Genomic DNA, 144179 nt, shown 5'->3' on the forward strand with positions numbered 1-144179 from the left:
TTCTTCTTCTTTTTGGTTTATTGGTTCTGCGCGCTGAGCGATTGAACCATAGTCAATTGCTTATTCTGTGGTCAAGTGTTTTTCTTATTTATACATTTTTTTTTTTTTTAAAAACGAGGAAACTTTTTACATTGAAAAAAAAAACTAAGTTTTTTATAAAAAGGAAACGGAATTTCGAAAAGAATTAATAGGATCAGGAAAGGATTAAAAAGTATAATAATATGGATTTAATAATAATATAATTTAATAATATGGAATATTTAAACTAGCTACTTATTTACAACTTAATATCATACAATAGGATAAATGAGGAAAAAAGTTTATATATACATGGTTCATTAATGGACAAGAGGATGCCAACGGAAGTAGGAAGTGGGATGTTTAACTTAATAAGACCCTGGTAAAATGAATCCCGGTTATATTTTGAGCATGATAAGAATATGTGGTTCAGGTCCCCCACCTCACCACATTCGCACAAATCACTATCCACAATTCCAAATTTCGCCAGTTGCACAGGAGAACAAACGTGGCCCAAACGCATACGCGTCAAGATACATGTCACTCTCCTGCTCAACTTTAAACCCGAGAACCATGGCTTTGACGGAATAGAGTTTTGAATCCTAGCGAAAGATTTACCCTTTGACTGGCTAGAAATCGACCAAGCCATTTTCCAAGATTCCTGAAGGGAATGTTTTGGCAGTGCACATAAATCATAGGCATAGTTACAATAGTCGGCAATATCTCCGCATGATATAGCCTCATTGGCAAGCTGGTCAGCACGTTCATTTCCAAAAATTCCAGTGTGACCTGGTACCCAGGAAAACACCACTGTATAGCCTTTTTCATTACAAGTAAGCAGGAGGTTTCTAATTTTTAAAATAACATGGCTTATCTGGGCATACTTAAATGGGAATCTAGATAAAGCTTGCAGAGCACTCATAGAGTCGGTAAATATGATAGATTCCTTAAGTTTGGCAAGAAGAATATATTCAACAGATTTTAACAAACCAAAGCATTCTCCAGTAAATACTGATGATTCCGGTGGAAGTTTTATTTTCTGGACAATATTATATTGAACATGAAAAACTCCAACTCCAACCGGGCCATCCGGTGAATGCTTAGAAGCATCACTATACATATAATGAAAATCAGAAAATTTATTTTCTTTTAATATGTTTACATATTGAGGAGCTTCCAACTGGTTTCTTGGAATACCTGGATTAATTCTAACATCCGGAGAGATTATTAATGCATTATATTTAGAATAAAAAGTAGGATAGCAATATGTACTATAGATCGGCGCTTGTATGGAGCAAAACATTCGATAGCTTTTGATAAGACACGGGGCAGATTTATGGGACCAGTACGAACAAGTATCTATAAATTCTAAGAGGAGTTGAAGTTTATCACGTAAAGGATGCTGTGAAAATTGCATAGCTTTAAATAGATACCTATCAGCTAGAAATTGTCGTCTTAAACATAGAGGGGGTTCAACGCACTCTATTTGCATAGCATTGATAGGAGTAGATTTCATAGCACCAAGGATGCTCCTTAGCGCTTTTGCCTGCACGCTATCTAATTTCCTAAGAGCAACGGCACTACAGGGCTCTAGAATAAAAGTGGCGTAATCTAATAAGCTACGAATAAGGGCATTATAAATAAGACGCAAGGAAAAAGAATGAGCACCCCACCAGACACCGGTTAGACACCTGATCATATTTAAGTTTTTTTCACACTTAGCTACAATATAGTTACAGTGAGGAACTCCAGTAAGTCTGGAGTCTAAAATAACGCCCAAGAATTTCGCTTCAGAATTTACAGGGATAGTATCCCTATAAAGGACGTTGAAATCGGGATAGATTCTCCGTCTAGAAAATAGAACAACAGTGCTTTTATTAACAGACAATTCCAGTCCGTGGACATCTAACCAGTAATTTAGCTTTTTAAGAGTTGTAGTTAAACAGTTACTAGAATTTTCAATACACTTATCCGATTTGTATAAGAGTAGATCATCAGCATATTGCAAAATATTTACATCAGAGTTTAATGATTTTTCTAAATCATATGTATAAATATTATACAGTAATGGACTGAGGACGGACCCCTGGGGTAAACCTCTCCATGCCAGCCTTGAAAGTTGAGTACCGTTATGTAGGTCTAATTAAATACACCTCCCCGAAAGCATATTGATAATAAATGTAATTAATAATTGTGGTACATGGAGGTCATGAAGTTTTCTATGCATAACTGAGATCAGCACATTATCATACGCTGAGCTGATATCAAGAAAGGCCGCAAGAACCGACTCATTACTCGAGAAAGCTAGCCGAATATCCGAAACCAAAATACTAATATTGTCTGTGGTACTACGGCCTTTTCTGAATCCCAGCTGATTAGCTGTCAAAATATTATTATTTTCAATGAAAAATTCTAACCTGTTTTTAACAAGATGCTCAGCTATTTTAGCAAGAACAGAGGATAGGGCTATTGGGCGAAGAGAAGAAACATCAGAGGCTGGTTTGTTTGGTTTTAATATGGGAATTATAGCTTGGGTTTTCCAAGAAGAAGGAATATTACCAGACAACACAATGGCATTAATAATACTCAAATAGTAGTTCAAGGAAGCGACACTGCTGTTTATTAAGAAAGAGTAAGTAATGCCGTCTTCGCCTGGGGATGAATCTTTTACATAAGATAAAACCCCTTCTAGTTCAGACAAAGAAAAGGGAGCATTGAGGTCTGTATAACTACAAGCTTTAGAGGAAAAAGTACAACACTGGACATTATTAAAGTCAGGAACTGATGGAGGAGCCAACTTATCCATAAATTGGTCGGCTAGCTCAATAGGTAATGCACCAGATGGAGATTCATAGAAAGCTGATTTAAACCTTCTAATATTTCTCCAAACTACCGATGGACAAATATCAGGACTTATGGACTCGCAAAATCGTTTCCAACCCTCAAATTTCTTCTTTTTGAGGAGCTTACGAGTTGTAGAAACTGTTTGAGAATAATTTTCAAAATTATCCGTAGACATCATGGAACAATATTTTTTCTCAGCCTCTTTCCGTTGCTTAATGGCAATTGTGCATTCATGATCCCACCAAGGGGGAAATGGAATTTTACCTTGTCTATTACCTCGTTGTGGGAATACAGTGTTAGCAGCATCAATAAGAATTTTACTAAATGCATCTGCACATATTGTTTCATTACCACCTTTAACCGTAGGAAGGCTAGATATTTTTGAATCAACATAATGTTTAAATGTAGTCCAGTCATCTGGCAGCTTATGTTTTAATTTAGAACTGTATTGTAGGTTAGAAGGAGGGCAAGAGATAGGTAAAGTAAGAACAAGTGGTAAGTGATCACTGCCATAAGAATGATCAAGTACACTCCAGGATATCAGAGAGGCCATACTTGGAGAGCAAAGAGATAGGTCAGGAGCACTAAGGCATTCACCAGGACCAGTACGTCGAGTTGGAGTGCCATTGTTCAAAATACATATATTTTGAGAGTCTAAAATATCTGCCATCAATTCACCATAATAATTAGAACTAGTACTACCCCATGACTGATTTTGACTATTGAAATCCCCAAGTACTAAAAATGGACTAGGTAAAGTAGTAAGTAAATGACTAAACTCATTATATAAGGAATAAGAAGGGTGAGGAATATAAACAGAAATAATACAAATTTTATTTACAATCACAGCAATGGCATTAATGCCATCACTGAGGGGAGGGAGTGAAAAAATTTTATAGGAGAAAGCTTTGGCAATGAGTATGGCCACTCCACCATATCCATCAAGCCTATCATTTCTCACAGTAACAAAACCAGAGATCCTGAAAGAGAAATCTGGTTTTAACCATGTCTCAGAGAGACACATAGCCATAGGCTTATATTTATTTAGCAAGTAAAGAATATCAGTTTTTTTGCTTATGGCACTCCTACAGTTCCACTGAAGGATTTTGTGGTCCATAATTAAAGATTTGGTTTAGAGCTGTCAATAAAGAATTTGCGACGTTGGACGGTGAAGAGATAGTATTAGAAGTGTTATTTAAACTAGAATTAGAGAATAATTTTATAAGTTCCAAAATTAATTCTGCAATGGATTGTTGTGGGATTGTATTTGATGATCTCTGTTTTAAGACATAACCATCAGGCATCTGAGAATTAGGATTATTGTAATCACTGTCAATCGATTGATGCATGGAACGGTCATATCCTCCAGTTTGTTTTGGAGGTACACGACGTTGAACAAACACAGTTTTTTTATGAGAACTGTTTGGTGCTGATGGTACATATGAATTGAAGTTTGATGAAGGATGATTTTCATTTTCAGATTGTGGAGGAGAGGTAGCAGCTACATCAGCATAAGACTTTGATGTAGAAGGGGGATGGACTTTAGCCGCCTCTGCATATGATATGCAGCTCTGGGCCATTGAAATTTTGATTTTCTGCTGTCTAGAAAATTCTGGACACAACTTACTAGTCGTAAAGTGGCGACCTGTGCAATGAAGACAACGAGCATTATCAGAGACAACGGCACAAGTGTCTGAGGGGTGTTCATCCCCACATTTAAAGCAACGGGGCTTGGATCTGCATTGAATTTTAGTGTGGCCAAATTTGCAACAATTGTAGCACTGGATGGTTGGGAAAATATATAATTCAACAGGGAGTGCTGTATAACACATGTAAACCCTTTTTGGTAAAATTTGACCATCAAACGTCAATACAACCATGTTTGTATTTGAAAATGAAGCTGTACCATCAGTAACATTTTTTCTTTTAATACGTCTTACCTTTAAGATTTTACCACATCCTATAGGAACATTGATATTTTCCTGGATATCTTCTTCCGTCCAGTCTTGGGGCACACCTTTCACTATACCCACTCGTGTAACAGTAAAGCTAGGAATGAAAACTTTGTAAGAGAGGCCCACTATCAATGAGCTCTCTGTAAACAAGTTGGCATCCTCATAATTGGAAAAAGCCATGGACAATCTATTTTTGCCTATGCGTTTTAAACTGCCATTAACAATATTATTTATTTTATATTTTTTCAAATCTTTGCCAAACTGTATTGGATGCAAAGTAATTGGATCATTTGGGGATGAGGTGACTCTTTGTATGTGGACAGTGAAAGGGCCGGAATCTGTGCTAACACACTTTCTAGGTAGTGGTTGTGAGAGACCCGAGGCAGTGGGTTGAGTCATGTTGGCACCAGTATTGACCGGTGGTGCATGGCTTTTAGGAGGTAACATATTTTTGTTATCTTTAATATCATCTAAAACAATTGGAATAATTTTTCCGTCAGAGTCTTCGCACTGACATGCTTGGGCATACAATTTTCCATCCTTACTCTTTCGTTTTTTACAGTTGCAATGACGACACCTTTTTCGCGGTTTCGTGCGTTTACGTTGTGAAGCAGGAACAAAGCCATCCTCAGTGTCCATTGACGAATCATCAATGACTATGTTATATCCTACAGGGGGTCCAGGGCCAGGCCCCGGACCTCCGGGGTCGTCCGGGGGATCGACCCCCATATAAAGAAAAAAAAACTTACCAACTCTCAATAATTAATACATACACTAATAATAACACAAAATAATAAAACAAATATCTAGAAACAATTTACTAAATACTCTTAAACACTAAATTCCTTATCTGATCCACTTTTTTCAATAATTAAAAATTAAAATCTAAAAACCACGTCCGCCAAATTCGAAGTTTCCCGCGCTTCAACTCACATATATTATTTGGATATTTGCGTGTACTAATAGTGTGCGTCTCCTCATTGGCATTAGAGGTACAAAAACTGCGTTCCTTTAAAAAAATAGTGTCAAAGTCGATTTTACGTCAATGTAAGTCTCCAAAACCACCACAAAAGTCAAATCACTCAAAGGTGAATAGTAAAATTCACTAAAAAAGAAAGTGAAAGGCCTGGTAAAATGATAATTATCTGAAATTTGCAGTGCAGATAAGTGAAAAGAACTAGGTGAGCAGATTTATTTAATAACTTTTTTTTTCAAAGCTGTAGGTTTTTTAAACAGTGATTATGGCATTGTCGCTAAAACCTTCATTTTATTTTTGCAGAAATCCAGATTGTTTAAAGATAAATTAAAATAGAAATTTAAAGTATCACAATGTTGAGGGTTTTGTTTCACTTGCTTGGAGCCATACAATTTTCCTATGGTTGCTATTACGACTATACATACGTGCAAATTCCGAGTACGTCGACGACTGTAACTACATTTGGTGGAAAGTTTAAATACTTAACTTACTTGAACGCGGTAAGTAATTATCACATCCTTAATTAACTTTTGCAATGAAATTTTAAAATATATTAGCTGTGCCTGTGGTTTCTCCCACTAGAAAGTCCTACTCACTTATTCACTTACTACTGCTAAAAATACAGTATTGTTTGGTTTTAGGTAGAATACCTATCTTGGTGCCTTTGCTCAAAAGTCATTTGTCTTTTGCTTAATTTCTTTAAGACCTCTTTAGCCATTTAACTGAATAGCCAAAAAATTCAAGTTGAAAATTCTTGAGGAATCCGTTATTTTCTCAGGATCTTCTTCTTCTGTTCCTGGGCCTTTTCCGCACTTGGTTGGTCTGGGACCGTCCGTTGTACGTACTCAGGATAAGAAGGATCCAATATATACTTCTAGCGTGCAAGCTTCTTTTTGCCTCATTTTATCAAGATTTCTGCAGTGGTTAAACAGAACTTGGGTAGTAGATAAAAAATACACACCTTCACATTTATAATATCTGTATGGATTATGTTCAATTACTAATAGTAAGTACTAAAATGCTGGTGTTAAGAATCGGGAAAAAATACACTAGGCGACTTGTCCAGTTCACAGAAATAATTAAATGTTATCAGTGCTATAAGGTGATTACTTTTAATGAAATTACTTTTAAAAAGATAGACCTCATACTTTAGGCAGATTTATAGGCTTTTAAATATATTTGTCTATTATGTAACATTAAAGAGTTGCCTTTTGCAATTTGGGCCTGTCTCCCACTCGATCTTAATAAAGCTATTTCATTTCAGATGCTGCAAACTGTATACTTCACAGTAGCTGTGATCAATGACCTGGCTGGTACAAATGAATCATCACCATCAAATAAGCCACTTGTAAGAAGAACAAAAGATGTGTTATTCAGTGCCCTTGCATTTCCCTTGGCTATGTTTGTGGGTGTGACATTCTGGGGCATATATGCAGTTGATAGAGAGCTCATTTTGCCTAAGATGATGGATGCATACTTCCCTACATGGTTGAATCATGTGATGCATTCTAATATTGTAGTTTTTACTATAGTTGAACTCGCAACCTCATTTAGAATGTATCCTAAAAGAAAATTTGGTCTATCAATACTGACTACATTCATGTTATTTTATGTCATATGGATTCATTTTATATATTTTAAAACAGGAAGTTGGGTATACCCTATTCTGTCTGTACTGAACTGGCCTTTAAGAATATTCTTTTACTTATTTAGTCTTGGATTTGTTTGTGGTTTATATACATTGGGAGAGTCCCTGAATCAGTCAATATGGGCTAAAGAGGTAGAATATACTGTTAAATCAGAAAAGAAAAAAGCTAAGTAAAAGGTTGATGATTGGTTGATTGCCTATGATTACTTTAATGTTATGTTTATCATAATTTTTTTATAATTTTATTTATTTGGTGTGGAAGTTATTTACTAAGGTGATAGAAAATTGGTGTATGTGTGGTTGATAATTCAGATTAATATGTGAGGCTTTAGATATTTAATGAAAATGTAAAGATTAAGAAAATTCCAAGTAATAAAAGTTTTTAAAATAGTAAAAGCTAGATTAACTTGCTTTAAATATTTATAAGTGATTGACGTTCACAAAATGCTGAATCAATTTAAATTAATTTATCTCAATCTATTGTTTATAAGGTTATTCAAATGGAATATTATGTGGATTAAAATAATATAGATAAGATAAATTAATTGGGGCCTGATAAGTTATTGCTTAGCATAAAATAATATAAAAAAAATTATGCACAGATAAGATAGTTACATCAATTCATAAAACTTTAATTTTTTACTAGAAATTGTTTATCACATGTTGAGTCTGGCCATTTTAGTTTTGTATCTGCGTAAAATAATAGCAACTTTTTAAAATTCTACAATAATATTGTGATTTTTTTCTTTTAATAATAATTTTACAACAGATTTATCTTTATGAAATGATCCATTTTTATTGCAGAATCATGCTCAAGCTAAATTGGAAATGTCATATGTACTAAATATGTGATAATTATCCCAGTGTTTTAATAATAATAATTATAACATTCTGATAGTGCTACTTTATTATTAGGATAATAATTATTCTTTATTATCGCTTTTTGTTTGTGCACACCAATTCTTGATTAGAGATGGGGGGGGAATATGGTTATGCTAGGACATTTAAAAATCATGTTGAATGGGGTACATATGTAAATAACAATTCATTCCTAAATAAAAAGTTATGTAGTTAATGTTATTTCTATTTAACTGTTGTGATAATCCTTACTCACCTCTATAAAAAAACAATATAATTACTTGTCTTTAATTTAATTTTTAGTAAATTTTGTGATGCATTTTTATGTGTGTTATAATAAAGTCACAATCACAAATTAAAAACATACAGAACTTTCATTCAGTCAGTATTGCATGTAGTGAATTGTGTCCAAAAACAGCGAACACGCCTCGAACCAGTCTCACTACAGACCTAGAATGTTGCTAGCTCACAAACTTTTCCTATTCTCCGCATTTTATGGTAAACCTTTAAAACTTTAGAGATAAAAAAATTACCGTCAACTCCTAAATGGAATGAACTGGCTAACCACCTGTTCGAGAAACATTTCTAAAGTGCAGTGGTTGTTGATGCTTCAATATTAGTGATGTTATACACAGTTTTAGTATTTTCTTAATTCTGTGGTTACAATATTATTGTCAAAAAAAAAGAGCTCTCCAATAATGAATAAAATGTTCTTGTGTGAAGCTTTTTTATGTAGATAATTTTATTGTTGTCAATTTGAATAATAAAAATTTGTAGAGCTTATTGTGAAGTAGGTTTCATGAGATTTTGTTCGCACTTGTTTCCAAATCTTTACGAAGGGTTTGTAAAAGTTAAATACGTAATTTTGTTTCAAAAAAACAATAAAATACGTAATTAGGAGATAGTTGAAATGTTAATCTCATTATATAATTAAAGTTATTAAAGCTGTCCACCATTCCAGTCATGATGTTGCCTTATATATTTTTGGTTTTTTCAAAATATGTAATTTGTACATATTCAATAGTTATCTATTTGTGGATAATAATTATGATGTCACTTTGCTTTAATCTTATAGTAGTATGCAGTCATTTTGAATTAGAATGTATTATTCCAATAAAAATATCATTTTTTACTGAAATGTTTTATTTCTCCCAGTATTGCTGGATATATTAAAAGCTCTCTTGAAATAACTGTTATATAAATCGAGTTATATCTTATATAAGTGACGCGACTCCATACCAGCACAAAAGCACTGCCTACAACATCATATAGGTAATTGATTCTGATGAGGTCTGGGTTAAAAATGCCAAATATTATACTATATTATTATTATATATTATAATATTCCCAATACAACTTAACGTAGATTTTAAATTAGTAAAATATATTGCTACCACAATCCTGGAATGAAATTTGAATCAGAATTTGAAGAATGGGGTACGGAATTAAAAAACAGTATAGAAAAGTTTCAGATTTTATTGAACATAAATCCGTTTATAATTAAATTCTAGAATCTAGATTATGCCTTAAATTCACACTATATAAAATATAAAATCGGGAATATTTTGTTACAGTATATCACTATAATTACGACTAGAATAAATGTCTTTTTAAAGGGTACAATTATGCTAATCTACTTCTAAGTATATAACACTTAATACTTATGTACTATCAAATCTGGTATAGATCATGTCAGGTAATTAGAGCGCTGACAGTCGAATCAGGGCACTTATCTATTTTAATCGTTACTAACCCTACACTCGTATTAATCACAATTAAGCGTGACGGTCCAAATTTACAGTCCAGAGCCAATGTTATTAATATATAGGCGAAGAGCACTCCTTCAAATCTTTTGTATAAATTTGGAAATAGAGCTTTCTCGGAAGTTAAACGTCACCCGAACTTTTGATGAAAGCCTAACGATGTTTATTTTCAATTTATCTACAACCATGGACTGCAATACCTACCTATAAACTATCAAAATAACACGTGGCCGAAATTTGACTTTTCTGTGTTTATTCAGTTTTAACGAAACAAGTTACAATAATTAATTAATGTAAAATTTATTTTATTAGTAACTTACTTAAGTATTTACTTCTATTATCTTTGCAGCCAAATCTCCATAATGGTTTAGTTGAACTTTAGATATAGCTGTTAAAATTGCACCAGGCGGGGATAGAAGACTCCGCTGCCTACCGTCAGCGCTCTTTTTACATGACACGACATAAAGCTATATAAATGCATGTAGCCTACATAAAATGAATTTGGACTTAGTTTCAATTTTTTGACATTATATGAAGTGAACTAGATCAGGTGTATTTAGCTGATGATCCCCTAAAAATTGAGTTGTTGAAGACTTTATTGCAATAAACGTAGATAAGCCACCTAACTATCAAAGAAGCATCAAATTCCATTTTAAACCCTATATCAGTCATCTGATAAAGGGTATGAAATTGAAATTGATTTCAAAGAAAAGGACGTAATAATTCTTTGGACACCTTTTCTTTGAAATATAATATCTTTTTTCAAGGACCGAATTTTTAATAGCCTTATGATCTTTTATGACTACGCATTAAAAGAGAACTGTGGTTGTAACGTTTAGCCTTTTAGCCCTTTACAATATAACACGTTACATTATTATCTGCTTTGAAATTCTCTGTCTGTATTGTGCTCTTGGCATTCATTTGATCTTTTTCTAAATGAATTATACACTTGAATTAAAGTTAACTCAATACATTATTTTTATCCTTATAATAATTAATTATTAAATACGTAATAAAAATATAAAATAATCTTAATTTCAAATATATATTAGTAATCTTATATTATAGCAAAAGCACTTTTCTCTCATTTTTTTTATAAATTGTGTGTTTATTAAAATAACTTTATATTTCAACTTGCTTTCGTGCTTATAACAAATCAATGAACGTAATTTTCGCTACCATGCGAAATATTGGAGGTGCCAAAATATTTTAATCTAAATACCTACTTATATTATGCAAGTAAATTATTATTTATGAGATAAAATTAATACTGGCTTTATTTGTAGTATTTCATCGAAATCGATAGTCAATTATGTATACGCATCACATCGATATATTGGTGTTTGTCAATTTTATTACCTATTAAATTTATAAAGCAGGAATGTAAAAAAGGCCTGACAAAATGTGCGCTTGCATACATTAATAAAGCAACGAAGATAAATTAACCTATATGTACATAAGTAATTCTTAGAGTCTATGCTTAGTTAAGTGAAAGTAGTTATTTTCCGAGTTATAACTATTTTCGACTCACGCTAAGCAATGACTATTAGCTTATCTCGGCCTTAGTGTAACCGCAGTTGCGAAATACAAAGTTTTAATATTTTTTTAAATTTTTATAACGGCAAATTCCGGTAAGTTTTTAGGTGTACGTTGCGTCAGGTCAAAAGACCGAGACGTTTAACCTGTGTAATGGACAATTTCTTACAATTGCATGCGTGTGAGTGATTGAATCAAACTTTAGTAATTTGTTTACATTAAGCAGTGCGAAAGACCTAAAGCTGTATTAGGCAAATAGGCTGTATTACTCCAAAAGAATGGATTCGCTTTCGTCTTTTAATAATATACAAAAATGAACCAAAAAGCATCGCAATTCTTATGTGAAATCGTATCGTATCGAAATGAAATCGTAACATTTCATAGACATTTTATAGCTATATAGTTTAAGTACGTCTATATATATATATTCATAAAGTACAGATCCGCATTCAATAAATACATTGTTACAATATTAAATACGACTGTATTATTCCTCATTTATTTATAACAGTAATAACTATAATGTTTCCAAGAGCTGGTGGGCAATTATAAACAGAAACTGCATTTGTAAAAGTTGGCTACACCGGGATCTATGTTTTTCATATTTAAAAGAAAAATCAAACATCTCCTCAAAATTGTCCACGCACTCTCGGTTTGTCATATTTATTATCATTAGGTGCCAAATCTAGGGTCACATGGATTTAAAAAAAAATGCTTGCTCTACAGAAAGGTATTAAAAAAGATTTAGCGTACTTTTAAGTCATTAGTGTGGATTGTAATCCCAAGCACATCGAGGAATTTTATACTGACTTAGAGAATCCTGTTCAGTATAACATGAAAACCCCGCTAAGCAATGAATGTGATGAGTTAATGACGTACCTTTAGGTACCAGGTCTTGTAATTCATTATCAATGCTGTGAAAAGATTGTTTATATTACAAAATTTCGCTTATTTGCGACAAGCATGACATACCTAAAAAAGCTACTTTTTAGTTTATTATAAACCTAAGAAAAAATGCAACAAATCTTAGCAACAATGAGGACATTTCTCGAACATCTAAGGATAAGCGCAGGAGCGAAAATGTGTCGTTATGTATTCTTTTCGTATCGACAATGTATCGTTAGCAAATTAAGCTTGATTTGTAGTTTGCTTGTAAAGGAACGTAACTTCCGGCCCTAGTAACGACACCGATTATATCACACCATGATAGTCGAGGCTTTAGCGTGGAGGTAGTCCACGACACGTCGGAGCTACGTCTTAATTTTCCTCGACGTTTTTGTGTGTCCATTCTTCCAGCCGTTGCTTTGCAGCTCGCCGTTCATACCTCGAGTACCGAACGAGGTCATTTTGTTTTTGGTCTCGTATAAAACGTCCGAATCTGTGTCGGTTTCGGATAGGTCTTTGCTCGTGACTGGAAAACGAAATACGATCATGTTTATGTTACGAGTCAAACTATATAACGATCATCTTTATGATGTGGTTTAAAAATATGGGATGTATTAAAATTAAGAAATTGCGACCGTCTGATTGGTTTTTCTGACATTGAAAATAGTTTTATATTCTTCTGTTTTACTTATATTTGGATGAAATTTCAAATACATAATTGATCTCCGGCAATTGCGGCTGTATGGCAATTTATTGTCAAAGCACTTAGGCCGGGATCGCTGGAGAGATGCAGGCTCAAATCGCTCTGTTTACGCAATTTTTATACGCAATTTACCGAAAGTAGATTCCCAATTTGAGGAAAGTGGCGTGCAAACGGCTTCTGACCAATTTAGGACCATAAAGCAGAAATATGGCCAAAAAAATGGAAAAAAATCTCCGCAGTAGAGAACTACAAATGTATGTTAGCTAAGTGGTTTTGTGAATGTATGAAGAGCACGCCCCTGTTCCTTGGTGAGATGAATGAATGAATAAACACACTTTTATTGTACACCACATAAACATACAGAAAAATTTTAAATAAAAATTTAACACAAAGGCAACCAAACGGCGTAAAACCAAGAAGAGAGGTATATATAAATACATATACATATATATGAGATCTTAGTCGCAGAAACGTTCTGACAGACAGTACACCTTGCATATTATTAATCGAAGCTTCTAGTACTCACATGGTTTCTCCTCGTGGTCTGCGAGCGGCAGCAGCCGGTAGTTGGGTCTGGTGCGCGGACGTCGTGGCGCGCACATACGGCGCATTGCGCGTGCGCACGCGTATCCCGCCCCGCACAACGCACCCAGCGCCGCCACGCCACAAACGCTCGCGTACACCACTGACCAGTCTGATTGAAAACACTTCACCGTCAGTTAATGGGACTTTTGGGATCGTTACTAATATTATAAATGAGAAAATGTATTTGGTTGTTTGTCGTAAGGAGCCCATCAACTTGATTTTTAGCGTAGAGTTAGTTGAAACGACGGGGAAGTTCCGGCCGACGGAGGCGTTTTATTACAGAAAAACAAAGGATTCCCACGGAATTTATAATTAAAACGGAACTAAAAACACGGGCAAAAGCTAGTGAGATTATATCAATACTAATATTATAAAGAGAAGAAAGAGATTTGCTCTTATACGATGCCGCGTAGAAATTAATAAGGGGTACGGTTTTAATATAATTGCCATACGACGTGTACGGGAGCTATGGTGATGCGCGCGACTGAAACAATAGGAATATCTTCTCCCCGAGCTGGTGTTGCGCTTGAGCACGTGCTTCGACGAGATCCAACTAATATAAGATAATATCTTTGAAGTTTTTTATATGGCGGTTATGTGTGAAAACTTCGATACTGCGATGTTGATTATTGTGTCACCAGTTCTAGTTCAGTAACTTGGAGACCGCCGCATGACGTAAGTGATAACAGGTACGCTCTGCTTTTGAGATAAATGACAAGCTGCGATAATCGAAGAGCGATGTCGATGTGTTGCAGGATCGACCGTCATCGATATACACATTTGCTGAACTGCCTCTATGCGTACATGCGTGCGAGCGCGCGTACGTCTGGTATGCGTGCAATTAGTCCTTCATCTCAGACAGCATCTTAACACACTTGAGATTGCAATCAAGGAGTATCTTATAGAGGTTTAAAAAAAAACAGCGAAAATATAATTGCTGAAAAACTTGCGCAGCCTTATTTTTTTGTGTAATCCGTGGTAAGTGCACGTTTGTAAGGGCGTGAACAAAATGTGAAAACGAAATACAGCTGATAGGCGTTCGTAACGATGGATAAAATGACTCACCGCAATCAGGTTGCGCGTCTTGCTGAAACTGCGTGAAAAGACTTTGCATCCAGAATGCGTCGCAGCGGCACGTGCGCGTCGCTTGCTCGCACACGCCCCGTCCGGAGCACGTGCTGAGACACCGCAGGGAGCGTACTCGGCGTGCTCCCGCGCTAATAGCAGCCGCCCGACACTGAGTAAGCGCCTCGATGCCTTCCACGGGTACTCCCTAAAGTTACGATTAAATCATTTTAGTTAAATCTTTTATATATCGATTTTAGTTCTACCCGAAGCCAGGTTCACCTACTGTATCTTTACTTCCCCACCTATATTTTTCCGTGTAGAAGCATTTTTTCCAGCCAGGTGTTCGTAGACTTTGTCTATCGGTTTTCAATGTTATCAATGCAAAATTGCCCAAAATTTCTAAATTGCATGGATATCTGTTGTTATGGAGATAGCCTTCGTTTCGGCATGTCGGATAGAAGCAGGCGGTACTTTGCGGAAATCCATGGTATATTATCAAAATTAAGCTCAATTTGCTATAGTCCGCGAAAAGCAGGAGAATCTGTATGGTGTAATTTATAATTTCTTCCTTATACTCCACACCAAACAGATCTTCGGCAATGTACCCTCTACGCACGTTACACTCCGTAACCGGAGCATCCTCAGGAGATGTCTTTACAATGAATAATTGTTATGTCAAACTTTAACTATACAAAATTAAGCTTAATTTTCATAATATACCCGTTCGGGAACCAAGTGCAATCCACCCAATCACCTCTCGGAGTTGTGTGCATCAAAGTATATAATTATAATTTGCTTTAATGGTGATAAAACAAATAGTGAGGAATCCTGCTTGCTTGAGAATTTCTCATAACGTTCCAAAGTTATAGCCAGAATGGTGGCTAAACACAACAGTTAAAGCCTTCTCATTTCGAGAGTCGTGGGAATGACGATATAAATCTCAAAACTAAAACTAAAACTTGAAACAATTAAAATAAACTCACTTTCTCAGATAAAAAGAAGATTATAAGAGTATTTCCAGAATCAACTTCACCATTTATTTCAGTCACGTTCACCGAGATACCGTCCTTCAGGAGCAAATTCATTTTTTGGACCAGAGAATCTAGCTGTCCCTTCGTGAAAGTAGATATTGGGATGTTGAGGGTCATCTCCAGAAGTTTCATCTCTAAAGGATCAGGTTTAACTTGAACACTGACAGTGTCGCGATCCGATTCACCTTGATCGTCTGTTACTGTTAGCTCGAATACGTACCGACCGGCTTCTATATTTGTTAGCTGTAAAAAATTATTTAAGCATAAAAAACTGACCAGACTTAGTAAGGTATAGTTGAGTTTTTAGCTTTTGTACACTCCCAGAAACTACAATTTATTTGGTTCTTTTCAAAAGTGTTCCTTGACAAATTTGAGAATCTTTAAACATATTTTGTTTTCTTATTTTGATTAAAATGTTCAAAAAAATGTTCACGAGTATGTTTCTGAGGGTGCATAATTTATATTGAGTAAATTTTAAGCAATGGAATTCCCTTTGCCAACTGTAATCGACCATTAATTAAAAATCAAACCTTGAAAGCCGTTGAGAGATCATGGGTGGTTTATTACAAAATAGTATAAATCAGATCTATTTTTGCTATGAGCTTAGTGAAAACAAATTGCATTGTCTATCCACCAGGTCAGACTAGAGAAAATTAAGAAATTAATTTTCCATATTGGTCCTGCCTGAGATACACGGGACCTTCTATTTATATGCCGAAAGTTCTGACTATATTAATATAAAACTAATAAGAAATATGTATATTTACCATTAGCACAGGTTGTGTATCAGAGTGCAATATAACGGTCCCCGCTGCCAAACCGGAACCCGACCGCGTCCATTTCCACGACACAATCCGGAAGTCATCAGACGATTTCGAACCATTTAAGATAAGAACCGGTAACGGAAGGTTTAGGACTTGATCACCGCCTCCATCAGCTTTCGGTGGGCTGTTTTTGTCTGTTACATTGAAAGGTATTTTTTAAAAACAGTAATATGTTGCAATACTTGATATTTATCACTTTATAACACTTATTAAATAAACTTGGCGTAACGTCGAAATGCTCTGTTTTTTCACGTTCTTGACATAACGTCGAAATAGCTATGCTGTGTGTTCTCACGCTCTTGACGTAACGAATAGTTAAACTGTATTTTTTGACACTCTGACATTGTTCTCTTGACATTGAAAAATGCTGTCAGTTTAAGTGTGTCAAAACACCGCATAACTTTTACAGATTACTAATAGATGACATAATATTTATCTATTTCGTTGAAAGTTTAAACTGTCACAAAATTAATTTGATAACAAAATATAGAAAACTACGATATTTCAATGTAACAAGAATCTCAGTGTGGTTGCTTGTTGTTTCTCTGAAAAATATTTCTCGCGGAAATCGCAGAGTATTCCTAAATATTTTCTTGCTATTTCTAATAGCCTCAAAAAGAGGAAAAAATAAATAAATCGAAGCTAATTTTACACCAATTTTTATTTTTCTGCCTATATCTATGGTATCCATCACAAATGCTTTATACGTATTACCACGCATTCTGAGGTTTAACTTATTCTTTAATTACCTAAGAATTTGTTAAATATTCTACAATTTAATATGCACACACAAAATATGTACATATTCTTATTAAATCAATTCATATCGCACATGGTTAGAATAAGATACGTTAATGCATGCATAAGATTTAATGATAACACAAAATTAGTATTAACAGAGTTTAATCAAGAGGAAAGAAGGACAGTAAGTCATATCGTGAAAGTATGGACTTTAAGATAGAACAAAATACATTGATATTTTTACATAATTAACTATCAAGAAATACATGTTAAGATGAATCTGAATTTTAATATGACATGTTAATTAGTGGCCTATAAGAGGTCACTGCTGGACTAAATGCCTCTCCCAATGGAAGGAAACTGGTCGTTGATGCAAGTAGATGCAAGTCGTCTCGTACGACATCCGCGGGCAAAGTAACTGTTAGTGACAACTGTATTCCCATCTACCGTTACAACACCGCATCTAATTATTTAATAATGCGGCAATTTCATTTCATAATAATTAATGTTCGAATGTTATTGATATTCAAAGAATTATAATTATTATATTTTAATTATTATGAAAATTAAGCTTAATTTGCTATAGTCCGCGAAAATCCTTATACGCCACACCAAACAATCTTCGGCAATGTACCCTCTACAGACGTTTCGCTCCGAAACCGGAGCATCTTCAGGAGATGTTGACTTTAACAATTGTTAACAATTATTCATTGTACATTCTACAGATTCTCCTGCTTTTCGCGGACTATAGCAAATTAAGCTTAAATTTCATAATATATCATGGATTTCCGCAAAGTAAGACGCCTGCTTCTATCCAATGATATTTTAAATCATTGAATGCAGTAAGTAGATGCATATTCGATTATTTTTGTCAATGTGAGCGGAACTGTAATAGACACATCCTTGGATCGCGTCACTCACGTTTGCCATAGGCATTTTCATAGTGCACCAAATTAAAACCGATTTATTTCGATAATTTTTTTACTGTTCATAAATAATTCGGGTAGGAAAAATTAACTCGTATTTGTAAGCTCGATCCTTCTTCCCTCTGAATTCGTTTATATACACTTACTCTGAGTTACAGTGATGGTTACATTATCTGTAGCCGTATTCCCGTTATCATCGAGCACCGTGAGCGAAAACACGTATTGCCCCTTGGTTAGGAAGGTCGCGTTCGCTGTAGACTCGTTAAAGTTGATAATGTTTGAGTTAGTGGGCCCCGAGAGGCACCGCCACGTGTACGCTACGATCCTGTGATCGTCATGCGACGCCGAACCGTTCAGGGGGATCCAAGTTTGTGGGAGTGATATGAACTGGAAATATACATAGACACCGTCACGTAACCCGCATGCTGTTCATATGATATGTGATAATATATATTTATATTCTCAAACAAGGCAAACTGATTTTTTTTATGGAAACTGAAATAAACGTTAATTACTATCATTCCTTTACCCTCCACATCAGCAACACTTTAACATCTCTAATAATGTCCCCCTTTCAAAATTACCTTGTAGAAAGAGGATTTTCATTTGACAATGGAATGTCAATTGATCCATAAATATAAAGTTCTAAAACAGAAAGAGACATAAATTTACCTATCTATAAAAGTAGTGTTATGCTTCTCTCATTTGTACTCACTTAAAACGTATTCGAATTGAATCGAATCGAATAAGATACCTACCTACGTAATAATTTTTTTTTTCAACGCTCACTTTGCCATCTAGCCCCAAAGTAAGCGTAGCTTGTGTTATGGGTACTAAGATGACTGATGAATATTTTTATGAATAATATACATAAATACTTATAATATACATATAAACACCCAGACACTGAAAAACATTCATGCTCATCGCACAAAACATTTTCCAGGTGTAGGAATCGAACCCACGGCCTTGAACTCAGAAAGCAGGGTCACTGCAAACTGCGCCAATCGGCCGTCGTATTACCCTTTTATATTGGGTACAAACCACTGAATTAAGAACGTACAGAATCCTCATTCAACCATTATTGTAAGTAGTGCATTGTTTCTAAAAAGAGAAAAAACGCCCCAAGCACGTCTTGCGGTATGATGCTAGCTCACAAACTTTTCCCATTTTTCACATTTTATTGCGAACGTTTAGAACATGAAAATAATTACTGTCGAATACTAAATGAATGAATTGATTTAACGCCTGTTCGAGAAACACTTTTAAATTGGAGTGGTTTCTGGTGCTTCAATATTAGTCGTGTTCTGTATGTTCACAACCCTTTTAGTTTAGTATGGAGATATGTGGCGAACAGAATTATCTCAAGCATATTGGGACTTAATATATTTTACATGCACAAATAACTTATTCACAAGTTATGTAAGCAGTGGGGATGGAAATTAATTGCTGTTTTTATTCAAGACATACAGCACATTGCAATTTTACAATAATACACAATTTACAAAGAATTATTAATATTTGCAAACCCTCCACCTAGGATTGCTAAGTTCATGCTGTTAATCACCACCTAATTTATAACAACGCACAACGCCTAATTTTCACCTATGAAATATTTTTATTTTAACTATATCATACAAATTGTAACCGAATTACTTAATCTCGTCAAAGAGTGCATAAGTATATTTCATAAGAAAACACATTGTATAAATTATAAATCAGAAGAAGAGATCATTTTTCCATACAAACTACTTCAAAACATTAAGTTTTTACTTGTAACAACCCTATTGAAGATAAAAGACCGAAACGCGCATAGTACCTAAACTACGCGACTCGTACCTAATAAAGTGACAGGAGTCACTTGATTTTATTTTGGCTGTAGCTGATATCTTTCAGCAAAAACAATGGCAGTGTTTCTGTTTAACAGATATGTCTCGGAGACAGTAAATAATGTACTCCTAGAACTGGTGATGTAAAATTTCGGTTTTTATGTACATGTTTTCATTGTATAAAATATTAAGCAGTTAGCAGAGGTAACAATATAGCGGGAGTTATATCGTATGCAAAGCACGTAACTATTCAAAATACTCAAACAAATGGATATTATAATTTTACTTGAAACCTTTAAAACTGATCAAATCAAACATATTTGATTATTCTACTGTGCTACATTTCATTTCCGGTACATTTATATCATAGTGATTACAATAACGAAAAAAATATTTGTTAGGTACATTCAACTTACAGTGTGTGCAAAGAATAAAAGTACAAATACTCTCATTTTACAATAGAAACTAACTTTCTAACCTAACATGCCTCTTTAAATAGTCAAGTGCACTATTCAGCTCTTTTAACACAGGTTCATTCAGACAAAGGATGCCAGTAAGAGATCGCTTGCAGAAATAAGGCCGCATTTGCATGCCTACATTTGTTTTTTTTTTATATTCTGTGTAATATGTATTAGAAGATTTGTGTGTAATAAAGTGTTTCTTCTACAAATTTAGTTGTTTTTCGTGATTCTATCAATGGTTCAGAATACTGACTATTGAGACGAAGCCGGTAAGAAACTGGCTCTCCTTAAAAGGAGATATTGTTAATAGCTTGGCAGTTTTTGTTGATAGTTACCGCGTCAGGGCCGGCGTCAGCGACGGGAGGTGTGTTGGTGGGCGGTTTGACGAACACGTGCACGTCCGCTGTGGACGTCTGCCCCGACGAGTCCGTCACCTTCAGCACAAACGTGTACACGCCCTCCGATAAGTTGGATAACTGGAACAAAATGAATCTTTAAAGTAACAAAGTTTTTTCATTTTCATCATTATCATTATGAAAAAGAAATGAAATGAAAAAGTTTATTGAGCAATTATCAACTCATTACCGTCCCATAAGTAACTGTATATAGCTATATGTAGTATAATTAATATTATCTAATAGTAAGTAGTTTATGAGTTGTGAATTGCCACACCAGTTCATTCGGATTTCCTCTCGCCAAATGTTGTCTGGGAGAGAACGCTTTGGCGATAAAGACCGCCTTTGCAACCAAAATATTTATGTTAAGTTTTTTTTGCTGTTATTATGTTTATTTTGCTGTAATATTAATTAAATATGTGTGCAATCAAGTTTTACAAACAAAACAAACTGTATTAAAAGATTTGGGGCCGAGGCCTTCAGTTCCCCTCAAAACGTGTTAACTAAAAAAAGGTAAAAGCAAAATTCGAACCTGTAAAAACATCTGGTCAAGTAATGAAATTACCTGCAAGTAAGGAGAATGAGTGTTTTGCATGTCCACAGCTTTGTTTTCGTCCTCAGTAGATTTCGTCCATTCCCAAGAGGTAATTTCATGGTCGTCCGTTGACAAACTCCCGTTCAGGGTTAAGTTATTGTTTGGTAAATATATTATAACATCTTGGCCTAGAAAGCAAAATTATTTATGTATCACATGTACTATTAGAATCAAGCATACATGATTAACGAGCACCAGTAATAGTAGTGCTTATTGCATTTTTAAATATGCCCAATGACTTCGACTGTCTTATGTTCAATGGGAGTGCATTCCACAATTCAGTAGCTTTGACAGTGAACGAATGCTTATAAAACTTCGTTTTGTGGAACGGCGGGCATCTGCTTGGTCCGACAATTACTACTATAAAAAAAAAGTTATCATAATATTTATAAATTTTATTAGTGTTTTTATCTACACAGGATTTGAACCTGCGACTCTCTGGCAATCGCGGCCTGAGCGCTTTCTCCAATTAAGTTACGGCTCTCCTAGCGTCGATGCCGAAATTAGTATATGCCGTTAACAGCAGCTGCTTATAGCGACTGTAGCGTCATTTAGTAGGAAACGTTGCAGTTTCGATCTACTTTTTCAAAGGTCCAATGAGACACGTTTTAAACAAGAGATGACACATTCCTTTTTTTTTTTTTTTAATTTTTTATGTTTTATTACTGTTATTTATAATATCTAATATAGGGATCAGAAGGTAGAGTATTTATAACTAAAGTTGGCAATCGAAATTACCGATATTTTATACGTTATAACCCGTAAAGTCATTAAGGTTTCGTTAAATCGATATATCAAACAGATCTTCACACGGTATCTTGAACGGGGTCCTAGTAACTTAAAAATAGAGCATGCCCGTACGCCATCTCCTGCCTCCATTCACCTTGCTGAGTGCGAGGTCGAACTCGAGTGGTCAATCAACCCAGTCAACGATCACGAAAGGAAACCGCTCATTAACGGTTAATAGATCTCGTTCCCTTATACCATTCTCAAATATCAAACGAACTTTTTATACAAACGAAACCGTTTTATTTTGTTCTCCAAGGTGTAACACCGAACTAAACCAATGTTCAAGCCCTGTTAATTCTAACAACAATTAATGAATTTTGTTGAATACCGGCAATGAGGTCTTTGTTGTACAGAAATTAATATTAACAAACAAAAATAAACCTCACAAATAAGTTATTTTTATATTAGATACTTATTCTGGTTGTCCTAAAATTGATCTAAGAAAAAGGTGCATTATCTTCACCTGCATTGGCTTCTGGAGGATAGTCAGTGTGGTTCAACACGGTTATGTTGGCTGATGTAGAGTTTTTCACATGATCCGAGTCCTCGACAGTCAGTTTGAAGGTATAGTTGCCCGGCTGCTTGAGATCTTTCAATACTAACGTGGACCCGTCTTGTAAAGGTGGTTGGTAGCCGATCGGTCCCGCGGTCAGTTCCCAATGCCAGGATATTATTGCATCATCATCCTAGACAACAATGAACATTTTGCACTTAATTAACAAAAATAATGATTTATAATCGTTTACAATTCAGATGGCAGACCTCTCTTTATTGCCAAGCTAGGGTTAAACTTCGCCGGTCGGGGTTAAACGGGTTCCTATTACTAAGAGTCCGCTGTACGTCAGTCTGTCACTCCGTCAGTCACCAGACTGTATCTCATGAACCGCGACAGTAAGACAGATGAAATTTTCACAGATCATGTATATCTTTTACCGCTTCAACAATGAAAACAACACAAAAACAGAAAAACAAAGGATGCCCGTAACATTTTTGTCCTTTTTTTTTTAAATAAATGCGCGTTTCCGGTTTTTTTTTATTAAAGATGGTAAGATGGCGATATAATTTTAATCATAAAGAGTTTCTCTATCATAAAATGATTAAACTTTTAAATTTTTTTGTAACTTTACGTTTACTTTGTGAATATCAAGGCGTACTTAGTTACACAGTATCTAGATTACCTTACTGGCACTGCCGTCTAAAACAGCTCCAGAATTCGGCAGCTTCACAGTTTGCGATTGCGGAGTGATAACAACCATTGGTGGGGTATTGACGCGTTTCGGAGGAAGAACTGTCACGTTAGCAAAACCTTCGCCGTAAGAGTTTGTACTGTTTACTGTCACTTTGAACCTATATTGACCTTCTGTAAGATCTTTCAAGGTCACCGTTCCATCGTTTTGGATCATGTTGCCTGAAAAGATTTTAGATGTGTTTTAAACATATTATTTCTAAAATAATGTTAAAATATTCCAAAGCAAAATTCTTAAATAATAAATATTCATGCTAAACAAATTAGTGTCAGCACAGTTGCTAATTCTAATAGGGCTTATTTGCATTGCAATATGTGTATACAGTGTAAAAACTATTCTTTTGACACATTACACCAGAATCACTCCTACAATATATCATTACCATATCTTTTCATTTGTTAGAAATCATCATTTGTTAGAAATCATAATCATCATTGCTAAGGAGAGTGAAATAAAAATTGTGTCTGCCTCATCAATATTATTCAATCTTAAACCAAAAACCTTCTTCTTAGAGGAAACCTGTACCTCACTACAAGGTACAGGTTGCCTCTCAGAAGAAGGGGTTCGTGGATTACGCTGACTTCACAATGTTTTCCTTAACCATTAAAGCAACTAATATATAATTGATTATATCGACGATTTGGACGATACTCCAAAAAGTTAGAAGGGCGACGCCGGGGATCGGAATTGATTCACCAAATGGGCGACCAAATTCATACCCACTAAGCTCGCCTTTCTTGTTTAGTGACAAGAACTGTTACCTGTAAAACCTCCTTTGGGTTGGTCGACAAGCGTCCATACATAGTTATAATGACTCATAGTTGATTTTTCATCAGGAATAGTATATGCAGCTAAAGTAACTTCATTTTCTGGAAGTTGCACCTGCAAATTAAAGATAAGTACTATGAATATTTTTACTGTATTGTAATATCATTGAAATGAATTGTGAATGGCATGAAGTCTGTATAGTACTACATATAATTAATATTAAAGAGTGAAAGTATGTTTGTTCAATAGTCTGTACTTTACGCTATAGCTAATCCACTAATCGACTTGATATTTAAAAGTTAAAAGGATGCAGAGTAGGCTACTTTTTACCCAGGAAAACAAATGGTTTCCACAGGATTTGTAAAAAACTGTAATAAACAGCTAGTTTTTTTTATAACTATTATTTTACCTCTTTAGATAATATAGAGACTGTCAAATTCTGATGAGGTGCTGGCTTGTCTGTCTTCAGATTGTCAGATTTCATTTCAGATATTAAAGAGCCACTCTTTTTCATTGACCCAATGGATCCTGCGTCACTTTTGGAAAATGTCCTATGAGGCGAAATACAGGCACCCTGAGAATTCTCTACAGTTCCGAGAACGCACTTGCAAATACCATTACGCATCTTAAGGCCTAAGGGTATACACTCAGCATTGTATGGGCAATCATCGGCTCCCACTTCGCATGAAATTTTTTCTAAAAACCTAGAAGCTAGCATCATTTCATTGTCTGTACTATCAGTATATTTATCAAAGTTTTGTTGCTCATCCTCTTCCATATTTGGTAAGTTATTGATAAAATGTGTCAAAAAATTTGTATCTTCATCATCTTGCATTTCATTACGCCGATTGGAATATGAATAAATTGGTTCCTCCTCTGGTGAATAGTTATTGTTTACCTCTCTAAAGTTGGACTGATCTAAAATGTCTGACCAGTTTTCTGCAATGATAATATTTCATATTTATTTAATGACCACATTCCTTATGTAACACAGGTAATATAAAACAAATGCTATATTTCTTCAGATTAATTGTGGGTAACTTTAATAGTCAGATTTACATCTTTAGCTGATATACAATTTTTTTTATAAACAATATCCACCAATAATTATTTGAAAATGTGAAAACAACATATTAAATAAGGAACATAAGTAAAAAGTTATAATTTAAGCCTGCTTTTACATAGTTAAACTAGTTTGCCATATTGATTCATAGATGAAGGCAATTTTTGATTCTTTTTAACACTGCTATATTAACAAATACCTAAATATGATTTATAAAGAAGTTTTTGTGATACAAACAAATTGCGTGCTTAGCATACTAACCAAAATATTACAAGAACAATACAACTCACCATTTGGTAAGACAGGTTTAACAAGGATCATTGATACATGGGTGTCCCATTTCCTGCCCCCAACTCTTGGCAGTGGAAGACACAGTTCATCAGCCACACACTCAACATGGAAACATCTAGATTCTACGATGAACACTATGTTGCAAGCCTCAGCAAGGCAGCAAGCCATTACACATTGTCTTAAACCTTTTAGATCTGTCTTTTCTGTATAGTTACCCGCAGTTAGATTGCCTGAATGGTAATAACACAATTTTAATAAAATATGTATTAAAGATATAGATACACTAGATACCCCCTGGTTGTATGAGGTTACTAAAGAAATAAAATGCGCAACAGCAGGTTCTATTACCTGGACACAAGCAAACAAAACCATGAAATTTGGAACTCCCCAACAAAGACCCATGTCGAGCAGTAGACATCTATTGGTTGATATGGACATCTATTATTATAAAGTAATAATTTATAGATAGTTATAGATTAATGTTTTAAGGATTTTAAAGGAGGAATACCAGAATATATACTCAAAATGTTTTGTATTCAAGTAGAAACTTCGTAAATATTGATTGGTTTTATTTGTAAGGTAAAGGGATATGAAAATTAGTTTTAGTATTTGTTTGGGTAAAATACAGATTAAAAGAATAAAATGTATTATTACAAAAAGACAGTTTAGTTTTATTTGCCAGTGGTCGATACATTAAATAGAACTCTTAAATTAGAGAATTAGTACAGCTTTGAAGGATTACAATTTCCAAACACGAAAAAGTACTTACCTACTGGCATATGGTTATCGAAATTTTTCGGATAAAGTTTAGGACACTTGTTATTTTCATATTTTTCATTCCAAGGTTTATTGTATAGAGATAATGTTTCATCTACAGTCACTATAAGCGACAATGCGCAAAGTTTTAATGCACTGTTAATCATTATAACACCAAATAACTTTAATCAAAATACAACCAGTAGATTCACTGCTGTAGTACTTTTATCATAATAAACGGAAAATTATCTTGCCCAGAGGAAATAAAGGACATTGAATCCGAAAAAGCAACGTGGGTGTAGAGATAAAGTAATAAAACTTGAATATTTATTTAAAAATAAATAAATAATTATTCATTGTGCGACGTATTGCGGAACCTGTCAAATACAAAGTATATAATTTACTTTGCTCTAAGCTCAAAGCTGTCAGATGTCAGCACGATGTCAGAATAATTCAGAATTGGAGAATGAATTTCAGTTTCAATTTTCGAGAAATTTTCACTCAGATTACAGATAGGTAAATGGAGGGATAAAGGAGAATTTTCAGCACACACTATCTAATTAAAAAAAGTACCCACTCTGTGGCACACACTTGACAGTGACACATGTTACATTATTTTACACGTTCCTCTCAAATAATTGTCAAAAACTCGTTACCATATGGTTACGACTTTAAAGGCGAGTTCTAAAGACGTGTAGCTTTGAAATAGACACGTATTTGAATACTATGTTTGAAAAAATAATGTTTTTCTAAAAATGATGTTTCCCTTCACCGTTGGATCAAGACAGTAATATATTTATTGCTTAAAACTCTCATTACTTATAAAAGTTAGATATGCGTGCTGGTATCCGAACTCTGTCCCCCGAGAGTGAAGTCGAAATCCTACCCAATGGGCTATCATTATGCTATTTATAAGCTAATAAAGAAATTTTGAGTTTGAATTTGAATTTATTGAGTACCTATTGAATTTTATTTTTACCACTTAATACTTAAGAACCTATAGCAGATCAAGGGCTCGTTGAATTTGCTACGGGCCCCGCTCTTGCTTAATCCGGCACTGCTCAAGTCTCAAACATTTTGACTATATTAAAAGCCCCATCATACACAGATCCATCCTTGCGATCACAATGCCTAGTTTGGAATTGGAACGCGGCATCACTGCAAGCTACTACTTACAGCAAAAACAACATGCGCAAGTTACTGGTGGAAGCAACTTGCTCATACCTACTATTTGCACAAGTTACTTTACCAAGAAATTTCTGTGATGCCACGTCCCTATGCAAATGAAGCATTGCGCTCGATCACAGCAAGAAGTTTCGCTGCGACGGGTTGCCTATGTATGGTGCTCTTAAAACATTTAACACACAGAGGTCAGGGATCAAGCACTACATTCAACAAAAGTCACTGGTTAAACTCTGAGCCAAGAGAATATAATCACTAGGTTTCTAAGATGACAAGATGTGATTATTTCAAGACACGATACAACTAAAGAAATACGACTGTTTTTTATTAAATAACCATAGATAACAAGTGGAACCTACCGTACAAAATGGCGACCCCGCGGACATAAGAAACAATCGCCCAATAAATATCATTATGCCTCGTCTCTACAAATTTTTAGCCTCTAGTCCTATCGGCTTGAAAGACTATCCTCAGTCACGACACACACCAATCGATGGATTTAGAATTGATTTCAGTACAGTGGATTGCATTCAAGTAGTTGACCAATTAAAATAGATGTTTGCAATTATTTTATATTTAGTCTTAATTGATTGAGTCGAAAAAGCCTTTGATTCAATATATCTGGACAAGACAGATCCTGCAAAGCATTATTAAACTATAAATTAAAGTACATAAACATCTTGAAGAACATCTATAAGAAACAGGTCAGACGGAACAGGCACACAGATTAACATAAATAGAGGCGTGAGACAGGGTTTTCAGGGAACCCGATTTCTCCAAAACTGTTCAAAGCCGTGCTACAAAATATAATGGAAACCTTAGCATGATCTAACCAGGATAATAACATATATGAGAAGTTTCTTCAAGCCAATATACCTAATACCGATACAGTTAATTTGCAGTACTAACCCGGAGTTAGGAAATTGGCACGGTCCACCCCCGTTCCACAGAAAGCAAAACTATCCGCGAACATGTATACAAGAGTTTTGCTCTCTCCCAAGTTTCCACTATCACGCATTCACTAAAATCTGTTAGTAAATTCTTTAAGTCAACAAACTTATGCCTGTTTGTTTATTTGATTGTCTGTTAGTTTGTTTCTTACTTATGTTCGGCTTAACCATCGCTTCGTGTACCGAACCGGTGGTAGAGTCACTACAATCACTCGCAGTTTCAAAACTGCTTATATTAGGACTGCTTCAAATAAATAAATGTAAATTTGTAACTTATTCGTTTCTTCGGTACGATTTTAGAGCAAACTCAGAATGGAAGAAAATTTGTACAAATTGTAATTAATTGTTTTATTTTTGATTTTCTTATGGAACTCTTAAATTCCAAATTTTACGGCATGCTAGTTTTAATATTTGTTTTGTTTACAATTTCTCGTAACGCTCTCGTAAGCGTAACTCGGGTTTGATATTATGATTAAATTATTATTTCCAATCAACAATATATGCTACTTTTATTTTCGTTTTTTAAACAGCAGACGGTTTATTTGAAAATAAAAATGGGTGCCGGTCAAATTGGAGGGATAGCGACTATGCGTAAATACTTGCTTTATTTACTACATATCTATTTTAAAATAGTACTGTGTACAGTTTCTTTAGTTGTAAAACGAAATGTGATATTTTTCCAGTGGATATAGATTTCAACAATGCGGCAGGCTTTCAAGGTGTGCCTGCTAAAGTGACTGAAGGACAATTCGTAGTGAGTTCTAGTTCTAAAATTATATATTTTCTTTATCCGTATAGTACAATGTTTGATGAATGAACGAATGAATAATACACTTTTATTGTACACCATAAAAATACAGGAAAAATTATAAAAAAAAAAACTACTGATTTGTGTGTTTTATACAGAACTCAGTAGGAATTTCTGAATATCTACTGAGTTCTGTACTAATAACAGCTTCCTTTGATTTTGTGTTTTGTACGTAGGTACGTATTCAGAAAAGTTTTAAAACTGTGTAGCGCTGCGTAGGTGAAGCCAGGGTAGGTTGTATATGGTGAATGTGGTGCTGAGCGGCAGGTTTCAGGCGGCATCATTTCGGAATATAGACGACAGGGCGTTGGGCCTTTTGGTTCTTGCGAACATATCATAAAGTATAACTTTTATAGTTCGGTTGTATTGAATTAGTTTAAGTTACCTACCTTAAAGTACTAACATCCTAACGCAAACAATTAAAAAAAAGACCAAGAGAATCGCAATTGGACTCAACATAAAACAGAAATTGTTATTTTTTAATTCATTAAAAGTTACTAGAATATCAACGAAATAGAAGTAATAATTTAGTAAAGGCCCTTTCGTTAAAATGGCATAATTTTCATTATTAATTTCTGCTGTTCTCTTAGGTGCATTATTTGTCGCACGCAATGCTGTTTTGTGTGGGAGCGCTGATAGAAGCACATGTCGTACTCACTCCAGCGATTTGTGTGTTCGGTGAGAGGTATAAATTTCAAATATTCGCCGGAACGCATAAGTTTCTGGAAAACACTGGAACGGGAAGGACAGTCCAGCATCTTTGCATTCACAAAGGTTGGTGAAACTTCGACCTTCTAACTGAAAAACTTAACCTTAAATCTTATGAATCAGCGCAAAAGAAAGAATAAACCAAGGTAGTTGTAGCAATAGAGCCGTTTGCAACAGAGTTCGTCCGGGGAAGTACCACTGCTATGCTTATTTCTACCGAAAAGCTGTATTGTTGCAATGCTGTGTTTTGGTCTGTAGGGCTTGGTTGCTGCTGTAATTACAGGTACACGGGGGCTTCCCACCTACACATCAGGTTGATGGACACGGGGCAGCACGTTGCAGGACTTGTTTCTGGCAGGCCCTGCGAAATGTTTGCTCTGTTTATAGACGATGGTTTCCCAAGCGTGTTCTGGTAAAGTACGCGACGTGCTTTGTTGTTGTCCACAAGTAAGATGCAATATAGTAAGTTTTATGACACCGAGGACGTGGTCCGGGCTATACGCTTTCCTTGTTGGCCCTACCTTTAACTATAATTATGATCCAAAAAGTTCATTCAACATTATTATTATTAATCATCAACCTTATTGCCTTGTTATTAGGATTTCTATATTATCGAGCAATGCGCATATTATAATTAGTTATTATTGTAGAATTAAACTGTGTTCACGAGTCATGATATTATTTAAACAGGCTACAATCACACACTACGGTGGCAAGCCTGTTCCACGGATAACCTGGCACTATTGGTCTTGAATCAGCAGTTTTCCTTTCACAAACGAGAACCCCACACAGATTTCATAATAAATAGGGTTCGGTACGGAATAGTCAGTGATCTAAATAAACGAATTGGGGATACCTCATGTCGGTTTTACGGCTGGGGAAGCAGACGCAATGTAAGTTACAATTGATTTATATTCTTTTAGATTCTAATCTTTTAATTCATTGGTTACGTTAACTAATCATAATTTGAAGCAAGATTTAGCGTTGAAAAACATTTAAAAAAAAGACCGTGAAAAGTAAGTTTTCACTCACGAATTGGGAAAATTTGATTTGTTTAAATTTGTTTAATAATGGGAAAGCCAATTTGTACATTTTTAAAGCTCTTTTTCGAGTTTTGTCGCTTTTTTATGATGATCTAGAAGATAAAACCAACAATTGCTTATGTTAAAACGATGTGTAAAAACATATTAATTATTTAAGTAGAGTCAACAATTCTACAATGTCATAATAACAAAGTTGCACTAAAGCTTATAGACTGTGCAACAGAATAGTTGCGCCCTATAAAACAAAATATAATGTACTAAATTTAACGTTTCATAAAAATGCCTATAGACTTATAAAAAGTGGAATTTGAAAGAGAATCTTTTCAGGGTTCGGTTCAACCCCTCAAAGCCGTTGTACTTGATTCAGTTTTAGTATTATTGATTGATGATTTCTGGCTACATATTTAGGTACTTAAAGCGATAGGCACTTCTACAATCTGCGCCCTTAACTGCATTCTTTATGTCTGGACTAAATGCCTTTTGCAACGGGAGGGTTTGCCTAATCACCACAGGGAAGATGGTTTTGGTGATTGCAGTAGATGCTAGTAGTAGCACGGAGGACGCTGATCCGTTAAATTCCCTTAAAAGCCTCATAGAGGCTAGACTAGAGGAGGAAGAGGAGGTCGTGCTAACTGAATTCTGATCTGCAGTCGCACGGCAAGATTGGCTACGATAACCTTATTGAATCAAAATTGAACGCTGCCATGTATCCAGGCTTTGAGCTGGCTTTAAAATTGTTGTTATTAAAATTTTCAGGGATATCTAATACCATTACTCATTCACTTGTATCGCGTGGACGTTACTATAGTAGACGGAGTACACTGCCCGAGTATGTGGGATTATGAAGATAAATATCTTTGCATTAAACAGCCCAAATGTAAGGTGAGGTACCAATACATTACCTCGTAGCTTCAAAATATTTAAATAGTTATATGTGAAATGTCACCTAAAATCAGTTTTTGTGAATATAATACTATGCTTTATTACAGTCTGAAAAGCACGGAGCGTTGTGTCCAGTAAGTGACTTATAATGATTTTATTTTTTCTTCTGCATTAAAATATATTTCCGGGATAAAAAATGTCATGAACCATGCATGCATGGGTTTCTTGCCCTAAATTCAAACTCAAAACATGCATATTCAAATAAACCTCTTCTGTTAAATTAACTCAAGTTAAGGTTTTTTTACAGGATGACCTAGGATCTGTGTTGGTGTGTTCTGGCTACATACAGGGTATGATGACGTCACGCCTCATAGACCGGCCTTGTGGCGTCGGCTTCGTAGACCTCAGCCACTACAACAAGTTTCTGACGTGCGGCGTGGACGACTCCCGCGATGTCATCGACCATGAGGACTTCATGTCTATAGACTACAAAACCGCTCCTACACCCTCTTTGATAACCACTCCTCATGATAATGTAACAACGGAATCGTCGTTTTAGGTTTGGTTTCTTTGTAGTATATCAATAGTGACGGAGCCCGTCTGGCGGTTGTAATTTAGCCCTTCAGCACCTTTTGTATCCAAGCCTTTCCTATCCACGTCTTTTAGGGACCCGATATAAATCAGCTCCATAAATAGTTTCACATAATCACTCTTAGAGCTAGATTGTAGCTTTTAGCTTTTACCCTCTACGTCCTCATTATAGATCCATTACTTAATGTCCATTTCAAACATGGCCCCGGAATACAGGTCACTATGGAGTGATCAGTGACCTGTATTCCTTGCCTGTTCTTTTTTTTAGTTTATTAAGTAGATAAGTATTTTGTATTGGTTGTATTTTTAGGAAATTCTTGATTTTTCTTGGCTGAGAGTGAAATTTTTATTACACATGATGCAAGCGCGTTAATGAGATGACGTACGTCTACTCAGTTCTCTCCTATTTTTTATGTCAGCAGGGACAAATTATTTTTTCTGAAATAGAAAAATCTGAACTAAAATTCTAAGACACGAATATCTAGGTACTGGTTTCTCGGTGTGTACTTACTTAAACTATCGGATGAGTGCGACATAACTAGATGTATCATGCTAATTCGATGGGGCCAGATCTGAGAAGCCTTTACGAATATTGCATTACAATAATTATTGTTGTTACTAGCCAATGGTGGAAAATGTATCAGAAAGTGTGTAATGGTCACATTACAGCTTTGATTTTACGTCAGTTGACTAATTCTGAATTGTAATTGAAAATGATTTACAACACTACAAGCAAAAATAATTATTGTAACGGCTAAAACATAAAAAACACTGTCAAGGATACTATTTTTTTTGATTTATTGCAACAATATAAAAATTTCCGTGTGGGTGCAAAAAAAAAAATCATAAGTATTCATTATTATAATAATTGTAAAAATTGTAAAAAAATAACAAAGTGTAAATAAAACAAAATATTAACTTAAAACATTCTAACGCTTCGTAATTTTAACTTGATGCCCTCTTATCGGAAACAGCAGCACTTCTATTTTAAGAGGTCCCACTTCATTTGCTTCTATCTTGTAAGTCCTAATAATACTAGAAATTATACTCTTCATTATAAGCATACCGAAGTTTCTACCTGAAATATTAATAAAATTATGTAAGTAAATTTCTGTCAGCTTTCATCATGAATCGCCTAGAAATGATTTTACTACGCGGACCTAGTTTGCTATGTACTATTCTTATTCACTACCATAACATAAAGCAGTATTATTTTAATATTAAAAATAATAAATTATATTGTTAATTTACATGAAAACTAACGTCACATCTACGTAATTATATCACGGGGGAATAGCCTTGGTCATTCCAGGTGCCTATACATTCAACTGTTTAAAAGCGATTGAGAAGTTTATTATTTTTAATTTAAATGTACGTATATTTGATTCAACTGGTGTTTGTTTATATGAAGTCCACTATTAAATAAAAAAATATATCTGAAATGCACAATCGAATTACCTATGCAGTTTCTGGATCCATAACTGAAGGGAATAAATGCGGCAGGATGTCGGTTATCAGATCGCTCTGGAAGAAACCGGTCGGGATCGAACTCGTTAGCGTTTGAACCCCACTCATCGACAGAGCGATGAATGGCAAAAGCGCCCACCACAGCTCCTACGCCTACTGGTATTGTCACCTTGCTGTGTGCTGAAGATGAAGAAGATTATTGCACGCACAACTAAAGAAATAAATGCGCCTATGACATTGTACGCGTAAAAGAAGTGAAACATTCTTAAATAACTATATTCCCATTAAATTAATTGTTCTATTACACTTTCCATTTTATCGGTATAATAGTTTTTTATGCAACTGTTGTATAGTAAGGGGTATTAAAACCCGAACAGTAATAAATTGGCTGCCTGTGTTTAAAACCCTTTACGCAAAAGGGATCGAAAAATAAAACAAAGGAGTGGTATTATGAAATTCAGTACAAGATTACCTATATCATCCGTTTGAATGATATCATGGTTAGTTGTCAAAAAGCTAACTCTTTCAGAATCTTATAGAGGATTTAAAGCATGGGAGTATTTAAAAGAACATTGTGGATTTCATTACAACTGTACCACCAAGCAGCATTGCACTCCATTAAGTCCAAGGCTTCGATTCCCACTACTGGAAAATGTTTGTGTGGTGAGCATGAATGTTTTTCAGTGTCTGGGTGTTTATATGTATATTCTTAGTATTTATGTATATTATTCATAAAAATTTTCTTCAGTCATCTTATTACCTAGGCGATGTGTGTATTGTCGTAGTAGGTATATTTATTTATTTATTTACTCCTGATCTGAAGCGTAGTGGCCGGTGTGATGTGTTGCTGTGTTTATAGGAAACTAGCGTACCCAGCCCGTTTTACCGGGCTAGATTTTGCTTTATTTTATTTAAACAATAAACTTACATCATTAAATTTTTAATTTAAGTCTCATAATATATTAAATCAATTATTTCTCTCCGTATTCATTCTATTCTATTCTCTTCTCGAGCGGGTGAAGATCATTATCTACACCCAACAATAGAATATCATCATAGTAAATAAAAGCTGTATTTGACGGTTTGACAGTTCAAAAATAGGAGTGCTCCGATCGTCACCAAACTTTACAGGATTACTCGCCAGGTCAATCCGGAGATTCCCTGAAAGTTTCATTGAAATCGGTCCAGCCGTTTCGGAGCCTATACGGAACATACCCACACACTTTCTCTCTTATATATATATAGATAGATGGATTCACACTTAACATAAGGGGGATATCTACCAATGCGCACTTGACCAGCGTGGTGGCTTCGTCCTAAGCCCTTCTCATTCTTAGAGGAGACCGATGCTCTGTACAGTGTACCCAGTAGTGTGCATAGAGGGTATGCAGATAATATAAAATGAAAAAAATCGCCAGTAAGAGTTATAAAAAACTTAAGGATATTCTTTGTAAGAATTATCATAAGCCTACCTAAGGGTACAATAATAATTCAACGACTGTAAAGCCAGTGAAAGTAAACCGTCCTAGAGCCTTGTCCGAAAACAACGTGCCGCAAGATGCGTTTCATGGCGAAAAGCTACCTGGGTACTACCTAGTTTTACTTTTTTCGATTTTCGGATGGATACTTGCCGATAACCACCTGAGTGGTTGCTACGGCGTGGCGTCACCGGGTGAGTGGGGTGAGCGCAAAAGCTCGCCATGAGAAGAGCCCCAGGGCTCGACGACATAGGGGTATTAAGTTTTACTGGAGTTTTTCTTCATTTTATATCATTTGTATACGTTGTGTATACCCTCTATTCACGCCACTGTGTGACTGGTGATGGGTCGAAAACATGACAATTGTGAGTAGGTACTTACGTAAATAAATTTCCTTGTCGACATTGCGAGCAATAATGGGTACAACGGTGTAAAGCCTCATACTCTCTTTTATAACTCTTTCCAAATAGTTCATACACAGCAGATCTTCTTTTGTTGCACCTTGTTTAGAATTTTTAAAAATAGATTGTTGTCTGGAATAAAATGGTTAGAAATTTATAATATTTACTACGCAGAGAGTTTATCTTAAAAAGATGGTAGGGATTCTTCGGATTATTAGTTGAACAATTGCAATTCGTCTTTAGCGATGACCTGGACCTAAGACCGTTGGCCGCCAATCAACTTCAAACCGACAGAATAGGTCAATCGTTCATTTACTGAATTGACTCAACGTTACTTAGCGTTACCCAGCGTTTTCAATAATTTCGAATAACATATGCTAAGCAAAAAATATCTCGATTTTTTGCAGTCATCTGTTATGAGGGAATTATACGACGGTAGTCATAGACGGTAATTTGCAATTGGTTGGTTGAAAGTTTACGTGATAGACAGTTTAAAATGATGTGAAGGTTCGATAGAAATTTTGGGTCTGTGAATTTTATGCAATGTCTGGAGCGTTAGGTACACCATGGATTGAGGAATGTTGTAGATAATTAAGCATTACGCTGCGATCCGTAGTTTACGCAAGTGTAACCATGTGCCTCAGGCAGTTGAACATCAACTGAAAATGCTCGTTGAACGCTATCATAGTTATAAACCTTGATTGAGTAACCATAAAAATGGCAGCCTTAATTTTGTCCATTTAAAGCGCCAATTTTGACATACTATGGAACTAATATAATAGTGTTTTTAGTGATTCGAAGTTTAGTTCCTTACACCCGTATTACAGCTTCACAACTTACAGTGCTGGAAGTCGTCAATCAATTGTAGACCAAAACAAAGTCACAACAGCCTATTTGACACCCTCAATGGCGCAGCGGTGAGGTCTGTAGTTTTATAAGCGGAGGTCCCTGGTTCGATCAACAGCTGTTGCAATTGGGAATTTATAGTTCCTGAATTTTCTCTGGTCTTGTCTCGTAGGAGGCTTCGGTCGTGGCTGGTTACCAACCGGCCGACAAGGAAGTGCCGCATGATGTCAAGTAGAAACCGTTTGGGAGTGCGAGTTTAATATAACTGCCGTACCCCTAACAGGTTAGCCCGATACCGTCTTATCATCATTTACCACCTGTTGAGGGTGAAGTGAAGGGCGCTGTAGTGGATTAAAAATAAGTCAGTGTGGCTTACTCTTCGAAGACTCTCTCTTGTGCGTCCTGATGTATGCCCAACAGGACTAAAGTATAGGCGATGACAAGAGCTGTGGTATCGTTCCCAGCTATCGTTATCGAGTCGATGTGCTCTCGCAATTGCTCATCCGTGAAATCGATTTCTCGGCCGAACAACATATCTAACACTGTTTTTATCCTTCCATCTAAATCAAAAATACATTATATTTAATAAATATAAAGATACAAAATACTACCATTCACTAACTGTTTCACGGACTAATCATAAAATCAATAAACTTAGTAACTTGAAACTTGAGATGTCTTTTGAAATAAGCATTCAATCAAAAAATATTTTTAGGTAAGTATTCCTATACCAATACACCCAAATGTCGTAACATTCGTTCATGTATTTCATTTGCCTTTTTTATAGATTTTTTTAAATCATATTTAGACTTAAAAATATATTTTATAAAGGAGGTAGGGTACGTAAGTATCTACATAAAATATCTGAATATAGCTAAAACTAAAATAAAATTCCTTAGACAAACAGACAGACGACCACTTCTAACACAACAAAGTTACTACAACTTTGTAGTGTTAGAAGTGGTCGTTGCCCTTGGCATTGCATGGTCGTCAAGGTTTACTTAAGAATAATATTTATTTTACGCTAAATTGACAAAATATGTTTTGAGCAAACTATGACGTTATATTTACCATAACACGAGTGATGTTTGCATCATGATTACTAATACCTACGGTATTACATCTGAGTTTCTAATTCTACGAATGTTTCGAAAGGGTTTCCTCTGAAACTGTTCAGATACAATTAGCACTTTTGCATAATTTCATTTACTCTTAACTTGTCAAAAGTCATATGGTATAGGAAATCTAAAAGCATACGTATTAGTTATAGTTTTTTGACGACGTCCATGTCGCAGTAATTAATATACTACGACAATACTAGGATGATTAATGAATATTTTTATGAATAATATACATAAATACTTATAATGTACAGATAATCAGACAACACCGAAAAAAAAAAATTAGTTCATTGCACAAACATTTTCCTGTCCGGGAATCAAACCCAAAGCCTTGGACTCTGAATAGGGGACGCTGCCCATTGCGCTAATCGGCATTCAAGATGAACGTTGTGTTCTTATAAGTCAGTGGTCCGAGGTTTGATCTTCCGCGTGGAATTTATTATTGCATACACCTAACATGTTAGCCCGCTACCATCAAGACTGTCATCACTCACATCGTTATGGATTGAAAATGGTGATGACTTAAAATAAAAGCAAAATGTTTTATAGATATTTTGCAGCTCTGAAGAAACATAAGCTGCAAAATGGTTTAGTTAATATGCGAAGGAACGGTCATAACAATTTACACATTTATGAAGTACCCATTGTTCGTCACGGCCATTGATGGCAAACAAATATAACACCAAGGTACATAATTTAGCACTTAATAAATGTTTATGTGGGTAATACTCGTAAATATAGTCATAGAAAAATACTGAACATGAAACAATACAAAGTTCTCAGTGGTGCCAATTCTGTTGTACACAAATATTAAAACCCTTTTCCTGGATTTAGTTTAAAACCCACAGCACTGCTTAAGGACTTGGTTAGAGATTTGTGTACAACTGTATCGGCACTACTTATCACCGTTATTATCAACCCATTACCACCCCACAACAGAGCACGGGTGTCCTCTGAGAATTAAATAAATAATAAATAAATAAACTACGACAATACACACATCGCCATCTAGCCCCAAAGTAAGCATAGCTTGTGTTATGGGTACTAAGATAACTGATGAATAATTATATGAATAATATACGTAAATACTTATAATATATAGATAAACATCCAGACACTGAAAAACATTCATGATCATCACACAAACATTGTCATGTTGTGGGAATCGAACCCACGGCCTTGGCTCAGATAGCAGGGTCGCTGCCCACTGCGCCAATCGGCCGTCTAAAAATGAGAACGGTAAAGCCGTAGTCCACCATTGGTATAGCGTATACTCCACACGCCTTTGAGAACGTTATTGGCAACTCTCGGGCATAAAGATTCCCTTACAATGTTCTCCTTTACAGTTAGAGCAAGTGATTTCATCACTTCGAAAATTTATTATTGCTCTTACCAACTCTAATAATTTAAAATGACATTGTGAGATGGGGATAACAATAAAAAACACCCGGCTAAGTTTGTTGTGGGCTTCTTCTTAGACCAGGACGCGTTTGGAACCCTTGTAGCTTTAGTTTACGAATGTGGTTATCGCCATCATCTCACTACCGTGTAATTCTTATGTACGCATCAAAAGTGCCACCTATGGGCCTACTTGAATAAAGATATTTTTGACTTTGTCTTTGACTTTATGGAGGCGCGTGCTGGAGATTGAACTTGGCCCACCGGAAATGCGACCGAGGTCCTAGTTTAGGCAACCTACCTATTTTCTTACTAATTACTACTCATTAGTAGAAAAGTACTTAGGACGTATTTTGAAAAATGTTCTATGATGCTCGGTATATCTACTAGGTATATCCTAAAAATATCTCATTTTTGGAGAAAGGTTTTGTTGATATAAGTTGCAAATTCTATTTTAAAAAGTTTGTCCTCGAAAACGCTCTCCGGTTATCATGGCAACTTGACGTCTTAGGCAAATTAGAGCTTTGGTGAGTCCTTGTTGTCAAAGATAAAGATTTTTGTATTGATAACTAAAAACTTAGCAAGTGGTAGTGGTAGCAATAATCCCTATCCCTATCCCTACTAATATTATAAACGTCAATGTAAGTTTTTTTGTTACGCTTTCACGCAAAAACTACTTAACCGATCCCCATGAAACTTTGTACACATATTCTTGGAAGTGTTAGAAGTAATAAAGGATTTTTATCCCAACATTAAGCTCGGTTCCTTTGGGAGAGGGGATGAAAGTGTTTGACGATTTTACACCATAACTCCGACAAATAATTATTTCTGTACTATAGAGGTTATAATATGTGTAATTTTCCCCAAACTCTGTGGAGATCTAAATGTGGTTTTCAACACAGGACAGAACTCCTCATTTATTCGGCTTAAGGCTTAGCGATACTGAATACTTTATTTTTTCTGAAAATTCTGAAAGAATTTCTGAAAATTCCAACTCTTAGAGAGTAAAAGGGGGGATGAAAGTTTGTATAAAATCCTTCATTTATCCAGTTCTTTTTTCAAGTTACATCCATGAAACTTTGATTTTAGGTTTTCGATTAAATATAAAGAAATACGTGTTTAAAAATTCCACCTTCAAAGACATTAAATAGGAGATGAAAATTTATATGAAAATTTCTGTTTTACTAAGTCACTTTTTAAGTAATGTCAATTAAGCTTGGTTTATATACAAAGGTGACAGACTCACTGACTGATCTATAAACCCAGGAGTCCGGATTTAATTTATGTCCAGTAAGGCGATTACGATTTAGCTAAGATTGATTGAACGTGTAAAATGTTCTGATGAATGAATATTCTAGAAGTTAAAACTGCCACCGACTGGTCCTTTTTAACCTACCCACCTGCCTGCCCGACTGTCTACCAGCCTGCCTGCACACCTGTCTGCCTGCCTGCCCGCCTGTCTGCCCGCTTGTCTGCCCGCCTGTCTGCCCATCTGTCTACCCGCCTGTCTGACCGCCTGTCTACCCGCCTGAATGCCCGCCTGCCTGTCCGCCTGACTGCCCGCCTGTCTACCCGCCTGCTTGCCCACCTGTCTACCCGCCTGCCTGCCCGCCCGCCTTCCTGTCCACCTGTCTACCTGCCAGCCTGCCTTGTATCGCAAAAGCTGCCCGCCCTGTTTACGCTTACCAACCAGCAATGCGGAGTAAAATATGTCTTGTATGACAACAGGCTAACCTTTTAGGGCACGGCAACCCATACAAATGCCTAATCGGTGTTTACGCTGCATCGTACCTGCACGTTTTTTTCACGTCTTCGACACGTCTTTATCCATATTGTAATGTTTTTCAGGTGTATTTAGGTAGTAGACTTATAATATGTATGCATCCGGTTATGTAGGCTATGGACCAGACTTGTAGAAAAGTTTTAATAAAAAAGAGGTATTTTAATCATAAATATCTATTTTAATTTAACTTATGTATACCATATATTTAAATATAAATAAAATTTATTTTCTATAAATTATTGTATGAAACATTTACTATATAGTTATTTATATTAAAGTCTGTGGTCCAAAGTCGAATCGTTTTTATCCGAAAGTTCTATGTTAAAAAGTTTAATTTAAAATTTGTAACTCAATTAGAGTTTCGCTCGTAATAACTGATATTAAATCTTCACAATAGACACTTATGTCTGCCAATAATTGAATAAAAAAAAGATAGAAAGAAAGTACATATCTACCTTTCTTACTTCCTAAAGTTATAAAAAACACCCTCACTCGTTTTTCTCGCACGTCCGAAGGGCGACTGGTAGAAAATGCTGTAGCATTAAGTCCGCAGTTTTAAACCGTTTTTTTTTTGGTTGTGTAATAAAGTGAATAAATAAATTAATAAAACGCGCGTTTTCTTTTTTGTCCTTCTTTTACGTCCTAAATAAGAAACCAATCAATCAGATTTTTGGCATGGAGTTAGTTGAAAGGACGGAGAGTAAGTATCATAGGCTTCATTCCAGGAAACAAAACCATTCCCACGGGATTTGTAAAATAGCTTAATACATGCGAACGAAGGACGTAGTGGCATATTTTCTTTTCATTAGTTACGTCATAATTTAGAATTCGGCGTTTCATCTGTCATGGCAGATCGCTAGATTTTGCAGCTTTCTACTAAAAATAAATACTTACTTTGAATATTAAAAAAAAACTTTTTTCATTACAATAACAATATACCATACCATATTTTAGCGATTATTTGTAACTGTCATCATGCCTATTATGATCGCGGACTACGAGTGTCGGCGACTAGCTTTTACTTTAGTTTAGAATAATTAATATAACTTATAATTAATAACTTATACCTGCCTTATTTCGCGCCTCGTCACCCAGTGGGACACGTTCCCTTGGCGTTGGTTCGGCATAAAACGCCGACGCGCCGCAACAACGAGCTATAGATTATTAAGACTTCTATGCTTCGAAGCTTAATAGAAAAGTTCAGAGAGACACTTAGCAGAAGATGGAGTGGGCTATGTTCGAATGTAGGTTATACGTGATTAAAACAACAATGCAGAGATACGTAAAACAGCTAAATTTAGCAACATATAACAGTTAGCACAGAGTTGCGAGTTGTGATGTGCAGGGTATTAATAGTTATATCCGGAAGTAATTTTCGGTTTTGAGAACATATTGGCAGCGATTTTATCCGCGTATGTGTTAGGTTTTGGAAATCGCGCGAGAGCCTTTTGTTTTCCCGAGCTAAACGAGTTCGACGACCTCCCTGGCGCAGAGGTCAGTACTGTGGTTTTGTGTGAGAGGTCCCGATACCCGAAAGGGGCAATTTGGGAATTTATAAATTCTTAATTTTCTCTGGTCTGGTCTAGTAAGAGGCTTCGGTCGTGACAAACTAACACCCTAGTACACCCTACCGATAAAAACGTGCAGCTAAACGGTTAAGTGTTCCAGTATGATGTCGCGACGGAACCGATTAGGGATAAAGGTTTAAATATAACTTGCCATATTCCTAAAAGTTTATCCCGCTACCATCTTAGACTGCATCCAGTGGCGTGCACTGGATTTCTTATTAGGGTATGCATACATGAGGTAAATTGCATAAAATGGCAAAAATCCTCCAAAAAAAAAAACTATATTAGGGTAGGGCAGTGCATGTTATGCGTGTATGAAGTGCACGCCACTGACTGCATCATCACTTAGATGAGATTGCAGTCAAGGGATAACTTGTTGTGAAAAAAAAAAGAATATTTCCAAAGTCTGGGTGCTTAATCCGAGAATAAAAAGTATCCTATGTCCGTGTCCAGGATGTCGGCTATAATCAATAAAGGTGGTAGAGCCGAAGATAGATTACCACGAATATATATAAACAAACAAACAAAATCAATTTGCCATTCATAATATTAGTATAGGTAAAACTTACCAGTTTGCTGCTCTGTCATTTTATTTATCTCGTATTGTAAACGCCGTTTTCGTACAACCTGGAACGATTTAGAAATTTCGTGATGAATTAAGTGGTAATTGGAATATTATGATGAAATAAATGAGGGCCAGAAAGTATTAGACGTGCATCATCATGTCAACCCATTACACGCCCACTATAGGGCACGGGTCTCCTCCCACAATGAGAAGGGGTTAAGGCCGTAATCCACCACGCTGCTCCAGTTTGGATTGGTGGACTGCACACACCTTTGAGAATATTATATTGTAGAACTCTCAAACATGCATGTTTCCTCACGATGTTTTCCGTCACCGTTGAAGCAAAGGATATTTTAATTACTTAAAACGTGCGTAACTTAGAAAAGTTAGAAGTGCGTGCTGGGATTCGAACTCAGCCCCGAAATCGGCCAATTTGGCGTGGTACAGTGGTACAGATCTACGTATTTTTTTTCTATAACACCTATTTACTTGTATCAGCAAATAAATAAAAATTGATTGACTGATTGAAAGTAAAATCTCCTACCCACCGAGCTCTAAAATAAAGAAAGAAAGAAAGAAAGAAAAATCGTACCTATTTATTGTCAAACATTTGTGTAAAATGTTACATTGGTGTCATGAAATTGTTAAAGTATTAAAAAAAAAATGTGTGACAAAGGAGCTGGCTCAGTATAGCTGCATACTAAAACGCGCAGCACTGGTTTTCAGCCAGCTCCATTATCTTCGTCGTCACTGAATCCTCGCGACTAAACAATAACAAAATAATCATAAAAAGGACAATAACGTAGAATTATAATATATAAACAAAAAAAAGATATTTTTTACATTAACGCAAGCTTATTTACCCCTTATAATCGCTTTTGATACAGACGTCCATACCTCGTTCGTAAATTTGTGGGTGACATCGATGTTTTCCTTTTGCTGTTTAGCGTAGGGTGTCAGGTTGAAGAGCAAATCGGGTTGCAGCCACACCTTGAAGAAGCGTTTGTTAAGTATCGTCATGACGGTGTGCCGAGCTCGCAGATAGGGGGTATCGGGTGAATGTTGGACATCCATCCTTTCTCCCATTGCCGTCTCTAAAAAATTCAAACGATAAATATCTGCGACAACATGCCCAATTCAGTGCAATAGCTTATAACAGTCCACTGCTGTGCTAAAGACCACAATCACCATGCTGGTCAGACGGAATCGTGATCGCAGTAGATGGTAGTAGTTGCATAGAGGACCTATACCAGTCCACTGCTGGACTAAAGACCTCTCCCAACGCATTTGGGGCTTGTGCATAATCACCATGCTGGTCAGACGGAATCGTGATCGCAGTAGATGGTAGTAGTTGCATAGAGGACGCTGCTGCCCGTTCTCCTTTGTATTCCCTTAGTCGTCTCGTACGACACCCGCGGGAAGAGGAGTGGTGGTAACAACTGTACTTTGATCTGCCGTCACCATACGGCACAAGCGATATATTTTACTTTCTATTAAATATAATTTAATGATATTATTTATGTTTACTTTGTTATTTTTTAATGCATTTTCATATTATAATAAATTTAATTTGTATTACAGAACAGGGTAAAAGTAATCTAAGTAAGCTCCAGGTAGGTACATATTTGCTGGAGGATAAAAGCGCACCCTTCGGTAAGTAAGAGCATCTTTATATTTTGGTTTTACAACACCATTGCAAAGATTTATAATTCTTTTTCTTCTACTTTTTACCACTATCCCAGTTTATGTGGATTCAGCAAAACATCTAGACTAGTCTGTATTCAAAACCAATCGACATGATTTTTTGCATAGTTAGTTGAAAGGATGGAGAGTGAAATAGGCTAGTTTTATCCCAGGAAATCAAACTATTCCCACGGGATTTGAAAAAAAAAACCGTTCTAACGCGGACGAAGAACACGGGCAATAGCTAATATATGATAAATAATGCTATTTTGGTAACACTGGTGTAAGTTCCAAAATAAGTTAAGCATTACTGAATGGAATAAAAAAATAGATTCACTATAAAATTTACAAACAAAAACTTTGTTGGCATGTTGCTAATTATGCCACAGTAGTAACATCTGCTTCTTTAAAAAATAATACTTTATTTCCAAATGATTACGTAAGACGTGACGCTACATCATATTGTTTGGCTCAATTTGTTTACTAAGCTAAATACTGAATAAGTCATTGTCCTAGTAACTAACGCATGGTCCAAGGATCACGAGATCCTTCGCCTGCGCCCCCGCAATCTCACATACTTTAACTCTATCTAGTCTATATATAGATATATGCATATCACAAACATGCGTATAGATATATGCATGTTTGTGATTTATTGCACGACATTCCTAGCATCTACGAGTATAGTAATATCATTTTACTCCTTTCGTTGTCTGGTGGAGTTCGCTACGTAGCGATAAGGCCACCAAATTTCCTATTGTATAAATATACAAATAATCGTTTTTTCTGTGGTTCACAATAAAAGTGTATTCGTTTTTACATTCATACTATAGGACATATATTTACCAAATACGACATCCAAGGTGCAAGCAGTAATATAGCGCAGAACATCGAATTCTCTCTTTCCAGACTGCTCGGCTAGTCTCTCTAGTAGAACGTTCGCTTGATCAGATATTATCTGTAAATACTCTTCTACTACTTTGTTGTGGAATACTGGTAGCAAAACTCTTCTATGATTTTTCCATAATCCCACTGAAGGAAACAAAATCACATGGTACAAAAAAATTACATTCCATTATTTTATGCTGCTAGCATATTTGAACAAAATAATTTTTTGACAAAAAAAAACCGACTTTACAACCAAAAAGCAAGAATATTTTCTACAACATTTTTAGGCCGATATCCAGTAAAATGAAGACAACTACTAGGTATAGCTGATATACTTCTTTGCAAGGAAAGTACCAGTAATATTTAAAAAAAAACAACTCGGTTCATAAATCTGAGCTCTGAGCTAACAAACAGAAAAAAAAATACAACCGAATTGAGAACCTCCTTTTTTATGTAAGACAGTTAAAAAAATGCACGTTGTTCGATTACAATTTAGGTACACAATTAAGCTGAAATTAACTCCTAAATAATTAACAATTTAGTATTAAGTAAAATAAACTTACGAGGTGCAATGAAGAGGCCTTGCCCCAACCAAGGGCGAAGGAATTTGTATACCGTATCCTTGTCCAAACAGTTCTCTAAGATTACTTGTGCATCCTCCGCCTTACCAATAGCTGTAAGAAAGAAAGATGAGTTAGTCAGTGGATTGCGTAGCGAGAGCTTTGACCCACTTGACGCTACTCTCGCTGCGCCATCAAAAGATTTTCGATACGCAATTATTAAAGATAAATTGTCCATTTTCAGTGCGAGTTTCGGAACCGGATTATTTTCATAATGTTTACGTCTAATAATTAATACCAGCACACATATATATTTTATCTTCCGGCCCATTTTTGCCGGTAGAGTGAACTGGCACTCACTATAAGTTTTTTTTTTTTTACTTTACTAGGTTAAGACTGCACTCAAATGGTAGCGTGCTAACTTAATCGGTATCAAAGCGACGTTATACCGGAACGCTAAGTCTCTTAGGTACGTCTTTGTCGGTAGGGTGATAACTAGCCACGGCAAAAGCCTCCCACCAGACCCAGAGAAAATTCAGGAATTATAAATTTCCAAATTGACAGGAATCGAACTAGGGACTTCCACCTTAAAACCGCAGCAGTGACCGCTGAGCCAGGGAGGTAGTCAAAAATACACTAAATTAGTGATTATTCTTTTTTTAATTCAAATATTGTACCTACACTAAATATTGTACTACTTTGTATGTTTGAACCAGAAGTCCGATTTAATTATTATTTTTTGCCCCAGTAGCCTATCGTTGTGAAGGCGGATATAATTATGACACAATTATTATGATATGTTCACCAACACGATGGAAAAACTAGCTGAGCGACTCCAAGTGCAAATTTCACACAATCGCTTGGCTGGCCTCAGATAGGAGTCGGTGGAAGCGACTGATCCGCGCAGGGTTGCTATTACCCAAAGACCACGATCTTCAGCAATAAAGGAGAAACTAGAGAGAGAGAATTTGATACGCGGTGAGGATAAAACCTAGCGGATAAAAGATAACGGATCCGGCCAAAACTGTGAGGCAAGGCTAAAATAAAAGTAAGATTATACATACCTATGTATAGTTTAGGCCCCAGCCAAAGTTTCACAACTCCATCATGCTTGAATGCCAACGAAGCGATGTCTTGTAGATTCTTAAGAATTTCTGTTAGGTAGAAACGAACACACTTATTATGTACTTAGACACAAAAAAATATGATTTACTGACAAAACCGCAGTCAATAAAGTTTTATGAGTTAGGTAGGTAAAATAACTTTGTAGGTAATTTAATTACTGTGACATATAGTAGGACAATGCCTTTTGTATTCTATTTTTCACTACAAGTTAGCCTTTGACTGCAATCTCGTGCTAGTAAGTGATAGCACTGACAAAGATGGTAACGGGCTAGCCTGTTAGGGGTACCCCTACTCGGTTTCCTTGCGATATGGTACCGGAACGCTTAATCGCTTAGCGGCACATCTTCTTCGGTGACCCTGATAACTAGCAATGGTCCAGATATATTATTTTCACTAATGGTCTCACTCACTAATTTATGCTCTCAGATGGCAGATCTTTTGAGACTTACTTGAAACTTACTGTTATACTTTGGCCAATTTACACAATATCTATATAAATTTTAGCCTTTGTGTAACTCTGATGTAAACCTCTGTTACTGTAAAGTTTTATCATAATCCGTTCTGTAGTTCTTACATGAAGGAGTAACAAACATCCGTACATCTATCTATCCATCCTTACTTACTTTCGCATTTTAAAAATTAGTAGGATAGGATAGGATTAAAAATAAATAAATAAAGTAAAGTAAGCGTAGCTTTTGTTATGGGTACTAAGATGACTGATGAATATTTTTATGAATAATATACATAAATACTTATATAAACACCCAGTTACCGAAAACCATTCATGTTTATCACACAAACATGTTCCAGTTGTGGGAATCAAACCCACGGCCATGGACTCAGAAAGCAGGGACTCAGAAAACTCCATGCCCACTGCGCCAGTCGGCCGTCGAAACTTATATTTGCTTACGCCTCACAGTTATTTTTTTGCCACAATATATAATGTACACATACGATAATTCTTCGATTTTATTATATGAATAAAGTACATAGATATAGGTATAGAAGATTTAGATCGTTTTTAGTTAATTAGTTACGCGATATGGAATCCTAAGTTAGGGAGTCTTACTGGCACATGACTGGTTTTTTATTAAGCGTAGTTAAGAGTATGTACCTAACCCTCAGGGCGCAAGTCGTGTGTGGAAATCGACAAAAACTGTCATCGCATATCCCGAACGAAACCTATTGTTTTTCTGAATGAAAATTATTTTTTATTTCAATCCGTAACAATATACATGAAACGAATTGCATTCAAATCCGTACAGTAGCTTTTGCGTTTTGTGCGTACAAACTAACATACAAACACAAAGACACACATACACACAGAAAAATAGACAAAAATTCCAAAAATCCAAAAAAAAATGCATATTTAGTATTTACGTTTTATTGCTTATTTCTAACATCTCCCAGTTATCGTTTTTGCAAAAATATTTTCTAAAATGTATATACTTACCGTGTGATTTCAACCTAATTATTTATATTGTTTAATTTGTTTAGAAGACAAACATATAATGATAGCTTTCCGTTTCAGTGCTTATGTATCTTTGTGTGGTTTTTTTAACCGAATGAGGAGGTTCTCAATTCAGTTGTATTTTTTTTTTTTAGTTTTGTTAGCCCATAACTCTGTCATTTATAAACAGGTTAGAAAAAATCTTTTGTTTGAGCCGGTATACTCTCCATGTTGTCCCATTTAATAGTAAGTGGTAAACTTATAAGCATGTACTTCTTTTTATTAGCTCTACTCCACCAATGCGCACTGGGCCAGCGTGGTGGACTACGGTTTTAACACCTTCACATTCTGTGAGGAGACCCGTGCCCTGCTAGGTTAATATGATGATAACTCTATTCTCTAATCGACGAAGTGAAAGGGGAGAATAGAGCTGTCAGTTACCTTGGGTATCCAACGTGTAAATGAAAACCGAAATAATACTTTGGAGGCTAAATCCTAAGTACTGTGTAGTAAGTCAGTCTCTTAAGTAAGTAACTAAGTCTCTTAGAATTATCTGTGAAACCGAAACGCTAATAGTTTTTGAGTATCGTTGCACTCTAACATCACATGCAAAAGTAAAACCATGTGACTAATGTCACTTTATTAGGTACGCGTCGCGTAACGTAGGTACTATGCACGTGACGGTCTTTCATCTTCAATAGGGTTGTCATAAATACACATTTAGAATGTTTTGACTAAGTTTGTATGGAAAAATAAATATGCCACTCTTGATTTATATATTTTTACAGGGTGTTTCATTATGAAATAAATTTCTGCACCCTTCAACAGTATTACGTAATTCCGTTACACTTTCTTTAATAAGTTTGACCATTGAAGTAGGCAATGCTGGTTGCCTTGTTGCGGCGGTTTAAAAGGCGTTTTAGATTTACTTTAGTTTATTTTTCAACCCCTGAGGCAAAAATGACGGGGTGTTATAAGTTCACCGTGTTTTTGTGTGTGCGTGTGTCTGTCTGTGGCATCGTATTTCCCAAACGAATGAACAAATATTGATTTTTTTTCCAAGATATTCGCCACCACAAATTTGGGAATGACATTTTTTTACAAAACCCTCATTATTATGGATGACGGCCGATTGGCGCAGTTTGCAGCGACCCTGCTTTCTGAGCCCAAGGCCGTGGGTTCGATTCCCACTACTGGAAAATGTTTGTGTAATGAGTACGAATGTTTTTCAGTGTCTGGGTGTTTATATTTATATTCTAAGTATTTATGTATGTTATTCATAAAATATTCATCAGTCAACTTACTACCCATAAAACAAGCTACGCTTACTTTGGGGCTAGATGGCGATGTGTGTATTGTCGTAGTACGTATATGGATAAAAGGGCTTGACTATTAGAATAATGGTCACTAAATTTAAAGTCGGGGGTATTTAAAATTTTAATATTATTTTTGTTTGAAAATATTTTGATCCGTAAAATGTGTTTCATATAGATTTAATATATAATACTGTTTCCAAGTGTTTTTGGTAAAAATATTAAAAAAACTTGGTACTTGGTATATTTGTTGAACACACAGCAGCGGACGCTTGACCTCTAAAGTGAGTCAATTATAGGCTTGGTACAGTGTAGCGTTCAGTGACACAATATTTACTTTATCACACGTAGGCTCTACCTACAGGTAGCGAGACACCCGATAGTATGTCAGCCAAGTTCCAGCCAAGAATAACGATGTAGCGACGCAGCTACCGTGTGTAATATTGCACGAAGCATTTAGAGCTGGGATAAAAAGTAACCTTTGTTATTTTCCATCCTTTTAAGTAACTTTATCTTTAATTCTTACCAAAATTTATTGGTTGCAGGGCGTGAAGAAAGGACAAAAAAACATATATATATGGTATAGTAGTGGGGTTTTAAGTAAACTCTTAAGTAAATTACAAAATATATAAAAAAATAAATAATAAGTAAACTAGCTCAGTACAAAATAAATTTTATGCGAAAACTAGCAAAGTCCAATATTGACCATCAATTTATTCTAAATAATCTGCTTATTGTAAATAATTCTTCTGTTTAAATTTAAGAAGTAATATTTTTAAATAGCAAACATTGTTGTAGTAGAAAAAAGAAAATATTGTGTTTTGAATGTAAATTTTTAGTTTTTTTGTTCTGATAAATAAATTTCAGGATTATCTACAAAACTTGGCATCCGTTTAGATCTCAATTCTTTTTTCGGTGAAAACAACAACCACACATATTCTTCAAATGGAACTTGGCTTTAAATCCTTACATGAATTATGTTTTTGATAGGATAATATTTACTTGTTAATACTACCTACGCAAGCTCTTAGTTTTCCTTATATAAAAACTGAGCAAGTGCGTGTTAAACTCGAATAATTTTAATTTATCGTTTCTTTTATTTATCACCGTAATCATAACAATCTGAGATCGATATATAACGATAATTGTAGTTAATAGTTTTAAATTAAACATAGCTACGATAAGAACGTAAGCGGTGCGTGCCGGGGATTGCACTCGGAGTTCGGACCCCCCGAAACAGATGAAGCCAAAACTAGGATAGCAGTGAGCTTAAAATTATGTGACTCGTTAATAAATTCAATTAAATATTACTCGCTTTAACTGAGAAAAAAACATCGGAAGGAACCCTGCATGATTTAGACTTCTTCATAAAGGCGTGTGAAGCCTACCGATCCGCGCTTAGTGGAAAAATTCATAATTAGTTTAAAGGAAATTGCATACCATTCTACAATAAACTACCCATTGATATTTTGGAGATGTCTCTTAAAAAGTTAAAGGTTTGTATTAAACGTAAGCTTATAGAAAAGTCCTTTTATAGTATAAAGGACTATGTGATCGATAAAAAAGCTTGGGTGTGAATTATTTATTGCTCTAACCAGGTTGCTCTTCTAATAATTTTATATGACATTGTGAGATGGTGATAACAAAAAAAAAACACCCGGCTATGTTTGTTGTGGGCTTCTTCTTAGACCAGGACGCGTTTGGAAGTAGTAGCTTTGGTTTTAAGTTTACGAATGTGGTTATCGCCATCATCTCATTACCGTGTAATTCTTATGTAGGTACGCATCAAAAGTGCCACCTATGGGTACAAAGATATTTTTGACTTTGACTTTGGAATACGGTGCTGTGTAGCGGGCCGGTAATAGATTAGATAATTAGATAATTAAGATCATACAGAACCCTCATTCCGTTTATTGAATGCAGTGCATGGTGTCCAAAACTGAAAACGCCCGGCGCACGGCTCACTTTACACCCGCGTAATGTTGTCAGCTCATAAACTTTTCCCCATTTTCCCCATTTTATGGTAAACATTTAGAAAATTAGAGGTAAAATAATTACTGTCAACTGCTAAATGGAGTGAAGTGACTAACTGCCTGTTCGAGTAGCACTACTCAAGTGGAGTGGTTTTTGATGCTTCGATATTAGTTTAGTTTACACGGTTACTGTGTATTCTAAATTCTGTGATGAATACATACTCTCAGTGTTGCCAATGAAAAGCATAGCATGTCCGATGATGGGCAAACCAGGTGGGGCGGGCAGCTTTGCCGTAAGCTTGTCCAGCTCCCGCTTACTTGCTGCCCAGTACATCCAGTAGCAGCATAACAATACTAAAGCAATAGCTAGTAATATCATCTCCTTGACCTCCGTAATCTGTCGGTAAACATAAGTTAGATATTAATTGGAATTAAGATTTAACGACACTTAATAATAAGAGATGTCCCCACAGATTGGAGGACTTGAATTTTAAAACCTTATTTACATATTTTAATTGAGCATTTAATAACTTCATTTTTGTGTATCAGAATATAATGCAATATTAACAACTGCTTTAAAACAAATTAGTTTTTTGACTGCATATCAAGGAGATACAGTCTATGAGCTAGTGTTCTGTTTTCTGTACCTAAACAACTTTAATTAAGTTTTTTTTTATTTCATGTTATTGGTAGACGTAGGGCTTTTTGTTATAACGCTCGTCCGGGGAAATAATACCTACCGCCTTACGTATTTATGTTGCCAGGCAGGAGTGCTGTATTCCGTCCTGTCTGATGAGCGTGGCTGCCGGTGTAATTACACACACATGACACGCAAAACCTACGCCTTAGGTTAGAAGGGCACAAGGGCGGCACTATGTAGGACATATTGCTTGCATGCCCTGCGAAGGGTTTCTCCGGTTATAGGCGATGGTTACTCACTTATATGCTTGGCCTGGTAATCTATATATATACAAGAGAAAGTGTGTGGGTATGTTCCGTATAGGCTCCGAAACGGCTGGACCGATTTCAATGAAACTTTCAGGGAATCTCCGGATTGACCTGGCGAGTAATCCTGTAAAGTTTGGTGACGATAGGAGCACTCCTATTTTTGAACTGTCAAACGGTCAAATACAGCTTTTATTTACTATGATGATATTCTATTGTTGGGTGTACATGGGTGTAGATAATGATCTTCACCCGCTCGAGAAGAGAATAGAAGAGAATGAATACGGAGAGAAATAATTGATTTAATATATTATGAGACTTAAATTAAAAATTTAATGATTTAAGTTTATTGTTTAAATAAAATAAAGCAAAATCTAGCCCGGCGAAGCGGGCTGGGTACGCTAGTTATTACTATAAAAAGTACAAAGACTTCATCAGTTATAGAAGACTAGTGTTTCCCCGTGACTTTATCCAAGTATGAGGTAGACATATGCTGTCTCGAACCCAGTGGCGTGCATAGAGGGTATGCACAGGGTATGCAGATGATATAAAATGAAGATAATTTCCAGTACGATTTTTAAAAACATAAGGATAGAGTTTTTTTGGCTCTTACAATGCCTATCCTTAAGTTTTTTATAACTCGTACTGGAGATTTTCTTTATATTATAGCATCGGTATACCCTTTGCATACCCTCTATGCACGCCACTGCTCGAACCTTTTAAAACTAAAGGGAAACAACTCCGTCATACATCGTCGTGTAACTTTAGTCGTCCACGTATTGCGCGCAACGGAAGCTCTCGAAGGAATGATTTTTCCCGTCTTTGTCACTTTTTTTATTGATAATCCGCTCCTACTGGTCGAAGCGTGATGTTTTTTAAACCTTCCTGGACACATGGACTATTCAAAACAAACGATTTTTCCAATTCGACGCACCAACTTCAGAAACTTAATATTCTTGCGCGAATTACTAAAATTTTTCTTACAAAAAAATTGGAGATGCGCTGAGAAAACTATTGATAATCGGTGTTCATAATACGTATAAAAATTATGTATTATATTTTCACAGTAATGTATTATATATACCACAAATTCAGGAAGGAAGTATAACTAACTATTAAAGTTTATTAGATGCGCCGGTAGAAACGAAAGTGGATTGCATATGATAGTTACATTAGAATCGCAGTATTTTTTTTTTTTCAAATAAATGGTTTTATCATCAAGGGTATTTATAATAATTTTTAATTCATTCCAATCGGACATTAAATTTAGAAGTTTTCGTGAGTTTAAAAAATTTAAGGGCTACACCACAAAGCAGTTCCGTTTAGATATTAGATATTCCTTTTAGTGTATTTTTTTAAGTTTAGTTAATTTCATTTGTAATGTTACAGAATGTGTATGAACAGCCAGGCTGATTCTTGGCGCCAAAATCTGTAAGTGAATTGGCTTAGAAATACCAGCAGAACTACGCGTAAATAGAATGCCACACGTTCCTCCAATAAACTGTTTCTACGGGATGCTTTAAAAACCAAAACCAACGCGGACGAAGTCGCGGGCAACAGCTAGTATTAAATATGAGTATAATTTAACTGATTGATGAGATAATTAGATTAATCTCCGCATAATCTACACATACTTTTGATTACTATATTTATGACCTTTGTTCATAAAATCCAAACACCTCAGTTTTAAGGCCAAAAGGACAACTCACGAATTAAGTAGTTTATATTTTGTGTTGTTTAGATTTAGAAGCGAAGATGATCGATAGCTGGCTTAGTTTAGGGTTCAAGACAATTATAATTACAAGTATTGTACTAATAATAATTATTTTAGACTAGAAATATGACCGAAGAGGTCCTAGCCGGTCATATTTTATAACAAACTAGCTGTCCCCGCGAACTTCGTACCGCTGATCTTTTTTTTTTATGAATGTTATATTTCCTATTCCGGTCTAAGAGAAATCCAAAAAATCAAATATCGTAAAAATTGGTCGAGCCGTTCTTGAGTTATAAATGGTGAAATTAACACAACTTTATTTTATATATATAGATTTACAACAAGTTACCGAATGAAATCTTTGAGATGTCTCTTAATAAGTTCAAAGTTTATATACAACGTGAGCTTATAGAAAAATCCTTTTATTCCGATAAAAAAGCTTGGGTGTGAATTGCTCTTCAAAGCTTAATATCAATTTAATGTGCGATGGTGATAGCATAAAAAAACCCGGCTAAGTTTGTTGTGGGCTTCCGAGACCAAGGCGAGTTTGGAACTCTCGTAGCTTTAGGTTTAAGTTGGCGGACGAAGTTACCACCATTCCCTTACAATTATGTAAAATATGTTTGAACGCGTCATAAGTGCCTGTGATACGCCTACATGAATGAAGAAATTTTGAATTGGAATTTATTATAGCTAAACATAGTTCTCTCTAAAAATATGTTATTACTCAGAAAATGTTTGGAACCCCTGGAGTCTGTTTTAGAATCGACAGGGAACTTGAGCTCACTATCAATAGATTTTGGAACACATCTAAACCTTCGAAAGAAAAAAAAAATCCTTTGCAATAAATTCACACACGACAGAAGTAAAACTTCTATCTACGCTCTATTTTATTTTTATTATTTTAAGTTTCTTCTATTTGTGTTTAATTTATATAAAATGTGTGTGTGCAATAAAGACTTAAAACAAACAAACAAACTTCTGAAAAATATACCATAGTAGATTGAGATTGGAGATGGATAAAGAGTATTAGGATAAAATATGATGTTTATTATTTTTTAATAAGCTATAAAATATTTAATATTTTAATATAAAATATTACACATTATTCAGTTTCCATGGTGTATTCTATCTCAGTCTCTCACATACATTTATGTGTATCTTTCTTTATCACTTCAAAAGTGTAGTGACGATCAGTGCAGTGGTAAAAATTTGGATTATTAATGTATATTTAATCTCACTCACTAGCTACTCATGGGGCTTTTACCGACAAAGGCGGTCCCAACAACAAATATTGAATCTAACATAGTTTTAAGTAAAATTATTAACCTAAACAGTTTATTGTATTTAGAATTTAATTATGTTAATTTAGAATCCATTTATTATTACTAATCCCAACAAACACACTGACTCGCACTGTAATGTAAAAGTAATCAGATCTCATGTAGAGCCAAGCTTCTACACGCCCTAACTCTAAAACTTAAACTCTGACTTCAAAACTTTTTAGTCTTTGGTCTGGTCTGGTCGGAGGCGTGGCTAGATACCACTTACCTACAAAGACGTGCCGCTAAGCGATTTAGCGTCCCGGTACGATTTCGCGTAAAAACCAATAATTGCTAACTGCTTTACCTCTAATCTCTTACTAGTAGTTGAGATTGGAGTCAAGGGCTAACTTGTAGCGAAATAAGAAAAACAAACAAAACTGAATATCTTATAGTCAAAAGGTATGACTTGGCAATTTCGCTACATTCACATGTGCTGCTAAGCCTAAGGTGAAAAACATTTTCACTCAATAGTTATTTTAGTAACTAGCAATGACCTAAGAGCCTGCCATCATACCAGATTAGATAAAAATCAAAAATTATGAATTCCAAAATTACCCCTCTTGGGGATCAAACTTTTTTTTTTTAAATAATAGTGCCGGACTTCTACCAACTAAAAACCCCTCCTGCCTTCTAAAACGTTAGTGTAACTGCCATTTGGCCTACCACTAACGTCTTTCCTTCACTTTTATTATTTCTTCCACGTATTTTTTTATAGATTCCCATTTCTATGATGCCTCTAGCATTATGGAGGTTAGGTTTTCTGTCTTTACTTCACATCCTATTTCCTACTCCACATTCTCCCTTTCTTTTTCGAATCGTGGGCAGTGAAACAGCATCATCACATGGGTGTTCACAATACATGCGAATGGGTATCGAACCTGCGACCTACATTAGACCACAGCGCTTAACACTGCGCCAGGGAAGTGGTCCACATGCCTTCAACATCATTTATTTACAAGAAACCTACGGAACCCAAAATGAGCGTGTTATGAGTAACCTCGGCCGGATTTTTATGTAATTTTTTTAAGTTATGATAATTGCATGATCTATCAATTTAAACTATTTTTTATGTAGCCAAGCTGCTAAACCCGTTTACTAAACTTCAAATCGAGGCTCAATTTTCAAATGATTACCTCTTTGGTTGTCGAATATAATGTAACGATTTGCTTTGCCGGTGGTGTTAACTTTTTTATATTAAAGACCCTATTCACAGTAAAATACATTGAAAAAAAAAAACATAATTCATTTATATCTAGTATTTAAATCAATTCTGAAACGTCCAGTCTTTCTGTAGTTGGTCTATCATCGGTTCGGAGGGCCCTAATTTATGTAATGTGTAAATTTTTTTTTTTTTTTTATAAAGTTACTTCTGCGATTCCTTTGGAAGACGATGTAGCTTAGGACGTGTACGGTCTAGAAGATACCACTTAGTTGCCTCTAGCCATTTAATTACTTTATAAGAATAAAATGGTAATAGATATGCAACGAGAACTCTTACCAGGTTTCATATATCTATTAATGAAATTTTCCTCTTTTGGTACTATTTAAAACACATAACTGTTAAATCACAAGGTACGCAATAAGAATAAGCGTATAGTCAATATGAAGAATACCATATTCAATGCCGTCAGTCAGAATTTATACTTGTCTTATACAACCTACTTGTGCATGTTTTCTTTTGTCAAGCTTTGTAAATAAATATTTACATGCGCATATGCTTCGTTTACGAGTGAATTACTTTGGTAGGTACTGTTTAAAGATATAATTGGTCATGTGCGAGTCAGTCATGCGAGTTGCGATTGCGATTCGATGTATTATGTAGTCCCGTTGCCTTCTGTGGCCGTATCCTCGTTTTCTTTCTTCGTTAAAGGGGACAGTGGGATATGAAAAAAAATATTCGAATACGTATTCCGTCGTCCGCGTTGTCCTATACTCATAAACAGTTGGGTTTCTATAAAATTATTAAAATTTCATTGTCTACATCAACCAATACTTTGCTAAACACTTATAGAAAAGATATCAAGCCGTGCCTGTATGACAAAGCTATGAAATAGTTTCCGTACCTCGGAAGGAAATGCATTGGTACAAATATTTAACAAAAAGACTAACCAACGTCATTTTTGCCAAAGGAGAACGCCTGAAATGGATGGAGCTTTAACCCACTTATGAAAAGTCGTTTACAAGTAATGCATTAGGTATGCATCATTTTATTGCTATTTTTTTATATATCCTCCTGGCCGTATCCGACCACAGAGACTCCTTCTAGATATTATGAGCGTACCTGATGTGCTTGCTCTCAAGTGACTGGCATAACCACTCTTTGTTTTAAATGTGCAATCACACTGACAGCACGTAAGTATGCCAAATTATATTGTAATATATGGCAGGCGACGGTCTGGCCTTTATCTCATTACGCCTAGCATCTTGCTCTGCGCGCCTTTGTAACTTCAAACTCCGATACTTTTTTGCTTGCGGAATGTCTCCCTCGCGGCCGATCTTCTGCCTCAAATTCACACAGTGATGGGTCCATATCACATCTCCTCATGTGCCGCTTTAGCACATCTTTATATCGCATAAGTCGCCCTCCCTGTCGCATAAGTACGCTTACCAACCTGCAATTCGGAGTGAAATATGCGCTTAGCCACTCTTTCTTCACCCATTCTGGATATGTGTCCACACCACCGCAGTTAGCGCCTTACTATATAAGCCTCAATCCCGCTGACATTTGCTCGTCGTAAGGCTGTCGTGTTACTCACACTTGATGTGGAAGCTGTCTAAAGTACGAATATGTTTGCGGTATAAGCACCGAGCATTTCATCGAGCTTTTTTATAAGCTTCTGCAGGCCATTAGGGGACTCCGCCAGGAAAGAGTAGTAAACAGCTATTTGTTTACTAATGAATAAACATAAGTTCCCCTTCTCATTGTGGTAGGAGACGCGCGGCCATTAGTGGGCCGGTAATGGGTTGATATAATGAATAAATGAATGAAGGAATACACTTTTATTGTACACCACATAAACATATAGAAAAATCTATATATATATATATATATATATATATATAAAAGAGAAAGTTTGTGGGTATGTTCGGTATAGGCTCCGAAACGGCCGGACCGATTTCAATAAAACTTTCAGTGAATCTCCGGATTGACCTGGCGAGTAATCCTGTAAAGTTTGGTGACGATCGGAGCACTCATATTTTTGAACTGTCAAACTGTCAAATACAGCTTTTATTTATTATGATGATATTCTATTGTTGGTTGTACATGGGTGTAGATAATGATCTTCACCCGCTCGAGAAGAGAATAGAAGAGAATGAATACGGAGAGAAATAATTATTTAATACCTATATTATGAGACTTAAATTAAAAATTTAATGATGTAAGTTTATTGTTTAAATAAAATATAGCAAAATCTAGCCCAACGAAACGGGCTGGGTACGCTAGTTGTAAATAAAAATTTAACGAAAAGTTACAATTTAATGTGCCTCTAATATTTGCGGTTTTCTAAATTTGAACTTTAAGGTTATGTGCACTTTTTAATTATGAAACTGTTAAGTGGTCGGTAGTGTAATAATGCCGTAGTTCTTTAACGTTGAGTAGATTTACTCAGTCGTACAAGTTACGTAAGGAAGGTACATAAGGTGTTAATATAAAGTTACAACTATTTTATGCTAACCACCAGTATTCGCGTGAATTTTGTAGCGAAGCGGATTAATGCGTATCCATGTTTCGTCGAATATTTTAATATTATCATAAAAAATTATCTAAAATGTTTATTTTAATTCTGTTGTTCATCTTATCTTGTGCATACTACGTATATTTTCGTCAAAATAGAAAACCACTGTACAAGTTTTCCCAAAGTTTACCGAACACCGGATATTTACCGATTCTTGGACACACCCATTGGTTTTTAGGAGGACCTGAAAGTAAGTGTTTCTCTGAATTTAAAATATTTAAGAATTTATAGCTACTACGAACAATATTTCTATTTATTGATAGACTAAGAAGTCATGCGGGAAGAAATATGTAAAAGTATATTTTTGTAACTACTTATTGTGTTATATTGGTAATTTATAATTCGAGTTTGTTGTTCCTGATTTAAGGGTGTTATACTAAATGTTTGTTGTTCGTACGAGGTTTTTTACGCCCTTGTGAAAAAAACAGCCTTAAGTTTACAACAGTAGGTTCCTTGTTTTCGAGGCCGGAAAAGTAGGCAATTGCAGAATGAGTATAGTTTGAAGTCATGCGCAGGGCGCAGGCAAGGACTTTGACAATACAGGTCAGGCAAAAGTCAGTGGGTATCGCCAGGCTTATAGCCACTTATAGGTAGGTACCTAAATAGTGCTAAAAGTCCAAGGAAATACAAATCTGAAGTAGCTTTATAATAATAATAATCTTTATTGAAGGGAATAAATTCAGTTTTTTTTTTGTTTTTTATTGTTCAAAATAAATGTAACAAATATTTTCCAACATAATTATCCATCCCCTTAGAAACTATGCGTTTATGGTGGGGATGGCGGGTTCGCAAGTGTATATATTTAAAAATATTCAACTACTAAATGTAAATGTAACTTAACCTTAATGTAAATGATTCAGACAATCTTAATCGAACAGTGGGATTTTTTTTTGAACTATTAGCTAAAAGATGTCCTTTACATTTCCTTAAAAATATATGTAATAACTAGCTGTTGCCCGCGACTTCGTCTGCGTTAGATTTTGTTTTTAAAGTATTCAGTATCGCTAAGCATTAAATGAGTATAGTAGTATATATATATATAACATGTGACTGTCAATTAATTATAGACAAATAATTTGCAATAAAATAAAATTGCGACTATAATTAAAGATCTAAGCTATCCTATCTCTAAGTTGGAGCAGACTGCTCACGGTGTGCCAATTTAATTTAAAATCGGTTAAGTAGTTTAGGAGTCCATCGCGGACAAACATCGTGACAGGAGATTTATATATATTATAAGATAAGATAAGATAATATAAATACAAAGACATAAATTTAAATTTAAATCATAATAAATAACAAGAAATAAAACCTCCGTCAGAATAATTACTCTTTTGAATTGTGTCACACTTTATGGGTTATTTAATGCCTAACCTTTACAAAAACATTTATGTCTGAAATATAAACTATACAATAATGAATTTGATTTAGTCATTTTCTAGAGATTTTTTTTGTTCAAATTCTAGTTCTGTTCATCCTTTTACGCGCATTACGTTCAAGTCACAAAACGTTCCAAGAATATCACATTTACGTTGTGATATTTATTGGATTCCCTTTTTGTAATGAATTTTAAAATTTTCACGTACTTATGATTGAGAAAATTCAATTTCCGATAATGAGTGGCCAGTATTCTAGGTTTTGCACCCAACACGCTATCACTCGCATTTTTATGTGCCTCAATTAGTACTTCCAGACTTTCAACTTTTTATGTCTTAATTATATTATACTCTTTCTCCTTAAACTTGAAGTCGATATATTTTGGTTATAATTAATCATGACCCCTTAAGTGGTGAGTCCAGCACGGTTAGCATGGGCAGGAGACAATTATCTCCGCGTGGAAAGGATAAAAATGTATCTTCTTCAGCTTTATAAACTCTCAGAGCATTGGCGCACAAGTGGAAATAATATCCAAATAATTCATGTGTAATAATAAACGGTGGTTAACTTCTCCAATTCCATGTTACCGTGCTTTAGCAGATGGACACGTTAATTATATCACTTGTCACTTGTCACTATAATCGAGCGATATAATTTTTGTCTTCTGCCTGTGCTAGCCCTGCTGGTGGGTTTATGAGTGGCAGGACAGGTTTATCCCCAGCGGGCCGATTTGTTATTTTTTAATTTCCAAATTGTCGGTGGGTGAGTCAGGTGTGAGGCGGAAGTTTGTGATAACCCCACCCGCTACTATGATCGCTAGGTGATGATGAAGTCTCTTATTCATAAAAATATTCATAAGTCATCTTAGTACCCATTACATAAGCTACGCTAACTTTGGGGCTAGATGGCGATGTGTATTGTCGTAGTATATTTATTTATATTATTTATTTATTACAAAAAACGCAGCGTAAACGTTTTCAAATTATAATTCTTATAATAAGGAAAATGTTTCACACTTCCTTTTTTCTTAGGTAGGCAAGGTAGCGAACTAAAAATATGTACTTATAATAAATAATATAATTAAAATGTACTTATTTTAAAATTTATATGATGAAATTTAAAAATAAGTATTTATCATCATCGTATATAATCAATTATTTATGTATGCAAGAAAATGTTTATTTTTGATCGATGATATTTTTTATCTTTGGTGGCCTAAAAATAGTAGTTTTTCTCATTTTATTTACTATTGTGGGCAATAAAGATTTATTATTTTATTATTTTTATTTTCTCGGATATTAGTCTGTAGTCTTATTCTAAGCATGTTCAAGTATCTTCAGATCAATGGGTGATGGGTTTGATATTCGAGTTGGGACTAAATTGTTAGGGTTTTCATATTAGGAATGTGTGTCCGCTGAGGAATAGGTCTATGGTCATCCATCTTTTTTGATCTTCATTAGATCCTTACCAAATTAAAATAGAAACCTCAAACTATATTTTGTCATTCTTGTCTTCCAATGATTATTAGTGTCTTAAAAATAAGGGCAGTGAAATAAATAAAAATTGATTTTCCGTATGAATATACTTTTAATAACATTTTTTCTGAGCGGTGACAGCGGATTTCGATTCCCGGACGCGCTTCTAAGATTTCGGAGATATTTGTGTCCTAAGCATTAAATATCACTTGCTTCAAAGATGAACACCGTGAGAGCACCTGCATGCCTGAGAGTTCCACATAATGTCCTTTACGGCGTAATAAAACTTTCTTATTTTGGGAGGAGACCCATGCCCTGTAGTGGGTCGGTAATACATTGAAAATATTAACGGTGATGACAATTTGCACCCTCTCAAACTTCCCTCGATAGCTGTCAAATGTAAAAAAGCACGCAAGCACGATTCATAAACGTTCACCTAAGGCACTAACGTTAGTGTAGGGCACTCTATAGTTCCGTACATCTGAAAAAAGTATTAAAGTAAACGATATTGTTATTTTTAATTTAATGGAAAATTGGCATCTGTGAGCCAAAGCTAGTAAGAAGTTTCTTTTGTTGTCATATTCATCGTATTTACAAATTCAAAAATTTGTTAGGATGCTGGCTCTTTCTTGCTCTTTCATGCATAGAAATTAAGAATGTAGATAAATTATAAACGTACTCTACTTTTTATGTCAGAAAAGTATTCGTTATCTGCCGGATGAAACATAAAAATCGCGGAAATTTAATGCGTTATGTTGTTTCAGGAGTTTTAAATAACATACAGCATCTAGCAAACCTCGTAGAAGATTCAGGTGGCATAAGCAAAGTTTGGATTGGCCCATCTTTATACATAGGTTGGTAAGATGTCTATCTACACTGCTTTTATGTAATAAGACCCTCAACGATGTGGACAGTTGACATCAAACGAGTCGCTTGGAACCGCTGGATCCAAGCGGCACAAGACTCCGTACAAAAGACCAATTTCCCGAATTGATCGTCCATTTATTGACATGCGGTTGATGATTCAATATATATTATCAATTATTCAATTTATATTAATTTGTATTAAAAAATAATTTCAGTGTCGTTAAATCCCGAAGATGTTCAGAAAATTCTGGAGAATTGTTTACAAAAGGATTCGTCGTACAGATTCCTCCAAAATTGGTTAGGGAACGGACTCTTTGTTGCGCCAGGTAAATTAATATTGTATCTACTTATGTAATAAAGGACAATTAATTAGGTTCCACTTACACTTTTTTACCATGGAACTACGAGGCGTTACTTAAGGATCTACGCCGTTACGTTGTTAATATTATTCCAAATCAACTTGCAACATCACTCCCGTGTCCACCTGAGGCGTAGGTGTTAAGCCTTTTGTGCAAAGGCACACGAGGCTTGATCTAAGCCCGTTTAGTCACAGAATTACACCGGCAACCGCGCCGAAACATAGCATTGACACAATACTGCTAATCGGCAGACATAAGCACGGTGGTAATACTTCCCCGGATGGGCTCTATCACAAATAACTCTACTAATACTATCCGCTTAGCTGTACCTAACAAATTTTTTTTTAGTGGATCTATGGAAGGCGCATCGTAAAGTGCTCTTGCCCGTATTCCACAATCGAATAATTGATGACTACATCGATGTTTTTGGGGAACAGGGAGACGTTTTGGTGGAACGCCTGAGAGATCGTTTGGACAAACCGAAATTCGACGTGTTCAAATATATCACCTCGTGTATGTTGGATATTGTGTTTGGTTAGTATTTATTAGCTACTTAAAGGTACTTATCAGAATTATAATAAAAAGTTAGAACCTTCATATAGGTATGGTAATGTTTTATGCAAACGAAAGTTTATTCCAAAAATGTATAAATTTATCAGTTTAACCAGGACTCCAAAGGCTCGATTAAACAAAGACAAAGTTTTGAAGACCTCCCTGGCGCAGTACCTAATGACAGCTGCGCTGTGGTTTCAAGTTGGAGGTCCCGGGTTATATCCCCGGCTGGGGTAATTTACCATTATATCATTTCTGAACTTTATCTGGTCTGGTCTGATCGGAGGCTTTATTGGGTGTCTTAAATAACTGCCATACCTCTTAATAGGTTGGCCCGTTATTATCTTTGAGTGCATCATCACTTACCACCAGGTGAGAGTTCTGTCAAGGGTTAATTTTTAGTCTGTAAAACGTTTCTCAAAAAATTAATAAAAACATTTTTTTGATAAAAAAACGTGTCTCGAATGCACTCGTCGGAAATCTTATCGCTAAGTGTAAACAAGTGGTGGTAGATGCACTGGACGGGTACACGGAAGCATCATGAAAATGCAAAAGATAAAAATAATGCAACGCGAAATGGGAATTGCAACGTTGCATACGAATGAAATCACGTAACGTCACAATTTTTGAGTGAATATCGTTTTGGTTTGTTAACAGAAACAGCTATGGGAGAGAAAATGGATGTGCAGCATAACCCAGATACGCCATACTTGCGTGCCCGCAACACTGTCATATCTATAATTGGGATGCGACTTTTCAAAGCTTGGATGCAGCCAGACGTACTCTTCAACCTGACACCCTATTCGAAATTACAGAAAGAAAATATTGATCTAACGCATAAGTTTACTGATGAGGTAAGTTTTATTTCTTCATTTGGAGTTCTACGATATGACACGCAATCTTTATTTAGTCTGAGGCCAGCGGACTGATAAAGAAAATAATTCAGGCTGACAAGAAAACGATAAATATTATGTTATGAATTCATTAAATATAATTTATAAAAATAAATTTCGTTATTTGAACAAAAAGAACAAAAGTTTTTTTATAAAATAAGTAAGTAAGGATATGTTTTCCAAAATTTTACGGAATGCTGTGCGTAAATGCGTAATCGCTGAATCAACTTCCTTATTATGCTTATGTCAAAATCAAAATAAATGGTGCGACGGAGTTAAGTTTAATAGCTATTCAACAAAAAAAAATGATAACAAAAAACAAAAACCTACGTAATCAATGTTTTAATTTAAAAACCACTAGTGACCACACAATTAATGATGAGTGATAAATAAATAAATCATTAAATTAATTCCGAACGGAATCGTAAAGAATAGAATAGAATAGAATAGAAAAACTTTATTGCAACACAAAAAATACGAAAAATACAAGGAATAGCACTTAGTGCAGAGGTGGCCTTATCACTAAAAGTGATCTTTTAAAAGCAACCTGAGCGTGCAAAGCCGATAAAAAGGTGGAAAGTGGATGGTGCATACTTGATGTATTTAACAAATAATAAATAACATGCACATACATAATAAATTTTGATAATTACTACAAAAATAGCGGTAGAATAGATATTCATGCTATTATAAACTTACATAATAGTCAATTACATAGATACGTACTAATTTTTTCATCGATGTTTAAACAGGAATAGGTGAAGAAGTAATCTATTGTAACTTCAATTTTTGCGTCTCTCGCTTTCAGACTTCCTCGCATTTCTTTTGCACTGCTTGCAAAGGAGGTATTGTTTTACTGTCACTCTTTGCTTTGTTCAGTAAGATATCCTCAGATAAAGATAAAAATAAAGCGCAGTATTAAAAGTATGGTTAAGAGAACCTGATTAACTAATTGGTTAGGGCTTTTACTGAAATCCAAAAGCTCGTACGGTTACTCTCCCGTTGTTACAGTGCTCAGTGATTTATCGGAGGGCAATGAGACATTTATGTTGTGTTGCACACCAACATAACATAGAATTATTACTTTCTTTAATTACCTAATATTTTTATTACAATTGAAAAATAAAGTAAAAGTTAAATATCCATATTGCGTATACATGTTAAGCAATCAAGTTCAAGAACCTGGAATTATATTGACATAAGATCTTGTTTTAGGTAGTAAGGAAAAAGAGAATTTTATTTGAAGAGAACTGCTATGAACAAAAACTAGGTAGGTACCTCATGTTATAGTTTGCGTCATGTTAGAGGTAATTTTTTTCTTAGATTGGTAGGTGCCAAAAACAAAGACCGTGCCGCTAAGCAAATTAGCGTTCCGGTATGATATCGCGTAGAAAGCGATTAGAGGTATGGGTTAAATATAACTGCCATACTCCCTAACAGGTTAGCCCGCTACCATCTTTGACTGCATCATCACTTACGAACAGGTGAGATAGCAGTCAAGAGCTAATTTGTAGTGTAATAAAAATAAACTCGAACCAACCGTGGTTGGGACAAGAAAAAGACGGCGCGTAACGAAAAAATGTGACGCGTAACTGAAAAATGTTACACTAAATTTTTTTCCAACCCCGATAAAGAAGTTTCACTTCAAAAAGGTTACCTATTATGAAAGAACACGACGCGGCAAATTTTATCGATGTTAATTAATTTGAATTGTAAGGGTCATTGGAATTATTGATATCTAATGATAATCACTAATGTGTACTAATCATTAATCCCAATTTTATGATGGTGAGAAGAAAAATCCTTGGTATCTCCTAAAGAGAGATCCTCTGATATATGAGAGCATGAATGTTTAAAAAATATGTATTATTATCAGCCTAAAAAGTAATTAAAAAGTTAAAAATAATAAACAGCTACTCCTACTACTCTCACATTTATACTTTTACTCTCATATATACCTAGTCCTAAATGATACGTAATTTTTTATTGATGTCTGTCTTATTCTAAGGCCGTCGAGATCTTTTGGAGCTATTACTGGACAGAGAAACAAAGTTCACAGATGAAGAGTTACGGGATCATATAGACTCTATCACGATAGCGGGCAACGATACGACAGCTTTAGTAATATCTTACGCTCTTTTATTGCTCGGGTGCCATCCTGAGGAACAAGAGAAAGTTTATTTAGAGTAAGTTTATTTAGTGTAAGTTAATTTAGAGTAAGTTTATGATAGGTACCAGTACTAATAAGTACCGGCACTTTCGCGGTTAGTCATAATATAGTTTCCGCCGCTAAGCGCCTTTCTACTTTTCCTGACGCGTATAATTTGAGTAGCTTTAAGGCAAGGGTGAAAAGATATTCATATAACAACATAGTCAACAAACGTTTGGCCACCAAAATTGTTAATAAAATTCACTTTCAATTAATATTTCATGTAATTTCAATGATAACATGATTTTAAGCCTTACAAAATAATTATAACTTATATTAACATATAATGCAATGCATAGTCAGTACATCTATATATATAAAAGAAAGTTGTGTTAGTTACACCATTTATAACTCGAGAACGGCTGTACCCATATGGCTGAAAATTTGTGGGTGGGTAGCTTAGAGCCAGGAGACGGACATAGGATACTGTTTATCCCGTATAAGTAATAAAATACATTTTTTTTTAAATTTAAAATCAAAATAATTATCTAGCCGTTCATTAGTAACAAAACACAACTGACAGCGCACGTCAAGTACTCCATACCTAATCGTAAAACTGTTGAAGTTACCTATAGGGAGGTTCCGGAGTAATATGAGTTTTACGTATTGCACTTTATAAAGACATTGAGATGTAAAATATATTAAGGCGAAATGAAATTCGCGGGGATAGCTAGTATACTTATAAAAATTTAATTTATGTCCAAAAAAATATATCAAAATTTAAAAAGAAAATGCACTGTAACAATATAAATATTAGAAGCAAAAATAAACTCGTTGTCCAGTTTACTAGGCTACACAAAATTGCAAATTCATTCAAGGGCAATTGTATATTATTTTATAACAATAAGTTCAAAGTTTATATAAAACGTAAGCTTACAGAAAAATCCTATTATAATATTAAGGATTATTTAAACGATAAAAAATGTTTGGGTGTGAATTGCTCTAGCTTCATAGCTTAATTTAATTTTACTGGAAGATGGTTATAACAAAAAAATAAATTTACCCGGCTAAGTTTGTTGTGGGCTCTTCTTAGACCAGGGCGCGTTTTGAACCCTCGTATGCATATGTAATGAGTTTTTTGTTTTTACGACAACGCACACATCGCCATCTAGCCCCATAGTAAGCCTAGCTTTTGTTTTGGGTACTGAGATGACTGATGAATATTTTTATGAATAATATACATAAATACTTATAATATACATATAAAAATCCAGACACTGAAAAACACTCATGCTTATGACACAAACATTTTTCAGTTGTGGGAATCGAACCCACGGCCTTGGACTCAGAAAGCAGGGTCTCTGCAAACTGCGCCAATCGGCTGTTGATAAATGACAGCATTGATTTATCTATCAAATTATGGGTTTTGTATGAAGAAATTCGGCAACATATTGGAAGAGATTATAATATATAATTGAAAAAAAAAAATTAAAAATTCATTTATTTATGATCAGATTACATTGGATCAATAACAATAGAGACGATGGCGACAGGAAAAGTTTAAAACTGCGTTCCAGCCGCTTTTAAACTTTTCCTGTCGCCATCGTCTCTATTGTTATAATTAAACTACCAGATGATATTAAAACACTGATAAGTTTTAACTGACTGTAAATTTTTAAATTTCCAATGAAAAACAATATCGATTTTATCGGAAACTTAAAAATCAATTAATAAACAAAAAAACAATGGCGAACACCCAAACAAATATTTTACCTAAATCTGTAGAAGTCGAATTTTTAGACGCTCATGAATTATATAAACATTTTTTCCCCTATTTTATTATTATTCAGTGAAAATAACTAAAATAAAAGTTTATATCTTTTTAAATTTACTACTTCCTTCCTTTTGTAATTTAAACATAATATGAATTTATTCTAATATCTGGCCAGTATAAATTATAACTGCTTCATTAATTTTTAAGTATATTATTCTATCTAATATTAAAATTGTAAATTAAAATGATTATAACCTTCTATTTAAAATAATTACAAATATACTGTTTTTTTCTGACTTATACAAAATAACTTTCATAATATACATTTAAAAAACGTGCTTAAAATAATTCTAACCATATTGCAATACGGTAAATCATTTATGTTCGTGTGCCTATTTGTTCAACATTGTGTACAGTATTGTGTGATAGCAGTAAATAAATGAATAAATGAGTTGGTGAATCGGGCAGTGGCAGAATACTGCCTTGAAAATCATAAACATTGTGTATGTTATCTACATATTAGATATCTTACAGATTAAGTTGACGGCTTTGATTAAGTTATACTGTTTTTTTTTAGATTAAAGGGCATTTTCAAAGAGTCTTCCAGATGTCCAACTAAGGAGGATCTAAATAAGATGGAATATTTGGAAAGAGTAATTAAGGAGACCATGAGATTTTACACAGTTGTCCCTATCATTGGCAGACAGACGCAGAAGGAACTAAAGCTCTGTAAGGACTTTTTTCACGATAAAAAAATAAGCTGACGATTCTTTTCCTCCGACAAACAGCATGCACCTATCATTCATAAGTCTAGTTCCCCCCTCGCCTTTTTACCATCGAACCGCAAGGCACCGTAAGGATCTGCATCCCTACGTGGTCGATATACCGCGGACACGTATGAAGCGCTTCACATCTTCCCTTCCAGCTTCCATTTTCCTCAGTACCTAGTACCTACAATATGAGTACGTACCTTCAAATCAATAGTGAATAGGCATCTTCTAGGCAAGCGCGCCCCACCTTAGGCTGCATCATCGCTTACCATCAGGTGTGATTGCAGTCAAGCGCTCGCGTATAAACATAAAATATATATATATATAATTAATTCACGAGTTTCTTCATCTTTTACTTAATGTTTCAGCTACGTGCACAGTTCCAGCCGGCGTGGGCTGTGCTGTGCTACCATTCGCAATGCACAGATCAAAACGCATCTGGGGACCTGATGCCGATACTTTCAATCCCGATAGATTTTTACCTGAAGCTAGTGCGAAAAGACATCCGTGCTCATATATACCATTTAGTTATGGAGCCAGAAATTGTATAGGTAAGGAGAATACCCGACCCATTTCAGTAATTTTTAATAATAATATCAACAATAATGTAGTAGCTAGCCGTGGCTCTATACCATACCGGCACGTCTTTTTCGGTATGGTAGCTAGATGCGTTTTAGCTTTCCGGTACGCCCTCCCCTTAAGTGTGGTGGCAGGTATATTCAACCGATTGTGGGTTTGATATTAGTGCCACAGCCTTAGAACTAGGTGAGATTGAAGTCCATGGCTTAAAGAAAAATTTAAAAAAATAAGTCAGGTTATCGATGTGATTATGTGACTTAACAGGCTTAGTACTCAACTTGACAGTAAAGTAAGTACTGAGTGAAAAAACACTGCAAAAGTATTCTGATATTTTGTCATGTTTCTTGGTAAAGCCCTGAATGTCTTAAAAGCTCAGTGTAGCCTGTGAGTTAGATCTTCTACCTTTAAAGTCTACGTCCAGTTAATTAGTCAAAAGGCAGCCGTGCCACGTCACTATGCGGCCGTAACGAAGTGATGTGGCTAAGCCGTAGAGTTTGGCTACAACACCGTGCTACAGATATCGGTACGTTACGGCATCGTGCTGAAGTACGACGTGCGATTATTATTTATTTTACAATACAGTACTTACTGCTAAATTTACTTATCGTTTTTATGATATGTAAAATCGTTTTCTTGCGGAGGCACTCATTTATATACCTAACTTGAAAAACAATAAAGTAATATCCGGGATATAACCAATGTAACATGAAAAATTGCGGAAATTTTAATTAAATAACAATACAGTACAAAATGAACAAAGTAAGTAATCAATAAAAAATCTTTATTAGCGCCAATTTTGTTAAAAAACTAAACATTACTGAATAAATTTGACAATTATTTAAATAGGGCAAGGCAATTCAACAGGAAAGCTAGCTATGAAACTTCCAGACTTTTGGAACTGCATCAGCAGACTTGATAAAACTAAATTTGCACTATGTTTTTTTGTTGCGCAAAATCGTGTTTTTAGGAACCATACATACACGTAAAAAGGTAGACATAGGTACGAAGCAAAACCTTATCTTATATCTTTAAACGAGCTATTCTTGTATATATATATTATTGGAATCTCGGAATAGGATCCAACGATTTTCATGAAATTTATTATACAGGGGGTTTCGGGGGCGATAAATCAATCTAGCTAGGATTCATTTTTAGAAAATGTTTTTAGAAATGTTCATTTTATTTGTGTTTTCCGGTAATAACCGATTTGGTGCAACGAAGTTGCACGGGTCAGCTAGTGTTACCGAGATACACGAAACTTATTACTGCATATACTTACCTACAAGAAAGCTCGTTGATATATTTTACATAACGAAAATATTGAAATAGCCGAACCGGCACTGTACCTACTCATAAAGCATTGTTTTAAATTTGTTCGCAGGACGTCACTTTGGAATGGTAGCAATGAAGAGTATCCTTGCAAATGTTTTGCGAAGTTATAAAATTACATCCAGCACTTGCAGCCGTCTGAAAATTGAAATACTCCTATTTCCAGTTTTAGGACACATGATTACTATTGAAAAACGACATTAACAAATAATTATTCCATAGTCACGTCTTTTAAAAGGGCATAAAAAAATTTCGTCATCTGTGGTAAACAGACCGTGGCTTACTTGGAAAAGCACTTGCTGACGATTGCTGCCAAGCGGGTTGCGGGTTCAAATCACGCAAAGTTCGAAATTATATATGCATTTAAAAAAGGAAAAAAATATTAATTTATAAAAATACCTATTATTACAGAAGTATTTAAGTATTATTGGACTTTTATTATATGTCATGAATTTACTTTACAGATTTTTTGGTACTTTTTCCGATGTCCGTTGCCTTGTTCCGTGCCCTTTTGAATGGCAACAATTTAATCGGTCACTAAAGTAATCGGGACTTCGATTCATCATCATCATCAGCCCCTATCAATTCTGTGCCCCCAAAAGTGAGACAGTACCTCTTATCACTAGTGGCTATTATCACTTTTAACTTGATTCATCATCATCATCATATCAACTAATTAGCAGCCCACTACAGGGTACGGGTCTCTTCTCACAATGAGAAGGGGTTAAGTGAGTTTTGCACCACGGTGGCCCAGTGCGGACTTGTGGACTCCACACACCTTTGAGAACATTATTTAAAAATCCCAGGCCTGCAGGTTTCCTTACGATGTTTTCCTTCATCACTGAAGCAAGTGGTATTTTAATTGCTATAAAAGCACATAACTTAGAAAAAGTTAGAGGTGGTATACTCACTGGGCTATCACAATAATTTTCAAGATTGAGGATTCCTTATTCATCGCGGTCTTAAGTTCGAGGCGAATCACTATGATATAATGTGATTTTAAATGCTTACAAAATATTTACTTAGCATTGGCGAGTTAGTGACCAGTCAATTCCGTTCAAATTTTTTCCTGGGCGTTCTTTTCAAATTAAGCGTTTAGTATGATGGCGGCTAGAAGATTGAGGAGCTAAGTTCTGAGAGACCGACTAACGGACATATTGTATCAAGTTTACAAGGAGTCCTCGATTCACCAAGACTGCTAGGGAGGTATCTAGACGCGGCGGAACCTTCAAACCAGACCAGACCTGAGAAATTATTAATTCGGAGATTGCCCTTGCCTGGAATCGCACTTGGTAGCTACTATTTATACTCGTAAGACCAAAGCAATGACCACTGCGCCGGGTTGTTCGATCAATGCTCCATGGTAAATGGATCGCGAATGAAAGTGCTTGTGTTGTAAAGTCGTGCGCAAAGCTCAGATGATGAAGTTTGCGAAGCAAATGCTGTTCTATATATATTAATAACTAGCGGTCCCACGCCAAGCCAATCTTAAAAAACTCATTCCATCAACTTCTCTGGAACTCAATCATATATCTAATATCTCATCGTTAAGGCAGCGAGAGAAACGTTTTCGTACGATATTTTTTTCTCCGACTTACTTTGCAAATCCAACTACTATGAAAACGTCTTTCTAGTTTTCGGGTTAATAATATATAGCCTATGGCACTATACATAATGTGGCTTTATACTGGTTAAAGAATTTTCAAAATCGGTTCGGCAAATCTAGAGTTTACCTCCAACAACCTCACAAAATCACAAACTTTACTTATATACGGTTCCACGCTAATATTAGCGCCCGCAAATATGAGGAGGACTCACTTTTCGTACCTATTATTCGCGCTTACACTACGTTGGCATCTTGTTCCCCGCTCTTTGTCGGTTACCTGCTCAGAGTAACTACTTTGAATATAGTTTTTTGCAAGCCACGGGCTCAAAAACTGGGAGCAAGATCTCAGAATTGAGGTTTTGAGCTGCGTTTTGTGTAAAAGTGTTTGTTCTTCTTTGCGTAAAGACGTGGCGATTTTCTGAACCATAAAACAATTTGTTGTCCTTTAAAGTGTTACTTGTTATTTTAACTTACGAAAAAATAAAAGAGGACATTAAGTACTCTTTTTTTTTTTTTATTAGATTTATAATGAGTATAGTTTAAATAAAATAATCTCAGCTGTCACACTGACCTAGAGGTCAGTGTTTTAATCGTAGGCAGAGAAATTGTAATAGAGGTCAGTCGTCTGCCATAATTGCTATTTCCTTATCTGTGGTTGTTGTTTGTTGCTAATGTGTGTATAGTCTATGGAAAATAAACATGGCTGGCTTGGTTCGTTGGCTGTCTTATTTTCGGTAGCATTCCGATATTTGTTTAAAATAGGTTATATGTTTGTGTTAAATGCCCTAAGTAATTCTTACAATTTGTGAGATACATTCGTCTAATTCGTATGTGTGATCGACAACAACTATATATAATGTTGCAACGTGTACTTTGAAAACAAGGTAAGACCCATGAATGATGCTTTTAAATACTCGGATCAACAGAGGCTTTTACAAAAATTCGAATCAAGACTGTAATGAATATATTTTTTTAACTAGGTGTCGAAGTCTTAAACATGGATTTTGGAAACCCTCCGCCGAATATGGGTATCCCTCCACCCGGCATGGGTAGTCCCATGGGTCCACCAGGCCGTAACATTCGCCATAATTTCAGACCCTTCAATTATCAAATGCGATTTCCACCTCAGGGTCCTCTGAATATGACTCAAGACGACTTCGATGGTAAACGTTTACGTAAATCTGTTATGCGTAAAACTGTAGATTATAATTCTTCTATTATTAAAGCCTTAGAATGTCGTGTTTGGCAGCGAGACTGGCGTGATAGGTACGCTTTGCAGCCGGACGCCATGTACACCCCTGACTTGTTACCACCACCTTCATACCCAGATAACCCTATAAATGCTGTTACCACTCGTTTTGTAAAGACTGCAACTAATAAAATGAGATGCCCCATTTTCGCTGTCGCGTGGACGCCGGAGGGCCGCAGGCTTATAACAGGGGCTTCATCTGGAGAGTTCACTTTATGGAATGGATTAACTTTTAATTTTGAAACTATTCTACAAGCCCATGACTCCCCTGTGCGTTCAATGGTGTGGTCTCATGGTGAAGGTTGGATGGTTACTGGAGATCACTCTGGTTTTATCAAGTATTGGCAAAGTAACATGAATAATGTTAAAATGTATCAAGCCCATAAAGAAGCAGTAAGAGGTATTAGTTTTAGTCCTAGCGATTCAAAGATTGTTACTTGTTCAGATGATGGTACATTGAGGATATTTGACTTTTATAGATGTCAGGAAGAGCGCATTTTAAGAGGGCATGGTGCTGATGTTAAATGTGTACAGTGGCACCCAACTAAAGCTCTCATTGTATCTGGAAGTAAAGATAACCAGCAACCAATAAAATTATGGGATCCTAAGTCAGGAACAGCATTATCTACTTTACATGCTCACAAGTCTACAGTTATGGACTTGCAATGGAATGAAAATGGCAATTGGCTAATAACTGCCTCCCGAGATCATTTATTAAAACTTTTTGATATTCGTAAACTTGGTACTGAACTACAAATATTTAGAGGCCACAAGAAAGAGGCTTCTAGTGTTGTGTGGCATCCCACTCATGAGGGCTTATTCTGCTCTGGTGGCTCTGATGGAACCATCTTGTTTTGGAATGTTGGTACTGATAAGGAAGTAGGATGTATAGAAGGTGCTCATGAGTCTATAGTTTGGACAATGGCTTGGCATCCCCTAGGTCATATACTATGCTCTGGCTCCAATGATCACACATCAAAGTTTTGGACCCGTAATCGGCCAGGTGACCAGATGAGAGACAAATATAATCTGAACACATTACCTCCAGGTGTTCAAGATGATAATGAGTTAGAGGAGCCTGGGGCAATTCCTGGGATGGGACCAGAAGACAAAGTTGAAATCTTCTCTTCTGATACTGATAAAGTAATTCCTGGCTTAGACTTAGATACCACATTTATGCCAATGGAGTTTGAAAAGAAAGTAAAAAAAGTGCCTTACAGTAAGCCTATACCAAGAAACTTCCAAGTCCAATGGAATCATGGACCTACTGTAGATGATGCAGCAACAGAAGCTTTAACGCAAGCTCTTGTAGAGTCTGTTCCGGGTGCTGTTCCCCTACAACAACTGAGTCCTAGTGCTATATTCATCTATGGAAGGCTTATAACTGTAGAGCCCGGGTCCACACTAGAAAAGGCTATATCTGAAGGTCCAATATCATTAAGAAGATATATAGCATCAGGTGATATTGAGGAACTAGATGATATGATGCCACACCTTGAAATGGATGCTGACGATGATAATTTCCTGCTGCCATTTGAATATCCCTCTTATGAAAATAATGACAATGAAAATGATGAACCTGAGGAGGACAATGAGAATAAAAATGATTATGAAAAGGAAGATTATTATGACAAAGAAATGGATACAAGTGAGCCAAATCAAGATGATTACAATAATTATGATAATGGACCATCTGATATGAACAATATGCCTCCAATGGGTAATATGCCCCCAATGAGCTTCATGGGACCGCCAATGAATATGGGTCCACCAATGGGCCCTCCTCCCATGCATAGCATGCACATGCCTCCTCCGCATCTGCCTGGTATGCCACCAATGGGTAATATGCCTCCAATAGGTAATATGCCACCAATGGGTAATATACCTCCAATGGGTAATATGCCACCAATGGGTAATATGCCACCAATGGGTAATATGCCACCTATGGCTAATATGCCACCTATGGGTAATATGCCACCCATGGGTACTATGCCTCCTATAAGCAATATGAACACAATGCCAATTTTCCCTGATAATGGATTTACCAAAGGTAATTTTGACAGTAATCAGTCGTATTCCCAAGAGAATGATGAATATAATTCGGAGGAGTCATTTGAACAGAGTTTTAATGAAGAAGAAAATTACAATGAGAATGATGAAAATAATGATGACGACAATTATGGTAGAAATCAGAGATACAGAGGTGGGTACAGAGGTCGGGGTCAGGACAGAGGTCAAAATAGAGGTAGAGGACAAGACCGTGGCAGAGGCCATGACCGAGGTAGAGGACGTGGTATGAACGGCTTTGGTGGGCGCAACATGCGTAGAGGTGGTAACCAACGTGGTTCAAATTGGAATCGCCGTGGCAGTGGAGCCAATCGAATGTTTAGAAGAGGTGGTAAACAAACTAATTAGAGTTTTATTAAATTAGGTCTCAAAATGCATGCTTCAAAGACTATTATTTGAACTACTGAAATATGAGTGTTAAGTGCAAAGAGATAAGTGATGACATATAAGAAGGTTGTAAATAATTTTCAGTTTTATCTTGTATTTCATGTTGAAGGATAAAAATAATAAATTTATATTAAGTTGTAAAAAATCTTTAGTTGTTTCCTACAGATGCCCTTCTTTTAACTGAGGATACAGGTGAGTTGTAATCTAATAATGAAATTTTACATTTTGATCAAATTCATACATTCTGTTCTTGTAATATCAGGTAATATTTGCAAAGGAAGATAAAGCCTCATCAGCAAGAAGGTGGATGTGTGTAGTGCTGGCAGTACTTTCTGAAGATACTCTGGGGTCCAGTCTGTCATTTTGCAGCATACTTATAGTAAGACCACGGTATTTTTTGATTATGTCAATAAAGATTTTTCTGAATAAAGAATAACCCTTTCCTCTATTTATAAAAGGTTTTTGTTTATGTGGGGTTTAATAAAATGTTGGCAAATAAAATACAAAAATATAAAAGAGAAAAGTCCAAGTTACATCCCAACTTCCACCTTAAACTAGTCAGTACAAATAATGATCACATGTACCATGTAGGGAATGATAAAGTGATGGAAAAGTTCAATTATTGCAACATTATGGTTTTTATTTTATTTACTTTGATTTCATAAGTTAATTCAATTCAAGCAATTCAAATTTTAAGTTCAAATTCTTTTTGATCAAGGCAGTGCAGAGAAAGATTAAGCTAAGATTCATTTATTTTATCTAACAAAATCTGAGTAGATGTAGTGCGATTCTATTTTACAAGAACATGTTTTGACACTTACAAAATTTGTTTGCATTATGTGGAATAAAGACTTCTGTTGTTCAATCTACGTTTAGGCGATCGGAAGAATCGAAACGATCTTTAACATTGTATTCAAGTTTGTGTGAATATTGTTGTTTAGGATATTCTTCGTTGTTGTGTAAACAATCTTTTGTACTGACTTTTATTCCTGCCCTCTCCATCCTTGGACGAAAAAACAAAAAAACAAAAAAAAAGGTTATTGTATAAAATGGTTCTAAAGTTAAAATAAGAATAAAATAGTTGAGAATTTTGTAGAAAAATAAATTTATGAAATATTTGAGGGTTTCATTTGCTACCCTTTACCTACATAAATAAAGAGAAATTGAGAAATAAATTGTAGTTTCAATTTTTTTAGCTAAGCATTTTTTTATACCCTTTGAAATAGCTTGAAATGTTAGTCAACATTTCTTTTGTTACAGATGAAACTGGACGGATGGGTGTTTGTGCCGATAACAATATCTATATGCTGGGCGAGTCAGTATGACAATGGTGGAGACAAGAACTCTCTTAGTAGCGTTGGCACGAGTGAAAATACAACAATGCGACTTGAAGCCATTGAAGGAACGCCTAATTATAGGCTGATAAAAATGGAGAAAAGTACACAGTGGTTTCCAGAGCGAGAGATTAAATTAGATAGTTGTGTGAGACGGGCACAATGTGAAACTTTAAATAAGACCACATGCCTCGGGGCAAAGTTACCCTACAACACAACAAGTGTACAGCTTACCTTCTATGATAGCCAATACCAAATACAAAACCAGCTAGAATTGTACAGGGAACTGATCAATGTGCCAAAATGTTGGGCTGTGGTGCAGCCTTTACTGTGCGCCACTTTTATGCCAAACTGTGAACACATACTCGGTCAGGACATGGTGTATTTACCATCATATGAAATGTGCAAAATCACAATGGAACCCTGTGCAATATTGTATAATACCTCGTATTTTCCATATTTTTTGAAATGCAACGCCACCTTATTTCCGCCAAAGTGTGAAAATGTAGCAAGGGAGATGAAATTTAATACAACGGGAAAATGTTTACCGCCTCTTATACATACAGACAAGGCACCCCATTTTTATGAAGGTATAGTTATTTTTTACAACCAAAACATTCTTAGGAATTTTGTTCTTAGTTTTCCGACACCAAGATCTAAGCGGTGGATCATCATAAACGGGTTTCCTCAGAATCGGAAGGAACGGCTTAGGGCCACCACTCTGGCCAAGTGCGGGTTGGTAGACTTCACACGCCGTTGTGAACATTATGGATAACGTTCAGGCATGCAGGTTTAGGTTTCCACACGGTGTTTTCCTTCACCGTTAATACAATTGATATTTAATTGTATAATAATTATAAACGCACATTACTCTGAAAAGTTAGAGGTGCGATCATACGCGGTCCCTCGGAAAAGCATCAGCACTTTCAGGCGCTATATCTTGAACAGCGTGTATCAAGTATTTCAATACAATTATTTAAAAGACCGGTGGGTACCCTCGCGAGCTTGTCTCGTACTTGGCTGGTTTTTAATTTTATGACAGACCCGAGTGGAATAGGAATTTTAAAAAATAATATAATTCTTTTTTGTGTATTTTTTGTATTTGTACCTGATTTTAGTAGTCTGTACAGCTTTTAGTGACAGCTCGTTAGGGGAAGTACTACTTCTATTCCTGCCGTTTCATTGTCGCAATGCTGCACATGAGGCTTCACATCCACGCCTCAGGTTGATGGAGACAAGGCAACACTTTGCAGGATGTGTTCCTGCAAAGTGTTGCTCTGCGAATTTTCGCTCTGTCTATAGGAGATGGTTCCCCACTTAGCATCAGGTGGGCTTTCTGCTTGGTCCTTCACGAGGCAGGGTTAAGTCTCAGTTTTATGGCGACGGTAACTGACGATCGATCAGAATAGCATGGTAAACATGCTATTCTGATCGATCGTCAGTTACCTGCCTAATCTGGTACCAGAAGCTACTCTATATTGGGAGTTGTTTCGCCTCTGTTATTATTACACCTGAGTTTATAAAACTACTAGCTGCTGCCCACGACTTCGTCTGCGTTTGATTTTGTTTTTTGATTGTGGCATTCAATTTAGTTGTTGTACCAAAAATAAAAAAAATATTCAGTATCGCTAAGCCTTAAATGAGGGGTTTACTGCTGCCGCTGAGGAGTTCTGTCCAATATCTCCAACCACATTAAGATCTACACAAAGTTTGGGCAAAATTAAACACATATTATAACTCTATAGTACAAAAATAAATCTGTTATAATTTGTCAGAGTTACGGTCTAAAATCGTCAAACACATTCGTCCCCTCTCCCAAAAGAACCGAGCTCAACTATTACGAAAATCCAACCATCCCTACTAACCTACTTAATATTATAAAATTAAGTAGGTTACACAACACTTCCAATGTTAAAAGTAATATAGGATAGGCTAGTATTTCATAAATCTTGGGAATTTGCTGATATCGTGCTTTTTAAATACAATTTTTTCTTGGTTTTTTGATGTTGTATCTAAGTAATAGTTGATTGATGGCTGTGACTTTTATAAATGGATGTCCGTTACTTCCCGAGTTGTTTAAGAGTTTATAATTGCTTAATTTTCTTAGGTATTATTAAATCAGGATTGCCTGAGGAGCAGCTAGGAAGGAGACAAATAAATTATCGCCAGATTATATCCACCGACAAGGATATAATCGAGGCAGGGCAACAAGGCAAAAAGTTTACCCATGTCTAAAATAACTCATTATTTGGGTGTTATATAACTGAGCGCCCAAACGTTTTATTCATGTAGACCTATCACTTATAAACCGTTCATACATATTTATGTTAGGAGATGGTGATAACTGCATTCGTCTTCTCTTTGCTAACTTAAAACTAAAGCGAGGGTACCAAACGCGCCCTGGCCCAAGAAGAACCCACAACAAACTTAGCCAGGGTTTTTTTTATGTTATTACCAACACAGTGAAATTAATATTTAGCTTTTTAGTTAGAGCAATATGCCCAAGTTTTTTTATTACCACAAATATTGTTGACCCGACACAGATATAAATTATGATGAGAATAAACGGAGAATTCAGTGAAATATTATACAGGATTGATTATTCTATAAGCTATGAATGAATGAATGAATACACTTTTATTGTACACCACATAAACATATAGAAAATTTATAAATAAAAATTTAACAAAAAGCTATCTATGCTCGGAGAGTGGATAGAATTGTGGGAGATGAAAAACATTTGTCCTATCCCCTTGGAGGATGGAATCAAAGCATGATTTGTTTTAGGAATATCGGGGTGTGGTCTTCCTTGCCGCGACCCGTTGTATACTGAAGACGAGCATCAGCAGATACACCGCCTGGTGGCGTGGGGTGCAGGAGTGTGCCTTGCTCTCAACCTGATGACGGTCGCCACGTTTCTTATTGACTGGCGTAGTGCCAACAAATATCCAGCGCTGGTCATCTTTTATATCAACGTCTGTTTTGCTGTTGCTTCTATGGGGTGAGTTAGTATCATAGATTGCCGCTAAAGATGCAGCATTATGCATACAGAGAATTATTCATTGTAAAGTCAACATCTCCTGAGGATGCTCCGGTTTCGAAGCGATACGTGCGTAGAGGGTACATTGCCGAGGATCTGTTTGGTGTGGAGTATACGGATTTAATTAATTACACCATACAGAATCTCCTGCTGTTCGTGGTGTATAACAAATTTAAGCTTAGTTTTTTAAAATATATTATGGATTTCTGGTGACTGACATGGGTACTTTATTCACTCAAAACTAACGGGTTTGTCTAAAAAAATCCCATAAAAGTGAAGTCGCAGGCAACTGCTAGTTAAACATTATTCTGATATTTATAATAATTGCATAATGTATTATAAGTGATTTTTATATTCAATTATAAAGTAAACAAGATTCAACAAAGATCTAACCGAGCTCTACCGATTTTTATTTTACTCTTTATATTTGTAGTGAGAACTTCTTAACAGAGAATCCTAATAACTAAAGATTTTTTAGTTCAATGGCCTATTCAAGAAATCGAACCCTGGGCAACAGGATCCATTGTCAAATATGGTAACTATTAAAAACAACGGGCAGTTATTTCTGTGTCGATATTATGTACTGCTTATTTGCCATGTTATAAACTTGACACATTCCGGTTAACAGATGGTTGGTCCAATTTGGAGTCGGATCGAGGGACGATATTGTATGTTCAAAAGACGGTACGAGGCGGCAAGGCGAACCTTCAGCGGAAGAGAATTTGTCGTGCGTCGTCGTTTTTGTTCTGGTATGTTAATGTCTTTTACAGCTATAACTGTCGTTAATGGAGGCACTGACCCTAAACGTCGAGGATTGTAACAAGAGTTGTGTGAGCAAAATATCTATTTAAACTATAGACAGTAGTAGCATATGTGTAATGAGTATATGGTTTACGCTCCGGTACTCACAATGAGTATACAAAGTTGAATCTACGTATACTCATTGACAGTAACAGCGCTTAAGTTAAGCCGAGGCGGCCTACTGCTGGCGTTGCGGGATGAGGCGGACTCAACACTCTAATTACTGACTGATTAATAAAAATAAATAAATAAACTACGACAATCGCCGTCGCCGTCTAACCCCAAAGTAAGCGTAGCTAGTGTAATGGGTACTAAAATGACTGAGTAACATATACACATGCAGTGGCGTGCATAGAGTCACAAGTCACGACTCTAGCAGAAGCTATAAAAAACTAAAGGATATGCGTTGTAAGAGTTATAAAAATTATACTTTCAAGTATTTAAACTCATACTGGAGATTTTATTCAATTTTATATCATCTGAGGGTATGCTCGGGGGAGCATACCCTCTATGCACGCCACTGTAGACATGGTAGTGGTCCTTCATCAAGGTCAGAGATTTATTTATTTATTCCTTCATAAGATACACCAGTAATTAATTGTAACTATGTATATTCATAAAAAAAAATTATGTGATTATAAATTATGTAATTATTTAAAACACATAGGTGATTGATAACGTATATAAGTTTACCCTAAAAAGTTATATACGCTTTTGTGTATGCGTATTTATAACTTTTTAGCCCTCAGTCAACAAAAAGTTAAGTTCATGAATTAAAAAATGGTAATCACAATAAATTGCAGACAAATAAATGTTTACATTCGATTTCAAGTCGAAACTGAAGATTCCTTAATTTATTTATTATTAGTTACTATATTTTCCAAAAGCATTTCCAGGATGTTACTGTCAGATAGTTTTGTTCAAATATATCAAACTGACTTAAAATGTTTTGAACTATAATTATTGAAAGGTTTCTCGGGAGTTAATTGGAATGTCTTTCCAGGTATACTACTTTATGATTGCAGCCTGCGTTTGGTTTGTGATATTCACATATGCGTGGCACATGAGCTTTCGAGCACTGGGTAAGCTAACAATTATTCTTGTAAGTAAAGATAGATAATACAAGCTTCTTCTTCTTTCTTCTTCTTAAGACTGCTTACGGCTCAGGTTCGCCTGGTGTCATGGTCCCTGGTGTCACATCGACCGGTTACGATCTTTTATGACGCCTACCAAGCTTATATAACCTTAACCTTATTTTGCGTTATTTAGTTGCTACGTTATATATTAAGGATTTCTGTGTATTTTTTTATAATACTTAAATAACTAGGTACTACTTTTGAAGTCTGATGAGAATTTCTGTTGTTTCCAATAGAGCTAAAGTTTTTTTTGTAAGATATTTCTTTCTGTATAGTTTTCATTTATTTGCTTTATTATTTCCAATTCAGACGGCCGAGTGGCGCAGTGAGCAGCGACCCTGCTTTCTGAGTCCAAGGCCGTGGGTTCGATTCCCACAACTGGAAAATGTTTGTGTGATGAACATGAATGTTTTTCAGTGTCTGGGTGTTTATCTGTATTATAATATACAGATAAAGTATTTATGTGTATTATATTCATAAAAAAGAATATTAATGAGCTAACTTAGTACCCATAACACAAGCTACGCTTACTTTGGGGCTAGATGGCGGTGTGTGTTTTTTGTCGTTGTATATTTATTATTAAAATGGAATCAAAGTATTTTCCCGGTATGAAACAAATTTTGTGTCAAAATAAGTCTTACCCAAATTTTATATAATTATGTTAACTTATTTTTTCATTCAATTCCATTAATTTGTAATTGTTTATTTCATTTTTTCAATTGAATAAGAGATCTTCTGTTAATCCAATACATGTTTATATGTATTGCATGACTTCATTAAATTCCGTTGCTTTGTAATCGCTTATTTTATGTTTTCCATTGAAGCTAATGAATGTATTTTCCACGGATATAACAGAACTTGTGTTAATCCAAGACATGTCTATATGTCTGCGAAAGTTGAATTATTTTCTTTATATTTATTTGCTTTCTTCTCAGGTAAAATCCAAGACAGGATAGATAAGAAAGCGGCGTACTTCCATTTGGTGGCGTGGTCCCTACCATTGATACTCACCATCACGACCATGGCGTTCGGTGAGGTGGACGGCAACAGTGTGACAGGGGTTTGCTTCGTGGGATATGTCAACCATCCGATGAGAGCGGCTCTGTTGTTAGCACCGCTATCGGTTGTGCTTCTATTGGGAGGATATTTTCTGCTAAGAGGTGAGTAAGAAATATAAGTTTGTATTGTTGTAGCAGGCTTTACTTTGTGGAAATCCATGATATATTATGAAAATTAAGCTTAAAAGTGCTATACTCCGCGAAAAGCAGGAGAATCTGTATGGTGTAATTTATAATTTCTTCAATCCTTATACTCCACACCAAACTTATCTTCGGCAATGTACCCTCTACGCGCGTTTCTTCAGGAGAGGTTGACTTTACAAAGAATAATTGTTAATTTTAATAAAATATAAGGTTAGAACACGCACATTGAAGGGTTTCGAAGTCTCGCCAAAGAAGAAGTTAAACTTCTTAATATAAAACATGTACGAAATTGAAGTTAAAAAAAAGGTTTACTACATTTTTACCATATTACATAAATAAAGGGGGAATTTGCGGATACAATCAACAATAATATAACATTTGAATTTTCAGTTCGAATGTCTTCGGTGTAGACGTAAAGTTTTTTTAATCCGCTATTCATCGAAAGGAAAACTTCTAGTTATATCTCCCGCCATCATCATCATCATATCAACCCATTACCAGCATAACTATACAGGGCACGGGTCTCCTCTAACAATGAGAAAGGGTTAAGGCCGTAGCCCACCACGCCGGTCCAGTTCATATTGGTGGCCTGAAGATTAGAGTAGTAGAGCTTTAGGCTACAGAGCCCAGTGCGGATTGGTGGACTCCACACACCTATGAGAATATTATGTAGGACTCTCAGGCATGCAGGTTTCCTCACGATGTTTTCCTTCGCCGTTGAAGCAAGTGATATTTTAATTACTTAAAACTCACATAACTTGGAAAGTTAAAGGTGTGCCGGGATTCGAACTCGAGCCCCCCGAGAGTGAAGGCGAGGTCCCGCCCACTAGGTTATCACCGCTACGCTACTACTATTTCTACTATTTCTTTGAGAGGCTTAAAAAATCACGCATTAATATTTTCAGTACCAACTGCGAACTTCTTTGGTGAAGACCTAAAATTTTTTAAAATCAGCTAATTATTCATTGAAATAAACGCTTCGGGCTAATAATCAATTCTCCGGCTATCGATAACTATTAATGACAGCTCGAAAAGTCATCCATTAATGAAATAACGTCCTTGTTTTAGGTGTATTCTCCTTGATAGCAGTGCGTGTATCGAGCAAGGACGTGATATCGCCCCGGGCTGCGAACAAAATCCGCCAGACCATCACGAGGTGTTCGCTCACTGCCGCTTTGGTTGCGGTTTTCATCTGCGTCACGTTCGCCTGCCACATTTATGAATTTCGCAATGCCGAATCGTGGAAGGAGGCCTTTAAGAAGAATATTATGTAAGTTACTTGATAGTATAGAATAGAAAAATTTATTGCAACGCAACACAATAGAAAAATACAAGGAAAACAGCACTTAGTGCAGAGGCGGGCTTATCACTTATCACTTATCAAAGTGATCTTTTATAAGCAACCTGAGCGTACGAAGTCGATAAAAAAGTGTAAAGTGGATGGTGCATAAAGTATGTTACAAAAAAATTAAATAAACTTACATGAACATACATACTACATTTACATATTAACTACAAAAATACCGATATAAATTTATATATACTATAATAGAATATATTTATGATATATATTTATGCTATTATAAACTTACATAATACTCAATTACATAGATCTCGATCTATGCTTTGTCTAATTTGGGATGTTATTTTGACAGGAGCACGCCCGCATAAAGTTTCGTATTATTGTCCGTTAAAATATAATACAGATAACGTTGATAAAAACCTTGAGTTTTAAGCTTACGAATGTAGTTATCGCCATGATCTCACTCATCATTATCAGTTTAACCGATTGAAGCCATAGGTGCTGGACATAGGTCATTTGTACAGAGTTCCAAAATTCACCGTTCTGTGCTGCTTGTTTCCAGCGGCTCCCAGCGACTCGTTTGATGTCGCCTGTCCACCTTGTTGGTGGCCAACCAACGCTGCGTTTTCATGTGCGGGATTTCCATTCCAGCGCCTTGGAACTCCAACGTCCATCGGTTCTTTGAGCTATGTGCACACACACACATTTCCACTTCAGCTTTGCGACTGGCTGAGCTATGTCGGTAACTCTGATTCTTCTACGGATCTCCTCATTTCTGATGTGATCACGTAGAGATACTCCCAACATTGCTCTCTCCATCGCCCGTTGAGTGACTCTAAGCCTTCTTATGAAGCCCATAGTACGATGATATTATCTCACTACCTTGAGTATATTTGATGTAATGTTTGCATCAAAAGTGCCCTATTTGAATAAATAAATATTTGACTGTGCCTAAGTTTCGTATGTTTATACGATATATGTATGTATATGTTATATAGATAGTTATTTAATTTAATTGTATGTATAATTCTTTTGAAAAGTGAATGTAATATGTAATTTTATCACCTGCTATTAACCTGTTGCTCTATCCCGTTTTCCCTAACTTCATTCTACCATAAAGGTTTGTCTGAGCGCCTTGCGCATTTTTATAGATGTCAGAAAAGCGATCCTTTTCGACATCGCCGTTATCGTTTACCGTTCTAGTGGGCGTCATTAGGGTTAAATACAAGCAGTAAACAGTGTACACCGTTTCATACAATTTAATTATGTAGTTACAATATTGCACTATATAAAATTGAACAACTAAAAAGAGCAGCGGGTTCGCGACACCAAATTCACTTCACTATTCTAAAAATTACTAAAGAACCCGCAATTATCCTCCTCGATTTAAAAATGCGACACCGCTCTAGGCCCATTGACATAATTTAGTAACTTAAAATTAATCAATGACAAACCTAACATTATAATGTAATAAATAACATTTAACTTTTTAGTTAACCACCGACATCTCGCTTAAATCAGTAAACAGTCAACTCTGTTTTCTTGTTTTCACTTTTAATTTGTGCAATAAACACTTTATCTATCTATCTATCTAAGTTTCCCAATGGGCCCCCAGCTGTCGGCTCGAAGGCCTCAAAGAGGGCGGGCGGGAGTGCGCGGGCGGAGCGCGTCCTTCCGTGTCGGTGCTGCAACTGCGGTTACTGTGCTGTTTTGCTGCAGGCGCACTCATGGCCTCGTGGACGTGGACGCCAGCCGCCGCGGCCGGTTGGAGGCGATACATGGCCAAGTAAGCACGCGTTATTTTATCCGTCTAATATTCTCTCTCCGGCTCTCCGACTGCCTGCTAAGCTTCTGGAATGAGCTGGGCTTGCTGGACTGACCAAGCTGGGAGTACTAGTAGCACTACGTACAATGGACGGTTACAGCCGTATAAGTACGGAGACAAGCCCAGGTGAACAAGTAGAAAAGGAAGCGGCTCCCCTAGACTTCGTCTGTTTGTACGGATCTGCCTCCGAACGGGTGCTGTGCTCGAAGACAAGAATCTGACCATTCATTGGAAGCTGTACAACGAAATAATACTTCAGAGGCCTTAGAGGTACATTATTTACTGTCTCTTAGATTTATTTGTGAAACCGAAACGGTTATAGTTTTGAGAAAACGACTGCCATAGTTTTAACTGAAAGAAATCAGATACAGCCCAAACAAGTGAATTGACTTGTCACTTTATTATGTACGCGCCGCGTAGCGTAGGTACTATAAGCATGTCGGTCTTTTATCTTCAATAGGGTTGTCAAAAGTAAACACTTAGAATGTTCTGATTCGTTTGTATGGTGAAAAAAATATGCTTCTTTTGATTTAATATTTTTCAGATTCCTTACGAAATAAACTTATGTATCCTTCAATATTATTTCTCAATTTCGTTACACGTTGTATATGTCGCATATTCGTTTTGTTTGTTCGTCTTTAGTGTTCGTAGTAGCGTGCACACTGCGTATGTAAAAGCGGGCAGATGATATAGAGAAAATTATAAAAACTTAACGCTAAGCTTTTAACTCATACAATGCCTACGCGCCTTCCCCGTAAGTTTTAATAACTCGTACTGAATTTTTTTTTCATTTTATACTATCTGCCCGCTAGACCATTCCAATACAGGCGCTGTATACAAAATCCATTAATCTCGGGATCGAACGCACCACTGACAGATATAACGTTCTGAAGGTATCTTGTTATCAAATTCAAATTCAAAATTTCTTTATTCATGTAGGCCTATCACAGGCACTTATGAAGCGTTCGTATGAACGCTTCATAATATTTGTTTACATAATTGTAAGGGGATGGTGAGTATCCTCAGGAGATATCGACTACAATGAATAATTGTTAAGGTCATTCTCATTCTAAATACTACGCATAAAAAATAACAAGACAAGAAATTTATATAGTACACGCACAGCTAACATATATTATACGTTACACTTTGTTTCAGAAAGTGTGGCTGCTCAGTAGAAGCGGATGTAACACGACGCGCACGCAAGCACGAGTTGATCGCACGCGCGTACAAACGGCGCAACGAGTTCATAACCCGCGGACGACTGTCCATATCACTCGGCGGCTCCCGGCAGGATCCCGTCGGGTTCTGTCTGGACAACACCTCGCCTGTCGACTACCCAGAGGATGCAAAACATGAGAGGTAAATAACAATCCCTACTTCTATACTTCTATACTTCTATAGGACTTATATCATAAATGTGAATGTAAGTTTGTTTGTTACGCTCTCACGCAAAAACTACTGAACCGATCTTCATGAAACTTTTTATACATATTCTTGGAGGTATTAGAAATAATAAAGTATACTTTTAGTTGAAAAAAAAAATTTCGAAAGAAAAAAAAATGTTTGTGATAAAAACTAAAAATATAGGTGTAGACTATGTAGCAGTACGCTGCCTCCCAAAATTACGCGGGCAAAGCCGCAGTGCACATCGAGTAATATATTATTATTTACTTGTTTGAATATATGTTAAATAAGCACCATCTGCGCATCTGCACAGGTTATCCAACTGTGCAGGAGATATATTAGTATGCACAGGTGCATCCTCGATTCCCTCGCCAACAGTTTACAACAGTAACAGTATTGAAAATTATTTGATATTACAAGTATGTTATGAAATTCTGTCGTAATTGTAGGTAAAACACTGCTTTGTCTTATGTAAACCTTACAATGTTGTTTATTTATGAAACTTTGTCTAAGATCATATAACCACAAGGTTTTGGTTTCGAGGCCGTTTGTGGGTAACTATTACTTAATTTCCACAAGTATTTGTTACTGGAGTATGTATGTGTAAAGTAATACGTTATTCTGATGTTGTTACATTGCGTTTTAATACTTGATGCCTATGTTAGTTCCGATGTTTTTATCCCACGGGAATCGTTTACCTTATCTTTAAAGTATGGTTGTCTGTATGTTAGGGCATTCAAAAGAAAATATATTATTTGCAGCTTTATTATATTATTATTTATCTCGGCGTTTTAAAGTCCCACTGCAGCAGGGCATAGACCCACCAGGCTGCTCGAATGCGGGTTTACGGGTTTTAACGATTATTACCACTTGCTAGTGATAATGACCGGGATGGAGGGCTTAACGTGGAGGTAGGTGAAATCTGCATTCTGATCTGCTGTCACTACAAGGCAAAAATACTCGTCCGGTTTAAAATTCCTTGTTTTGTAAAATAGGCCCGAGCCGTGATGTTCTTTTTATTTATCACTGAATCCTAAAACATAGTTATAGTCATAGAAATCTTAATAAGAAGATAAAAGAAATGGCTTTTAGCACTTGTAATTATAGAAAACACTTGTCTCCGAATAACCGCTCCCAGCGACCTGACCACTATAAATTCGGTGTGGAAATACTACGCGCTGGGAGTCATACATTTCTGTTTTCACAACGGCGTTCACTAGTTTAATTAGAGCGAATGTAGTTTAGAAATGACAACACAGTTACTAACTGTGACAAACGTTTTTCAAGTATCAAAAAACAATTGGTTTGCTTGTAAACAACACTTCTAGTGTCTTGTAATTAAGATTTGTATGGTTATTTATTTATTTATTCGTATATACCATATACAGAAATTAACTTGTACAATACTCTACACATTCACATATATGTAGATCGATAACAAGTGACCATGACATTCACAAAAAAATTATGACATGTAATGTCATATGTTGTATACGTAATATCTATGTTAAGGGAGGGTTAGGTAAGACATAAGCTTTTTTTGAAATCCGGGTAAGTGTTGTGAAAATATGACGATGCCAGATAATAATCGTGATATTACTATGTATTCAGCACATAAGCGGGCTATGGGGGCTTGTTTACCAAGATGCGTCCTAGCGAATGGTATATGAAAGGTTTTTCATGTTGGAATTGTACAATAACGGGGATATCTACTTGGTGCAGAAAGAACCGTTCCAGTTAATTACAGCACTTTATTTTATTGTGTATTATTTTATACAAAAAACATGTTATCGTAGTTTATATAGTTAATATAGTCAATCACCCGGTTGACCCAGCGAGCGTTGTTTCAGCGGCGAGCTGTCGTCGTCGTGGGCCGCGAACCTGCCGCGCTTCGTGCGTCGCCGCGACGCACTGGTGCTGCCACCGCACAACCACCACTCGCACCACTCGCTCAGCTCAACACCCGACAGGCGCAACTCGCAGGTACGTACTCGCATCACCATCATTATAAAACCATTCTCTCCGCATGGGTAAACCCATTTGCCCACATGGCCGTATTCCATCGAGGATTAGTAAATTTCGCACACACGCCTTTGTGAACATGATTGGTACTTCCGGGCATGCAGGTTTACTCGCGATGTCTTTCTTCACCGTTAAGGCTAATGCATTGCTCAAAAATCACATTACTACGACAACTGGGAGTTACGTGCTCGGTCATCCCGAAAGAGAAAAAAGTAGTATTTTCTTTTATCTCTCCATTTTTCTCCAAAAAACTAGAAAAAAGAGTATTTTTTTTCTATGAAACCACAAATATATTATTTTTAGTCCGTGCCGATGTAGATTATAGGTACACCAAAATAATTCCCAGAACGTACTTATGAGTACATTTCTCAATTATTCATAAAAAATTATTGATACCATCGTTTCTTATCGACATTTAACACTTAATTTTAACTAACGACAGTTTACTATCCGTTTTACATTTTTTATTATCTTGTCATTGCATGGTGACGATATCAACAAATTAAGCTTTACGCTCATTGTATCATGGACTTTCGCAAAATAAAGCCTACTTCTATCCGATATATAAAAAGTTCTTCGATTCAAAGTAGTGGTATTTCCACAGGATTCACAGATAAGCATTAGCCTTCGCCACGTGTCCGTTGAATCCCGCCGCAACTCTCTCGACAGCCAGCTCTCCGTCAAAATAGCAGAGATGAAGACCAAGGTCGGCCGCCGTCGCACCAAACACAGCAAGGCGAAGAGGAAGCGGGCGTCCGCTAGGAAAGAAAGCACTCCGTCCATTGAGAGCCAGATAAGCCGCTACTTGTTACAAACTGTCGCCGCTAACAATGATCCCTCGCGGGAGGAAGTAAAGTTTAGCTTCGATTGAAGGATCATTATTTTAAGGAATGTTATGCTGAGTATTTTTAATGTTCGAAATGCGAATGAAGTCGTTAATACGCGCTGTGAGCCAAAATACGTTTATTTTAATATTTTGATACGCTGCGGACTCTCGTTACTATCTCTCTTTTCAGCGTCCGCCTTTAATAATATTGCTGCCGTGTCATGCATTTTTGTGGTGTAAAAGGACTATAAAATTATTTTAATAATAGCCATGACAAATAACATGCATTTATTTATCATTTTCAGTGTTCATATATTGAAATATTTTAATATGCATATAAAGTTTATCGTAAGAAACACGGGCTTTTGAATGTGCGATTTTAATAATGACATATCTTATTTGACTGATCTCGATTTTTTGAGTAAATATTTACAGGAAAAATTTTGCAGCCGCAACTATTTTATTGATACTAGAAATATACTGAACGTTGTGTAAATATTGATTGATGTGTTTTTGCTATTGTTTAAAAGACATGTTTTATTGTATTAATGAATTTAATCATGAATATTTCGTGTGTAAGTTTAATAAAGTTCAAAGCAAATAATATACCCAAAGTTTAATACATTGACTGTGAAGTGAGTGAGTTTGTAGTTCATAAGTTACTTCATCGGGTTGTTTATAATCGATGTTAAAGTAATAGGTTAAAAATTATAATATTTTTTTTTTAAATAATTTCTGTCTGTAAAACAAGACTGATCGGAATCTCTATCGCAAGTAAACCATGACAGCTTCTATTTTTATCATATTGGAACTTGTTATTTATTATATTAATATTATTATTATTATTATTATTATACAATGTGCCATATATTCAGCAGTATTTTTACCGGTTCTGTACAAATTCTTGTATAAATTTTACACCCGACAGTCTCTTACATAAAGAAGTGAAACTTTGCTGGAAGTGGCAGAGAACTGCCATTAAAACAAAATCCGGCAACTCTTTATAATGCATATACAAGTGTAATGCATTGCATATAATGTAATATAATGCATGTACAAGTGGAAATAATATCCAAATAATAATAATAAACAGATCAAATTTCTCAAATTCCTTGTTGCCGTGCTTCGATATGTGGACACGTTATTTTTATCTCTCGTCAAGGGATATGATTTTTGTCTCCTGTCTATGCTACCCGTGCAGGGCCTTCACTCAACCTGGGTGTCAAGTGTGAGACTGTGTACCTACTGTGTACTTATGCAATCGCGTAAAGGTAATTAAGATTTATGCGGTACTAAAAGAGCGCCATCTAGTGACAGTATTGTAATGTATTTAGATGGATCTCCTTCGGTGGAACGTCGTTCAATTTCACGCACTACATGCGCATACTAGGCACACTGGCCTTGGCTTTAATATAAAACATAAGGACATAAAAGGAAAAGTTTCGTATTTAAAGTTAGAGATTGTAATTCAAATTCTATATTCTTAAAAAAGGAAATACAATGCTCAATATGTGCGCGCTTTTGACTCGCATATATCAATAATAAACGATGTGTTGTTTCAACTGTACAAATTATGGTTGTGATATCAATTACTGTTCAGTTGTAAGGAGGCTATATTTTTGCAAACGTTTTAATAATGCTGATTAGCCGTCAATGTTATTTAGTCTTCCGATTTATAATAAAGTTGGAGCTTATTACTGCAGTGTACCTAATACATTATATTTAATTAAGAGCTTTATTAATATTATGTAAGTCTGTGCTAGCTTTAAATTTTTTTATGCAGTTGGAGCGTTTTTTTTACTGATAATTTTCGTACAATAAAATGTTTGTAATACAAATAGGCTTTTTATTTTTTCAAAGTACTTACTCAGATGGCAATCAAAAAAGGGAGGAAGGAAATAAAGAAGAAAATCCAGTGTCTTATTTCTTGTTTATTGAAAACAAAAAGATAGCGGTCTGTGAAAACTTCACAACACAAGTAAATAAGTACATATACCACAATAACTACTTGTAATCGATATAGTATCTTTATATAATTTACCGTTATTATATGCAAAATCACAATAACCATCCACTAAACCTCAATAAAGGTAACTATAGGCCTCATCTCGTCAATTTGACATGCTCAGAAAGTTTTAAGTAGAAACTACCGAATGTTATAAGGGTAGTTTTAAATTCGCTCACTACGGCCCGTATTAATACCTCTGACATCGGCTAAGAACAGGTTATCAGGAATCGGGATATATGCTCGAGATCGAACTTGAGAACCTATTCTTAGCTCAATGTAGGTTAATTAAAAAGACCCTATGATCAACATTGCAACAAAGTTACGTGATGAATTGCTTATGTAAACAGCTTCACTATTAGTCACTAAACTACCTAACCTTGCCATATAGTAAACTTATAAAATATTTTAACCTAGAATGTAATACATTTCTGTGAATTTCAAATTGAAAATAGTATAATAGCTAAGGAAAACTTTGCAGGCTTTGGTTATTAACCCGTATAGCTGAAGTTGAACGAAGTTAAGTTTTTATAATAAAAACCACTAAACTCAACTTCTGGCATATCGTTATCGCTGACTAAAGAATCGCAAACTCCTGTCAAAAATAGTATGTTTGCTTTGGAATTTTTCTACTAATGTTTCAGGCTTATGTAGCTTTTGGTTACTTAGCACAAAAGCTGAAATCTCGATTTTTAGTATTAGAAAAGTTATAGGCAAAAACTTTCAATATAAATTGTTTTGAATAAAATTCCAAGACCTCCGATACTCTTTTTCTATTCGCAATAACTAAATATACCAGACAACAACTCTAGGGCAATATTTTTTTAAAACACTTTTGTAAATTACCTAATATATACCTAGCATTTTATATCTTTTTTATTCACAGCCCTTTTATGTGTCATTTCCAAAGACGAGCTAATTATATACCAAATTTGCAAAGAGATCCTTTGCTAAAAGATATCATTGATAAGAATGTTTAACAAACGTTAAATTAAAATAAAGATGTAACAATACAGTAGGATTTTATTATGCAGCGATTATTATAAAATAATTATTTTATAAAATATACTAATCACAGATGCAGCTTTTAAAGAGGCAAGGAAACGTCGACAAAAATAATGACTCAAGGAACATAATAACTAGAGAAACAATTTATTGTAGCGTAAGGACGGTGCTGTTTCATTGTAAACACTACGTGTATATCAATATATTTTATATGAAGGCAATAAAATTCATCTAACAAATAATTTTGTGGACATACCCACTAGTGCTACGTCATTATCAGCCTAATGTGCCATTCAGACCTCCAATCTAATAATCTAAGGAGATAAGCAGAGCCTATCACCTTGGATCACCATACTGTTTAAAAGCGGGTTGGTGGTGTTTGTAACAGATGAGTGATATTCCACTTTTGAACTTGTTATTCCTAGGTCAGCATATTTTCTTCTGCGGAATAACGTCCATTATTTGTCCACGTCCAAATTTGTTCCATGGAACACAGAATATTTTAATTTCTCAAATAGTTCTATAAAACAAATATTCACAATTATCGTTAAATGGACTGTTTGGAAATAATTGTAATGGAACAATTTGAATTCCATTTTGTATTATGACGTCACAGGAACGGGACTCTATGGAACAAAAGGAGACTAACTTATTGTATTCAATATTAAAATGTTCTATAGAACAAATAAGAAATACCTGAAGTAAGGCTTACATTTAAAATTAGACCACAAAAGACGGTTGATCCAATCGATTCAGTCACCGGTGACTTGGGTCAACATAGCTTATCCATGTAACATACGTGTCCACGCCACACCACCCTTACCAAATGTTAACGAATAGCAAATATAAGTATTCTTACATGCAAGTAATAAAATAAAATAAAAAATAGGAACAATAAAATATGTTATAAAAAAAAATTAGGAACAACAAAGAAAAGGCAATAAAATTTATGTAAAATTATAACACTTAAAATAGTTGTCAACCAGCGAACCACCACTGTATACTTAAAAATAATAAAAAAAAGGTCAACAATTGCACAATGAAAGAAGGAATGTTTTCTTTGGCGCTTAAAAACAATAAAAAAAATCACAAATTTAGCGTCTATAAATAAATTCGTACGGTACAAATAATTTTATGGGATGCAGTAAATTAATCACGAAGATTAACCTAATTATTATGCTATGATATTTTGTGTATAATCTTTTTTTTCTAATCTGTCTTTTTAATAAATACAATATTTTCTATACTTTTTAGGTTGTTAGTTTTAATAGTAATAAAATCAAATGTTTAAAAAATGAATAAAAACAAAGAAAGTAAAAAGATTTTCTTACGGTAATTTTTTTTGACGAGCCTTTAAAACGAAGGGTTAAGTAAATAAATGTTTATTTTATAAGACAGACGAGAAAAAAAAAGACTATATGTACGGTATTTATGTTATAGCAACACAAAATAATGTGTTTCACCTATAATTTTCAATATTTATCTAGCTATCGGCCGAACATGCAACAATTAATTCTAACTAACACTTCATAAAAGTTCACTACCTATCACATATTTCCAGCAGTCTCTATATTGTTCTGGCTTTCCGTATATTTTTCTTTTCAGCGTCAGTGAACCCTAGAATATTTTCTATGGCGTTCAAGTGCCCCTGATGGTTCTCCGGGTCTGTGAGGAAATAATATATCGCCGATTTTAAAAATTGCAATGTCACTTCGGGGTCCACATTTGTCTTGCTGCCTTTTTGTGTCTCGACGATACGACGGTACATTGCCTGTAACGGATACAATATTTTTATTAAACGTCGGCGGTAATCTTAAGAGAGAATAACATTAAATAAAATATACATCTACAAATGTCTACGTTTAAATAAAAATTACATATAAATCTAATAATACTGATTATACTATATATCTAATAATAATATATTAAACAAAAAAAGTATTCAACTCAGTTTCTATATAATTCGCAACATTCACTAAAATTATTTGCAAAAATTAAAGTCATGCACAAAATACGAGCGTTTTTTTGAAACAAACTTATTCTATGTGATAATTGATATGTCTATATATAGTTCTTTCTATCCTTCTCTAGAAAGACAGCGTGAAAAGGAGATCACCAGTTATAAACATGTCAATTAAGTTTAGCGATTCGCGCTAGAGGGAATCCGCACAATAAAATAATAATTCAGGTGCCACTCGCACAGGTAGTACGAGATTCGTTCGCTGGCAATCGAAGAGTCGTTTTCGAGAATTAAACTCTGTATCGTCAAAGGAAAATGGATCTAAATTCACTGTTTTTAGAGTCGCAAATCCTGTACTTTTGTTTTTTGTTTTACAACAAGCCCGACCCAAAGAATTGCAGGCAAGTTTAAGATCCATATTACTCCAATGTTCAAGTATGTGGAATACTAAACGACTCTTCGATTGCGAGCGAGCAAATCTAAGAAACTACTGGAAAGACTTTTTAGTGACTGACCAAATTTAAATATTAAGATCTTGGGCGAAAATTACAAAACACGTTCTAGAGGATATATTGTAAGGACAGGATATAAGCTAAACGAAGTGTGGTCCAAAAAACCTTCCTTGCCTTCCATTTAGTGCACGCCAAGGATACTATTGTGGTAAAGACTTAGTAACCATCAATAATATCATCCCATCACCGGCCCACAACCGAGCACTGGTCTTCTTTCAGAATGAGCAGTGGTTTTTACCACGACCAATTGCAGATTGATGTACTTCGCACGCCTTTAGGAAAATGATTCAGAACTTTCTAGCTTGCAAGTTTCCTCACGATGTTTTTCATCACCGTTAAAGCATGTGACATTTTAATTGCATAAATTAAAACCGCACATAACTCCTAATACGAGTTAGCATTTAGTAATAATAATATCATATTGACAATTATATATTTCCAGAAAAAATATTTAAGTATGAAAATATCATCAATTTTATATAAGCGAAGTGTTCAAACAATACCTTATGCTTACACTTTTGGACAGTGGCTAAAAAGTCTTTCTTTAAACATTATATTGAATTTCCCGGTATCATTTGTGTGACATATAATGAGCACTGACAGTCTTACTTACTTAAAGTTGTCATTCTAAACTTCATAGGCAGTTCATAAGTGCTCATTTTACGTGACGCGACCGATAGTGTTATAAGACCGTATCTCATTTAAGTACATTTTACGACAAAGTCAATACAAATTCATAAATAACTTAAAGTATACCTCATCATATTATTTTCCAAGTACTTCCACCACATAACCAAAAGAGGCTGTTTCAAACTATAGCATGCAAAGCTTAAACAAAGTTAAAGCACAGGTTAATTTTGTTCACTAAATTGTAAAAAAAACTAGCCTTTATAGTAACACGACATGGTTAGGAATGTTATATTGTTGGTATATTGCCCTTTCCAATAAAATAATGCCACAAATGAACGCATATAAGTTATTTGCTATTGAGGCTTGTGTTTGTACGTTATACTAATAATAACAGCTAACCACTGTAGGCTATTTATATAATTTCGTGTAAAGTATATGAAGATTTTTATACAGACAAATAATCGCCTGACAGCGTTCTTTTTACGTGACTACGATTATACCTTCTTTGAGCACTTGTGACATTATTGTTTTATTAGGGGAAGAATACCCTCCGTTTAACCATAACCACAAACTCTACAAGAGATTAGGTACTACCCAAATTTTGAACCCTTAGAAGAATTTGGCAAAAATGCAGTACATTCCAAAATAGCTGTTTAACACCTAGAAATTAATAACAAAAAATAGAAAAATAAAATATTTACAACTCAAATAGACCTGTGCACTGAAGCATATATTATAAGTGTTACGAAAGATATAAAAAAAAGAAAGATTAAATGCTGTCTTATCGGCCTCCAACCTTGCGAGCTCCTAGGACCCATAAAGAAACAGCCTCCTTTGCACTAAGAAGTACTTGTGACTTTGCAGTTCGGTCCGCTGTGAATGCCGTGTCCTGTAATTCACTACATGTTAAAGCAGGTCCAGTTAATTGCCACTACATGCTCATTCTATTCATTCTGTGTAAACTATGGTTATTTTTTAATCATAAAAAAAAAGAGTTTAAATATAATAATAATAATTCGTGATTTTAAAACTAATAGAAAAACACCACAATGAAAATGTTAATTTTTTTATATAGACTTTGGAAGAATACACTATTAATATATCCATGAGCATTGTTAAAAATAGCTTCCAGGAATTTTGCATATCTGGATTTTTTATAATGAAATTGTTAGCAAGAGCGACTACACAATGGTTATATAATTTATTAGGTGCCAAACTTACTTGGACATTCTCAAGCTCAGTCTGAGTGATCTGAAGCTGCTCCAGCAACTCCTCTACTGAAACTCTGCTCAATTGGCTAGTGCTAGGTTCAGGGTCGCCCTCCTAGAACAAATAAAGAAGTTTTTATTAAAGTGTGAATTACTATTATTAAGGCAGTGAATGCCAGAGACATGTGGGTTCAAATCCTGTCTGTTCTAAAATCCATATTGATGTTAGTTATAAACTTTAAGTAAGCATTATTAGTAAACACTAATAATGCTTACTTAAAGTTTATTATTATTATCCTCAACTGAAATAATACTGTAAGGTAAAGGAGCTAATGATTTTCCATGCTGCTCATATTTGGACTGGCAAGCTTTAACAAATGGATAATGTAATGATCTGATCGTCTTTCGCACAATTGTGCAAATTAACAGTTGTGTATGGACCTATAAATTATAAAATAACAATACCTTATCCAATTCGTATTTGGCAGCTTCTTTCCCTTTATTATACATCTGCAGGTATATAGAACGATGTCTGCTGTCCTCATCTTGCAATTGCGTACTGGCATCTTCCAACTGCTTTTCCAAAACATGTATTCGTTCTTTTGCTTGTTCATAATTTGGCAAGAGTTCGCAATAGCGAGTGTTAACATCGGCTAATTTTTGAAGCAACGCTTCCACCTTGTCATTGTGAGCTTTTTTTATTTCTTGCGTCTCTCCCACATGTGACCTCACAACATCTTCTATCTTCTTCTCATAATAAGACATCAAGCTACGCCGCTCCTCGTCACTATCTGTTATCTCAGTCATACATGATGCATCGTGGGTCAACATGTGAACAGATTCCTTTGAGTGTAGAGAGGAATTTGTAAGATCATCAAAATGTCCAGAGTCAGTAAATGACCCTTGCATCTCATTACGGCACCTGGTAGGAGTTTGACCTTTGTACATTGGACTATCAGTGATGTCATATGATCTGTGAAGATCTTTACATTTGACGCTGTCCTCCTCAATTGAAGCTTCCTCATTGTTCTCTCGTACTGTCACTACCTCACTAGAGTTGGACTTTTCATCTGGAGAGAATATAGATGTCTTGTACAGACGAAGCTCAACCACTTCTTTAGTTAGCTGAAATATTTCACTGTCTTTCTTTTCCAAGTCCTTCTTTGCTTGGCTCAGAAGGCTTTTAAGACGGCGAATTTGCTTTGCAGCGCGTTGAGTTGGTGTAAGGTATTCCTCTCCTGCAAGACCAGCATGTGAGGAACAATGCAACACATAACGCATGGATCGCCCGCTGAAAGTGGTGCCATTGAATGGAGCATATCCTGCATCAATGGATGCTGCAGTGGCTGCACTGCCATAGCTGTGCAGGGACTCATCATCGGGCAAATCTTCAGGAGATCCTGGGGGAGTGTGGGCAGAATCTGTCATACTTAAATTTCTATCCATACAAGGCTCCTGTAATTTCAAGCAGGATTTTCTTGGTTTGCTCCCGTTTGCATTGAATGACTGAAATGAAAATTACAATTGGTTAAATAATTTATATTTTCGAAAATGTTTAAAATTCTTTCTATTGTTTTAATAAAGGAAAAATCCACCGGTGCCTGTTTCTGTATTTAGCTGGTACAGTGCTATAATTATATGAAGCCATATGGAAAATACATAAATTGTGCGGTGTTTTACTGGCAAGTAGCCATGACAATTATGATTAAATATTCGCTAGTAAAATGCAAGTCCCGGGTGGTCACTTACTTGACTACGTGGGCGATGGCTAGGCTCCGGAAGTCGGGAGCCATCGCTTCGTTGTTTCTGGTTGTTATTTTCCGTGATTATCGGAATATATTTTCGAGTTGATAAAGGCGACCGCTGCACCATTTTCTCACCGCGCAGCCGCAGTGAACACGAGCGTCGGAAATTACCGGTGACATTTCCTGCGCAGTAGTGTTCATCTTGAAACTCCGCTAATCTTCTTCCGCAATTTCTATTCATTTTATTTAGTTAATTTACATTGACGTAGCGTTCTGCAAAAATAACCAGATGGTAATGTAAAAATGGTGAAACTCAAAGCAAACATAAATCAAAAGTCATAACAAACCACAGATAATATAATTTTAAATCAAGAGAGATCCAAGACGAGGTCTTTTAATTAAATCTTGTATAATCTGTTGGAAGCTTTTTGAAATTATGTAACGGTTCATTTTGAATATATAATATAATAATATGAATATTATGTTATTATTGTATTTCAATTAATTAATAAATTAAAAAAAGGGCTTCCTGAAGGCCTTACAGCATGGTTAAACTTTCGCCTCCGGAATCCGTACCTAGTAATTTTTGACCAATGCTAGCATTATGCTAGTAAAATTAAATTTCTTTATGGCTTCTCAGCGTTTTTTTGATGCATTGATATAATATGTTACTATCGTTTTTGATGTATGAAAGTATTGTCTACCGGGAAATTGTGTCTGTACACGCAAGCTGATAATTTTGTAAGATTTACGATTGCATGCCTCTGACAAATTATTAATAAAGTAAAATTATTGTCATCATAGCAAATTGTCTGCCCTCGTAAAAACTGCCATTGTTAACAGAAAATTGTATAACAATCTTCATGTTAGGGGAACATAAAACTTTAAATGTATTTCTGAATAGGTACTTAAGTATCTATGATATGTTACTACCACGTTGGAACTTACAGTGGTAAGCATGTCCAACTAAGGATCACGAGGTCGTGGGCTCGAATCCCAGGCCGGGCAAAAAACATGTTAGGTAATAGGTTTTTCTGGTAAAGAATTATCAGTACCAGCCTCGGAGAGCACATTTGTTTTAATTTTTTTAATTCTTCTACAATTTAGCCCTTGACTGCAATCTCACCTCGTGATAAGTGATGATGCAGTCCTAAGATAGTAGAGGGCTAACCTGTTAGGGAGTATGGTAGTCATACCCTCAATCGGTTTCTACGCGACATCGCACCGGAACACTTAATCGCTTAGCGGCACGACGCTTAACGTCTTTGTCGGTAACCAGACCAGACCAGAGAAGATTCAGAAATTTTAAATTCCCAAATTGCCCCTGCGGGGATCGAACCTTGTACTTAAATTCACAGCGCTCACCAATGCGCCAGGGAGGTCGTCACTCACGCGGGCGGTCACGATATCTTGCTAAATTTCGATAATAGACGTTATATGCAAACTGCCCGCAATGGAGCAGCGTGTTTGGTCTATGTTCTGAAACCCTCTTTCCTATAATCGAGGAGGTCTGTTCCCAGCAGTGAGAAGTAAATAGGATGGTGAAGTTAGGTAAGAATTTTATGAGGAACAATCCTCATTATCTTACTTCTTTCGTAGCCAGCACGGGCCTTCAATAGAATTTCCTATTGAAGGCCCTGTGCTGGGTACAGACCTTAGACGATCGATAATACTTATGTGAAGGTTGGCGGCCTTAAGCGACTGCTTCTTTTGCTTTACATGCTCTTTGAAAAATATCAATTCCCTAACTCCACGCTGCACCTGTGAGAAAAACATATCTAGCCGACCCGGGAATCGAAACAAGAAACTCGTGATCCTCAGCCGATCATCATCTTAAGAATTATCGGCCACCATTGCCGGTCTCGTCTTACAATGAGAACTGTTTAGACCTTAGTCCACCACGCTGGCCCAGTGCAAGTGCGAGATTGGCAATAGTTCGTCATGCTAATCACTAAACCATACGTGACATTATTTTAATCTTTAACTAATATATAAAGCTGAAGAGTTTATTTGTTCGTTTAATTGAACGCGATGAACTCAGGTACTACTGGTCCAATTTGATTTCTGTGTTTGAGCCCATTTAACAAGAAACTCTATATATCTTCACGCTTACTCCAATAGGAGCATAGGACCAATGAAGAATGTTTTGAATTCGGGGGTTTCCCCTTTTGAGAGCTTCCGCTACGTGCGCTGCGTAAACGGTTAGTTTCGCAAAAATCATGTATGATATAGTTGTGCCTCTATAAAAGTTCTAAAAAAAAGTCTGTGACAGCATTTGTCTATCATTTAAGGTTGACATATACGCGGACGAAGTCGCGAGGAACCGCTTGTAAACTGACCTATTCCATACCTTCTTTGCTTAAAATCAATGATTCTGTACAGTTTGATTCGTAAGACTTTCTTAGTACTAGTTTTGTAGAGTTTAAAGAACTTTGAGTAATAACGGTGGTAGGTACAAACTACGTTATACGTTATTACTCAATGGAACGGTTGCGAATGCCTCGTATTTCTAATAAAACCGAGTGCTCCATTTTCTTTGTAGTTTGCTGCAAAGAAAATGTCATAAAGGAAAATATGCTCTGGGAAATGTGACGCATTCTTGTTAACCACCAGCCTGAAAACCATATACTCTTGTAACTGGCTATCTCATTTAATCTAGAGATATTTAAAACCACCGTATATTTTCGCTTTCGGTCGCTGATTATGCGCTATAGGCCCCAAAAGAAGGATCAAAATCACTCAATGGGCGATGGAGAGGACTATGCTCTGAGGATGTCTACGTGGTCAAATCAGAAATTAGGAGATCCGCAGAAGAACCAGAATTATGCATAGGCATGCAGGTTTCATCACGATGTTTTCCTTCACCGTTGAAGCGAGTGATATTTTAATTACTTAAAACGCACAAAACTTAGAAAAGTTAGAGGTGCGTCCTGGGATTCGAACTCGGCCCCCCGAAAGTGAAGTCGAGCTCCTACCCACTGGGCTATCACTGCTTATCTATTCATATTACTTACCACTAAACTATGTATTCGGGATATTTCGGGATAATTATAAGCAGAATAAAGAAGGCGAGAACTACGGAAAACAAAATTAAATCTCTTGTTAGTTTTCGTTAAAAGTAAGTGCAGAATCTTTTTATGTCTCGGTAATCGTGAGGGTGCCATAAAGTCTAGCTCAGTAATTCCGGACCATCGATTGACCCTATAACAATGTTCATAATGAGAAAAACGTCGTATGAAGAAACAAAGTGGCCCCTGCTTCGCAACTATTAGAAATTATAGCGATTCGGGTAGCTGGAGTGATTAGATCGACTTGAAAAATAAGGCGATTCCTAGAAGAACCAGAAAAATCGACGTAGCTCGACATAGACCTACGCGTTGGACATATAGGTCACACAAGATCTTGGTGTGTGGTGATTCCCAATACAGGTGACCTGTAGAGCAACCTTGTCTTAAACCTGACTATACCCTCAGTAATTTAGTAACATTTACATTTCCTCTTCCCCATACATAATCGTTGCGTCATTTTGCTGTATGAAAAGTAATCCGTTAAAGGTATTCGATCTTACACCGATATTTCTTCTACTTCGACGTTCTGAATTACAACACTTAGCGCAGTTGCAAAACCCACTGTGAAACAATTCTCAGAGTATAACGCAAGAATACAATCGGCTTCACAATGGTTAGGCGTACCTACCTATTTACTTCTTTTCATAACATCGTAAAAACACAATACCTAAATAGGATCTACTCATAAAACTATTAATATATTTTTAAAGACATTGCAGAGATAATACGGCCTACTTGACGCCCGATTGGCCCAGTGGGCAAAGATCCTGCCTTCTGAGTCCAAAGCCGTGGGCTCTATTCCCACAGCTGGAAATATTTGTGTGATGAACATGAATGGTGTCAGTGCCTGGGTGTTTATCAATATTCAACAGTCATCTTAGTACAACGCTTACTTTGGGGCTAGATGTCGATGTGTGTATCGTAGTAGTATATTTATTAAAGATAATTTAGTACTTTGTCATATTTATAGACTAGTCTATAGCAGTCCACTACTAAAAAGGCTAAAGGCCTCTTCCAAGAGAGGGTTTGCCAAATAATAACCACGCTAGGCGGACGGGTCGGTGATCACAGTAGATGGATTATAATAGTAGCACGAAACATACTCTTTTAGTTGGAATTATATTATAGTGGACAGGGGATTTTTAAAGTTATTAAATATTATTCTTTAATTAATTCATTTTTTTTAATTACTGTTATTTTTTTTTGTCCCCGTTCGGCAACCGCAGGCAGACAACGGGTGATGACAAATGTATTCTGATATGTCGTCACCACACGCCATTCAGTTAAATTAAGAATCAAATCAAAAGATCCCTAAACAAAAATTCTAGGCGATTTCTGTAAAAAAAGTCCTGCAAACTCCGAAAAGTAAAAGAAGCATGCCGGGGTTTTTACTCGGTGTCAATAAAATATTTCTTTTCGATTGTAGAGGTGGAGGCAACTATTTGCACAAGTTACTGCGGCCCGTACCTGGCCCTACGGATTAACGGCTGGGGGTTGACGTATGGTCTGATTATGTCAGACGAGGTTAGCGTTTTTCAGAGAAAGGTCTGTCAGACATGTCAACTATTTTAGTTTCTTTGGGTACTACTCGCATGGAATTTCTGTGATACCAAGTTCCGTTGCGAACAAGGCATGTTATGGACGGCAGTTTTGAAGCGACGCGACGCACAACTGCGATTTGCGTTCAATCGATCGCTGCGACACGACGAGCGACGGTTTGTAATTACGCACGTAAAAAACCTTAACTAAGTTGGTATTTTTATTGAATAATATGCACTTATAATATACAGATAAACACCCAGACAATTTCAAACATTCATGTTCATCAAACATTTTAAGCTGTGGGAATCGAACCCACGGCCTTGGACTCAGAATGCAGGGTCGCTGCCTACTGCGACAATCGGCCGTCGGTAGGTATACTGTAAGTACGGATTACTTACAGTATATCGACCTAAGGTATTAACTAAATTTAACGTGGCTTACATAGGTAATTATTTATTAGCCTAGCTCTGCTACCGAGACAAGCAAGAACAGTGACAAATAAACTCATTATAATCAAATAAACAGTGCAGGCTAATTATTGTTCTAGGACGCCCTTCACTAGTACTGTCGTACAATTAGGTCCGGCTTCGATTTATTGAACCCAGGAAGCGGTGCGTGAAGCGGCAAATTTAATTTTACGTAAGTAAATATTACACAAAAGAAATTCTGCTTATTTCATCGATTCGATTGAGCTTTATAGAAAATTCCATAGATTTCTCACGTTGATTTTAAGATTTTTAACCGTTTCACGGTTTCATTTTTAACGAAATTAGATTAAGTGTCTGTCAGATATTTCATTGCATTGATAAGCATATTTACAAGAGCATTTTCATAGAATTCAGTAGACTTTCCGAAAATACTTGATACCATTTTAATACTTTAGTATTTAGGTCGCTATTTTGATTAACGGTAAATGCCTTGCAATCCGGCCCAATTCAGTATCGCCTCGCTGTTAATAAGGTTTATTTCTGTTCACGAAGGTATGCAGTGTTTTTTATAACTACAATTATATATTTTTTTTAATGGATTGTTCCTTTCCTCATTTTTACTTTACGTTGTATACCTACCTTTCCTTTCCTATTCCTTTTGGTGGACATCTACGTCACTTTTTGAAAATCATAATCATATGTGTCAAAAAACGTTCGATTGTTTTTAAATTACGTATATTTATTAAAAGTTGAGTTGCATGAAATACTACGATTATTTTGAAAATGGTGTTGAAAAGATGTATGTATAAAATAAAGTTAAATAATAATCTTCATACCTTCTGTTCCCAGAATGTTATTTTATTTTACAGTTGTGTTAGAGGTATAGGCTGCCTAGTATTTACCTATCTATATTTTATTGTACTGAGATCAGATTTTTTAATAATTATCCTAAACGATTATGGCATTGTTGTAACCAGTACCTACCTAAGTCAAAGTGGCTATAGATGATTAACTAACTATAGGTTAATAGGTTTATTATTTGCCTACACTAACAGACAGCTTTGGTCGACTTTAACCACAGATTTAAGAACAAACAGAACCCACATTTAGCCATTATTGCATGCAGTGCTCTTTGTCCTAAAACAGTGAAAACGCCCTGCGCACATAGGTACGTACTCACACATACTCACTTCACCCCGCGGAATGAGACTAGCTCACAAATCTTTACAATTTTATGGTAAATGTTTAGAACATTAGAGGTAAAATAATTTCAACGGCTAAATGGTATAAATTGACTAACCACCTGTTCGAGAAACACTACTAAAGTGGAGTGGTTTTGATGCTTCAATATTAGTCGTGTACACGGTGTCTGCATGCTCTTAATTCTGTGACTTTAACATTGAATTATTTACATTATACCTACCTACCTATCGTAATTGAATTTCTAATGAATTTAATTAGGTAAAGTGACCTTGACGCTGCACTTAACTTTACGCATGAGCAAAAACTTAATATGACCACTAAGAATAACAAATAAAAAGTACATAAGCCAATTTTATACAATTATAAATCTCAGTCTATCCTAACAGTTTTTCCGATTTTAAACAATTTAAATTGATTCGATTTTTGAATTTTTATTTATTAGATAAACTATGAAAAAAACAAAATATCTACCTACGTGATTTTCCTGCTAAAATCATGCTAATACCAGCAAAAAAAGCGAGTAAACTAAACGCCGAAACATTGCATTTAACGCAGTGAAATATACTTCAACGCTTGAGGAAAACTTGGTCAGGGTTAGTAGATTTGGAAAGTTTAAGTACTTAGGTACATAAGTACTTCTTTGGTAAATAAAAGCATCTATTTTGTTTTAAAATAAAAAAATAACAAGTGTTTTGTCATATCTAAAACAGGTTTAAAATCCCTACATCCGTAGGTAGTCCGTACCAAATAAAAAGATGCGAAGTGTTTGCCCTTTAACGCAAGCAACGGGCAACGGATTCAATGGTTTTCTTTTGCACTGTTTATGCATGTTAGAAAGCGACAAAATAGATTTTATATCCCGAAACAACTAGGTGCGTGTCTTCTTAGATCAAATACCTAGTAGGTAGGTACTTACATTCGACGTTGACTGTTAATCAGACCTGTAAATCTGTAAACCATGGCTTTAAAGTTGAGATCGAATTTTTCTGCGTACGTTCATATATACAAACAGTGGCGTCCATTTAATACATGCACAAAATCACTGCTGACTCTAAAAAAATTGTAATGCTCGTATAGGAGCAGGATGTTTGTGCCATATAGGTATCTGCCCCGTTCAAAAACCTTGAGCACTCCACTATATACCAACAAATGGGCAAACCCACGGGCTTATAATAGGTACATATTTAAAAAATCCAATTACCTACCTACTTCTATCAAAAGTTTGTAGAATTACTGAGTATTATTTATAAAATGTGTTATTTAAATTGTTGTTTTGACGATAACATTATCTGATACTATGCTAAAACGCAGTATCGCATTTTATATAGGAATAAGATGATGTTTTTCCGGGATAAAAGTAGCCTATGCCACATTTCTGCAATCATCTTTTTCCTACGGGAAAACACGTTTCGAGCTTGATAGCCGAATTACAGGCGGGCGGAAAGCTAGAATGTTTTAGCAAATATTTTTGCTTTTCCCACGGGAACAATTTGAGAGATCGGGATTAAATGTAGTAGTCTTAGCAATTTAATCCTACCACGGGCACTAAATAAGTAATTTAAATTGTGTGCGTCAAACAAAAATATATATTTTGCGACTCTACTAGATTAAAGACGTAAAAGTTGTATCCCGGGAAAACTAACCGGCCTGCGGCATATTAAAATACCGAAAAAACGAAGTAGCAGGGAAAACTAAGTAGTTATTCATTCATATATTTATATTAAATTGTTATTAAATCGCGATGCGGTGAAAAACGCATGTATTGTTCTTAGACATAAACCTAGATACAACGATAAAATTGGCTGAGGTATAATAATCGCACAAATCTAGGCTATTAAAAATAAGAATCAACAGAAAAAAACAACTGACAAATGCTTCTGTGCATATTTTAATGCCTACTTATCTAGCTTATGTAAACACGAGTAGGTATATATCGATTAAGCGATTTCGATGAACATTTTGAGTTTAATTTAGACTGAAGTCAAAGGCGGACAACACAAATAATTTAGTATACTTTAGTAGGTATTGTCAAGATTAGATAAAACACATTGAAACCATCTTGGATTGTTTTTCCTAAATATTTATGTATAATGTCCATACTTCTACCTAAGTAATTTTTAATTGACTTTAATAAAAATAAATAGTTTCTAATAATTGTTTTTATTCGCTACTGAAGACTAATTTCAGTAGCAAATAAAAAACAATTTGAAACGTTGTTATATTCAGGGTAGGTACAAAAACCGCAAGGCGGACGTTCATCCAGACCATTCTAACAAGTTCCATCAACATTATAGAAGCTTTTTTTCCTTACCTATTTTAAATGTTGACAAGCTAGAGCAACCCTCTCGAGCGCAATAATCTTCCATAATTAAATCTAGCGTAAAATAATGTAAACATAAACAGCTTTCAATTGTTTTTTTTTAGTATAGACAATAATAATAATAGTAATTGTTTATTACACACCAAAAGATTTAATTGTATATTACTATAACGTAAACTAACTTCGGGTGTAAAGGCGACCTTATAACCCTATAGTGGTAATCTCTTCCAGGCAACCGTAAGCGTAAAGGGGTCAAGCGTTGCAATAAATTGTGGATGGTGCACCCAATAAAGGAAGCGTTGATGTTATATACGTATTTCTTTACATATTTTTTAATGATAAGCTATGTTTAATTGAAAAAGAACCATGTTGGATAACGTGAATGAACCATATATAATGGATTCTTATCAGAACATGAAAATAAAAAAGAAATATACAATAACAGTAATGTGAAACAATTGATAACATTTTCATTTGAAATTTAACGTACTCGTAGGTAGTTACTACGTAACCATGCAATAACGCAGTTTCTTTTATTGGTACCTTATTTTTACGTCTAAATTAACGACTTTATGTACTATGTATGGATGACGTGGGAATTTTGTTTTTAATATAACATAAATCCTTTCAATTTTATGTTTTACTAACTGTGCTGGATGGTTTCACCTGCTTTCTTAACGTGATGTTATTTAACCTATTAAACTTTAACGCGTAAATATTCTCTTAAGCATAGGTATATGTTATTTCAGTGATTACTAATAAAACCAACTCTTCAGCTTTATAATATTAGTAGTTATTTTTCATAAGTTAAATCACTGTATAAACATCTAAGATAATTCAATATTAAACTTGAATTCCCTAACTACACAGAATAGGCACCTGAATATTATTTTTGTGTAGAATAAAATATTGAAGCTGTTCTTACAAGCTATTAAAAACTTATTTACTAAATACCAAACAAACTAAAAGTTATACTCACTACACGTAATGTTTATGACTCTGGCATAAAATCCAAATCCATTTCTCACTTTCGTGGAAACATTTGCAGCACACATCACTAGATTAAGTGAAATCGTATTTCGTTACTCGTTCGCACTGATATGTTCGATGGTGAAACGTAAAAAAAAAAACGAATTTCCCGCAAAATTACATAGAGTAAACCATCCACGTTAACTTTTACGCTAGGAATGTTGCGGTAGGAGCGCGCTGCTTGGTCAATGTTTGTTCACGCTAGTTGGTGCCGTCGCAAACGCCCCTCTGTGACGACGGCGCAACTGCACGAGTAAAACGCTTCGAAAAAACTAAACTCCATTGCCAAGAATATCAATAGTTTAACCCGGTATCAAGTAGTACAATATCAAATTACGGTTACATAACAGAACATTTGTTAGCGCCAAATGTTACGTTAGCAAAACGAATCGACACGGAATTGACTCTACCAGTCTACCAGGCTGTTGTACTGCGGCCAAAGTGAACTAAGCGGCCGATACTTGGCAAAGGTTAACGTCGCCATCTAGCGTCGATCTTATACAGTTGTTCTGCAGTTTTTTGTGACCACGAAAATATATTAACTCCATCATTCCATTAACAATACAACAATAAATTGCTGAGCGCAAGGAGATAACTTGAACTTCTTGATTTGGAAAGTATCGAAGTCTGAGTAGGCTGTTATCGTCTCTTTGGAGATCCGTAGTTCAACTTGAGGAATAAAAAATATCTTTTATCAAGTAACTATGTGATGTGAGACCTCATAAGCCTAAAGATAATGCGTAGTTGCTCGGAAGTCCACTTGGAACAAATATTTTTATAATATCAGATTTTTCTTTACCTTTATAAATCTTTCATTGGCATTACTACAGAATTAGTCTTATATAAGTACTGGCACGCACTTGACCATTTACTTTTGGTAGAGGTATCTATAGTAGAGCAGAGCACAGTGAATAGAATCGACTTAAGTGGGTATTGTTTGGTAAGAATTGGCCAATAAGAATTGGTTATTCGGCTGCAATGCGGATGGAAATGGCGGGAGCAGTTTTTTCCAACGTCTGCAATTATTACGACATAGTCTGATAACGATGAAAACATGTTTAACGAGCGTTCCAAGTGGGAACTATAAAATTCTCTAGTAATTTTTCGATAACTATCAGAAAATGTAAGTAAATTATCGCTTGTTTGCAGGTATCTAAAATCGCTACTGTCTTCCTATTATTTAAATTAATGTTAGAAAAATATAGTAACTGTGGTCAGTAAGTTCTAAACAGTTACCTTTTAGAGAAGGTTTACCTACAAATGTTATATGACATTTTCATTAATTTGAATATTCAATTTAGGTAAATGATCGGAGGTATTTAGTTTATTACACTTGCTAAGCTTTTTCCCCGTCTAAGTTGTTGTGTAGGCTTGTCATAAGCTTGTCATAATTTAATTTAAATTGTAATAAATTAATTGTTTGACTATATATCTTTCTAAATTTATTTATTTTTATATCAATTAATATAATTTATAAATCGATGCAATGTTTATGAGTAAAGCCTGAAATAAGTAAGGCCTATGTAGCCAAAGAAATACCTTCCTGCCGTTGATGATTCAAGTTCTCTACTTGCCTGTGAAAGTCCCATCAAAGTTGGCCAGCTGTTCCAAAGATAATAATTATTGACAGATAACAATAAAAAATGTTGTTTGCTTTCGTTGAAATAATCATAATATGAGCTCAGAGAGATTTCTTGCGAAACTAAACTGACTGCGCCTAAATTTTATTCCTTTGTGTTTGTACTGTATAAGTATAAGTAAGTCAGTAGATTTGTTCACACATGTGTTTTTATTTACCGACAATTACTTTAGGTATATGAACATTTTTTATATATATTTATTAATGCTCGCACTACCCCACATTCTAACCCAAAATAATTCTTTTATTGCTTATTCTTTATATCCTTGTTTTATTTCGTGGGCTTGGTAAGTCAAATAAAATTATCAAAAAGAAAAATAATGAATAAAGTAGAGTCGTTTTAGATTTTATTTAGTTTTAAATACTTTATTTTAGGTTTTATTTGTTAAATTAAATTAAATCAATTGCAAGTAATGATGATATTATAAAAAAAAAAAAAAATCGAGTCCGGCATTTTTTTTAAAAAAGAAATAAATATATAGGTTGTTATTAAAAGTGTTATTATATTAACTTAACCTTTACTTTTATGAGGCAATAAAAATTCTTCGTATACAGTATTGCCTTGTTCAGTGAGTGAATCAAACGCAATTACTATTACGTATGTATTTCAGTATCTAATTAACACACTTCCTGTGTAACAATTACGTACCCGTACAAGTGTTTATACTCACCCTATTTTTATTTCATTAATAGGCTGTGGATACCATTGTATGTGGCAATTCCCACTGCTGGGCGAAGTCCTCCTCTCTCATAAAAAGTGCGAGGGGTTTAGAGATAACATGCTGCTCCAATGTGAGATTTTATGAATTCTTTTATAAGTTAGCCCTTGACTGCAATCTCACCAGCACGGCTAGCATAGGCATGAAACAATTTTCCGACGGCCGATTGGCGCAGTTTGCAGCAACCCTGCTTTCTGAGCCCAACGCCGTGGGTTCGATTCCCACAACTTGAAAACACTGGTTTGTGTTATGAGTATGAATGTTTTTCAGTGTCTGGGTGTTTATATGTATGTATGTTCATGCATACTATTCATAAAAATATTCATCAGTCGTCTTAGTACCCATAGCTAGCACGCTTTTTTACAGTAAAATTTAATTTTTTTATTTACACTATTATTAATTTTTATTTATTGAAATTTTTAACACTATTCTTATTTAAAATTTATTAAAATTTATTTTCTATTTTTTAGTTCGGTTTTCTATAAAAAGCATTTTTTTTTAGTTTTTTCTAACTATTATTTTCATAATTATAATTCACGGGTCAAGTAGATTGCTCACCTGTTGGTAAGTGGAAAATCTTCGCCTATAAATAAAGCAACACTTCGCAGCGCATTTACGGAAAAGAGAACGGCAAGGTGAAGGTCTTTATCTTTATTTCACTACAGGTTTTGACTGCAATCCCACCTGGGGGTAAGTGATTATGCAGTCTAAGATTCTAGCGGGCTAGCGTGTTAGGGAGTATGGTACATGGTATGGTCATACCCCCTAATCGGTTTCTGCACGACATAGCAGCGGAACACTAAATCGCTTAGCGGCACGTCTTTTTCGGTACGGTTGTAACTAGCTACGACCGAAGCCTTCCAACGGACCAGGCCAGAGAAAATTCAGAAATGAGAAATTTACAAATTGTCCTGCCGGGGATCACTGCGCCAAGGAGGTCGTCAAACGTGCAATGAAAACGGTTCATTCCTCTTGATTGAATATACTAGTATATCAACCACATTAGAATACTACTGCATATAGTATCTCGCAGTTCTGTGCTAGAAAGATCGTGGAAAGAACAAGGTTGTCAAGTGATCAAGAGCTCACTTACCGATGTATTTATTCGTCTAGTCAACAAGTTGAAAATGGTACTAAATAGAGATACTGCTCTTAAAATTATGTGCTATAGCTCATTGGATCCGGAATGACGGCTAGAAAAATGTGCCAAAAGAGTGTATTAGCACATAAACAATTAAAGATGAAAAGAAAATGGCATTTCGTTTTTTGCCAATATTTAATAAATTATTAATATTTAAGAAATTTCAAATTTTTCTTCAAAAATCCACGTAATGTTGTTAAAAAAAAATTATTGTTATAAACAAAGTATAAATATTTTTTTTAACTTTTATGGCACGATCTTGTTAAGTATGTATGTAAAAAAGGCTCTAGGAAGCGAAAGTTTTTTACGACCATTATTTAAACATTTTTTTTTTAATTAATGGTCGTAAAAGACGGTAGTTCAAGAAAATTTCGTTAGTTAACAATTGTTTAACTTGTTGAAAAATTAACTTTAAGTAAAATTTCTAACGGGAATAAATTAACTATGTGTGTGTGTGTGTTCAGAACACACCATAATTTTTTCAAATTAAAAAAAAATATTCAATACCTTAAATAAATTAATTAATGTGCCGTACTCGCTTTTGACGCCACGCGCGCAACCTAAAAATGTCACGCGTAGACCTATTTTCAGCGTTAAAATAAAATTATAAATAATGGAGATAGAGTTCCGGGAGTTAGGAGTTTTTTATTTGAAATTTCCTCCTCTTTCATAATCTTTTTTTGAAATTTCTTAAATATTTGTAGTTTATTATATATATATTGGCAAAAAACGAAATGCCATTTTCATCTTTAATTGTTTATAACTATTGCAATTTTTTAATACACGCTTTTGGCACATTTTTCTAGCCGTCATTCCGGATCCAATGAGCTATCGCACATAATTTTAAGAGCCGTTATATCTCTATTTTGTACCATTTTCAACTTGTCGACTAGACTATATATCCTGTAAACAACCGATAAACAGTCAAAATTGCGTCGGTACTGTAAACTTATTTTTTATAAAGTACACTTTCAATATAACTATATACCATATACAGTAACAAACTTGTACAATATTCTACACATTCACCTTTATGTAAATCGATAAAAAGTGGCCATGACATTCACAAAAAAAAATATAATAATAATGACATGTAAACTTCGTATTTTTTTGGAAACAAGCATTCTTTGGTATCTACGAACATAATTATTGGTCAATGTGTCTACTCAGCGGTGTAAATGGACAGCGCTTTCATCAGAAACTAGTATTTTGAGAAATGTCAACAGGCTAGGTAAGTAAGTAGGTATATGGGAACTGGCCATCCTTGCTTGTAGACTACATTTGGTGTTCTCAGACGTATAACAAGATCTAACTATATGGGAACTACTAATCACTCAATAACTATAAATAACTATAAGCATTTGACTGAAAAATAAATATTATTAACTGTTAATTTACTTAGTGTTTTATCAGGTTAATTTAGTTTAGCCTGTTCCGGTTTCTGCCTATGGTGCATATGCAAACGCGGGACCCAACATGTCATACATTTACCTAAGTATATCTTAAGGTAACATAAGTAAACAATTTTGTGTAATTAACTCACATACGTTAGAAAATAAACTCCTGAAAAGTCTACGAGGGATGGAGAATGATATAGGCCATCAGGAGTGTCAGAATAAATGTATGATAATTCATTATTTCAATATAAAATATTATATTATTTCATATATTTCATGTTATTTATTACATATTATTTCACATACTATTCTGTTCCCATGTATATTTCTATCTCATTATGTCCTATAAATGTATGTTTTTGTTTCTTTATCTACATATCATTCAGTTTTCATGAAAACTAAAATCGGAATGAACATATGCAATGTATACTCATTCTCTTCCATCTACATCTTATTCTACATCTTATTATAGTGATTAGTGGTGCATTTTCGTTTCATCTAGTTTTAAATAACAATGATTCTATAGAAGTTTTATGTCAAAAAGGATTATTCATTGCAATAAGGTGATTGTTCAAACACGACATCCATATAGCATAAATATTGGCAATAAGAGTTAAAACTGTATAACAGCCATCACTGGCGTGCATAGAGGGTATAATAATAATAATAAATAAATATACTACGACAATACACACATCGCCACCTAGCCCCAAAGAAAGCGTAGCTTGTGTTATGGGTACTAAGATGACTGATGAATATTTTTATGAATTATATATACATAAATACTTAGAAAATACATAAACACCCAGACACTGAAAAATACTTATGCTCATCACACAAACATTTTCCAGTTGTGGGAATCGAACCCACGGCCTTGGACTCAGAAAGCAGGGTCGCTGCCCACTGCGCCAGTCGGCCGGGTATTCACATGGTATGCGGATGATATATAATAGAAAAAATCTCCATTAGGTACGAGTTATAAAAACTTTAGGCTAGGCTTTTTATAACGCCTATCCTTATGTTTTTTATAACCCGTACTGGTTTTTTTTTATAACATCTGCCCGCTTAGTGCATACCCTGTATGCACGCCTCTGGCAGCCGTAGAGCGTAATAAAAGCTGTACAAGATAACTAGGGGTATTATACTGTAAACTTAACAGCTTAGAATGTTTATTTTAATGTTAAACAAGCTTTGTATGTGCCAAATATCATTTATACGGAGCGATACCCGCATGTATCGTAATTAATCAATGTGTAATAAATATATAATTTTACGGCAGATTGGCGCAGTTTGCAGCGACCCTGCTTTCTGAGTCCAAGGCCGTGGGTTCGATTCCCACAACTGGAAAATGTTTGTGTGATGAGCATTCATGTTTTTCAGTGTCTGGGTGTTTATATGTATATTATAAGTATTTATGTATATTATTAATAAAAAATATTCATCAGTCATCTTAGTACCCATAACACAAGCTACGCTTAAATTAGGGCTAGATGGCGATGTGTGTATTGTCGTAGTATATTTATTTATTATTTATTATTAATATATGAACAGTGTGACAAAACTAACACAGACAAAAAATATATATAAATTACCATTAAGATCAGCGCACTAGTTAATATCTACCAATCCGCACTTGTCCAGCGTGGTAGACTACGGCCTTAACCCTCCTCATTCTGAGAAGAGACCTGTGACCTTTAGTGGCCTGGTAATGGGTGGACGATCATGATGACTAGCTAAAACAAACATAAGTATCAAACAGATAATCAAACAAACAGACACACTTACGCATTTATAATATTAAGAATACATGCATAAAAGCCTGACAGTCGACCGGATCCACAAATTTAAAGTTGTACAACGCACTATGGAGCAAGCTATGTTGGAAGACTCTCTTCGGGATAGAATTCGCAACGACGAAATCCGTAGAAGAACCAAGGTCACCGACATAGCTCAAAGGATAAACAAGTTGAAGTGGCGGCAGGGGCAGTGGGCGGGTCATGTCTGTCGTAGGACCGATGGCCGTTGGGGCAGACGTATTCTAGAGTGGAGACCGCGAATCGGTAAGCGCAGTGTGGGACGACCTCCAGCCCGTTGGACAGATGACCTTATTAAGGTGACTGGAAGCGGCTCGATGAGAAAGGCGGAATACCATGTGTTGTGGCACGCTCTTTGAAAGGCCTATGTTTAGCAGTGGACCATTGTGGGCTGTTGATGAAGATGATGATCCTTAGAAGCCAACTAATAAATAATTATTAGCCTCATTATGTTCAACAAACCTTAATAGATAGTTGACATAAATTAGATTTCTGTATCGTTATAACGTTTGCTTTTCTAGATTTAACCTACAACTGTCACTATCCTAAGAAATAAGTACAGCGCTTATTAAATTTAAAGTGTATTATAAAAAATACGTCTGTGTTATTTTAAAAAAATGTGGATAGCGTTTATCAAACCAGACTCAAAACCGGCTCAACAGCCTTCTGGATGCGAGCTCGCTTTTTGTGCTCTGATTTAAACCAATGATACAGCTTTTATGTTGGTACTTAATTTGATGTTGGTACGTCGTACCTGTCTAGTAATTGCTGTTCTTTTATTTGACCCTTTTATTATTGAACCAAAAGTTGTTTTCGTAAATCGACTTGCCTTTAAATGAAAAAAAAAAACCCTAATGTAATTTTTAGCTTGTAACAGTCAATACGTTCATTTTTTACGTTGAAAAAAAATAAAGTTTAAGATTTAAAAAAAAAAAAAAAAAGGATTAGGATTTCTTGTCTGATTTCTGAAAGATATATAAACTATAAGTCCTAGTCTATAATCCAATATAATTATCACTAAAATTGAGTAAAAAAACATAAATAACGACTTCAAATCGCATTTATCTGGGCGTATGAACTTTTCAATTATTGTTTTAATACTAATATCCGGGACCATACCCCATTTGACATTAAATTTATATAATAATTCAGCTGATATCATGGTTGGCACTGCCTATATTTTATAACAACTTTGGATCTATCTGAAAGTATTTGGTCTCAGGAAATAGTCGTGGAGCAAAGGTTTTCAATAAGTATTATGAAAATATTTATTTTATATCCTGTAGTCTAGTTGCTTGTTTGTCTTAAAGTCTAATAGCTGTTTCTAGCGACTTGGTCATGTTAGTTTTCTATTTTTAAAAATCTGAAACTGTTTGTTTTCCGTTTCTAACAATCCTTTATAAAATACTTTTAGTAATCAAGCTATCCGTTTTTCAATTCATGGAAATAAAGACCTTAAGACAGGTTTTAACGGCAAAGAAAAAACATCATGAGGAAACCGGCACTATTGAGAATTCTGAATGATGTTTTCAAAGGGTTGTTAAGTCTACCAATCCGCACTTGGCCAGCATGGCCTAAACCATTCTGGCAGGAGACGCCACAGTATACTATGTTACAGTAAATTTATAAAGGGGGTAAATAATTAAACTTTTGATAACTATAAATTTATATTTGCCATATATTTTATTAAATAGTTAATAAATAGTTTTCAAGAAACAATCAAAATTATATTTGATTATCAACCAATGTTCATGACATTGAGTTGGTGGGTATTTTGATATAAATACGACTGCATTATCGATGTTCCTCAGTCCTACATGGACTCGAACGATGCAAAGATACCTCAGGCAGGTTGATTACGTATCTCGCGACAGCAATGTTTCAGGCGTAAATTTTGCAATCACTGCTGTCAAACGTCACTTTTGTTTATTTATTGTATGGAAAAGTGACGTTTGACAGCAGTGATTGCAAGATTTACGCCTGTCGCATTGCTGTCGCGAGATACGTAATCACCCTGCCGGTCTCTTAGTCGTTTATAAACTATTATAGTCTTTGGGAGACCCGTGCGCGCTTTGTGGGCCTGTAATGGGTTGATAAAGTTTAGCTGCGAATCCGTGCAAAGGTAGTGACAAAAATAATAATTTTTAAATTCCGTGCAATTTAATATAATTTTTTTAGCGATTATGTATTGTATATTGACGCCGAGGTAACATAATACTTGCCTTTACGCGCTTCAATGCGCGCGCTCTCTCCAGATTTCTCGAGCGGCATATTTTATTTGCATGCTTGTGCATTAACCAATTATAATTAAGTACATCAGATAAGGTACATTATAACTTTGCACAGGCGCTCAATGTGTTAGTAAATAGATCAAGTAGACTGAAAGCGAGGGATGCCCCAAATACATACAGAAATATCAACATTCAGGATTTCTGTAATGAACACAGCAGAATGTATAATGATGAATATTAATTTTGTAATAAACAGTCATTATTAACCGACCTACAGAAAGGAGAGGTTATAAATAAATAAATAATTTATATACTACGACATCGCACACATCGCCATCTAGCCCCAAGAAAAGCGTAGCTTGTGTTATCGGTACTGATATGACTGCTGAATATTTTTATAAATAATATACATAAATACTTATAATATACATAAATACTTATAATATACATATAAATACCGACACTGAAAAATATTCATGCTCAGCACCCAACATTTTCCAGTTGTGGGAATCGAACCCACGGCCTTAGACTCAGAAAGCAGGGTTGCTGCAAACTGCACCAATCGGCCGTCCAGAATAAAGGAACAAGTCTCAAAATTAGAAAGTAGAGTCGATACCTTAAAGTTTTTGTCATACTTATCAGAATTGGTGCTTGCACATGTTGCGTGGTGCTTATCCGTCGTGAGGAATTCAACAATGCTTTATAAATAGGGCTGACAAAACGTAATGGCTTCACTTCTGTTTACAGCTGTTTTTTTTTGTTTTAATGGATATACTTAAATAAAGGTTGCCTGTAAGAGATTGCCTGCAGCAATAAGGCCGCCTTTGCATGTCTACTTTGTGTACTGTATACTCCTTACTGTTTCTTTTGCTGTATGTTATACGTGCAATACAGTGTTAATACAGTGTTTCTTCTTCTTCTTCTTAAATGCATTTGGAAAATTACCTATATAAAATCGAGGTTTTGATAAAGGTAATTTCCCAACCATATTTTCAGAGTTTAAGTATCGCAAATCCTACAAAGACTTCTAAACCAAATATTTACTTAGCCTGGTATGGCGGAATTATCATTAATTTGGTATTCAGAAATCAAGAATAAATCCAAGAAATATTCATAATGAATATTTCTTGGTTAAGCAACTGGGTCGAAATATCGACAAATCCAAAATATTATCGTGGTATGTACCCGTTGAACTATATTTCCCTACTACTTCAGTTCTAGATATCTTAATTTTTTAACAATACTATTGAACGAGTATAAGTAGTAAGTACAATTTTCCTCTATATGTTGTCTTAACTTAGTTTTCATTTAAATGGGTGAAGTACAGCTTTATTTGAGATGACACTCTTGTGGTGACCGTAAAGTAAGTAGTCTTTCTAAAACTATGATATCTCGGTAGGGAAAATAATGTTTATTCGAGGAAATATTATATACTCGTTACTGAAACTACAAGAGGTTTATTATTTTTTATTTAGAATGTTATATTGCACATGAAGATATACAAAAACAAAAAAAAAAACTTTAAAGATATGTGCAATTCCTTTTTGCCATCACACTGCTTAAGCAATCTTGTACAGAAAACCTTAGGTGAAGGGATTTTGTTTATTTATGAGATTATATTTCTTCAACACCTGTGTAACCTATACATTTTATATTTATGAAAGCTTTATGCTAGTAAAATATTGGCGGCAAATGTTGACATCATATTTTATTTACTGTTTTGTGGATCAAAAGTTTTATTAATAATGATAATTTTCGCTCTATCATACCTACTTTGAATTCCTCATCCACTGTTGTCCACTGTTGGACATGTCTTTTTTAATCTTGTCCGTCCTACTGCCACTGCATATGGGACCCAAATGTACGTCAGTCCTTCGAGCTAAGTGACCTTTACCCGTTCAGCTATGTCGGTAACTCTGGTTCTTCTACGTATTACCTCATTTCTAATTAAATCATCTTAAGATATTTTGAGCACTGATTTCTCCACTGAGTTAATCTTAGCCTCTCCATAACTTCAAAGTTAGTGACAACGTTTCGAAGCCATAAGTCATAACGAGCAACCCGCACTGTTCAAGTACCTACTGTTCTGGCTACTACTGTTTAGGCACTGGTTTTCAGACACTGATGTTTCAGGTATCACATAATATAAGGCATATTAGACCAGGGCGCGTTTTGAACAATCCTAGCTTAAGTTTTAAGTTAGTTATTTCCATTACCTAACAATATTGGAACAAATCATATGTATAAATGCTTCATAAGTGCCTGTGATAAGCCTAAATGAATATAGAATTTTTGAAATAGAATTTTCTTAATCCATATTACTGCGTGAATGCGTTTTTACTTGTTAAAAGAAACTCCACCGAGTTGCTGTTTCAAATTAAAAAAAACATCATGTTTTTCGTGATGCTCGCTTATTTACATAAAAACATGGAGATATACAGGTCGGTACGTGACTCAGTCTCAGACCGCATCCGACACTGACCTTATTACTTATGTTTCGTTTTGTTATAACTGGATTTAAATTAATACAAAACGTTGATATTAGTCATAGATATTGTATCGTTTATCGCTATTTTCCTCTATAAAGAAGACTTTAGCACGGATAGCATGGGCGGGAGACAATTATCTTCACGGTCGCAGGTTACGAATTTATCTTTTCCCACAGCTTTATCAACTATCAGAGCACTGTCGCACTGTCGAAAATAGTATCCAAACAATATATGTCTAATGAAAAACAGGGGTTAACTTCTCCTATTCCATGTTCCCGTGATTAAGCAGGTGGACACGTTCATTATATCCCTTGTCAGGGGATATAACCGGGGGATATAATTTTTGTCTCCTGCCCGTGCTAGCCCTGTTTGGTGATGATTATATCCAACTCATGAATGTGTGAGAACTCAGTGGGAACCGCTATGTATCACCATCATCGGAAAGAATGGATTTGAAGAAGAAGGGTTTGCCCATCATTCACCGTTCACGTTCACTCACTGATCACGTTGAAAAGACGGTTTGGTGATTACATAAGATATAAGTACTTAGTAGCGGGGTGGACTCTACTGCCCGTTCTCCGTTGAATCCCCTTATTTGCATCGTACGACACCCACGGGAAGAGAAGTGGTGACAGCTGGATACTGATGTATCATCACCACACGGCCTATTATAACTAAGACCGATAACTAACATGCTTTCAGAGGGACGGGGTTTGTCAATGCCATTGCCCAAACTGGAGTGGATCTTCCTATTTCTTATGAAAATACTTAATATACCAAATAAATGTAAATCACAACACGACTTCCCCAGTATACTATACCAATATCAGTGAATGCCGCGTGCCTTGAGATCGCTGTAATCGTATTTTTAATCTGTTCGGTTTTACACCGAAGATGTTCGGCACACTACAATGAAACCGTAACACACAAAAATATCGTTCTATGTCATTTTTGACACATATTTTGCTTATGACACTAAAACATTATATACATCCACTTAGATGAAAAATATTAAAAGATCTATCTTCCACACGGTCTTTCATAATAATATTAAAAATGCGAAAGTGTGTGTTGTTTGTTTACTCCTACTTTACGCCCTAACTAAGCAACCAATCGGCTTGATTTTTCGTATAGAGTTTGTTGAAAGGATGGAGAGTAACATAAGCTTCCATTTTTATACCAGAAAGTAAAACGATTCCAACGGGATTTTTTTTTAAACCGTAATAAACGCGTGCAACAGCTAGTCTATAATAAAATAAACATTTAGCAAACGTTATTTTGTTTTTATTTGTAAAAGTCGACCAGTCAGCGTTCTATTTACGTGATAGTAGTGTAATATGATGAATATAATTACTTCCTTCGAGTGAATAACGTCAACACCTAAATTGGTAGCGAAGGAACAGTTGTAGGTAGGTATAATAGATGGCTTCTCTGTTTTACTCTTGGATAGAATAACAAGTGGCTAATTATATTTATTTGTGGTCGGTAGATCAATTAAGGTCCTACTGCTTCCATTCAACATTTAAGTGAGGTGAGATGTATTTAGATTATTTAGGTGCGTTTCAGAAACTAGTTTGAATCCTATTCGAAACCTTGAAAAACGGTCCTAGCTCTGTCAAATAAAATTTTGTTAGATCTCAAATATATAATCTATTAAAATACAATTCTATACTTCATCATATCGTCCCATAATCGGCCCATTACGTTGGCCCAGTTCAGATTAGTGGATTTCATACGGCTTTGAGAAAATTATGGAGAACTCTCAGGCATGCAGGTTTCCTCATGATGTTTTCCTTCACCGTTGAACCAAGTGACATTTTAATTACTTAAAACGCACATACTCATAGCTTAGAAAAGTGCGAGCGTACTGGGATTAGAACTCGGCACTCCGAAAGTGAAGCCGAAGTTCTGACCACTGGGCTATGACCGCTTCACTGGGCTGTTATTGCATACTTATTACCTTGAAAGGTTGAAAGTATAATTTGAATGTAATGAGCGTGCAATTTTGGTGAAGACCGGCCGAACGTGCAGGGTCACAATCGTTTCGGTATTTTATTCTTACGCAAGCACAAACATCACAATTAGGGAATTGAAAGGTTTCAATCGTTAAATTTCTAATGCGTAAAGAAAAGTGAGGGTTTTACCTAAACAAGCGGCAACGGGCTAGTGGCTTTCAGGGGGACCAAAAGAGAGGTCAAAGTTTGATTCCCGATACGCACCACCAACTTTTCGGCCTTCAGGCCGACGATCCCTTCGCTTCTTCGAGCCCTAGGGTTCAAACTCTTCCTGGCATAGCCCCATCCGAGGCTCGCCAACAAGACCGCGTTACGCTGTTAAAATCATTAGGGTTAATCAGCTACACAATCCGAAAAAAATAAAAATTAAAAATAAACAAAAATTTGCGACGGTATATTGAGTCAATTGCGATCGTTTCATGCAGCGGAAAAAAAAACTTAAATTAATGCAATAATAAATGTTTAAATTTTTATCACCGGTATTCTTAACTTAAATTCTTAAAGGTCTTAAAGGTTGCTTAGTTACTGTACAAAATATCCAGATAAAAGGGGCTGTCGATGTTGGATGATAAAAATGGATAGAAGATAAAAGATGAGTATTTCGGTGCGAGATAACTTGATAGTGACATTTATATGCAGAGTATTAGAATTTAAAAAAAAAAACAATTGTATGCGGGTGGAACTGCGGGTAATGCCCAGTTAGTTAGGGCCAGCGCATACCTTGGACTTTCTATCGTTACCCGTTGTAAATTCATACGTAACTAAAAAAGGGTAAAAAGATACAGATTCGAACGTTTAGAGATCAACTCGGGTAATTACGAATCATGCCTTGTGGTCGATAGCTGTTGGTTTTACATTGCATGATTAAGACATTTTTAGCAATCGTGCATTGTTGAGTGAACATCTCCTTATGATTACGAAACGCGAGTTTCTAGAGACACATTTTAGTTGATCTGGGTGGTTTAAAAATGATTGAAGTATCAAAAAGTCGCAATATGTAATTTTGTCTTGTTTTTGGGGACTATAGCAAAATGTTGGCGTCCTCTCTCGTTAGTGCCCTCATCAGTGGGAGGGTAATTCGGATATTTACAACTTATCGGTGTGATTTCACGTAGAAAGCGATTAGGGGTATGGGGTTATTATATCTGCCTTACCCCTAACAGGTTAGCCTGTTATCGTCTTAAGCTGCATCATCATCAGTTGGTGATATAGCAGTCAATGGTTTACTTGTTATTTTAGCATTATTTAATTTTAATTTTCAATAATCCTCTTAATTTTTTTTAGGTGTTTTCAGTAGGAAAATATATATTTGTTATAATTATTTATCCACTGAAATTAATTATGTGAATGTAATTTTCACATTGTTCTAATTATGAAATTCTACTATAAGAAATATTAAAGAATTAGGTACAAAATTTAACAATAAAGAATTCTTATTTGAGTGATCTTAAGTATCTATACGAAAAATGCTGTTGTTTTAACTTATTTTTTTATGCATTTATAAATTTAAACTGTAGTTTGCATGCGAAAAAAAGTACATACAAAGCTAATGTAAAAACCGCTAGTAAACGTTAATAAATAAAAAATGCTTGATGTTCATTGTGTGTGCAAGAAGAAATTTCTGGGCCGGTCGTCCCCGGTGTTCGCTGGCCATTATTATTATGCGAGTTCCACACCTTGTGCAGCTGTCCAGCCGTCCGAGTGAGAGGGCGCGCGGCCAGGTGCATACCACGCGACCAATCAGATCTGTCATCGGCCCACGGTTACCTACATTGTTGATTTCGTCTCCGAATAAATTGTTTTACAAAACCTGCTATTCTTGTGATTTTAAAAGAAAAATCGTCTAAATTTTTATTAAAATGTACAATTATTGTGGAGCGCTCACCTTCCTTTGTTAAAGGTATTTTAATTTTGCATAGTTGATAATGATATTTTTCAAAAGGATCTCCTGAATCATTCGTACTTATATTTTTGGCATGATTGCGATCATGTAAATAGTGAAAACTTTATATTTCATTTAAAATTACTAAGAATGTTCCAAACGCGACCTGGTCTGAGATGAGCCTTCGACAAACTCTTCTGGATATTCTTTTATGTTATCTCTTTTACCACATAGCCACTTTAAAAAAAACTAGAAGAAGAAAAGAAGATAAATGTTTAAAATGATGGTAAAGTCTTACAAAGCAGACCAACTTGATTTAGTATAACTGCTGTAGAATAATTACTATTACGGTATAATTACAGTTTTTGTACTCTATAGTCTATAGCGGTTTCGCATGATGCAGTTTAGCAGTTTGGCTAATGGCGACTATCAGATATTGCGATAGCTTATCGACGTTTATCTATGGAGATCGATTACCAATCAGCCTAGTTCCAGTTTCGCGTTGATGTTTATTTATCAAGCTTGACTTGTGTTTGGTGGTTTTGTTGTACAGCACTATTGTTTTTAATACCTTAGCGAAGTAGTGATAAAGGTTAAAAACTACGCAGGTTAATCTTTATACCAGGTACAAAGGTAAACAGAAGCTTTATTTATATCAGTATATGTAAGAAATAATAAATAGTGTAAATTATTTAATTGCATTATTTATTACAATTAACATATTAGATCTTGTAAGTTGCGCAACATTGTGAATGGTTTAGTAGAATTCTGTTTCCTTTTATCTACCCCTAAATTAATTAATATAGTGGCAGTTATAAGAGTTGCCTTAGATTAAGTTAATGAATAAATTATTATACTGTTATTGGACACCACGAAAAGTTCATAAACAGAAATAAAGCCTAATCGCTAGATACTCGTACATATTTTCCAGGCAACCAGAATAAATAGTATATTCCATTACATAAGTGACATTAACGTAAACATATATATATATATATATATATATTTATATATACCTATATGTATATGTTAATGTCACTTCAGAAGATCCATTCGCTTAAACAGCCCTTTTCAAAGGACAAGTTAGAACCACATGATCTTTGTGATGGCTAGAACAATTCAACTTAAGGTTTCCTACGAGCTACTACGTGTAAGTTATATGTAACGTCGAGCCATTACCATTTAACGTTATATAAATTTCAATGTAACAGCAACATTTATTTGCAAAGATTTATGAAAAAAAATCTATAAACGTAAAATTTGTATTACTATATCGTTTCGTTTGATTACGTTGATCAATCCTGCAGTTATCAGTGAACTCATAAGTATATTGGTAACCCAAAGAAGAAGAAGAAGTATATTGGTATTAAGAAATTGTTAATGCCAAGACATTGTTAAAATTACATTCAAATCGAGAGATTTATAACGAGGAACTTCAAAGTCGGTCATCTAACTGATGATTCGACAAACTTTTCACGACAATTTCACAGTCGTGAAACCTAACTGATTTCGTTTATTAAGTCTCACAAATAGGAACAACTCTTGGAAACACAATTTAGTTGGAAAGCTGTTGATAATCATTTTTAAATTAACTTCACTTCGTTTCTAGTTTAAAAAAAATAGAATGTTGCTACGCAAAAAGAAATTAAAGGTCTCTGTTAACAATCTTAGCATGAGGTACATGTCAAAGCAACAATTTATCAACTTTTTGTCGAGTCTTGTCGAGAACGGGTACAATGATGCATATCGCCATTTGTGTGCATGTCTACAAACTAAGGCGATAGCACACACGATATTTTCAAACTTCATAGCACAACATTAACTAGACTGTGAGATGGTGATAACAAAAAAAAACCTGGCTAAGATTATTGTGGCCTCTTCTTAGACCAGGGCGCGTTTGGAACCCTCCTAGCTTTAGTTTTAAGTCAACGAATGCAGTTATCACCATCGCTAACATTAGTGTAACATGATAAATGTATGAACGCTTCATAAGTGCCTACATGAATAAAATATTTTTGAATTTGAATTTGATACTATAAGCAAACGATCAACGGTTTACTTGCTTTTCAGACTCTCAATAAGTATTACGAACGCTTCAATCCAACAACAATCCATAAACTCCATAAAGTAAAAAAAAAAATATTCCACTAAGTACAAGTTAGTCCTTGATTGCAATGCCACTTGGTGGTAAGCGATAATCCAGTCTAGGATGGTAGCGGGCTTCCCTGTTAGGGGAATAGCAGTAAGACCTTTACCCCTAATCTGTTTCTGCACGGCATCGTTGTACGTATTTGTTGGTAGGGTGATACCTAACTAGCTACGGCCGTAGCCTCCCACCAGCAAGTTGCTGTTTGGAAGCTCGATGCAGATGCTCGGCTGAATGATACATTCCGAGCACATTTGGATTTGAAACGCGGTAATACAAAGCTTTGGCAACCGCGGAACTCGCCTCCAGTCGATGCAGTAAATAACGTCCGGATTAATAGCTGAGAATAAGTAGATCTTAAGTGTAGATTGACCGTTACCTACTAAAGAACGCGTTCTTACCTCGATGTCGGATAATTAACACGGGCTTATACGGCAACATCATAAAACACACAAGGGAGGGATTATACAGGGGCTTTTGACTTAATGCGGCAAACTTATGAAGTGCACTGGTAATGTGTGTTTGTCTTTGTTTGCGAAAAAAAATACTCCTATATCCTGATAAGTTTTGCATAGTCTGTGTACCTACGTAATGAACTATGATATGTTTTGTGCCACATTTAGTTTCATGCTATGACCCACCGAGTCGAATGGCACACGTATGGTAGAGTGAGGTCAAATAATCAACTACAGAATTAACCCAATAAAATTTAAAAAAAAATTCGAATCCGAAATTCGGATGTTCTAAAAAACCAACTCTTTAGCTAAAGATTAAATCGCATTATTTTTAAATGATACGATTAAAACATTTAAGTAGAATATGACTGGTTTGTGTTGATCGTATCAAACAGCGAAACATCGATGCATCCTTAAAATCGCAGATCGCGGATTACTGTAGTAATCGTATTGCATGTGCTATGGCCTGTTTCAAGCATGCAGGGAGACAATCTTCGCATCTCGTGCTCGGAGTGAATCTATTTTTACTTCGGGCTTCGAGCCTAGTCACTGCAGGGCAACGACCAGCGATGCAACGCCACAGTTAATTTTTTAAGAGTCATTGCCCTAGTAAATGTACATCAAGCGAGACCGAACAGACATTTACGAGCAGTTAATGTGATGGTAATGATCAAATTGTGAGTAGGCTATGATGGTATAGCGGTTAAAATATTGTGTTGGTGATTGGGCGCTATTGAATTGCAAGTAACCGCTTTGTTGGTCCAGTAGTTAGCACGACTACGGATTATGACACCCTGGTATAAAATTTATTTATTCCTTATGGGGTCGTCCGTCGTGACGTCACAATTATTTGATTTCTATTTGAAGTCATTGCTTTTAAACATTCCTGCAGTGCTAACATAGGCATAAAAATTATATCCACACATAGGAGACAAAAATTATATCCACCGATTTAATCCCCTGACAAGGATAACGTGATAATTAACGTGTCCACCTGCTAAAGCACGGGAACAGTAAATAGGTTAATAATATCCAAATAATATATTTGTAAAGAAAGGGGTTCTTTACAAATATATTATTTGGATATTATTTCCACTTTTGCTTCCAGTGCTCTCAGAGCTGTGGAAGAAGATACATTTTTATCCTTTCCCGGGGAAAAAATTTTGTCTCCTGCTCACGAGATTTTGGATTCACCATAGCCAAATTCACTCGTAATTTTTTGGAACAAATTATCACATACACACTGGTGTAATCTGAGAGACAAAATCTTCGGGAAAGCATATAAACTGGTTAATTTTTTTTTAAATAGATTATGCTAGTGTTTATATAAAATCAATTAATACAAATGATGTGTGAATCACTAAATCTCCTTTTCTACTTTCAAGCCTTGGACGATCCCCGTTAGAATTCTAAGGAAATCGGCATTACTTCTTGTCTACATTAAAAAGGTAAACTTTGTGTAAAACTTTAGCTTTCTACTCTAAAGTCTAAAAGTTTTTCTCTATTTAATATGTATATGGGCGCGATAGGAACTCTCGTAGCTTCAGTTCAAGGTATATATTTAACATGTAATATTCGTATCAAAAGTGACATCTATGTGCATATTTATGCACATAGATGGCACTATATGAATAAAGGAATATTTACGTCGACTTTGACTTCAATTGCAAGATATCCGAGGAATTAATAGTAAATCATACAAAGAACTTTTAAAAATATCAATTAATACCTCTACAATTTTGACAAATAACACGAGTACGAGTAAGAAGAAAAATATAAATAGTTAGTGTTTCTATATTTGTTCATTGCCTTTTATTCCTTCGCCTTTCGTTTCTTTGGCATTTCTATTGTAATGTTAATTCAACCCGGAAACTTTTCCACATCCTAGTACCGTGGCTAATCCAAATATGAAAAGACTTACCTACTTACTTCACAAAGAGAAAGTGAACCCAGAGGAATAGACGTACTAGGTATTCTGTTGTTACTAGGGCTGTCAAACGTCAATTAATCTTTTAGAAACTAAATTATAAATTATATTTACTGCGCTTTTATTAAGTATAGTAAAATTTAAGTATTTACTTCAAATTTATACAATATATTTGAAGTACTTGAATTTTCGAATATTAATTCTTTTAATATTTAGATTAAAAACATTTATTTATTGAACATAGGTTTGTATATATTATTTTATATATATTATCATTTCTAGTTTATAACAAAAACTCATTAATTTGCTTAATAAATGTACAGTTTTGCCACTGAATCGATTATGGCGAAAATTTGCATCGAGAAAGCTTACATCCTGTTGTGGTATGTGATAATTGTGTGTGGTTCACTTATTAATATATAGATTTAATAGACTTGAAATATTAACATTTATTCCAAAATGTTGACTAATAAAAAAAATAATAAAAACATGGAATTTGAGCACGCGCACCCCCGTTGATGTCTAACATATGGGATGTGACCACAGTGCGGGTATTAAACCCCGTTGTGAAAGAAGGGTTTAGAGATTTTACCCGTTTGTCTCTCTTTTCGTTAGTGTGTTTATTCATATTTAGTAGTACTCAAACGGATGGATAGATTTGAATGTGGTTTTTGTAGTCGGAGGAGTGTTTTATCGCGATATGATTTGAATACACCCATTTATTTTATCAGCCCTTTTACTCAGCTAGCAATCCGGAAAAAGGGGGAAGTAATACATACAAACATAGTTCTTACCTAATACGATAACTTATTATTTTGTAATCGACTTGAACCCTGCAATTATCAGATTGCAGTCAGCACTGATGTATAATATATATATATTTTTTTAATATTGTTTGTTAAAGAGTATTTTTGTATATCTGTAACTATTCTAAATCCTCTATTCAAAATTTATTTAATTTTCTTTTTATAGCTGTCAGACCCATCTTAATACAATGAGGTATAGTATGTTAATATTAATTACTGTAACAGGCCTTTTCTTTTTCTTTTTTCCTTTGTATTATCTTAGTTTAAATCCCAACATCTCGGTACTTTACTTATTTTCGTTAGTAAGCTTACATCATTTCATCATCATTCGCAGCATACTAACGCCCCACTGCTAGGCACAGGTATTGTCTCTCATAGGAGAGTAGGTGCAGAATCATTTTATCATCATCATTTGACGGCCGACTCTGCATTCTGAGTCCAAGGCCGGGGGTTCAATACCCACTTCTGGAAAATGTTTGTGTGATGAGCATGAATGTTTTTCAGTGTCTGGGTGTTTATATGTATATTCTAAGTATTCATGTATATTATTCATAATAAATATTCATCAGTCATCTAAGTACCCATAATACATAAGCTACGCTTACTTTGGGACTACATGGTTATGTGTGTATTGTCGTAGTATATATATATATATATATATATATATATATATGTCAACCCATTACCAGCCCACTACAGAGCATTGGTCTTCTTCCACAACAAGAAAAGGTTACGGCCGTAGTAGTAGTAGTAGTAGTAGTAGTCCACCACGCTGGCCATCACCGCTTCTGTCATCATCACATACTCATATTTAATTACCTATTTATAGTGTGTTAAAACATATTATAAATTACTATTTATTTTGACCACTAGTATTTTGTATTTGCTAAACTACTTCATGTACTCCTAGGTTCATGTACTAGGACAACATAACGAAAAAGAATGGTTTGGAGGGGTGTGGGACGTATTATATAAAAAAAACAACATGGTAGGTACATAGTACCTACTTACCTTTTTCTTTTTGTTGTCCTAGTTTAAGCGATAAGGGCGCCTTTTATATCGTACTATTAATATTAATTCATTGCAGAAAATTTCTCATTTTATGCATAATAAAGGCATTTCTTTTAAAGAGGGCAGATTTTACTTTTTGAGGTACTCGGCTACGTCTGGGTTTATTTTCAAAGGCATTTTTTTAAGGATCTGCTTTTCCTGTTGATAGATAGCTTAGCTTAGCTTCTTAACTTTACATTGTATAATAAATAAATAATTTAATTTGTCAATAGTGTCTACTACACTATGCCTTGTACTAATTTGTCTACCGAAGTATAGAAATGGACTGGCTGTTATAAATGCTGCATGAGTAATTAGCTACCGATTACGGTAACGAAGTGTACGATAAAGTGAACAAAGCGCGGACGTATACGATTTTCGGCCATCCGTTTATACTTTAGAACAGAGAGACAGTTGCTATATTCCTTTATTATCGAGTATATACAAAAAAAATAAAGAAAACCTACCTATTTCTCATCCATGCTATTATATGGCGGCCGATTGGCGCAGTGGGCAGCTACCCTGTTTTCTGAGTCTAAGGCCGTGGGTTCGATTCCCACAACTAGAAAATGTTTTTTTTTTATGTTTATAGACGAGCGCTGGACTGCAATCACATCTGATGGTAAGCGATGATGTAGCCTAAGGTGCCCTGAAGATGCCTATTCACTCACTGAAGGTATTCATATTGTAGGCACCGGGGAAAATGGAAGCTTCAAGGACGGAAGGGCATTCCAGATACTAGAGGTGCGGATCAAAAACAAAAATGTTTTTCAGTGTCTGGGTGTCTATCTGTATATTATAAGTATTTATGTATATATATAATTAAAATATTTATCAGTCATCTTAGTACCCATAACACAAGCTTACTTTGGGGCTAGATGGCGATGTGTGTATTGTCGTAGTTAGTATATTAATTTATTTAATTATTATAAATGATTGAAAATGTGAACGTTTGTCTGCTTCTTGGTTTATTTCTTTGATTAGAACGGATGACTACAAAATTGACAATGATCATCGTCATCATCATCATCATCATCCTCATCATCAACCCACTACAGAGCACGGGTCTCTTCTCAGAATGAGAAGGGTTTAGGCCATTGTCTACCACGCTGGCCAAATGCGGATTAGTACCAGACTTCACAGGCCGCTGAGAACATTATGGAGAACTCTCAGGCATGCAGGTTTCCTCACGATGTGTTTAAAGCAAGTGATATATAAATTGCTTAAATTAAAAAGCACGTAACTCCGAAAAGTCACTGGTGCGTGCCGGAGCTTGAACTCGGTCTTTACGAAGGGGCAGCCGAAGCATTACCCACTAGGCTATCACCGCGTTTCGGGTCTTCTAGTTCGAGGGATGCCAGTTGCCAAGGTCCAAGCTGGTTTCAGTTGGCCGCCTCAATCAAATGAGACTCGTAAGAGTTTACTCTATCATGCTCAGTTACTACAGGATATAAATAAATAAAAACACGATTAATCAGTAATGGATAATTATCTACCGGTATCGTGTAGGCAAGGTACAGTACAATGGCATTGGTTGGACAAAACAACACTAATTGAACAAATTGGACTTAATAATTGTCGCAATCTACGCGATGAATTAACGTTTTTCTATCTTTTGGAGAGCACGTCGATCCCGGTCATTATTACGGGTATTCTAAAATGAGGTTCGAAAAACTTAAACTATTGTTCATACTTCCTTTTTCTTTTTTATTTTATTTATCCATGAAGTTCTTATTCTTGACCTATTTCTGATTAAATGATTATCCGCTATGCACGATAAGAATATCAATATCATACCTAGTCGACAGAAAGAATACAGCAAAATTAGCCTTGACCTTTATTTAAAGAAAATAAATCGGACCACGGTAGGCATAAAGAAGTAAAATGGCATAGAATGTCAAAATCCTCCTCTGTTGCCAGATATATAAAAACGTTAGGGTAGGCAGCGCTTTTGTGCGTGTATGAAATGCACGCCGCTGTATGTAGGGATTAGGAATGAATAAGTGATTATTTTGGTTTTGTTTGATTAATTTAAGCAGCTAAAAATTCGAAATTAAGAGCAAATGTACGGAGATGCCACAAAAGATTTTAGGTCGTGTTCTAAATTAACGTTATAAATTATGTCATGCCAAGCTCTCAGCATGTGATAATAATGATGATTAAATCCCGGGAAACTCCATTATGTCAGCGTCTAATGTCCATTTTTCAAATGAGAAAACAGGCCTTTGTCCAGCAGTTGGTAAATATCAGTTACGAATGATGATGATAAACTATGCGATCGGCATTACCAAGTGTTTTTATCAGTAGATACTAACGTACGTAGAATTCTGGTAGCTACTTATCCTAAATGTTAGATAATACATATTCATAGAACTTTTTTTGAGTAATTTCAAAGGATATTTTACAACGGTCTCCTGCTTTATTATACTTAAAAGGCTTCGTCGAATAATGGTTCAATATGTAGTGCCATCTCTTTCAAGCGCGTATTGTTCGTCCTTTACGCACGCGCAGCCGACGTCATCGCAGAAACCAGCCAGCCAATTGACCGGTATACAGTCAACCTTCAGTTTTTCTTTTATTTATAACTCGCTTTGCCTGGGTAAGTTATGCCTCGTTTGAACGGTCTACTCTACTTGATTAGCATATATAACAATTGTATAAAAAAGTGATCTGTTAAATTTAATGTACCAAACATAGTAAATAACCTTTTCAAAGATTAATCATTTTGAAAGAATTAATATTGAACGTATTAAGATAACCTTATTTATTTCTTACTGCATTTCCTACCTATTACGTCACATCTGAACAAAAACGTAAAATTCTGTAAGTGTGTAGCTGTTAAGTGATCCACTAAAAAAATAAATATTAAATTTTTTGTGTGTAGTTCTCTAAAACTTTTTTTTGTGATTTTTGATTTTCGATCACATTTTATTGATTTTTATTTAATAGTAGATTTCTCATGTACCTAATAGTGTCCCCACTGCATTGTTGACTTAATAATTGCGTAAGTTACAATTAACTAAAACTATACAATTTTAAAGAAGTCCATAAACTGCCCCTATGCGCAAAAAACCAAGTTGACCCACTGTTCTTTTAACTAATCAATAGAAACCAAGTGCAGTGTAAATTTATAATAGTAGGAAATACTAACACTACTTCGTTCGACTAAAGATGTTAGAGTGGTAAAAAAGGCACATGACGTTTCCAGAATGTAAATTTCTATCAAGGTCACTGCGCGATTTAGCCTTATAGAATGCAAACAAAGAGATTAACATGTCTAGTATTTACACCAATGTTTTATGAAATATTCTTTAAACTATGTATTGGTAACTAGTTTGTGTGTAGTGTAAGTGTATCTATCTATCAAATAATATATTTTTTTATGATTACAGAATATCCCTGACATAGTTACTTGATCAGGCTAGTAACTAGATTTTCGAGTAGATGTAAACGCAGCATTATGCGGTTTAATGAACGGATCGCGATGGCGGCGGCGCGCGGAGCGAGCACACTGCGCAGTCGGCCTCGAGCTCCAGGCGGCGCGCGCGCAGCCAGACACGCCGGTGAAAGGACGCATGACTCACACGCACACTAGACATGAACGAGTACGCCGAGTATGACTGGAGGCTGCACCAGATGCAGAACGAGCGCCTTTGTGACGTGTCCAGGAAGAGACTCACGGACGGCGACCGGCAGCGCGCTCTCGACGGGCTCAAAGAAGCCGTCGATTCGAGCCTCAACTTGGCCCTTCGCGACAAAAGTCGCTGTCAGGACGACAGCTTCTTGCGGCGGTTTTTGTACGCGCGCAAACACGATGTGCAGCAAAGTTTTGAATTGTTAGTGCGGTATCATCAGCATCGTCGTGAGCATCCCGATCTGTGGGCTACTGCGGATGGAGGAGTGCTTCGAGCCCTGGCCGATGGACTGCCCGGCGTGCTAGCGCAACGTGACCGACGCGGCCGTTGCGTGCTCCTCATGTTTGCCTCAAATTGGACGCCCCACGCATGCCCTCTACTCTCCGTGTTCAGAGCCCTTCTCCTCACACTGGAACGTACTCTAGCAGAAGTGCAAAACCAAGCTAACGGTTACGTTATCATTGTGGATTGGACTGAGTTTACATTCAAACAATCGTGCAGTTTACAAGCCAAAATTTTGAAAATGATGATCGACTGCTTACAAGACTGTATGCCGGTGCGATTTAAAAGCATACATTTTATAGGCCAACCGTGGTATGTGGAAACTGCCCTCGCTGTTATAAAACCGTACCTGAGAGCCAAAACGCGGGAAAGGATAGTGCTTCACGGAAACAATTTGTCCACATTACACGATGCTCTGCCTCTTGATATTTTACCCGCTGAATTAGGAGGAGAAGGGCCATCATACAATTCAGAGCGTTGGCTGCAAGAGTTCGGTCGTTGTGAAAACAAAGATACGAAACCTGTACCAGTAGGCGTAGTATCGACTGCCCCACCGGTCGAGAACGATCTTCCCACGGCGAAACTGGATAAAGCGTATAAACATAAAGACAGTCCGAACTTTTCATTTCACGGTAACGAAAAAAGTGCAAAGTCAGAATTACTGAGGGATAAAGATTGACTCAATTGTGTTGTGTAGATATACCAGCGTGATTGCATTAGACAGTTGTGTCTGGGCGCCATCGGGGCGTGTCCTTTCATGTACTTATATGACTACGAGGACGTGCATGCATTTTGTGATATCAAGTGTACTAGTAATTTATTTTTAGAAAGCATTGTAAAGGTAAGACCAAATTCGGAAAATGTAAGCGATACAGTGGATTACTACGAAGTAATACTTGAGTGACAAGTTTTTTGTATTTGTTTTATCCATAATGGACCTTTAAATGCAGTATCGACTATCGGCCTCGCATAATGGGCTTTTTAACAATGAGTCAGCCAGGTATTGAAATGGTGGGAGGCGCCTGGCTCATCCCTGCACTCGCGGCGATTGATAACGGTTTTTCGCTTTCCGTACATAAACATAAGTACTATGTATACTTAATTGCAGAAAACGGCCAGAGATTTTTAAAGATTATTATTACATAGATAAATACGCTTTTTTATATATCAGCGAGGCTTGATGCACATTTACTATTATTTAAGTTGTGAGAGTTTTTTGTGCGTTAGCTAGATAGGTACCTACTGTAAGATCGTGTCTGGAACGAATCCATCATCTAACTTAAGTTGAACGACCGAATGCTGCGGGCATTCAGAACAATTTCATTATTTTTTTCTTCTTTTTAATAACTAGCGTTCAGTTAAATTGCCTCCTAGTTGTCTGAATCATACAACGTAGTATAAAGGAAGATAATATTTTTTTCATGTTTGACAAACACCTAGGCGTTCTTCTGTACTTTCGTAAAAATTATGTAATTTGTTTATCCAGTTCATCCACACTAAACTAATCATCCAGCCCCTGTATTCTTTTAGCTTCTCTGACAGTTCCTAACTGTTGAAGACCTCTGATCTCCACATAAAAAAAAAATTACATGAATAAATAACAACCGGTTGTCTAATAATGAGCTTTGTAAAGAGGTGGTTTGAAACCTTTCAGAAAATCTGCCATGCTGCTCCAACTTTTTGCTATTTCCTCTGACCAATGATGATATGTTCCTGTCATTATCCTGTGTACGAATAAAAAGATTATATCTTAATTTATTTTTCGTTTTATATTTATATTTCGATTATATCTATGTTTAAACACGAAAGTTTTTTTAGTTCAGGTACGTATGAATACAGAAGCATTTTCTAGTTTTCTACTATTCTCTACTGATACGGATTGCAATACTTTTAAAGCAGCCAATCATCATTTGTCATAGGTATTTGTTTACGACTGAATTTGCACCCTGGTTTTTAAAGTAGGTCTATACTTTTCTAAAGGGAACATTATAAAAAGGTCTACTTTTACACCTGTCAGTTTAGTTTAGGGTTTGAGTTCGGGCAACTGAATTGGTCCCAGAACCTATTATGTTGTGTTCGTCGTTTTCTTTGGCAGTTAGTATGTTGAATGTTTCTGTCAATATATTCTAAAGACTATAAAACAGTAATATAAATAAATAATATAATCATTCCATTTATCAAAAAATATAATGTTTGTTAACTATAAAAGTAATAAATATATAAGCTCTCACTTCGTATACGAATGCTCTCTTGGAACTGAATGAACTTATTTAACGATAAGTAGGTATGTATAAGGTGTTTGTACTTGAACCGTCCATAAAAGAAATGAATTTAGGTGAGCAGGTTCTGCATGTGACATTGGACTTTGTAACTGCGTTTGTATCTTTGACTTTTTAAACCTTAATATGGCAGTGATACAATTATTGATTCATAGCTTTGTTAAAAAATAAGTTTTCCGACAAGTAAAAACGAAACATGTGACAACGTTGTCTTAAAACTAATTCGAAGAGATAATTTTGCTTTTATTGAAAAGGTTTTTGTGAGTTTTTATTAATTAAATATTAAATATTAAGTGCCAAAAAAAGTACTTCAATTTGATTTAAGACAAATGATTTTTTTCTAGTTTACCCAGGTGCTTATAAATATTATGTTTGTGCGGTGTTAAAATTATTCTTGAGCAGATATTTCAAGATGTGTCTTAAGCTTTACTTGAGTTGTTAAGCAGTATAACAAAAATATGTTTAAAGACTTTAGTAAATATTAAGAAAAAAGTAAACAGTCGTTCAATTTTCAATACGAATCAGAATACAATGTACATTTTCAATGTCAAATGACCTTAACGGATGTTGATTGTTTTTTCGTCTGCGAGACGCGAGTAGGTATTATCGTTGCCTACTACAGAATGGTTCTTGTAAATATTATTGATATAAACAACGTGCTACACTTCCAAATCTGATATTATCGATTTCAATAAAATATGTAAGAGAAAAACTAAAAGTGTAGTTTCATTGATTATGAACTAGTGTTAATAATAAACAACATATCGGTGTTTTTTATTTTCTTTTAGCCCAATCCGTAAACTTATCTGCAATAAAAAAATTACACATACACAATAAATTAAATCAATTTTTACTTACTTCTCTTATATAATGTTTACAATCTTTCCGTTATTCTTTAGTTTTAGTGTTTGTTTTAATAGATAAATAAAAAAACAAATGCGAAAAAAAGGAAACAATATGAAAAGAGATTTTCTTCATGTATATACCTGAGTGTGTTTCGATTATTTTCTTAACAATTTGGAACTTTACACTAAAAAGCAATAAAAATATTGTATACATTGTAAGACAAGTAAGGTATAGGTATACTTTCTTAATTATAAATAAAATTGCATACGTGAACCTACATCCCATCTGACTTCTTAAACGGGACCTACTTAAGGACCTGCTTATTTAGTGCAGTAAATTGTATATATCGGAGAACACGTTGGAAACTTAAGAATGTTACGTCAGTTGTCAACCAAGAAATAGTGCCAAAGACCTCATTTTAGTTTATTTCTGATATTACAGAATGCAAAAAAAAGGATTGCTAGCAATTTTCTTTCCACCGAGTAAGTTTTATTTAAGCAGTTTATTAGGTATCATGAGTTAACTAATTAAAGTTACCTAAAGAAATTCTTAAGCGGTGATAGTGGTTAGGACTTTAGTTTCTCTTTCGGGGGACCGAGTTTGATCGGCACGGACCTGTAACGTTTCGAAATTATTTGCATTTTTAATTAATTCGACTTAAAGTTAAACATCATTTTCTTTAAAGATTAAGAAAAACATCGTGAGGAAACCTGCACTCCTGAGAGTTCTCCATAACGTTCTCAAAGGCGTTTGAAGTCTACTAATCTACACTGGCTAGCGTGGTGGACTACCTAAACTCATTCTGAGAGAAGGCCCGTGCCCGGTGATGGACCTGCAATTATGATGATGGTTAAAGCAATTGTCGAGGTTTAAACACTCGAGCGAAACCACAGACCAACCTTATGTATATAAACTATGTAAATCATATGTACATATTTTTCCAAGTAACAAAAAATTAAGTGAACTTTATCATAAATGTTAACTGCAAAATTTTAATTAGTATGCCGGATATACGCCACGTGCATAACTGTAACTTATATCAAGGCAATCTTTTGTTACATAAAAAGTAACTACAGTTTTATTACTTATTTCGAAAACAATATTTTAGGTGCCAACTTACTACTTAGGTAGTAGTAAGTTGGCACCTAAAATATTAAAAAGTAAATTTAAGTTAGTCCACCAATCCGCACTCGGCCAGCGTGGTGGACTACGGCCTTAACCCCTTCTCATTATGGGAGGAGACCTGATCTCTGTAGTGAGCCGGTAATAGGTTGATGTGATGATGATGATGATAACCTGATACTATATTGATACTTTGAAGATATAAACGGTTAGTTTTACGCTAATGGTTCCGAAATAAGTTGAGCGAACAAACAATATTAGAAAAATGGGATCCCTAATGCCTATTTTGGTACCTACGTAAAAAGTAAATTTAAGTTAGTCCACCAATCCGTACTCGGCCAGCGTTGTGGACTACGGCCTTAACCCCTTCTTATTGTGGGAGGAGACCCTCTGATGTGATGCAAATGATATCCTGATACTTTGAAGATATAAATCGTTAGGTTTACGCTAAAAGTTCCGAAACAAGTTGAGCGAACCCTGACAATATTACAAGATATTATAATGCCTATTTTGATGTCTACCTATCTGTCTAGCCTTCCTTTTTTCGAGGCCCTGCTTCTCAGTAGCCCTTACAGGTATGAATTTTAAACTTGTCGCACAGATTTTACACAAATGTTTCTTATTTTTGTTCCTATCAATGTTTTAAGTTTCAATCAAAGCTTAATGATTTCTTTCGACAGCATACATTCTATCATATCCTGCACGTGAACATAAAGGTTTTATAATCAATGATTTTAATTTCCGAGTTGCCATACTTTATACTTATATTATGTTATTTGAATTGCATATTTGGAAATAAGTTTTATTATCTTTAAAGTAGGTTTACATAATAAAAAAATGTAAAATAAAAATATACCCGCCACAAAAATATAACCCTACTCATTTATAATTTGGTATAAAAAGTAGCAACTGTGGCCATTTGGTACCGAAAACAAAAATTTCATAACACTCATTTTAGAAGTGTTAATAAATCGTAAACCTTAAATGTTTGAACAAAGAAGTAAATTGGGACGACCGACGATGTAACATCTTCAAATGCGTTAATCATATTAGAATTCGAGTTTTGTAGGTCAATAAAATTCTTACTCACTTACGTATCTGATATGGTTGGTTTTCCTCTTAAAGGTTTTATAAGGTAAAATGGTGATTTCTGGTGGTAATTGCATTAAGCAAAAATAAATGTTACTTCAATCTTTACGATTTACTAATGGGGGAACTAAAACGTATTGGACACAATCTTTCAACCTCTATTCAACTCCGTTCCTTGGGGTTTTGGAAAAAAAGGCTATTCTACAACCTGTTTTATTATCTACCTTTCAAAAAAGTAGAACCGACCTAAAGATAGATTTTATTAAAGTGTTTTTGTCTTACGAGTATTATCATTTTTAACACCCAGCGCTGAACGAATGAACGCTGATTTTGATTTAGTTTTTTTGTTTGAAAGATGGGAGTATTATTAGCCGATTTCATCAAACATAGATGAAAATCGGTCCAAGATGGCCGCCGTCACAAAATGGAGGATTAAATATTTTTTCACAACTCCCTCAATATGAGTAGGTATCAAATAAAAGGTCTTGATTAGTAGAATAGTGTACACTAAATTGGAAGTCGGGGATTATAATTTTCTAATTCATATATTATAAATCATAAAGCGTAATATGAGACAGTTATTTCAATACAATACTTAATTCTATTTATATTTACCAGTGTGGAGTTGCACGCGGTACGAGACCGTGGAATTTGGAAATTCTTACAAAATACATATGTGAAGCGCGGACTTTGTTAATATGATGATGATGTAGTAGATAAGAAGTTTCAATGTCGACGCGACATCGTACTGGACCGCAAAATTTTCTGTTTTTACACGTCTGCCCAGAAAATAAGTTTTTATGTGTATACCTAATGTACGTACATATTAATAAATGCGAGTATATTTATTATACCATAGCCAGATAACTAAAGTTATTTGGATGTATGGAGTATCATTAGAATATTATTATTAGCCCGGGTATAAACCGGCAATAATTGAAAAAAAAATATATGGAGGCTTTATGGCGCTATTAATTAGTAGGTATAAAAATATGCCCAACGGCTGTCCTATTTTTAATAAGCTCTAGTTTATTGGCAACTATTCATCATGCCAGCTATGTAATAATATAAAAATTATCGAAGATAGAAGAGAAAAAAAGAACAAGTTTTACCAGGAACTATGCCTTACTGCAGTGGTTTCGAAGACGTTTTAGATTTTATTTAGTTTTTAATTTTGGTACATAGGGTATTGTAATTATATTTTTTTGTTATTTTTGCTTATAAATATATAAATAATTAACACCTAAAATGAATTTTACAAAAACACGACCCACAAATGATCGATCAAATGGTAAAATCTCGACAGTTTTTTATTGTACTACTACCGAGTACTGAATGACATGTTTATTATGATCGCATAAATGGCTGGCCACGGTTTATGATGCGCGGTAGACAATGGGCAATGACTGTAGCGCACCAGCGAGGGTGACAATGCGAGCGTGACGTTGAGGATTACTATAGTTATATATTCATACGAACAACGCAACGTTCTGGATCAGTTTTGCCAAGGTAACTTGGTAAAAAAAGCTAGGAAACATTTTTGACAATTCCTGGCAGTTATAACACAAGGTGTAAATGAAAATAATCCTTCACAGGCTTTAGAGGTAGATTATATACTGTCTCTGAGACTTATCAGTGAAACCAAAAACCTAGCAGTTTTTGAGTAAATCAATACCATAGTTTTTACTGAAAGAAATAAGATACAGCCCTAACATCGCATGCAAAATTAATCAGGTACGCATTGCGTAGCGTAGGTACTATGCGCGTGGCGGTCTTTTAATAGGATTGTCATAAGAAAATACTTAGAATGATTTGAATTTGTTTGTATCGAAAAAAAAATATGCTTCTTTTGATTTTATTTTTTCACAGAGTGATTTATTATGAAATATATTTATGAATCCTTCAATATTATTTCATAATTCTACCAACCTACTGACACAGACAATCTAGCGTTCCGGCAGAAACCGATAAGCGTAAGGATTTACTGCATCTGCCACATCCATCACAGATGGCCCGCTACCATCTCAGACTAACTCATCGCGTAACACCAGCAAAGTTACTGAATAGGGCATTCAGTAACTTTTCGGAACTTGTTGAGCGGTAGACTTAGACACCCATTATTCTCATACAAAATATGCAATGAGGTAACTATCATAAAACTATATAAAAGTT

At 35.4% G+C, this 144179-nt stretch overlaps 9 protein-coding genes and 1 long non-coding RNA gene across 15 annotated transcripts; 7 read left to right on the forward strand and 3 right to left on the reverse strand.

Annotated features, from left to right (window-relative positions):
* The first annotated feature begins 2360 nt into the window (after positions 1-2360).
* On the forward strand, positions 2361-4777 carry LOC120631274. Its single transcript, XR_005659050.1, has 2 exons — positions 2361-2650; positions 4343-4777. It is a non-coding gene; the product is annotated as an uncharacterized LOC120631274 (long non-coding RNA).
* A 1076-nt stretch (positions 4778-5853) lies between these two features.
* LOC120631111 (androgen-induced gene 1 protein-like) lies at positions 5854-8910 on the forward strand. The gene is made up of 3 exons (XM_039900551.1): positions 5854-5998; positions 6097-6293; positions 7058-8910. Exons 2-3 carry the CDS (start codon positions 6147-6149, stop codon positions 7613-7615), a joined length of 705 nt encoding a protein of 234 aa, XP_039756485.1. The 5' UTR covers positions 5854-5998; positions 6097-6146; the 3' UTR covers positions 7616-8910.
* Positions 8911-11124: 2214 nt separating this feature from the next.
* On the reverse strand, positions 11125-27008 carry LOC120630949 (dyslexia-associated protein KIAA0319). The gene is made up of 14 exons (XM_039900317.1): positions 26569-27008; positions 25799-26029; positions 24855-25384; positions 24439-24559; positions 23609-23838; positions 22894-23116; positions 21612-21769; positions 20987-21127; positions 18508-18748; positions 16638-16828; positions 15823-16113; positions 14837-15044; positions 13713-13880; positions 11125-13009 (listed from the first exon to the last, which is right to left on the reverse strand). Exons 1-14 carry the CDS (start codon positions 26720-26722, stop codon positions 12849-12851), a joined length of 3048 nt encoding a protein of 1015 aa, XP_039756251.1. The 5' UTR covers positions 26723-27008; the 3' UTR covers positions 11125-12848.
* A 2209-nt stretch (positions 27009-29217) lies between these two features.
* On the forward strand, positions 29218-33490 carry LOC120631012. Its single transcript, XM_039900402.1, has 7 exons — positions 29218-29278; positions 29371-29441; positions 30086-30269; positions 30894-31096; positions 32003-32128; positions 32236-32262; positions 32436-33490. Exons 1-7 carry the CDS (start codon positions 29242-29244, stop codon positions 32685-32687), a joined length of 900 nt encoding a protein of 299 aa, XP_039756336.1. The 5' UTR covers positions 29218-29241; the 3' UTR covers positions 32688-33490.
* Positions 33491-33639: 149 nt separating this feature from the next.
* On the reverse strand, positions 33640-57908 carry LOC120631211 (cytochrome P450 4g15-like). 2 transcript variants are annotated; one of them, XM_039900690.1, is made up of 12 exons: positions 57821-57908; positions 53079-53237; positions 52561-52735; positions 47542-47631; positions 46481-46591; positions 45876-46061; positions 44244-44440; positions 43351-43408; positions 37288-37471; positions 36046-36197; positions 34178-34366; positions 33640-33797 (listed from the first exon to the last, which is right to left on the reverse strand). In XM_039900690.1, exons 3-12 carry the CDS (start codon positions 52715-52717, stop codon positions 33649-33651), a joined length of 1473 nt encoding a protein of 490 aa, XP_039756624.1. In that variant the 5' UTR covers positions 52718-52735; positions 53079-53237; positions 57821-57908; the 3' UTR covers positions 33640-33648. The 2 variants fall into 2 exon arrangements, with proteins under 2 accessions (XP_039756624.1, XP_039756623.1); XM_039900689.1 differs by lacking the exon at positions 53079-53237.
* A 2109-nt stretch (positions 57909-60017) lies between these two features.
* On the forward strand, positions 60018-72566 carry LOC120631194 (cytochrome P450 4c3-like). The gene is made up of 10 exons (XM_039900674.1): positions 60018-60249; positions 63676-63765; positions 63994-64104; positions 64486-64671; positions 65347-65543; positions 66798-66852; positions 67591-67768; positions 70083-70234; positions 70644-70826; positions 72236-72566. The coding sequence occupies exons 1-10, from the start codon at positions 60093-60095 to the stop codon at positions 72385-72387; spliced, it is 1461 nt and encodes a 486-aa protein (XP_039756608.1). The 5' UTR covers positions 60018-60092; the 3' UTR covers positions 72388-72566.
* A 1974-nt stretch (positions 72567-74540) lies between these two features.
* On the forward strand, positions 74541-77637 carry LOC120630819 (pre-mRNA 3' end processing protein WDR33). Its single transcript, XM_039900111.1, has 2 exons — positions 74541-74673; positions 74770-77637. The coding sequence occupies exon 2, from the start codon at positions 74787-74789 to the stop codon at positions 77451-77453; it is 2667 nt and encodes an 888-aa protein (XP_039756045.1). The 5' UTR covers positions 74541-74673; positions 74770-74786; the 3' UTR covers positions 77454-77637.
* On the forward strand, positions 74559-94161 carry LOC120630820 (protein smoothened). 3 transcript variants are annotated; one of them, XM_039900114.1, is made up of 11 exons: positions 74559-74673; positions 78753-79416; positions 81614-81827; positions 82495-82615; positions 83671-83749; positions 84739-84963; positions 86074-86275; positions 87924-88094; positions 89292-89495; positions 91376-91523; positions 92167-94161. In XM_039900114.1, the coding sequence occupies exons 2-11, from the start codon at positions 78753-78755 to the stop codon at positions 92431-92433; spliced, it is 2295 nt and encodes a 764-aa protein (XP_039756048.1). In that variant the 5' UTR covers positions 74559-74673; the 3' UTR covers positions 92434-94161. The 3 variants fall into 3 exon arrangements, with proteins under 3 accessions (XP_039756048.1, XP_039756046.1, XP_039756047.1); XM_039900112.1 differs by lacking the exon at positions 74559-74673 and adding an exon at positions 77679-77871; XM_039900113.1 differs by lacking the exon at positions 74559-74673 and adding an exon at positions 77679-77871 and having other exon boundaries at positions 91391-91523.
* Positions 94162-96707: 2546 nt separating this feature from the next.
* LOC120631052 lies at positions 96708-111458 on the reverse strand. Of its 3 annotated transcripts, XM_039900451.1 has the most exons (6): positions 110994-111458; positions 101458-101726; positions 100174-101214; positions 99722-99823; positions 99297-99389; positions 96708-97169 (listed from the first exon to the last, which is right to left on the reverse strand). In XM_039900451.1, the coding sequence occupies exons 2-6, from the start codon at positions 101692-101694 to the stop codon at positions 96966-96968; spliced, it is 1677 nt and encodes a 558-aa protein (XP_039756385.1). In that variant the 5' UTR covers positions 101695-101726; positions 110994-111458; the 3' UTR covers positions 96708-96965. The 3 variants fall into 3 exon arrangements, with proteins under 3 accessions (XP_039756385.1, XP_039756387.1, XP_039756386.1); XM_039900453.1 differs by lacking the exon at positions 99297-99389; XM_039900452.1 differs by lacking the exon at positions 110994-111458 and having other exon boundaries at positions 101458-101765.
* Positions 111459-126918: 15460 nt separating this feature from the next.
* Positions 126919-139668, forward strand: LOC120630937 (clavesin-2-like). The gene is made up of 2 exons (XM_039900301.1): positions 126919-127003; positions 136147-139668. The coding sequence occupies exon 2, from the start codon at positions 136352-136354 to the stop codon at positions 137348-137350; it is 999 nt and encodes a 332-aa protein (XP_039756235.1). The 5' UTR covers positions 126919-127003; positions 136147-136351; the 3' UTR covers positions 137351-139668.
* Positions 139669-144179: the final 4511 nt, after the last annotated feature.

This window comes from Pararge aegeria, chromosome 17 (genome assembly GCF_905163445.1).
Source record: "Pararge aegeria chromosome 17, ilParAegt1.1, whole genome shotgun sequence".
Classification (NCBI taxonomy): Eukaryota; Metazoa; Arthropoda; class Insecta; order Lepidoptera; family Nymphalidae; genus Pararge; species Pararge aegeria.

Excerpts from the sequence above, each read along its gene's own strand:
- LOC120631052 (XM_039900451.1), bottom strand. The coding sequence starts at position 101,694 with ATGAATAGAAATTGCGGAAGAAGATTAGCGGAGTTTCAAGATGAACAC. Across the intron at positions 101,215-101,457 it reads GCCATCGCCCACGTAGTCAA|TCATTCAATGCAAACGGGAG; the intron begins GTAAGTGACCAC and ends TTTTCATTTCAG. Across the intron at positions 99,390-99,721 it reads CTGAGCTTGAGAATGTCCAA|GACACGGCATTCACAGCGGA; the intron begins GTAAGTTTGGCA and ends AGTGAATTACAG.
- LOC120631211 (XM_039900689.1), bottom strand. The coding sequence starts at position 52,717 with ATGATATTACTAGCTATTGCTTTAGTATTGTTATGCTGCTACTGGATG. Across the intron at positions 47,632-52,560 it reads TTTCATTGGCAACACTGAGA|AAATTCTTAAGAATCTACAA; the intron begins GTATGTATTCAT and ends TCTACCTAACAG. Across the intron at positions 36,198-37,287 it reads CAAGAGAGAGTCTTCGAAGA|ACAACAATCTATTTTTAAAA; the intron begins GTAAGCCACACT and ends ATTTTATTCCAG.
- LOC120630949 (XM_039900317.1), bottom strand. The coding sequence starts at position 26,722 with ATGATTAACAGTGCATTAAAACTTTGCGCATTGTCGCTTATAGTGACT. Across the intron at positions 25,385-25,798 it reads TAAACCTGTCTTACCAAATG|AAAACTGGTCAGACATTTTA; the intron begins GTGAGTTGTATT and ends TTATCATTGCAG. Across the intron at positions 16,114-16,637 it reads ATACACAACCTGTGCTAATG|CTAACAAATATAGAAGCCGG; the intron begins GTAAATATACAT and ends AATTTTTTACAG.
- LOC120630819 (XM_039900111.1), top strand. The coding sequence starts at position 74,787 with ATGGATTTTGGAAACCCTCCGCCGAATATGGGTATCCCTCCACCCGGC.
- LOC120630937 (XM_039900301.1), top strand. The coding sequence starts at position 136,352 with ATGAACGAGTACGCCGAGTATGACTGGAGGCTGCACCAGATGCAGAAC.
- LOC120631111 (XM_039900551.1), top strand. The coding sequence starts at position 6,147 with ATGTTGAGGGTTTTGTTTCACTTGCTTGGAGCCATACAATTTTCCTAT. Across the intron at positions 6,294-7,057 it reads ACTTAACTTACTTGAACGCG|ATGCTGCAAACTGTATACTT; the intron begins GTAAGTAATTAT and ends ATTTCATTTCAG.
- LOC120631012 (XM_039900402.1), top strand. The coding sequence starts at position 29,242 with ATGGGTGCCGGTCAAATTGGAGGGATAGCGACTATGC. Across the intron at positions 29,442-30,085 it reads TGACTGAAGGACAATTCGTA|GTGCATTATTTGTCGCACGC; the intron begins GTGAGTTCTAGT and ends CTGTTCTCTTAG. Across the intron at positions 32,263-32,435 it reads AGCACGGAGCGTTGTGTCCA|GATGACCTAGGATCTGTGTT; the intron begins GTAAGTGACTTA and ends GTTTTTTTACAG.
- LOC120631194 (XM_039900674.1), top strand. The coding sequence starts at position 60,093 with ATGTTTATTTTAATTCTGTTGTTCATCTTATCTTGTGCATACTACGTA. Across the intron at positions 65,544-66,797 it reads CGCATAAGTTTACTGATGAG|GTAGTAAGGAAAAAGAGAAT; the intron begins GTAAGTTTTATT and ends ATCTTGTTTTAG. Across the intron at positions 70,827-72,235 it reads TGGAGCCAGAAATTGTATAG|GACGTCACTTTGGAATGGTA; the intron begins GTAAGGAGAATA and ends ATTTGTTCGCAG.
- LOC120630820 (XM_039900112.1), top strand. The coding sequence starts at position 77,800 with ATGTGTGTAGTGCTGGCAGTACTTTCTGAAGATACTCTGGGGTCCAGT. Across the intron at positions 77,872-78,752 it reads CATTTTGCAGCATACTTATA|ATGAAACTGGACGGATGGGT; the intron begins GTAAGACCACGG and ends CTTTTGTTACAG. Across the intron at positions 91,524-92,166 it reads CCGACAGGCGCAACTCGCAG|GATTCACAGATAAGCATTAG; the intron begins GTACGTACTCGC and ends GTATTTCCACAG.